The sequence below is a fragment of the Lytechinus variegatus genome, chromosome 3 (genome assembly GCF_018143015.1).
Source record: "Lytechinus variegatus isolate NC3 chromosome 3, Lvar_3.0, whole genome shotgun sequence".
NCBI classification, from domain to species: domain Eukaryota; kingdom Metazoa; phylum Echinodermata; class Echinoidea; order Temnopleuroida; family Toxopneustidae; genus Lytechinus; species Lytechinus variegatus.
The window spans coordinates 50,488,189-50,614,484 of NC_054742.1; the positions used below are offsets into that span (position 1 = coordinate 50,488,189).

The following is a 126,296-nucleotide window of genomic DNA, read 5'->3' on the forward strand; positions in this document are numbered from 1 at the left end:
TTGGAAATTCTGCCTATATCACAAAGATAGACTTGCTTAAAGGATATTGGCAAGTGCCACTGACTGACCGAGCCAAAGAGATATCAGCCTTTGTCACACCTGAAGGCTTGTTTCAATGCAAAGTCATGCCTTTTGGAATGAAAAATGCACCAGCAACCTTCCAAAGGTTGACAAATCAAGTGATTGCCGGACTTGACAATTGTGTCGTATACATTGACGACATCCTAGTATACAGTGATACTTGGAATGATCATCTGAATCATTTGCGAGCACTGTTTGACAGGCTGGACAAAGCCAATCTAGTAGTGAATCTGATGAAAAGTGAATTTGCCAAGGCAAAGGTCACATATCTTGGTCATGTGGTTGGTCAAGGGCAAGTGCTACCAAAAGAAGCTAAGATACAAGCTATCTTAGACTTCCCAGTTCCCACAACTAAGAAAGAATTGCTCAGATTCTTAGGTATGAGTGGCTTCTACAGGAAATTTGTTCCAAGTTTCAGTACTGTGGTTAGTCCTCTGACAAACCTGCTGAAGGCAAAAGTGAAGTATGTTTGGTCTGACGAATGTCAAAGATCATTTGAGAAATTAAAGGCCATTTTGGTGAATGAGCCTATTTTGGCAGCTCCAAACTTCACAAAGCCGTTCAAAGTAGCAATTGATGCATGTGATGTTGGAGTAGGAGCAGTATTGCTCCAAGAAGATGAAGAAGGCATCGAAAAACCAGTGTGCTACTTCTCTAAGAAACTCAATCGGTTTCAAAAGAAATACTCAACTATTGAAAAAGAGGCCCTGAGTCTCGTACTAGCCCTTCAGCAGTTTGAGGTGTATCTAACCAATGGAGAGATTACAGTCTATACAGACCACAATCCTCTTGTGTTTTTGGAGAAATTCAAAACAAAGAATCAAAGACTGTACAGATGGAGCCTAATGCTCCAACCATTCCCTTTGAAAATTGTACACATAAAGGGAAAGAATAATGTAATTGCTGATGCTCTATCAAGAGTATAAAAAGTGAAATTATTCATGATTTTGACCAAGTGTGTCATTTGAAGAAAACATCTTTGATGTTCATTTATTTTAACATGTTCGTTAAGTACTATATCTTTGTACACGATAACTGTAAATGATTTATCAAGATGACTTTGAACAGTTAAAAGAAAAAGTAATCATAAAGAAACCTTTACTACGGTAAAGCTTTCTTTTCCCCGGTGGGGGAGGTGTTACATATATGAATAATTGTAAAAGAATTTTAAAAGGCAATTACATTTATCTATTAGTTATTTCCCTTTAAGGATAGCCAAGAATTGTAAAGAACATTCCAGGATGTCTTTTTATTATGCAGGCCTTGCCTATTTAAAGGCCAGGGAGTTTTATTGTTGAATAAGGAAAAGCCAAACAATAGAATTGTATTGGTAGTGGAAATGAATAGGCTTAGGTATTTTGTTTACACTGTTGATTTCAATGAGGTCATTCAAGAGTGTTCTGGATTTTGACTGCTCCTGAAAGGAGAAAGTTCTTTTGGAAGACAATTCTAGAAGCTTGTAGATTAGTCGAAATTTGAGAATGATCTAGAACACTTGTAATTAGTATAAAAGCTGCAGATTTTTCAAGATGATCATCACATCATATTAGATCACATCATATTAGATCACACCATCACATCATATGAGAGCAGGAGATCACATCACATCATATGAGATCACTTTACCAGACCAGATCAGAGCAGTTTATGCATCAATGAACTGTTTGCAGTTATTTTGAGAAATTATCAGTTCTCATCGAGATCATCAACATCATCAACCTGTTCAATGAACACGCTTCAACCCATGGATTGCTGAAATTGACTGTTAATCATCATCAACATCGTCTTCACGGACATTTCAACTCGTTGCAGTGACTCTTATTATTCATCGGACTTCAACCTCAGTTTCATCATCGCCATCATTGTGAATTTCGCCAGTCAACTGGGATTTTTATCATTTGGATTATTACTTGGATATAGCATCATCACTTCGGGATTTTACATCGGACACTTCAAGAGATTTATGTAAGATCATTATTTGTTTTATTTATGTATAATTATTTCCTGTAATAAAAAAAAGAGGAAATTAAACACAAAGAAGAAATTAAACACTTGTTATTTGTTGCAGTATCGTAACAATAGGCATGTTTTTGCCCATATATGGCTTATAGTGAGAGCTCGCGCGCACACGTGCTGCAAAGTTTAACGGGTGTTAATTTCGTTATTAATGGTTGTGTTGCGTTAGGGCGTTACGCGCGGAAGCGCGCGCGCAAATTTTTGAAGTGCTTTAAATGACCTGAAACGTACCCAAAAATTTTTTTTAGGCGCGCGTCATGACCTTTACATGACCTTTGATGACATTGACAGTTGACCCTTAACATGAAGTTAATGTCATGTAAATATTGTTAATTTTTTATAATTGATAATGAAGATATGATCAAATGAAGAATTTTACAAAATGGCGCGTAAATGACGTCATCATTGACATGTGACCTTCAAAAGCTTAGTATGCCGTCTCTATGATAGATTCTATGTATGACGAAAAAATCAGCAAAATTGATTCAGCCAATTCCGAGAAAAATTGGCGACAAACATAGGTGCTAAGAATAAATAAATAATAAAGAAAGAAAATTCTGACGAAATCAATAGGTGATCTGTCATAGACAGACCACCTAATAAAAGAAAGATTTTTTTTCCCCGGGACTCACTTTTGGAATACATAGATTCTTTGTTACTAGTAATTCATACGGACCTCATAGACCCTGGAAGGGATGTTCCCGTTAACTCAGCCAGCATAACACTTCCAGGGGATGATCGTGATTCTCCAGTCCCAATCATAAGGTAATCATAATCCAACTCAAGATAAAACACCAAGAATTCAACAAGAACATCAAATCCTGAAGGAGCCGTAATATACCAATTATAGTACACGTCGTTTGGGTAATTCCTGGGGTAATTTGGAGACGCGATTATCTGCGGTTGCCCAACAGCGAGGGTCACATTTTCTGTAAAACGATTCAGAAAATAACAAATTGGTAAGACTCCATTTCCGATGAATAATTACTTAAAGGACAAGTCCACCCAACAAAAACTTGATTTGAATAAAAAGAGAAAAATTCAAAAAGCACAACACTGAAAATTTCATCAAAATCGGATGTAAAATAAGAAGGTTATGGCATTTTAAAGTTTCGCTTATTTTCAACTAAATAGTTATATGAACGAGCCAGTTACATCCAAATGAGAGAGTTGATGACATCACTCACTCACTATTTCTTTTGTATTTTATTTAATATATGAAATATGAAATATTTTCTCGTCATTGTCATGTAAAATAAAGTTTCAATCCTCCCTAAACACGTGGAATTCCATTATTTTAACATTTTGTGCTTCAGGCAAGGAGGTCCTAATTGTCAAATTCATAAAAATTGAAATATTGTATAATTCAAACAATAAAAAACAAAAGAAATAGTGAGTGAGTGACATCATCGACTCTCGTTTGGATTTAACTAACTCGTTCATATAACTATTTTGTTGAAAATAAGCGAAACTTTGAAATGTCATAACTTTCTTATTTTACATCTGATTTTGATGAAATTTTCAGCATTGTGCTTGTCTGATTTTTCCCTATTGATTCAAATCAACATTTTTTCTGAGGTGGATTTGACCTTTAATAGATCGTATGGCATATGCTTAGCCGTCAATTTTAAATATTTACATACGATGACCAATGGATTGAACCAAGGTTCAACTCAATGACAAAAAAGCAATAAATCACATACTTTGTATAAAGTAAACATTATGTTAAAGAGGAATCCAACATTGGACTTAAAATGTGTTGGAAATGAGAAAAAAAGTGAGAGGAATTGGAAAGCAATGAGAAAGTTATGGCTGTTTTAAAATTGAGATCCCTAAGACTGTAAATTTCAATTGGGGAAGTAAATTACGACAATGGACAAGGACAATCTTGTGATTTTTCTCTTTGTGCATATTCCCCTGGGCAGTATTGGAATTATAACCTAGGAAGCATAAAGTTTTATGTCCTCATGAAATAAAATTATAATTTGAAGAAAAAAAAATATATTTTTTTTTAGCCATCTTTTATATGAGAGTAAGTAGAATCGTAGTGCTGCCTTATACCACTATGACACCACAAATGCGGCCAATTTGAAGTCTCCGTGTATATTGTGATCACCGATTCTTACTTTTAAAAATTTATGACTTTCTTATTGTTTGCCCGATATTCAAACTTTCTAGTATCAACTTGACTGATTTTTCAGTCGGCAGAGCTTAAAATTGGGCTAATCTAAAATTTCAAAAAAAAGGTGATTGAGCTGAATCATCAGATTTCTGGATTACATAAACCCATGTTGTGCAGATAACTGTTTTATGAGGATAGGCGAAATTTTGAAATGGCATTAATTTCCGATTTCATATTCGATTCTGACAAAATTTTCAGCATTATGCTTTTTTCTCGCTCGTTTGAAAAAAAAGTTCAAATCGACTTTTTGCTGGAAATGATTCGAGATTTAAAGCGGCGTCAAAGGTCTTCATATATATATGTGTTTGTGGGGGGGGGGGGGTGATTCCATTCAAATGCGTGTACGTGCGTGGGTAGCTGAGTATGTAGGTATATTACGTATAAATGAACATGTAGGCATTTATGGGTTTGTGTGTGGCGACGTTTTGAGGAGTGTAGAACATGGTACACTGTTAGAAAATTTATCCTTAAAATAAAAGAAGTTCCTGCAGCAGAGTCTCGAGAACACCTGTAATCTTACCAGATTGCGTAATCTTACAGAAAATTGGTATTTGGTGTATGGAACCTTACAAATTTCCTTTAATAAAACACCCTTTTTCCTTTTTTTAAACAGAACTTTTCTGTTAAGTTGCAGAATAATTCCTGTTTATGAATTTACAGAACGATTCTGTTATTGCTTTATGCAAAATCATCTTTCTTTTTTCTGTAAAATCAGGGTTTTTTAACAGTGTATATGGGGCAAAATAATTGTCTTAAAAGAAGAAAATACTGTTTCTAATATGAAAACCATGAAGGTCTATGACAGATTATATATATAGAAAACAACCCATTTTATCGTTTTGCTCTGCTCTTTTCTTTGTTCGTCGTCGAACTCCAAGTCCCCCGTCAATACATCGCTTTAATTGTTGTGTATGTGTGTATAAATATAAGCATGATTATGCACCTATATGACTGGTTGTAGGGTTATACAAATAACGTTGTTATTTTTTTATAACAGAATACCAAATGACGCGAGGCACACACAAAAAAAATACTCTTCGAAATTGATTTCACCGTATTTTGATTATGATAATGATAATTGTAAACTAAGTTGATAGAAAGAATATCACTACATTTAAAAAAAAGTTCGAAGCCGGGGGGTTGGCGACTATGCCGAACAGCCCCCCCCCCCCCCCCCCACCTGTAAAGTCGGCGGGGGGGGGGGTGGACGCATCCCCATCTCTGGCTATCTGCGACCCCTGTGGATGGGCAATCAATGGCAAGATAATGTATCAAATTGTATCAAAAGGCAGGTTATTTGGAATTTCCTTCACAACTCTATTAACACATGGGGCAACCGATTTCCGAAGAAACCCCGTTAGGAAAAAGAGAAGATGGTTTGAATCACTTTTTATTACTACAGGTTTGAATGTATGACAAATATTCTGGAATAGCCCTTCTTGCACAATAAAGCCATGGAGTAGCACACATACGTACCTCCTTCGAAGGGCAGTCCATATGTAGTCCATATGTCCCAATATGGTGTACTTGCTGAAAAAGAAAATAATGTATTCAATATCAAAACTAACCCTGTGTAGCTGAAATTGTCTAAATACAATGTACCTAATTGAATTCAAGAAAAATAATGTTCACACTATCATTCCGCGACTGGATTTGATTTTGATTCATTTTAATTTATTCTCCAATCTATACTGTACAACGTAAACAATTATAACACTAGAATTTAATTCGTCATGCGGACGAATTAGGTGGTCTGTCTTTATTCTCGCCATCGTAATCACTATTACCATGTTCATGCAGATCAATATGATCTTCATGACGACGGAATATTCATTATGGATGGAATACTTGTGAAAGACGGGAGATGATAAAGCACTGTTGAAAGGGTCTCTTTCATGTATGACAATACATGTGATATGAAACGAAGTAATTATAATCTGTTTTATCTTGCGAAATTTTATATTTTATACCATTAAATTATCACGAAGGATCATGTACGAGGTGGTAAAAAGAAAAAAAATGAAAAAAAATCTTGTTTACCCCAGGACTCGAACCTGCGCCCCTGTGAAAGCGATTCAAATGCGTTATCCATTGAGCCACGATATTCCCCATAGAGAATACACGTAAGCAATTTTGAGAATTCCAATTTTGCAAGCGAAATACGAGCATGATCCCGGCATCTGATCAAAAATAAAGAACACATTTTAGAAAGCTTAGAATCTCGGCTACAACATACTAAAAGCCCAGGGAAAACTGACAAGAAACAATGGAGATATGGCTCACGAAATAGAGGAATGTCGAATCTAGTTTTGAGAAAAAGTCATGTACCATAGAGATTACACGCAAAACACATGTGATATGAAAAAAACAATTATAATCTGTTTTATCTTGCTAAATTTTAACTTTTATACCTTTTAAATATCATAAAGGATCATGTAAGAAGTGGCAAAAAGAAAAAAAACTGGAAAAAAAAATCATCTTGTTCACCCCAGGACTCGAACCCGCGCCCTTTAGAAAGCAGTCGAAGCCACGATATTCCCCATAGAGAATACACGTAAGCAATTTTGAGAATTACAAGTCCAATTTTGCAAGTGAAATACGGGCATGATCCCGGCATCTGATCAAAAAATGAAGGGCACATTTGCGAAAGCTTAGAATCTCAGCTACAACATACTAAAAGCCTAAAGAAAACTGACAAGAAAAAATGGAGATATGGCTCACGAAATAGAGGAATGTCGAATCTAGTTTTGAGAAAAAGTCATGTCCCATAGAGATTACACGCAAAATGAGGAAAAATGACATGCCTCTTTTCATCGCTGTTTTTTCGCAATGATGCGATTCTCAAAACGAAAATTCATGTTAACTGAGGAGAAAGAGTACATTCTAAACTACACCATATCGAAATCTGGGCGTAAACCGATCTATATTCGAGAAGTTACAACCAAATTTGCATAAATTTGATGACGTCATTTTTGAAAAAATGAAATTTTTAGTTTAGGCGCCATTTTGATGACGTCATGATCAAATTCAGGGACAATGGTGACATGAAATCAAATCTGCAACTTATACTCTATCGATATATGAAAAAAAAATTGGGGGTCAACGGACTATTTAAAGAGCTACAGTAAATTTTCAATAGGCATGTTTTTGCACATATATGGCCTATAGTGAGAGCTCGCGCGCACACGTGCTGCAAACTTCAACAGGTGTTTTTTTCGTCATTAATGGTCGGAGAAGGTTGATCAAGGTATCAAATTGTTCAGAATTTCATTATCAATGCAAAGATGTAAAAGAAAACGGTGTTTCTGCGTCGCGGTAAGGCGTTACGCGCGAGAGCGCGCGCGCAAAATTTTGAAATGCTTAAAATGACCTGAAACCTACTCTAATTTGGTCAAAAAGTGATTTTGAGCATTTTGAAATTTTGACGCGCGTGTCGTGACCTCCAGGTGACCTTTGATGACATGACCTAATGACCCTTGACCTTAAGTTGATGTGATGTTAATTTGATCGATTTTTGATAATTTATAATGGAGATATGATTGATAATGTGATTTTACAAAATGGCGCCTAGATGACGTCATCATGACCTGATGACCTTGAAAAGCTTATTCTGACGTGTCTATGACAGATCCTATAAATGACATAAAATTCAATCAAATTGATCAAGTCTATTTTGAGATAACTTGGCGACAAGAAAATCGTTAAAAATAAACTAGAATTTAATTCGTCATGCGGACGAATTAGGTGGTCTGTCTTTATTCTCGCCATCGTAATCACTATTACCATGTTCATGCAGATCAATATGATCTTCATGATGACGACGGAATATTCATTATGGATGGAATACTTGTGAAAGATGGGAGATAATAAACCACTGTTAAAAGGGTCTCTTTCATGTATGACAATACATGTGATATGAAACAAAGTAATTATCTGTTTTATCTTGCGAAATTTTAACTTTTATACCATTAAATTATCACGAAGGATCATGTACGAGGTGGTAAAAGAAAAAAGAAATGGAAAAAAATCTTGTTTACCCCAGGACTCGAACCTTCACCCCTGTGAAAGCAATTCAAATGCGTTATCCATTGAGCCACGATATTCCCCATAGAGAATACACGTAAGCAATTTTGAGAATTACAATTCCAATTTTGCAAGCGAAATACGGGCATGATCCCGGAATCTGATCAAAAAATGGTGGACACGTTTTCGAAAGCTTAGAATCTCGGCTACAACATACTAAAAGCTCAGGGAAAACTGACAAGAAACAATGGAGATATGGCTCACGAAATAGAGGAATGTCGAATCTAGTTTTGAGAAAAGGTCTTGTCCCATAGAGATTACACGCAAAATACATGTGATATGAAAAAAAGTAATTATAATCTGTTTTATCTTGCTAAATTTAAACTTTTATACCTTTAAATTATCATAAAGGATCATGTAAGAAGTGGCAAAAGAAAAAAAAAGTGAAAAAAAAATTCATCTTGTTCACCCCAGGACTCGAACCCGCACCCTTTAAGAAGCAGTCAAAGCCACGATATTCACCATAGAGAATACACGTAAGCAATTTTGAGAATTACAAGTCCAATTTTGCAAGTGAAATACGGGCATGATCTCGGCATCTGATCAAAAAATGAAGGGCACATTTGCGAAAGCTTAGAATCTCAGCTACAACATACTAAAAGCTTAAAGAAAACTGACAAGAAAAAATGGAGATATGGCTCACGAAATAGAGGAATGTCGAATCTAGTTTTGAGAAAAAGTCATGTCCCATAGAGATTACACGCAAAATGAGGAAAAATGACATGCCTCTTTTCATCGCTGTTTTTTCGCAATGATGCGATTCTCAAAACGAAAATTCATGTTAACTGAGGAGAAAGAGTACATTCTAAACTACACCATATCGAAATCTGGGCGTAAACCGATCTATATTCGAGAAGTTACAACCAAATTTGCATAAATTTGATGACGTCATTTTTGAAAAAATGAAATTTTTAGTTTAGGCGCCATTTTGATGACGTCATGATCAAATTCAGGGACAATGGTGACATGAAATCAAATCTGCAACTAATACTCTATCGATATATGAAAAAAAAATTGGGGGTCAACAGACTATTTAAAGAGCTACAGTAAATTTTCAATAGGCATGTTTTTGCACATATATGGCCTATAGTGAGAGCTCGCGCGCACACGGGCTGCAGACTTTAACGGGTGTTAATTTCGTCATTAATGGTCGTAGAGAGCTAAATTCGGTATCAAATTGCTCAGAATTATATTATCAATGCAATGATGTAAAAAAAAACGGTGTTTCTGAGTTTCGTTAAGGTGTAACGCGCGGAAACGCGCGCGCGTACGTGCGCGCGCGCAAATTTTTGAAATGCTTAAAATGACCTGAAACGTACTCTCGTTTGGTAAAAAAGTGATTTTGAGCATTTTGAAATTTTGACGAGCGCGTACGCGCGCGTCGTGACCTCCAGGTGACCTTTGATGACATTACCTAATGACCTTTGACCTGAAGTTGATGTGATGTTAATTTAATTGATTTTTGATAATTGATAATGGAGATATGATTGATAATGTGATTTTACAAAATGGCGCCTAGATGACGTCATCATGACCTGATGACCTTGAAAAGCTTCACTGCACGTGTCCATGACAGATCCCATAAATGACATGAAATTCAATGAAATTGATCAAGTCCATTTTGAGATAACTTGGCGACAAAAAAATCGTTAAAAATAAATAAAGTAATAAGAAATTGACGAAATTAAGAGGTGATCTGTCATAAATGACAGACCACCTAAAAAATCATCTTTTTCACCCCAGGACTCGAACCTGCGCCCCGAGAAAGCAAGTCAAATGCGTTATCCATTCAGCCACGATATTCCCCATAGAGAATACACGTAAGCAATTTTGAGAATTACAAGTCCAACTTTGCAAGTGAAAAACGGGCATGATCCCGGCATCTGATTAAAAAATGGAGGGCACATTCCCGAAAGCTTAGAATCTCAGCTACAACATACGAAAAGCTCAGGGAAAACTGACAAGAAAAAATGGAGATGTGGCTCAGGAGATAGAGGAATGTCTAATCTAGTTTTGGGAAAAAGCCATGTCCCATAGAGATTACACGCAAAATGAGGAAAAATGACATGCCTCTTTTCATCGCTGTTTTACGCAATGATGCCTTTCTCAAAACGAAAATTCATGTTAACTAAGGAGAAAGAGTACATTTTAAACTACAACATATCGAAATCTGGGAGAAAAACAATTAATTTGAGAAGTTACAACCAAATTTGCATAAATTTAATGACGTCATTTTTGAAAAAATGAATTTTTTTGTTTAGGCGCCATTTTGACGTCATGATCAAATTGAGGTACAATGGTGACATGAAATCAAATCTACAACTAATACTCTATCGATATATGAAAAAAAATTGGGGATCAACGGACTATTTAAAGAGGTACCGTGAATTTTCAATAGGCATGTTTTTGCCCATATATGGCCTATAGTGAGAGCTCGCGCGCACACGTGCTGCAAAGTTTAACGGGTGTTAATTTCATTATTAATGGTCATAGAGAGCTAAATTAGGTATCAAATTGCTTAGAATTATATTATCAATACAATTATGAAAAAAACGGTTTTTCTGCGTTGCATTAAGGAATTACGCGCGAAAACGCGCGCGCATACGTGTGCGAGCGCAAATTTTTGAAAAGCATTAAATGACCTGAAACGTTCCAAAAAATTTTTATAGGCCATTTGGACGATTTTTTTACCTTTGACGCGCGCGTGCGCGCGCGTCATGACCTTGAATTGACCTCTGATGACATTGACAGTTGACCCTTGACCTGGAGTTAATGTGATGTAAATATTGTTAATTTTTGATAAATGATAATGAAGATATGATCAAATTAAGAATTTTACAAAATGGCGCGTAGATGACGTCATCATTACCATATGACCTTGAAAAGATTCGTATGCCGTCCCTATGATAGACTCTATATATGATGAAAAAATGAGCAAATTTGATTCAGCCAATTCTGAGAAAAGTTGGCGACAAACATAGGTGCGAAAAATAAATAAATAAATAAATAATAAAGAAAATTCTGACGAAATTAAGAGGTGATCTGTCACAGACAGACCACCTAATAAAGAAAATTCTGACTAAATCAATAGGTGATCTGTCATAGACAGACCACCTAACTAGAATTTTAATTCGTCAGGAGGACGAATTAGGTGATCTATCTCTGATTTTCATGATCAAGAATACAATCACCATGTTTAGTTAGATCAATACGATGCTCATATTGAAAACTAAACTTTTATTACGAAATGAACATAAGAGGGAAATGAGAATATGTGAAATACATGTAGGTGTAGGTGATCCACATTGTACATGTTATAGGCCTATTGAAAACGATTTTAACCTACTTTATTGTGCGATATTTGAACTAATATACCTTGTAATGGTGATTAAGGAACATATTCCAAAAGTTGAAAAGAAAAAAAAGAAAAAAAAAATTATGTCCGCTTTTGGGTTCGAACCCTCGACCTTAAGGATGCAAGTCTGGTGCCTTACCAATTGAGCTGCACTCTATCCCATAGACTTTTTACACAAGTAAATTAAGAGGATCTCAAATCCAATTTTGCAAGTGAAATACGGGCATGATCCCGGCATCTGATCGGAAAACGAAGACCACAGTAGCGATATCTTACAATCTCAGCTACAACATACTTCAAGCTCAGAGAAAACCAACCAATAGAAATGGAGATATGGCTCGCGAAATAGAGGAATGTAAAATCCATTTTTTAGAAAAGTCAATTTCCCATAGAGATTGCACACAAAATGAGCGAAAATGACATGCCTCTATAACTTGCCATTTTTCAGGATGATCCATTCCTTTAAAAGTAAATAAACGCATCAAATTAGAAAGAGTATGTCCTCAGCTACAACATATTGAAAACTGAGCGAAAATTGACCAATATTTACAGAGTCAAAGTCAAATTTGCATAATTATAATGACGTCATAAGTAGCAAAATGGGAATTTTGAGTTCCGACGCCATTTTGATGACGTCATGATAAAATTTCGGGTCAAATGCGACATGAAATCACATCTCCCATCCATACTCTATTCGAATATAAAAAAGAAATGGGGGTCAACGGACTACTTTAAAAGCTATATTGTGTAGGCATGTTTTTGCACATATATTGTTTATGGTTAGTGCGCGCGCGCGCGCGTGCTGTAAACTTTGATGGAGGCTAATTCCTTTATTACTTGTCGTAGAAGGTTGATCAAGGTATCAAATTGTTCAGAATTATATTATAGGTGCATTGATATAAGAAAATGGCGATCCTATGTTTTATAGTGCCGTTACGCGCGAGGACGCGCGCGTAACTGTGCGCGCGCGCAAATTTTTGAAATGCTTAATATGACCTGATTCGTACTCTGTTTTAGTCAAAAAGTGATTTTGAGCATTTTAAAATTTTGACGCGCGCGTACGCGCACGTCGTGACCTTTACATGACCTTTGATGACATGGGCAATTGACCCTTGACCTGAAGTTAATGTGATGTAAATATTGTTAATTTTTGATAATTGATAATGAAGATATGATTGATAATGTGATTTTACAAAATGGCGTCTAGATGACGTCATGATGACCTTTTGACCTTGAACTTGCTTTATACACATCACATGATAGGTCCCCATATCTGATGATATTTTAAAGATAATTGATGATGTAGATTTGAAGATTTTGTGCTCACAAGAAGAGGTGGGAAAATGAAAATAAATAATAAATAAATAAAAAAGAAAATTCGTACGAAATTAATAGTTGTTCTGTCGATTGACAGATCACCTAATTAATGTAATGTCTTTATTTGGACTTCATTACATAAATCTATGAAGAGGATAATGCGAACTGCTTCTATCAACCCCTACCGTGCGTAGTGAAACGAATATCTCTTTCTCATAACTTATCAAATAGAATAGCTAGGTTTCGAATCGCATCAAATCAAATTTGGCTCAGCATACCAGAATCACGTTATGATAACTAATCCCATAACCTTCGGAAGAAATTTGTCTCATTGTGTCATTCATAATTATGATGTGCGTCTAACTTATTTACCTTCAGCTGCATAAACGAGACTCAGGCTGCGTTTATGCGACCTCAACCCAGAATCATGATTGGAATCACGATTTGAATCATGATTCAAAACAGCAACATGAATCACGATCCGACAGAATCAGCGTTTATACGACCATCTTTCTAACGCTGTTTCTCCCTGAATTCGGGCCGATCCAGTGCGCATCACAGTGCGCAGTTTGACCCAGGAAGTATAGGTCAACATTTTCGCGCGTGTTTCTAACTTCACGTCGGCTGCTAGATTTTTGCTGCCACCGGAGCTAACGCGCGATCGTTTGTGCAAGTGCAACTCGGCTTCCGAAAAATAAATCTTTTACTTCCAGAATTCCGTGTATTGTACCTCGTATTGTTTTTGTTTACTTGTATTCAATCTTGTCGGTTCATCAAAAATGGTGTTCGGTAGCCGTAGTACTGGGCACGAATTCTGTTAATTTTGTCTCGACAGGCGGTGCCACATCTCCGTTGAAATCCCCCCCTCGCAAGCGCCGCTGAAAGGGACTCGTAGATCGTCTTATATTTCTGTGAATCCCGGTAAGGGATGCTTGTGCTTCAGGCTGAGCCCAAAGCACAAGCAGATAGAGCCCTGAGTTCGTCGTCAGTCCAATTTGTGCCTTTGGAACTTGAAGACATGATTGATGAAAACAGTGAAATCAGGGTGACCAGACGTCCCGTATTTCCCGGGATTGTCCCGTATTTCAGAATATTGAACAAAATGTAGTTAATACATTTAAAAGTGACGAATTTTCATTAAATAACCAACAGCTGACGAAGCAGGGACAACAATTAAATCGATAACTGTAAACTTTTGCAAGTTCTGCAATGATTTCTTGCTAATACATTGCAAACGAACTGGCCTCCTGCCTGTGTGTGGCAGGCTACTAGCTAGGCATGGAGGATCGAAGCAAATTCTCAATGGTGCAAACACCTCACATGATAAACAGTTTTTCCACCAAAATAATCACAAAATCGGCGGGAAATTCTTATAATTATACTGTGGATTCTCAGTTTAATGATTTGGAGATGTAATCGGAGGAAAATGTTATTGACTTTTCATAGATCTAGTTGTTTCAGCTTTCGTTTTGAGTCTTGGTGTGCACGATGCCGCGATGTTTCATCTAATTTTTAAGTTTGACAATATGTTTCACTTTGAAATTTTATTCATTTCTAAAACATTTTATGTTTAAAATTTTAAAAATACATTTAAAAAAACACCAAATAAAGTTATGATTTTTATTAGATGATTGGATTTTTTGTTTACTTGAAGTTTGAACTTTTCCCTTTTCTTTATTTTATATATACCCTATCCTTTCTGCTTGCCCTTTTTTGTTCCATCTATCTTTATTTCCTATCTTTCTTTCCTCGACATTTTCTTTTCTCTCTCTCTCTCTCTCTGTTCATTTTTCTTTCTTTCCTTCTTTATCCAATATACTTTTTATTTCCTTCATTCTTTCTTTCCTTATAATTACCTTGGCTTCCTTCTCTCTTCGTCTCCTGTTTCTTTTCGTTCTTTCTCTCCTTCCATTATTTTCTATTTTTTCGTTCTCTTCCCCTTCATTCTTCCCTTCCATTCTTTATTCCTTTCTTCATTTTTCCCTTCTTATTCTTTTCCCTTATTTTTATTTTCTTTCTTTTGTTTCTTTCTTTCGAAGAATGAAGGAAATAAACATGTTTCCTTCATTCTTTCTTTCCTCCTTCTTTTTCTCACCTTTCCCCCTTTAATTGTCTCCTTTATTTTGCGAGACATTTATTAATCTTCCCTTCCTTCCTTTCTTTCTATATTCATTTCAAAGAATGACGGAAACCTTTTTTATCTCTTATTATTTCTTTCATCCTTTTATTCTAACTTTCTGTTATTTTTTCTGTTTTCCTTTATTTTCTTTCCTTCCCAATCATCTCTTTTCTTTCTCTCCTTCATTCTTTCGTTCACCTTCCCTTCTAATTCTTTATATTTTGTTCAAAAGTCTTATAATAATTATACTATGGATTCTCAGAAGCCCACACTTTGTGTGGGCTTCTTTGTTGATCTTCGTTTGTCAATTGTCCCGTATTTCATTTTGTGAAATCTGGTCACCCTGAGTGAAATATACAAATGACGCTACAGTACAACCCCGGGGTACAATACACAGAATGATAATTCCTAAATGCACATGACAATATTGGCATATACCGGTACTAGTACACTGGCAATACTGCTACACGAAAATTAACCTGCACGAAACACAGCGCGCGCCTTTGAGTCGAACCCGGAAGAAGCACGACACAATGACGTCATAGAATCATGATTCAAATCACGATATCGTTTATACGACCCTTTTCGTTCGTGATTCTACAGAAACGTCTTTCCAAACGCCCCTTTTTCCGTGTTTCATGTTTGTGATTTGAAAGACGTTTATTTCCACTTTCGACTAAACGCAATCGTGATTCTGCAGAATCGTGATTTGAATCATGATTCTAATCATGATTCTAGGGTAAAAAAGTGTCGAATAAACGCACCCTCAATCGAAGCTGAAATCCCGTTTCAGTGACAGATGAATCAGTAGTGAACAGCATCCAACTTTCGGAAGAGTTTAGCCTGAAAGAAAAAAATAAAAAGTTTCGGGGTTAAGAATATGACTTAGAATATTGTATTTGTATCAGTAGGCGTAGTAACATAATTGTGTCAATGTTACTTATACTATTTTTTTCTAGTAAATGTATGCTCTAATATTTTATAATAATAGTAATCGGAATCAAAATTGGAAGCAGGCTGAAATATGAGGTACGTAACATGCATGATAAAAAACCCGCTGTTATTTTTTTTCTGGATTGCTGTTTGAACTTAGCAGTTAGTTGTTTAACAGTTTTAAGACGGACAGTCATCCTGCCAGAATCGTCGAATCTTCTGACCTACTCTGCAACTCTACTCGGCAATTCAAGCCAGCGTTCTCTCATGAACTTGGGCCTCACTTCTTACCTCTCCAACTCAAGAAAGCCTTTCCCATCTCATCACCTATTCAAGCCTCTCATCTTTTCTGATTTACAGTCCTTTAAAGGACTACACAACACTGATTTCAGCAAAACAATATTCTACTTACCGACTTTCCAATTTCTCGCCTCTCCAGAATACTTTTACCTTTATTAATTTTTATTATTCATTTTGTATTGTAAACCAATTCCGCGATTGCCCATACCACCATGATTGCTTAAGATTTTAAGCAACCATGCTTAATTGATTGAATAACAATAAATTTTTGCTTTATAAGACTTTAAACACTCGTTTAAAGTGTTTACTAACAGTTCATATAATAAACGGCATTGTATACACATTTAAAATAAGACTTTTTACTGTGTGTGATAGCAAAAACAAGATTATCAGAATATGTCTCCTTCTTGCTTTACACCATAACAAAAATAAGTTGATAATTTGTATGCTCGATATATGAAATATGATTCGATATCACTCAATATGATTTAACATAACTTGTTCTCGAACCTAATATTTGTTTATGAATCAAAGTAATTGATTTGCCACTCTCGACAGAGGTGCTAAATGGGTACCCGGTAGGATGCGAAAGATATTGTATGTTTGATTTTGCCAGCGCCAATAATTATGTGGCTACGACGAATGCAAGGAATGCTCACCAGGGAGTGGAAATTGTGCACTTTTCGAGCTTGATTGAAATGAATCCAATTACCGGGGTAATAATATGCTGTAACGCGCTCATTTGGGCCATTCGGGGAAAAGCGCTTTATAAAAATTGGTTATTATTATTATTAATAAATCGATCCATTCACCCATTCATCAATTTTTTATTTACCTAATATATATTCTCACGAGCTGAATTTATTTGCCGAAAATGTTAACTTCCCCAAAACACCAGAAGTTTCAGTCTGTGTGTCCAAATAGATATGTGATAAATTCCCTTTCTAGCTTCGTTGTGATTGCAGATGAATAAAATCTAGGGCTAAAATTTTCGCCTGTTGCCATTACGAAATGCAGCTTATTAGGCGCAGTATACATCTCGCAAGAGATGCTCAAGGCGCTCAAGTGAAGGGGAAGCAAACAAAATAATAACAACTAGAATTTAATTCGTCATGCGGACGAATTAGGTGGTCTGTCATGATTTTTCATTCAGAGTCGGCTAATGTATAAAATGAATCACTTAGATATGATTGATAATCTTGATTCTAGACATCCTAAGAATAAATTTTGACCATTGCTCAATGTGATTATTAATGTGGTGATGACAATCGTCAGACATACATATTCACACAGATATATAGAAGATAGATCATGACTATATATATTGATGGATGACGCGATGGATGGATCAAGTGATGGATTGAGAGATAAATGATAGGTGGTTATATTAATAAAACATAGATAGACAGACATATAGATAGATTGATAGATAGAGACAGATAGATTGATATACTCAAATAGATATATATAATAGAAATAGACAGATAGATAGATAGACAGATAGCCAGACAGACCGACATACATATAGAAAGATAGACAGGCAGATAGATAGATGGATATATAGAAAGAAAGATAGATATACATATCTAAACAGATTGATATATTATATTAGACAGAGAGAGAGATAGATAGACAGATACATATGCAAAGTAGGTAGATAGACAGCTAGACATATATATGGATAGATAGAGTGAGAGAGAGAGACATATTGTTACGATATTGCAACAAATAACAAGTGTTTAATTTCCTCTTTGTGTTTAATTTCCTCTTTTTTATTACAGGAAATAATTATACATAAATAAAACAAATAATGATCTTACATAAATCTCTTGAAGTGTCCGATGTAAAATCCCGAAGTGATGATACTATATCCAAGTAATAATCCAAATGATAAAATCCCAGTTGGCTGGCGAAAATTCACAATGATGGCGATGATGAAACTGATGTTGAAGTCCGATGAATAATAAGAGTCACTGCAACGAGTTGAAATGTCCGTGAAGACGATGTTGATGATGATTAACAGTCAATTTCAGCAATCCATGGGTTGAAGCGTGTTCATTGAACAGGTTGATGATGTTGATGATCTCGATGAGAACTGATAATTTCTCTCTCAAAATAACTACAAACAGTTCATTGATGCATAAACTGCTCTGATCTGATCTGGTGAAGTGATCTCATATGATGTGATGTGATCTCCTGCTCTCATATGATGTGATGATCAAGCGATCTAATATGATGTGATGATCATCTTGAAAAATCTGCAGCTTTATACTAATTACAAGTGTTCTAGATCATTCTCAAATTTCGACTAATCTACAAGCTTCTAGAATTGTCTTCCAAAAGAACTTTCTCCTTTCAGGAGCAGTCAAAATCCAGAACACTCTTGAATGACCTCATTGAAACCAACAGTGTAAACAAAATACCTAAGCCTATTCATTTCCACTACCAATACAATTCTATTGTTTGGCTTTTCCTTATTCAACAATAAAACTCCTTGGCCTTTAAATAGGCAAGGCCTGCATAATAAAAAGACATCCAATTCTTGGCTATCCTTAAAGGGAAATAACTAATAGATAAATGTAATTGCTTTTAAAATTCTTTTACAATTATTCATATATATAACACCTCCCCCACCGGGAAAAAGAAAGCTTTACCGTAGTAAAGGTTTCTTTAAGATTAATTTTTTTCTTTTAACTGTTCAAAGTCATCTTGATAAATCATTTACATTTATCGTGTACAAAGATATAGTACTTAACGAACATGTTAAAATAAATGAACATCAAAGATGTTTTCTTCAAATGACACACTTGGTCAAAATCATGAATAATTTCACTTTTTATACTCTTGATAGAGCATCAGCAATTACATTATTCTTTCCCTTTAAGTGTACAATTTTCAAAGGGAATGGTTGGAGCATTAGGCTCCATCTATACAGTCTTTGATTCTTTGTTTTGAATTTCTCCAAAAACACAAGAGGATTGTGATCTGTATAGACTGTAATCTCTCCATTGGTTAGATACACCTCAAACTGCTGAAGGGCTAGTACGAGACTCAGGGCCTCTTTTTCAGTAGTTGAGTACTTCTTCTGAAATCTATTGAGTTTCTTAGAGAAGTAGCACACTGGTTTTTCGATGCCTTTTTCATCTTCTTGGAGCAATACTGCTCCTACTCCAACATCACATGCATCAATTGCTACTTTGAATGGCTTTGTGAAGTTTGGAGCTGCCAAAATAGGCTCATTCACCAAAATGGCCTTTAATTTCTCAAATGATCTTTGACATTCGTCAGACCAAACATACTTCACTTTTGCCTTCAGCAGGTTTGTCAGAGGACTAACCACTGTACTGAAATTTGGAACAAATTTCCTGTAGAAGCCACTCATACCTAAGAATCTGAGCAATTCTTTCTTAGTTGTGGGAATTGGGAAGTCTAAGATAGCTTGTATCTTGGCTTCTCTTGGTAGCACTTGCCCTTGACCAACCACATGACCAAGATATGTGACCTTTGCCTTGGCAAATTCACTTTTTATCAGATTCACTACTAGATTGGTTTTGTCCAGCCTGTCAAACAGTGCTCGCAAATGATTCAGATGATCATTCCAAGTATCACTGTATACTAGGATGTCGTCTATGTATACGACACAATTGTCAAGTCCGGCAATCACTTGATTTGTCAACCTTTGGAAGGTTGCTGGTGCATTTTTCATTCCAAAAGGCATGACTTTGCATTGAAATAAGCTTTCAGGTGTAACAAAGGCTGATATCTCTTTGGCTCGGTCAGTCAATGGCACTTGCCAATATCCTTTAAGCAAGTCTATCTTTGTGATATAGGCAGAATTTCCAACCCTATCAATACAATCTTCTAACCTAGGAATTGGATACGAGTCAGTCTTAGTTACTGCATTGACCTTTCGGTAATCAATGCAAAATCTCTGAGAGCCGTCTGGCTTTGGAACCATTACAATGGGAGAACTCCAACTACTCTGACTCGGTTCGATTATGTCATTATCTAACATGAACTGTATTTCCTTATTCACCATTTCCAACTTGCTTGTATTGAGCCTATAAGGATTCTGTTTGATAGGTCTGACATCACCTATGTCTACGTCATGTACAGTTAAAGGTGTACGACCTGGTTTGTCTTTACACACATTTTCATATTCTCTTAACAGGCCAGATAAATCATTTCTTTGATCTTCAGGCAGGTGTTTTAATGCCTCATCCATGTTTCCTAACATCTCTGAGTTAGATAACTTTACACCACATGGTTCGTTCTTAGATACATCTGTATAAGACAATTCATTATCTGTCTTTCCATAGCATTCTTCTTCATGAACATCTACATGTTTTTCTTCTTTGACCTGCGTTGTACCTATTGGCCCACTAGCCTCTCGCTCAAAGTATTCTTTCAACATGTTTACATGACAAACTCTTTGAGACTTTCTTCGATCAGGGGTACTGATCACATAGTTGACATTATTCAATTTCTTTTTGACTATGTAGGGACCACTAAACCTAGCTTTCAAGGGCTCACCTTGCAAAGGCAACAACACTAACACTTTGTCTCCAGGCTTGAAACTTCGCTCTTTTGCATTTTTGTCAGCTTGAGCTTTCATTTTTCCCTGCGACTCTTTCAAGTGTTCCTTAGCCACATCACAAGCTTTTGAGAGCCTTTCTCTAAACTTTGACACATAGTCTAGAAGGTTTACATCATCATCCTGAACCATAAACCTCTCTTTGATAAGCTTTAGAGGACCCCTAACCTCATGACCATAGACCAATTCAAATGGACTGAAACCCGTGGACTCATTCGGGGAATCCCTAGTTGCAAACAGTAGGAATGAGATCCCTTTATCCCAGTCATCGGGATAGTCTTCACAATAAGCCCTAATCATGGTCTTCAAAGTCTGATGATAGCGTTCTAACGCTCCTTGGGACTGTGGGTGATAAGCAGAGGACTTGATCTGCTTTATTCCCAACTCCTTCATAACTTGCTGAAATATTCCTGACATGAAATTTGACCCTTGATCAGATTGAATTTCCTTCGGCAGACCGTACCTAGTGAAAAACTGCACTAACGCCTGCACCACTGTCTTTGCCGTGATACTTCTCAAAGGTATCGCCTCTGGAAACCGTGTAGACAAGTCCATAATCGTCAGGAGAAATCTGTGACCCGACCTCGTTCTGGGTAAGGGTCCGACACAATCAACAAGAACCCTAGTAAAAGGTTCATCAAATGCAGGAATGGGTATCAATGGAGAAGGCTTGATAGAAGGCTGTGCCTTACCAATAATCTGACATGTGTGACATGTCTTACAGAAATGCACAACATCTTTGTGCATCTTAGGCCAATAGAAATGCCTCATAATTCTATCTTCTGTCTTCCGAATACCGACATGACCTGCCATAGGTAACTCATGAGCCATTTTCAGAATATCTGTGCGGTAACAAGGAGGAACTACTACCTGGTGAATTATACACCAATCTTCATCAGCTGGTCTCCGGGGAGGTCTCCATTTCCTCATCAAAATGTCATCTTTGACATAAAAGCACTCAGGAACCTTATCAGCCTCAGCCTCAGAACATGCTTTTTGTAACAAGCTTTTTAATTCTGGGTCTGCCTGTTGTGCCTGTACAAGGGAGGATTTACTAAACAAACTATCATTGTTAGCAACAGAATCCCCATTCAAATCCTTGAAAAAGGTTTCAGCTAACCAGACATCAGTACTCTCCTCTACATCAGCAGATTCCGCATCATCCTTTTCAGCTCTACGAGTCTGAGACCTAGTAACAACACAATCCGGGAAAATCCCTGGAAAATATTCCTGCAACAATTCAGTTTCAGCTACCTCAACGGGCTTTTCCGAAACCACTGGAGATGCAACAACTTTATCTCCAGCCAAGTCGTTACCTAACAAGAAATCAACACCCTTTCATGGGTAATTCTGGAACGACACCAACAGTCACAGGACCACTAACTAGGTCACACTTTAAGTCGACCTTATGCAAAGGAACCGACATGAAATTTGGGCCAATACCTTGAACTAAGACGTTGGCATTCTCTGAACTCTCCGGAGGAAGAGCCGAATCCCCTGGCACCATCAGGGACTGTGCAGCCCCTGTATCCCTAAGGATCACCACTGACCTACCAGCAGCACCAGTCGAACAAGGGGATACTTCACCATCATGCAAAAAACTTCTAAAAGTTTCATCAACCTGTTTAACTTTATCAGCAAATACCAGAGAAACACTCTCAACATCTTGATTGGGCTCTGATGGAACAAACTCCATCGAGGGAACACTTGTTTGCTTGACAAAACCCATGTCTTTCTTAGTTTTGGTTGGCATTCCAACCAATTTCCAACATGATTCTTTCAAATGTCCCGATTTATGACAATGAGTACAAATTTTGGAACTACGACTCTCAGACCTTTTGGTTGATTCTGTGCCCCCACTAGCCTGATTCTTGTTAGCGTCTTTGTCCTTGCTTGCATATTTTCCCTCACTAGGTTTATTGTGGGATTCAAATGACCCTTTACCTTTCTTTTTCCAATAATTCTTGAAAGGAGGCCTATCTCCACTACCTTTATGTGTGACCTCAAATTCATCAGCTACTATGGCTGCTTTACTGACTTCAGTAACTCTATGGTCATCTAAGTGAGATTTAATGCCAAAAGGAAGACTCTTTTTGAATTCTTCTAGGAGGACAACTTCCCTAAGGTGAACAAAATCTTTGTCAACTTTCAGTGATCTGTACCACTTATCGAACATCATTTCTTGTTCCTTAGCAAATTCAACATACGTCTGGCCTGTTTGTCTTTGCATGTTCCTAAATTTATGTCTGTACGCTTCTGGTACCAACTCATATGCATTGAGAAGTTTTTCTTTCACTGTAGCATAGTCACATGATTGCATTTCAGAGAGCGAAGAATAGACTTTTGCAGCCTTTCCAACAAAAACACTTTGAAGGAGAAGAGTCCAGTATTCCTCGGGCCAATTCAGTCTCTTGGCCACTTTTTCAAATGACACAAAATATGTATCAACTCCCTCTTCATCAAATTTTGGCACAAGGCGAATGTTTTTCGCCACATCAAAGCCTTGGGGAGATTTATCTTTAGCAGAGTTAGTATTTGCATGAGCTAACTCCATTTCTTTCAACTTTAACTGGTACTCCAATCTCATTCTCTCCTTTTCGATGTTTATTTTCTCCATTTCAAGGTTTTCTCTGATTCTTTCCTTTTCAATGTTTTCTTTCATTTTCATTTCCATTTCAAATTTTGCAAGTTGAATCTGAGCATCATCTGAAACAACAGAAGTTTCAGACTCCTCTGTAAGCTTCATGTGACTAGCTAACAAGTCAATTATCTCTGCCTTCTTTAAACCTGGGGCTAGAGATACACCCAAATGATCACAAACTGTTATCAAATCATCTTTCTTCAGTGACTTCAAATGATCATATGACAATTCTGTCATTGCAAGAAATTCTTCAACATCAAATGTAGCCATAGTGAATATACACAAATACAAGCAAGTAATAACACAGTACAGTATATTCTAGAACTTTCCCAAAATTTCCAAAATGTTTTCAATTCAAATTGGCTTTTGTTTCAAACTGACTTTCGTCTCAAATTGGCTTTCGTTTCAAATTGCCTTGGCTTGTACAAATTTGGTTTCCGTTTCCCGGACAAGCCCCCAAAATTATTTATTACGATACTGCAACAAATAACAAGTGTTTAATTTCCTCTTTTTTTATTACAGGAAATAATTATACATAAATAAAACAAATAATGATCTTACATAAATCTCTTGAAGTGTCCGATGTAAAATCCCGAAGTGATGATACTATATCCAAGTAATAATCCAAATGATAAAATCCCAGTTGACTGGCGAAAATTCACAATGATGGCGATGATGAAACTGATGTTGAAGTCCGATGAATAATAAGAGTCACTGCAACGAGTTGAAATGTCCGTGAAGACGATGTTGATGATGATTAACAGTCAATTTCAGCAATCCATGGGTTGAAGCGTGTTCATTGAACAGGTTGATGATGTTGATGATCTCGATGAGAACTGATAATTTCTCTCTCAAAATAACTACAAACAGTTCATTGATGCATAAACTGCTCTGATCTGATCTGGTGAAGTGATCTCATATGATGTGATGTGATCTCCTGCTCTCATATGATGTGATGATCAAGCGATCTAATATGATGTGATGATCATCTTGAAAAATCTGCAGCTTTATACTAATTACAAGTGTTCTAGATCATTCTCAAATTTCGACTAATCTACAAGCTTCTAGAATTGTCTTCCAAAAGAACTTTCTCCTTTCAGGAGCAGTCAAAATCCAGAACACTCCTGAATGACCTCATTGAAATCAACAGTGTAAACAAAATACCTAAGCCTATTCATTTCCACTACCAATACAATTCTATTGTTTGGCTTTTCCTTATTCAACAATAAAACTCCTTGGCCTTTAAATAGGCAAGGCCTGCATAATAAAAAGACATCCAATTCTTGGCTATCCTTAAAGGGAAATAACTAATAGATAAATGTAATTGCTTTTAAAATTCTTTTACAATTATTCATATATATAACAATATTCAAACATGTAGATATATATTTGACAGAGAGATAGACATATATGTCATGGAGGTAGATAGATAGACAGACAGATGGATGGATTGATAGATAGATAGAAATAAATATACATAGATTTATAACAGATAGCGGATGGACGGATATGATTAGATAGATATAATATGAAAAAAAGTGATTATAATCTGTTTTATTTTGCAATATTTTAGCTATTATTTATTAGAATTGTTATAATTGATCGTGCGCAAGATATTAAAAAAAATAATGTTCACCCGCGGACTCAAAACCCTGCCCGCATGATTGAATGAGATGCAAGTCTGACACCTAACCGATTGAGCTAGAATATTTCCCATAGACTTTACACGTAAGCAATTTTGAGAATTACAATTCCAATATTGCAAGTGAAAAACGGGCATGATCCCGGCATCTGATCAAAAAGTAGAGGGCACATTACCGAAAGCGCAGAATCTCAGCTATAACATATTAAAAGCTCAGGCAAAACTAACACGAAGAAATGGAGATATGGCTCACGAAATAGAGGAATGTCAAATCTAGTTTTGAGAAAAAGTCATGTCCCATAGAGATTACACGCAAAATACATGTGATATGAAAAAAGCAATTATAATCTGTTTTATCTTGCTAAATTTAAACTTTTATGCCTTTTTATTCGTCATAAAGGATCATGTAAAAGGTGGCAAAAAGAAAAAAAAATTGAAAAAAAAATAATCTTGTTCACCCCAGGACTCGAACCTCCGCCCTCGAGAAAGCAAGTCAAATGCGTTATCCATTGAGCTACGATATTCCCCATAGAGATTACACGTAAGCAATTTTGAGAATTACAAAACCAATTTTGCAAGTGAAAAACGGGCATGATCCCGGCATCTGATAAAAAAATGAAGGGCACATCACCGAAAGCTTAGAATCTCAGCTACAACATATTAAAAGCTCAAGGAAAACTGACACGAAACAATGGAGATATGGCTCACGAAATAGAGGAATGTCAAATCTAGTTTTGGGAAAAAGTCATGTCCCGTAGAGATTACACGCAAAATGAGGAAAAATGACATCCCTCTTTTCATCGCTATTTTACGGAATGATGCGTTACTCAAAACGAAAATTTATGTTGACTACGGAGAAAGAGTACATTCCAAACTACAACATATCGAAATCTGGGCGAAAAACGATCTATATTTGAGAAGTTACAACCAAATTTGCATAAATTTAATGACGTCATTTTTGAAAAAATGAAATTTTTTAGTTTAGGCGCCATTTTGATGGCGTCATGATCAAATTGAGGGACATTGGTGACATGAAATCAAATTTACAACTAATACCCTATCGACATATGAAAAAAAAAATTGGGGGTCAACGGACTATTTAAAGAGCTACAGTGAATTTTCAATAGGCATGTTTTTGCCCATATATGGCCTATAGTGAGAGCTCGCGCGCACACGTGCTGCAAAGTTTAACGGGTGTTAATTTCGTTATTAATGGTTGTAGAAGGTTGATCAAGGTATCAAATTGTTCAGAATTTTATTATCAATGCAATGATGTAAAAAAAACGGTGTTTCTGTGTTGCGTTAGGGCGTTACGCGCGGAAGCGCGCGCGCGCGCAAATTTTTGAAGTGCTTTAAATGACCTGAAACGTACCCAAAAATTTTTTTTAGGCCATTTGGAGAATTTTTTTTACTTTGACGCGCGCGTACGCGCGCGTCATGACCTTTACATGACCTTTGATGACATTGACAGTTGACCCTTAACATGAAGTTAATGTCATGTAAATATTGTTAATTTTTTATAATTGATAATGAAGATATGATCAAATGAAGAATTTTACAAAATGGCGCGTAAATGACGTCATCATTGACATGTGACCTTCAAAAGCTTAGTATGCCGTCTCTATGATAGATTCTATGTATGACGAAAAAATCAGCAAAATTGATTCAGCCAATTCCGAGAAAAATTGGCGACAAACATAGGTGCTAAGAATAAATAAATAATAAAGAAAGAAAATTCTGACGAAATCAATAGGTGATCTGTCATAGACAGACCACCTAATAAAAGAAAGATTTTTTTTCCCCCGGGACTCACTTTTGGAATACATAGATTCTTTGTTACTAGTAATTCATACGGACCTCATAGACCCTGGAAGGGATGTTCCCGTTAACTCAGCCAGCATAACACTTCCAGGGGATGATCGTGATTCTCCAGTCCCAATCATAAGGTAATCATAATCCAACTCAAGATAAAACACCAAGAATTCAACAAGAACATCATTTCCTGAAGGAGCCGTAATATACCAATTATAGTACACGTCGTTTGGGTAATTCCTGGGGTAATTTGGAGACGCGATTATCTGCGGTTGCCCAACAGCGAGGGTCACATTTTCTGTAAAACGATTCAGAAAATAACAAATTGGTAAGACTCCATTTCCGATGAATAATTACTTAAAGGACAAGTCCACCCAACAAAAACTTGATTTGAATAAAAAGAGAAAAATTCAAAAAGCACAACACTGAAAATTTCATCAAAATCGGATGTAAAATAAGAAGGTTATGGCATTTTAAAGTTTCGCTTATTTTCAACTAAATAGTTATATGAACGAGCCAGTTACATCCAAATGAGAGAGTTGATGACATCACTCACTCACTATTTCTTTTGTATTTTATTATATGAAATATGAAATATTTTCTCGTCATTGTCATGTAAAATAAAGTTTCAATCCTCCCTAAACACGTGGAATTCCATTATTTTAACATTTTGTGCTTCAGGCAAGGAGGTCCTAATTGTCAAATTCATAAAAATTGAAATATTGTATAATTCAAACAATAAAAAACAAAAGAAATAGTGAGTGAGTGACATCATCGACTCTCGTTTGGATTTAACTAACTCGTTCATATAACTATTTTGTTGAAAATAAGCGAAACTTTGAAATGTCATAACTTTCTTATTTTACATCTGATTTTGATGATATTTTCAGCATTGTGCTTGTCTGATTTTTCCCTATTGATTCAAATCAACATTTTTTCTGAGGTGGATTTGACCTTTAATAGATCGTATGGCATATGCTTAGCCGTCAATTTTAAATATTTACATACGATGACCAATGGATTGAACCAAGGTTCAACTCGATGACAAAAAAGCAATAAATCACATACTTTGTATACAGTAAACATTATGTTAAAGAGGAATCCAACATTGGACTTAAAATGTGTTGGAAATGAGAAAAAAAGTGAGAGGAATTGGAAAGCAATGAGAAAGTTATGGCTGTTTTAAAATTGAGATCCCTAAGACTGTAAATTTCAATTGGGGAAGTAAATTACGACAATGGACAAGGACAATCTTGTGATTTTTCTCTTAAAGTGCATATTCCCCTGGGCAGTATTGGAATTATAACCTAGGAAGCATAAAGTTTTATGTCCTCATGAAATAAAATTATAATTTGAAGAAAAAAAATATGTATTTTTTTTTAGCCATCTTTTATATGAGAGTAAGTAGAATCGTAGTGCTGCCTTATACCACTGTGACACCACAAATGCGGCCAATTTGAAGTCTCCGTGTATATTGTGATCACCGATTCTTACTTTTAAAAATTTATGACTTTCTTATTGTTTGCCCGATATTCAAACTTTCTAGTATCAACTTGACTGATTTTTCAGTCGGCAGAGCTTAAAATTGGGCTAATCTAAAATTTCAAAAAAAAGGTGATTGAGCTGAATCATCAGATTTCTGGATTACATAAAACCCATGTTGTGCAGATAACTGTTTTATGAGGATAGGCGAAATTTTGAAATGGCATTAATTTCCGATTTCATATTCGATTCTGACAAAATTTTCAGCATTATGCTTTTTTCTCGCTCGTTTGAAAAAAAAGTTCAAATCGACTTTTTGCTGGAAATGATTCGAGATTTAAAGCGGCGTCAAAGGTCTTCATATATATATGTGTTTGTGGGGGGGGGTGATTCCATTCAAATGCGTGTACGTGCGTGGGTAGCTGAGTATGTAGGTATATTACGTATAAATGAACATGTAGGCATTTATGGGTTTGTGTGTGGCGACGTTTTGAGGAGTGTAGAACATGGTACACTGTTAGAAAATTTATCCTTAAAATAAAAGAAGTTCCTGCAGCAGAGTCTCGAGAACACCTGTAATCTTACCAGATTGCGTAATCTTACAGAAAATTGGTATTTGGTGTATGGAACCTTACAAATTTCCTTTAATAAAACACCCTTTTTCCTTTTTTTAAACAGAACTTTTCTGTTAAGTTGCAGAATAATTCCTGTTTATGAATTTACAGAACGATTCTGTTATTGCTTTATGCAAAATCATCTTTCTTTTTTCTGTAAAATCAGGGTTTTTTAACAGTGTATATGGGGCAAAATAATTGTCTTAAAAGAAGAAAATACTGTTTCTAATATGAAAACCATGAAGGTCTATGACAGATTATATATATAGAAAACAACCCATTTTATCGTTTTGCTCTGCTCTTTTCTTTGTTCGTCGTCGAACTCCAAGTCCCCCGTCAATACATCGCTTTAATTGTTGTGTATGTGTGTATAAATATAAGCATGATTATGCACCTATATGACTGGTTGTAGGGTTATACAAATAACGTTGTTATTTTTTTATAACAGAATACCAAATGACGCGAGGCACACACAAAAAAAATACTCTTCGAAATTGATTTCACCGTATTTTGATTATGATAATGATAATTGTAAACTAAGTTGATAGAAAGAATATCACTACATTTAAAAAAAAGTTCGAAGCCGGGGGGTTGGCGACTATGCCGAACAGCCCCCCCCCCCCACCTGTAAAGTCGGCGGGGGGGTGGACGCATCCCCATCTCTGGCTATCTGCGACCCCTGTGGATGGGCAATCAATGGCAAGATAATGTATCAAATTGTATCAAATTGTATCAAGTAGTAGTCGTAGTATTAGTAGTAGTATTAGTAGTAGTAGTAGAAGTGATAGTAGTATAGTAGCAGTATAGTAGTAGTAGTAGTAGAAGTGATAGTAGTAATAGTCATGGAAGTGGTAGTAGTAGTAGTCGTAGTAGTAGTATACTACATCCATTATTTTATTATGAATGTTATATTTTATAACAATGATAATAATTAGCCATAATTTCATCATCATCATTGTTATCTTAATAACAATGGTTCATATTATGGAAGATGATAACAATCCACAGACTTTCACAATGTCCCAAATTGATACTAGAGGATCTTTGTCAGCAACAATATTATCGCAATACAAGATAATACATGGTCTAAGGCACCAGACTATGCATGGAAAGTCCGGGGTTCGATCCCGGCCCGCGGCACCTATGACCGTGAGCAAGGCATTTAATCAGCAATGCTCTTTTATCCTGCATTCAAATAAAATGAAAAATGCTATACGCATTCTTGGTATGTGCACCAACCCTTGTTTAAAAAATGATAAACTGCGTGTAAACTTACCGGTAATGATATCAGTTGCATCTGCATCTGTTGTTACTGAAATATAATTATAGGAGATTAATAGTTAATACTTGACATGCTTGATGAGATAATTCCTCTTGCAGCTCCAAAAAGCCACACTGGAATGAACTTTGCAATATGTCATGAAAGATTGGTGTCATAATGAAGATCTATATTTTTTCAATAAAAGGAGAGTGCGATGTGCAAGTAAAAACCTGGATACATATTAAAAGAAATAGAGATCCGGTTGAAGGCTGCAGGTTTCTAATAACGGGAATTGATTAAGCGCAGCCTCTTTAAATGCTGGTAGACCTATTTTGTATACAACTTCGCCAGGCAGATGGTTCCATATTCGGATTGTCCATGGGAAGGAGTATTTGTAGGAATCAATTTACGATTTTGGCACAGCAAATTTCAGCGTATGGTCCTTCCTTTTTTTTACCATAGTATATGAATCTATAGGTCATCGTGCTTTAAAAAAAAACAGTAATCCACAGTATATTCAGATTATTTGATGAAATACAAATACCTGTATATCGAGTCTGTTCTAATGTGCATAAATATATGCCTATCATGGTAGCTGTAAAATAGTCCACAATTCATTGATGTTTAGATCCAATAAGCTGAACTTAAAAGGTGAACTCATTGGAAGTGACACTTATTGAAAGAGACAATTAAAGGGACACTCATTTAAATATTATCATAAGAATGGGGGAAGTAATCTTAGAACGGCATATGAGCACTGGACAGACGAAAAGAGGATTACTTATTACGTTAACATGGGGCTTTTATCACAGTGCAAGATATTAAATTATCAAACAGAAAACGAATATCAATCTAAAGGAGCATATACCGTGACCATATATAAAATTAATCATTTTAAAGGATAAATTCATCAAGGTTGGAAGGGAGTGATCGTGTCTAAACACACGCCGTTAGAGAATAATTCCGTCGAAATGAGGACACGCTCGGCCTAGAGGACTTTTTATCTCAAATTAAACCCGACACTACATTATATAGACTCAATGAGATTCATTTATACAAAAAAAAAGAAGTAGTGAATAGGTAACAGAAATGAAACCTTTCAGCATTGACAAGGGTGATATTAGAAGGAATTTCAGTTATCATAAGTGAAAATTAATTGGCCTACTGATTAGACAGAAAACCGTAGGCCTCCTTTCAAAAAATCAAACAATTCACAAGTGATACACGTGTTATCATCTCACCGATATTTGATGTGGTTGCATCTTCAGTTGTTGTGCCGGCTGCCATTAAAAAGGGAAGGAAATAATTGTAGTTATTATGCAGCTGTTAAATAAAGAATGTATGGTCTATAATACGCACTTATGAATTCTCACGTTGACAGTCAATACTATTACTTTTTTAACCAGGATTTGATGACAATTCATCAAGAATCAACAGTTTTCAATCGAGATTACATAAGAAAAATACATATACATTTTTTGGCAATGTAATACAAATCTATACTCGTAGTGGTTACACCCGTAGTTGCATCCCTTGTCGTTAAGATAGTATAAAAATAAAATGTAGTTAAAGTAGGCCTACGAAAATATTATTTATGAACACACAAGACCCATCTCTCCCATAAAATATGAATTATATATATTGGGCTACGTTATAATAATTGTTGTTGATTCTTTGTAAAATGTAAAAAGTTTGATCGTTAATCGAAGAGTATACCATTCATTCATCAGATTTAAGCACCATCCCTCATACAGTCCCTCAGTCCATTTTAAGTTCTAAATTTTACTTTATTCCACACTTTATTTGTCACATCATTAAATTTAGTAATTCACAACAAGCTATGCCTCACTTTATGTCCTCCACTTTGCTTTGAAAGTAAAGCTTTATAGATAGCTCCTCTTTTATCGCCATTTATTGTAATTATTCAACTATTTCAGAATGGGTTGTATGCTTTGTATTATTTTGTTAGCTTTGTGGAAAATCAGTAAGATGAAATAGAAATTTAAATAGAACATCGGGATCCCGTCTTACAAAGAATTAATTTGCGAGTTATTGACATTCCATGCAGAGATTGTGGACCATATCTTAAAAACATCTAATAGGTACAGTATCGTTGTGTAAAAAAAAAATTACCGATGCTAGTCTGAGCCAGATCCGTCGTTGTATCCGTTGTAGCTGAAATTAAAGAATATAAAAAGATGGGAATGTTTAGTTGAGAAATATAAGTTCCCTCATATTTTGTAAAGATCGATATCTAAGTAACAATCAATTCTTCCATGCCAACCAAGGACCGCATAGGTCCATGGTTCTACATAGCAGAGGTGATAGTACCGCGCATTTACGATACAAAATACTGTACTGTTGTGAGAATAGAGCGCCACGCGCACTCGAATTTAGTTAGAAACCAATACGAGCAGTTCATAAAGTAACGCAGGTTTAACACTGGGTTTATGATATTCAAAATAAAAATCTTACCAGCCAATGTAGAAGCAGCCGTAGTGGTACTGGCGTCAGTCATCGTGACTTTAGGAAAAAGAAAGAGAAAATTACATTGGAATAATTAACAACATTGGGGTCAATGACCATCCACAAGTTACCCAAAATGGACCAATTTCTACATCAAGGAAACATTGTTATGTAATAGATTTGATTTCATTTTACCAATACTTGTCAGAGTCTCATATGTCATGTATGGAGTTATGTCTGTTGTGTCTGTAATCGCTTCATAGATAGAATAAGAGAAAAATTAAGGGTTTGTTTGAGTAATGGAATAAAATATAAAATTTAAACGAATTATCATAAGACATTTCCGTTAAATAACGATGGCGGATCAAGGGGGGGGTTAGGGATTTATCCCCCGCCCCCCCCCCTTTGTCTGCCAAGTAAAAAAAGGTACATTTTGATGCCAACCCCAAATTACTTTTTTTTTATACTGACCGTTTTGCTAGTCAAATTTCTTGTAACTGAAATGACCTTCATTTTGTAGTGCATTATGTCATTTTTTTAAAATCAATTAGAAAACAATGATCCCTTGAGTAAATTTGCGACAATGGGACTATAGAGATTCGATTTTTAAAAAAATCGCAGTAACCAAAAACAGCACCATGATTTAAATGGCCACTGTCTTCCAAATTTTTGACTGTTCATACTGACTCATGGGCGGAAATCCCAGGGGGGACGTGTCCCCTCTACTCAATAGAGTAGGGGGGCGCAATATCTAATGTCCCCACTACTATTTTCGGGTTTTTATGATGGTAAGAAATACATCACTCAAAATCGAATTTAAGGACGAGATGACCTTATTTTGGGGATAATCTTTTTTTTTTTGCTTGTCAAATTCATTTTCGTCGAAATGACCTCAAATTTGGGGTGGTAACCATTTTTTCAAATTTTCAAGCCCCTTGTTCCCCCCCTACCTTTTGGGAGAGATTTCCGCCCCTGTACTGACTCCTCAAGAATGAAATATATCTATTCATCTGAATTCACTTCCATTATGGTAGGGTAATATTCAATTTCTATCATCGGTTATCAATAAGTAACTTTGGTAATTATTCTTTATACCAATGATTTCCTAGGGCAAGAGCTGAAGAGGATATCCCCCAACAAAAATGCAGTGATATAAAGGGCTGTAAAGGTGAGACAGCAGTCCAAATGTCTAATATTGTAAAAAGTCACTCATTAGGTTTTTATCTAGTGAAAGATAAAAACTTTAGTTTAATCACCATCTGAAAAAAATACTGTTTCTATTTCGTTATTGATCCGTTCTATTTCTGTATATATGTATTATATTTAGATATAATTTTGTGTTCTTCATATTTGGTTATATTGGACCTTAATCAGTAGTTTTGCTAAATCCATTCTTAAGTAAGCACCTAACACATTTAAGATCTTACACTGTTTATCATTTGTTATTAATCCTGCCAGATGAAGGTTCTCTTCTACACACACTCCCATTCACACACACACACAGAGTTCCATACTGTACATAACCTCATATGCATATCCACACACATGGTGGAAATCGGGGACATGTATTTCAGAAAATTATTTCACTATATAACCGAGGACTTGTAGTAGTAGGAATCGTGAATTTTATTATACAACCTAAAATCTATAATCATTGTGAATCGAGGACATTTTAAATGTTTTCCTATAATGGAAGAGCGTGTAAGATGGGACCATTTGCATATTTTCCGCACACGAGGACGTCCGCGGTTTGCTGTGTGTCCCTTGTCCTAATATGGAATTTGTATGTGTGTCCTCCTTTCCACCTTGGGTACATGCACACACACACACACACACGTTCTACACTCACATCAACAGCAGACATACACGTTTTCATTTAATGTCAGTAATGGAACCCTTTTATCAAAGTCTAGCGATGAAAAGTTGTAATTATCTGTAACAATCATACACATTTGGGAGTGTTTTATGAATGAACAGATACTTTATCCGCTAGGTCTTGACGAACTGTGCTTCTCCGGCACTTATCATATCTGACTTGTCTTGTTAATTGCAAAAGAAAATGCTCCCCCACTCTTCTCATCGAATCAAAGCCAATGGTTATCTAATTTTGCATCTCGTCAGACAACAACGATGATGAAACATCTCTGAGTCTAAGAGGTGAGCTTTCGCTCATCTTTATTCTCTCATTTTGTATACATCCTGCTCTTTCACATTTTAGAGCCTCCCCCGCATAATCCAGACTGGCTCTCGGAAAGTTGGAACGAGAAAAGGGTACATTCATTCATGAATTACAATGAGGTTTATTTGATTTTAAAACACATTTTTGTTTCATTCTCTGTTAGTTATAGCTAACTCTCATTAGTATGCCATCCTGTTCAATATTATAGTGCAGTCTTTCTTTTGACTTAAATTTAATAATAATGAAACATATTTGAAGGAGGTTTTCCTTCCTCACTTTTCTTTTTGATAATTTCTTCCAATATGATGAGGCTTAGTAACAATCAATTTTAGCGCATGATTACACTGTAAAAAATGAAGTGCTAATTTAGCACATATATAGTGACTGCACTACACGTGCTGATTTTCTAGTTTAAATTTTTAGTGTATGACTTCTAAATTACAGGTCCATTATCCTGTTTAAAAAAGATGATAAATGACAGAAAGAAAAATATAAAATTATAATCAAAATTTCCAATCATGAATATTGTATTCAATCATTAGGTTTTTTTAACATCACATGCCCTACTCCCACTTATAAGAAAATAAATACAGAGTGAAAACAAGCAATGCATTAAGGCCTGTTTGCGAGATATCTCGACACAATTATATTAAACTGTTAATTCCCTGAGAACGAAGAGATCTCCGTTGATCCAACACAATATAAAAGAGAAACAACACAGTGTTGCTGCTCGTCGTTTGTTGCTAACACAGTTCGACTTTACACAGTAAGGATATTTTAGTCCTCTCTAGAAGCAGCTCAAGTAAAACGAAGTCTTGCTAATTGAAGATCGCTAGTAGAACCATCATCCATACATACAGGTTTATGTCTGTTGAATTAATTTTGACATAGATGGTAAAAATGTGGACGGTTTCATTGAATCAAAAATATGTGATGGATGCATAAACTAAAAGGAGAGCACACCAATGCAAAAATTTTGCAGTAATGGATTCGATTCACTTGGCAGCAAAGTTGTTTTTTTGTTCCCATGAAAAACAGATGAAAATCTACAGTTATTACCCACATTTCTGCAATAGTTTTGGAGAGGTCAACATCTTACTTAGATAATTGAATGATGGATGATACAAAAACATAGGCCTCTTTTAGACGATAACTACCTTGTTTGTAGGAGACAAACTTGTGGTTTGTGACAGTCAATTTCCAATCAGCTTTGGAAAACCTTGAGTGTATAGGCCTAACATAATGGCAGTGCCTTTGGCGAGGATCGCTCAGCAATCATGGTAATAGAAATGCTATATTATAGGCCTAATTATGTTGAAAGAGGAAAGGCAACATCGTCACCGGGCATCGTCGTGACGCGTCGTCTCATTCGACACATTGTGAGAGTGGTTTGTGAGTGGATTTAGCAATGGGTTTTAGTGACAGGCAACTTTCTTAGAGTGGGCTTAAAAGCGGTTTATTCTTTTAAGAAACTTTAAAGAACTCATCGGAATTCTGAATGTGAAATTCATACAAACACCAACGAAACGCTGGTCATTTTACATGTTCCACGGAATTCATATTATTGGGAAGTGCGGGCAGCTCAGTTTTTTTATGATACTTCTGAAAGAAAATTTCTTTGAGATAATAAAAGATAGTAAACCATTTTCATGATCTTGCTCTTACCAGCTGTTGTAGAAGCACCTGGGGACGACCCGTCTAATGTTACTGTAATGAATAAAAACAAATTGAAGAGCTGTAATGGAAACAAAGAAGTAACAACAATCCCATAATTACCATGTCCTGCTGTCATTAAAAAAACATTAGCAAAACAGGATTAAGTTATGTAACAATCTTACCTATACTAGTCTGTGTTTCAAATGTAGTTAACTCGGTTGTCGCTAAAACAAAACAAAGAAGATATTACATTAATAATAGAAGTATGAAAACTGTGAAGAATAGTTAAAGGATTACTATTGGCCTCTATTTGTTCAACATAAATTATACCAAACTCGAGGGGAATCCAATAAAAAACGTTGTTTTTTCCACAAATGAATGCAAACAAATACCTTTTTATGTAGTATTTTCATGTTCACAGTAACGTTGTATTTGGGCGGAAGTTTTTTTTTTCGAGAATAAAAATATATATATATTGATATCAAGATGAAATATTATGATCAGGATAATGCATGGGCCCAATTTTACTTACTGGCCGTGGTAGATACATCAGCAGTAACTATAAAAGAAAATTATGAATGTCATTTTGCGAACAATAATTAAGATAGTTAAGACAAATTCGCACACCACTTTTCCTATTTCCAACGTAAACATGATATATTATTGCCTTATTATCATAAAATTCGTTTTCACTTTTTCTATCAGTAGTCATTATCTGCATCCGTAGTTGTACAGGTTGTCGCTTAGAATATAAAAATGAAAGAAAAAGAAATGATATGAGAGTATTATACCGTAACGCAATTTGCATATCAAATATTGTCCTATAGATATGGAAAAATACAGATCTTCCCAAAATCAGAAATGTAATTGCAGTCCAGTTCGTTCGCTCCATTTTTAACTATGTTTACCAAAAAGCTATTGTTTCTCATTGTTAGACAGATTGTTTCAGGATAATAGACATAACGTATTACATTCACCCTTACCGGTCGTTGAAAAGATATCCGTGGTATCTGCAGTCACTACATATAATGAATAAAAATGTAAAAACAAAATACATAATTAAGAATAAAGAAATCAAAGAAGATGTCCAAATGCAACTAATTACTGGAAATCTGATTAAAAGAAAAACTCAGCTATTCATTTCACCATTCTCATTTCTTTTGTTTTGTAGTAATGTAACCAATAAAAACATTTATTGGGATAGGAATCTGGTTCGTCTTATACAATATTAATCGGAAATGTGTAGGATGTGTAAGTATACAGTGAAAAAAGGCAAATAAATATTTCGTAAATATCTACAACATATGCATTCTATGTGTATATATATACATTAATGAATAAAGGTTGTGATGCAAAATTAGATAGTATAAATCGATTGCAATCGTTTTCTGGACAGTCCGGTTAATATATTTTGAAAAATAAAAGAATTTTTGCCAAAATTTCCATGTTTTTAGGCAAAAATTTGCATGTGCATTGATATCTTTCTGTTTAGTCATTGATATCAACAATTAATGCAAAATATCAGCATTCTACACGAAAGAGGATACATTAACGAGAACATTGATATGCTTCATGAAAGTATTAATGTGTTAACTTGGTTAGATATAGGGAAAATACCTCCAAATGTATTCCCCGATATTGCGATAAAATGACACAAAAAAAGCAACCTCCGTCACTAGTCACACTAGGTGTGATTTGCACGTATAAATGCATGTTATGGGCGTCGCGATAGAAAAGTGTTTATTAGATATATGGGTATGAGGGCAAAAGGCGTTTTTTACATATTATGAAAGCAACTTTTATGTTAATGAAGCCCCTTGGAAAAGTTAGAGGAGGCATCGCTCTGCATGTCGCGAGCAATTACATTCGGGCACCTTAAAACATAGTCCCGCCAAAGCCTGTCGAAGGTACCCCCCTTATCCGAAGCTTGATTGTTAAAATATTATTATTATATGTAACTGATAGAATAAATGCTACTCTTTTGTCTCCAAGTGTATTAAGGCAATGAAATAGATTGATTTAAAGCAAAAACACCTTTTTGCAGTGGCGTAGCTACGGGGGGGGGGCTGGGGGGCACGTGCCCCCCCCCCCCCTGAGATTTGGTGTGCCCCCAGAAAAAAATTGGCAGAGCAAAAAAAAAAGAAGGGGGAGAGAAAGAAGAAAAGAATAAAGGAAAAGAAGAAGACAGAAGAAAAAAAAGAGGAGGAAGACAAGCGAATAAATTAATGTGAGGGGAAAACTTGCAAAAAAAAACTTTCATGTTACTCTATAAAATTTTTCCTTGCGCTTCGCGCCAGAATTGCCTGTTCAATGAGATTCATATCTTGCTCAATAGGCTGATATGGAGCAAGTTTTGACGTCAATATAAAAAACATATTTTAGCTCGGACATCGAGCTTTCATTATTTTTTTTCATTTACAAATTTAAGTGCTCTGTAAAATGTCCGTTTTATGGTCTACATATCAGCATTTTAGGCTCACTCTCCGTGGTCACATTGTTTGATTTGCCAAGTTAATATTGTCAACTTGTATTCCACAAACAAATGTATTCAGAATGCCCAGATCATAGGTCTAAATCTAAAACATGCGCAATAGCCTGCATGCATGTTTTTTTATTCAAAATTTACTTAAATTATCCAGTTTCACATCAGAATATCAATAATTGTCTGCTCACGCTTCACGATCGCATTATTAATGATACCCAATTAACTATATAACTTTTAGGTCTAAAATCTCAAATTTCTTCCTCTCGCGCTTCGCGATCGCATCAATTGTTTAGTTACATACCTATCCCATTTATTAATACAAAAAGTGCTTAGAATGACCATGTTTTAGGTCGGAATGTCAAAAATATTTGCTCGCCCTTCGCGCTCGCATTATTGAAATATATACCGTTTTCGTGGGTAACTGTAAGCTGTCCTTAACCCGGTCCCTTTTCGATAATGCTAGAACAGTTAATACAAATTTCTGCTCGTGCTTGGCGTTGGCAGTAACCATCTAGTTACATACGAATCTTGTTCAGGATCACACATAACATTGCCCAGAATATTAAATTTTCAGGACAAAATACATGAAAGTAAAAAAAATCGCTCGCGCTTCGTGCTTGCACTTTTTATAAGGCTTATGAGATTATTTCACGTTTATGTTTTTTTATAAGAATAAAATTAAGAAGTGACTGATCGGGGAAAATATAGGTAAAGATAATTTTGGGCCCCGTCCCCTTTTGGCGAAAGTCGGATCCGCCCTTGTGACATATACACACACACCGGAAAAATTGCCGGTGCCCCCCCCCCCTGAAAAAGCAAGGACCCCCCCAGGAAAAAAATCCTAGCTACGCCACTGCCTTTTTGCCTCAATGGGGGCTCCAAATTGACAGATTTTCCTATAAATTATTAAGATGCAAAATAGGGGTTGTGTGACTTCAGCCGCCCCCTGAGGGGGTAGGCTTTATTTTGCCAGCAATTCATTATATGAAACAGAAAAATACTACTCTTTTATCCAAGTGGTTTTCTATATAGGACAAACATCCTTTGTCTCAATGTTGGCTCCAAAGTCGCAGATTTTCTAATAAAAAGTTTGAATACACAAAATGTGTGGGCGATTTCAGGAGCCGCTGACGGGGGTATAGGCTTTGCTGTACCAGCACTTCTTTATATGTAACTGATAGATGAAAGGCAACTCTTTGGTCTCTATGTGCTTTTAAAACAATTAAAATGGATTGCTCTTTAGCAGAAACATCCTTCAGTGGGGGTTCCAAATTTGCAGATTTTTCCATAAATTTGCAAAATACGGAAAAGGGCGATGGTGTCTTCGGCAACCCACTGACGGGGTGGCTTTCATTTCCCAGCAATTCTTTATATGTAGCAGATAGAAGAAATTCTACTCTTTTGTCTCCAAGTAGTTTAAAACAACAAAAGTGGCTTCATTACATAGTAGAAACACTTTTTTCATCAATCTGTCTCCAAAATGACGAATTTTCCAAGAAATGGGAACAAAACGAAATAGGTGCTGGGTGACTTGGGGCAGCCCCCTGAGAGGGTAGGCTTTGCTATGGCTCATTTCTTTAAAATAATGTAGCTGATAGAGAAAACTTACTCTTCCGTCTCCAAGTGATTTCAAGAAAATAAAAGTTGTTTTTACCTAACCGAAGCATCATTTTGCCACACTGAGGGCAAAGGCAAGATATTTTAATAGTCAAGCTTCGGATAAGGGTGGGGGTACCTTCGACAGGCTCTTGCGGGACTATGTTTTAAGGTGCCCGAATGTAATTTCTTGCGACATGCAGAGCAATGCCTCAAGACCTCTAACTTTCCAAGAGGTTTCATTAACAAAAAAGTTGCTTTAACATGTAAAAAACGCCTTTCTGCCCTCATACCCATATATGTAATATACACTTTTCATTCACGACGCGCATAACATGCATTTATATGCGTGCTAGTCACACCAACATAGGCGAGGCAAGATCGATTGAGTCTATTGTACTCTTTTGGAGGGCATGCCAGCGAGCGCATCGTAGTCGGTATCACAAGTGTGACTAGTGGTGTCGTTTTATCGCAATATCGGGAATACATTTGGATGTACTTTACCTATATCTAAGCAAATTAAGACATTAACACTGTCATGAATCATATCAATGTTCTCGTTAATATATCCTCTTTCGTGCAGAAGGCTGATATTTTGCATTAATTGTTGATATCAATGAAAAAAAAGAAAGATAAATTATATCTATATTTTTATGTTAATAGATGCTCTGAGATCTTATCCTTGAAATGCCATTTAAAAAAATTGTTCATGCTTGAGCGAACAAGAGACGTTTTTGTCGGGGGTTCAAAAAGAGGCTTGCGCCAAGATAGCAGAAATTAGAAATTTGATTAGACTTTTGGCTAATCAGCAGACTTTCTCTTAATGTTTTCAATATCTTTGCCATACTTTTAGAATTATACTGTCAAATTTGATTTACAAAGTTATTTATTTACCTGCATTGTTTTGTTTTTCATTTAAACTTCTTTTACTTTTGAATTTTCCTTCATAAGTAAGAAAAGAAGACTTTTTGTCAACCCAAGCAAGAAGATTTGCATTATTAATTGGGAGAATTTGTAATCATTCAAATCCTTTTATTACTGGTATGTGAAACAAAATTATGTTATAGTACCCATAAAAGACATGAATCATATTTTCAAGGGGTTATTGAATCCTTCACCAAGTTTATATTTACGTGCTTGACAGGACAAACAGGAAAGGGTTCATGTCTTTCAATGGCAATGGTGTATTGAGTCAATTTTGAAGGATCAAGATATGGCAGATCGGGTAAAATGTATGAAAAAGTTGTGAAGCGAGCAATCAAAAGTTTCCACCTTTTTATTAAAATATCAAATTTTGTGATTTTGACATAATATTCAGTAAATGATATCGTATTTCAATTTCTATGTTTTCGTTATTTTCCTTTCCACTTTTTTTCCTTGGTCATTATTTTCTATTTCTTATTTTCATTATTATTGTTATTTCATTTATTTATTATCATTTTTTGGGGGGATCACCCCGAGCCCCGCCCATCTGTATGCCACTGTACAAAGGCACCATAACCTTTTTAGCACACAATGAAAGGAATTAAAAAAAAAAACACGCTCTCCAATATTTCGCTTTTAAAAATTGTTCTTGCCTAAAGAAGGAATATTCAAAGCTTAAAGAAAACATATAAAAAGGGAACAACAGATCTATTCAAGCAAATAAGAAGATTTGGAAATGAATTTTGACCGCATAATTCGAAAATTATGGCACAGATAATGAAAAGGTTAAAAGGAAGTCTGCTGATTAGCAAGAAGTTCGACTATCATGTTTATCATTTTATGCCATTTTGGCGCAAGTCTCTGTTTTAAGACAAAAACATTCCGTGTCCGCTCAAGCATGAACTAATCTATATTATGTTAACAACATTTGAAGGATTAGACTTCAGAGCACCTATTGACACCAAAATATAGAGATCATAATTTGAAACACAAATTTTATAAACTTTTCAAATCTGTCCCGTATTTTTTTTTTTTTGATACGCCACTTGCAAAAGAACTAGACAAAGCGCAACCCTCTCTGATGGGATAAACATAATTATTCGATGTTAACTCGTAATTATTTTCTCTGTTGAATCCTCAACCTTCTTATGGATACTTTCTAAAAGTGGATAAGATAATCGACCACTTTCTTAAGTTTAAGAATAGGAATACAAAAAATCAAAACTAAGAAAATACAATGATCTATTATTACCCTGTGCTGAAGTAGTCGTCTGTCTGCAACCCGATTGTCTCAAGAAGGTACCCGCTAATGTCCCGTAAGCTTTTTTGGTTATTGTATCATAACCATAAGTCGTGACGCTAAATGGGATGTCTGGATCATCATGGCTCACGGTATGAACACCTTCCGTTATTTTTTTTCCCCAAATTGTAGAAAGTGCGGTAGTGACACGAGATGCGGTCCACGAGTCCAATAAGACACCGTCTACTTGGATCCCACTCTCATGCATGGTGTCTACAGTGATGTCTATATAGTTCGAAGAGACGAAAGAACTCGCAACCGGGAAGGTAATCGATCCTACTGGGAACTGCTCTTTTGGTGAAATGATTGACATCGATGGGTCTCCTTGGTTGTCGCTTTTATAAGACCTCTGGTATTGAACAACAAGGACGGGCTCTGAAGTCTCAAATTCAAAAGCATCATGAGTGCCTGAGGTGAAGTCATAATATTCAAACGCATGAATAGTGGCGCTAACTGAATCCGATGTGATACGAGTGCCATCACGGGTTGCTATGATTCTAATATCAAGTCCGCTGTCCGGTCTCCCATGGTAAGCTGACACAGAAAAGGAACGTCCTAGGGTGTTGACAGGTGGCATTTGCTCAACCATATAGTCACAGGTCGTGACCTTAACCCCTACTTTAGCGCATGTCACACCTGAGATAACCGATACAGGTGCGGATGATACAACACGTGAGGCGCTCAAATCCAGAGGACTCTGGACCTGATAAGTCTGACCAGCATTGAGTATAAAGTTGAGATCTGCGGTCAAGCCTTTTGTTATTCTATCCTCTCTGATCAACTCTGGAAACTCCACGTTTACATTGGTAGCAGAGGCAACAGCGGTTACAGTGAATTCTGAAAAGTACTTAGGACGAGGAGTATAACTCGCTATGACATAGTCGTTGCCGAGGCTGTCCACGGGAAACGCAAGGAAGTTATCCACGCTACCACTCAAATAGCTATATCCAATTACCGAGATTTCACCATCCAGAGCCGAGATCTTTACAGAGCAGTCCTGCAGACCAGAACCGGTACATCGGGAGATCTCAGACAATGGTAGTGATAGAGTCGTATTGGAAGAAACTATACCTGTCAAGGTATCACCGGTGAACTCACTCACCTCCACATTGACATCATGTTGGGAGGAAGTCGAAATCCCGAGAGCATTTCTTTCTCTACTTTTGTCTTTGTTACTTGGAAAGGCGACTATAAAGCTTCTCCCGATGTTCGATTGAGAACAGTCAACTGTATAAAAGAATTTGAGAGAAATTGATTCCAATTTTGTCATTCTAATAGGTTTATTTTTAACACATCGGTATTCATAAGAAGTTTGGTTAAACTTTAACACGTTGAGACATTGGTAGTAACAATGTTTTATAAGATTTTCATGCATTTTGTGTATTGAGGACAAAAATAGCCATATAATACTCGAGGGCATGAAATTCCTTGCAGGATACCGAACCTTGGACTTCGGTATTGCGTGACCAATCTTGATCTCGAGACCGAATTAAGAACTAGTTGCTTCCGAACAGTGGCGTAGCTACGGGGGTCCTGGGGGGGCATGAGATTTGGTGTGCCCCCCAGGTGCCCCCCAGTAAAAATTGGCAGAGCAAAAAAAAAAAAGGAGAAAGAAGAAAAGAAAAAAAGGAAAAGAAGAAGAAAGACAGAAGAAAAAAAAGAAGAGGAAAATAAGAGGAGGAAGACGAGTGAATGAAATAATGAGATGGGAAGACTTGAAATTAAAAAATAAATCTTTCATGTTACTATATAAAAAAATGTCTTGCGCTTCGCGCCAGAATTGCCTGTTCGATGAGATTAATATCTTGCTAAATAGGCTGATATGGAGCAAGTTTTAAATTCAATATTTAAAACATATTTTAGCTCGAACATCGAACTTTCATTATTTTTTTTATTTACAGATTTAATTAATTAATTATATGTAAAATGTCCGTTTTAGGGTCTACATATCAGCATTTTAAGCTCACGCTGCGTGGTCACATTGTTTGATTTGCCAAGTTCATATTGTCTACGTGTATTCCATAGTGTTCCATTAAACAAAATAATGTATTCAGAATGCCCAGATTCTTGGTCTAAATCTGAAACATGCACGATAGCCTGCATGTTCTTTATTTAAAATGTACTTAAATTATCCAGTTTCACATCAGAATATCAATAATTGTCTGCTCACCTTTCACGATCGCATTATTAATAATACCCAATTGACTATATCTTATTTATAATTTACAAAATATGAACAGAGTGTCCTGCTTTTAGGTCTAAAATCTCAATTTTCTTTCGCACTTCGCGCTCGCATCAATTGTTTAGTTACATACCTATACCAAATATTAATACAAAAATTAGAATGACCAATTTTTAGGTCGGAATGTAAAAAAAAATTGCTCGCGCTTCGCACTTGCATTATTGAAATATATTGGCGTTCGCAGTAACCATCTTTTTCAGGATCACACATAACATTGCCCAGAAAATTAAATTTTCAGGAAAAAAATACATGAAAGGAAAACAAAAAATCGCTCGCGCTTCGCGCTTTTCATAAGGCTTATAAGATTATGTCATGTTTATGTTGTTTTATAAGAATAAAACTAAGTGACTGATCGGGGAAAATATAGGTGAAGATAATTTCGGGCCCCGTCCCCTTTTGGCGAAAGTCGGATCCGCCCTTGTGAAACATACACACACACCGGAAAATTGGCCGGTGCCCTCCCTGAAAAAGCAAGGACCCCAGTACCCCCCTGTTACACCCAAAAATGTAATAATCGCCCACAAATGTAATAACGCCCACAAATGTAATAACACTTTACCCACAAATGTAATAACGCCCACAAATGTAATAACACTTTACCCGCAAATGTAATAATGCACTTTTTGGCAAATCCGTTCTAAACTAAAATCCTATAGTAATGCGTTCGTATAGCACACAAGTGCAAAGTCTCTTTTCCTGACCCGGTTAATTAACAAATTATAATATAAGTCCAAAGTCTTTTCTCCAGACCCTGTTGTTTAAAAAATTATAATATAAAGCCAAAGTCTTTCTTCCAGACCCGGTTGTTTAAAAAATTAAAATATAAATCCAAAGTCTTTATTCCAGACCCGGTTGTTTGAAAAATAATAATTTGAGCCCAAAGTCTTTATTCCAGACCCGGTTGTTTAAAAAATGATAATATAAGTCCAAAGTCTTTTCTCCAGACCCGGTTGTTTCAAAAATTATAATATAAAGCCAAAGTCTTTATTCCAAACCCGGTTGTTTAAAAAAAGATAATAATGAGTCCAAAGTCTTTATTCCAGACCCGGTTGTTTAAAAAATGATAATATAAGTCCAAAGTCTTTATTCCAGACCAAGTTGTTTCAAAAATTATAATATAAATCCAAAGTCTTTATTCCAGACCCGATTGTTTAAAAAATTATGCCATAAATCCAAAGTCTTTATTCCAGACCGATTGTATATAAGTCCAAAGTCTTTTTTCCAGACCCGGTTGTTTCAAAAATTATAATATAAGTCCAAAGTCTTTATTCCAGACCCCGTTGTTTCAAAAATTATAATATAAATCCAAAGTCTTTATTCCAGACCCGATTGTTTAAAAAATTATGCCATAAGTCCAAAGTCTTTTTTCCAGACCCAGTTGTTTAAAAAATTATGCCATAAGTCCAAAGTCTTTTTTCCATACTCGGTTGTTTGAAAAATTATAATATAAATCCAAAGTCTTTTTTCCATACTCGGTTGTTTAAAAAATTATGCCATTAGTCCAAAGTCTTTTTTCCAGACCCGTTTGTTTAAAAAATTATAATTTAAATCCAAAGTCTTTTTTCCAGACCCAGTTGTTTGAAAAATTATAATATAAATACAAAGTCTTCATTCCAGACCGGTTGTTTGAAAAATAATAATTTGAGCCCAAAGTCTTTATTCCAGACCCGGTTGTTTAAAAAATGATAATATAAGTCCAAAGTCTTTTCTCCAGACCCGGTTGTTTCAAAAATTATAATATAAAGCCAAAGTCTTTATTCCAAACCCGGTTGTTTAAAAAAAGATAATAATGAGTCCAAAGTCTTTATTCCAGACCCGGTTGTTTAAAAAATGATAATATAAGTCCAAAGTCTTTATTCCAGACCAAGTTGTTTCAAAAATTATAATATAAATCCAAAGTCTTTATTCCAGACCCGATTGTTTAAAAAATTATGCCATAAATCCAAAGTCTTTATTCCAGACCGATTGTTTAAAAAATTATAATATAAGTCCAAAGTCTTTTTTCCAGACCCGGTTGTTTCAAAAATTGTAATATAAGTCCAAAGTCTTTATTCCAGACCCCGTTGTTTCAAAAATTATAATATAAATCCAAAGTCTTTATTCCAGACCCGATTGTTTAAAAAATTATGCCATAAGTCCAAAGTCTTTTTTCCAGACCCAGTTGTTTAAAAAATTATGCCATAAGTCCAAAGTCTTTTTTCCATACTCGGTTGTTTGAAAAATTATAATATAAATCCAAAGTCTTTTTTCCATACTCAGTTGTTTGAAAAATTATAATATAAATACAAAGTCTTCATTCCAGACCCAGTTGTTTTTCAAAATAATGATATAAATCCAAAGTATTTTTTCCATACTCGGTTGTTTAAAGAATTATGATATAATTCCAAAGTCTTTTTTTCCAGACCCGGTTATTTAAAAAATTATGATTTAAGTCTAAAACTAAGATACAATAATGATATTCCAGTGGAAAAAATGAGAATCGATCTTAGTCTTTTCTCAAGACGGTAATAGTAAATTGAGAATCAAGAAGAGTCTTTGCTCCAGACCCGGTAAGTAAAAGCTGAAACACCATAGTAATGCATTTATATAGCACAAAAATGCAAAATCTTTTTTTCCAGACCCGGTTAATTCAAATATTATAACATAAGTCCAAAGTCTTTATTCCAGACCCGGTTGTTTCAAAAATCATAATATAAATGCAAGGTCTTTTTTTCCAGACCCGGTTATTTCAAAATTATAACAATTATAAAAAAACAAAGACCCACGATCCTATTGCTAAATAACGTTGTTCTTGTTGTTAGCTTGGGTTTTGAGGCGTGGGTTATTCAGATATGAATGTCATTCAGATATGAAAATAAAGCGTAGTCTTTTTGTCAGAACTAGTTATAAAAATCATTAAAAACAATAAAAAATTAAAAACAACAATATCAACAAAACAACGACCCTGCAATCATTTAAAAAGAAATTCTTGTATATTCCTTCCTTTTTTATGAAAAAATACACAAATGACAGAACTTTTAATACATGAAATAAAAAACTGAGAAATAAGATATCAGTAAACAATAGGGGGATTACTTCCCGAAAACGATAAGGTTGTTGAGCAACGATCTATGAAATAGTATATAAAAGAAAAACATTCTATCAAGAGGGGATAACCATTCCATTCCATGTTTTTATTTGGCAATAAGTCATGATTGACTATTTTTGCCGCCAACTGTATGAGAAGTAGAATAACAATTTTAATTAGTGTCATTTTTATTACTTCTTTTTTATTATTATTTCTTATATATTCATTCCTTTTTATTCTATGAAAAAAAACCTTTAAATACATATAAAACAAAAAACTGAGGAATAAGATATCAGCACACAATATGGGGATTACTTCCAGAAAACGATAAGGTTGTTGATCGACGATCTATGAGATATTATATAAAAGAAAATGATTCTAACAAGAGGGGATAACGTTTTAACAAGTTCTTCCGTAGTTTAAATTTTCAGTGTACCAAGCACCATTTGTAATATCTTCAGCATTTTTCTTTATTAGTTACAATTCCAATAATCTCAGTGGCCTAAGATATATTTTCTGGGGTTGTATTGACCCGTAAAGTAAAGAGAGAGAGAGAGGGTGGATTTATGTGATCAAGAAGTTATAGGATAGGGAAAAAAATGATTTGAAATGACTGAAAGAGAGACAGGCAAAGAAAGGGGAGCCCCCTCCCACACCCGTACCAGAGTTACGGGGTTAGGCTGTCCCGTCGCTGGATTCAGGTCCATCAACATCTTGAGGTTTGATCTTTCCAGGGGACAAACGTCTTTTAATATGGTGTAGTCTTTGCTCTAGACCCAGTTATTTCAAAATAGGAAATTATTAGAAACGATAAAAACAGACAAACAATATTAACAAAGACGCCACAATATCATTAATGTAGAATAACGTTGTTGTTGTTGTTGTTGTTATTTTGGGTTTTTAAGGCGCGTACCATTCAGATCTGAACATTTACGCCTTTTATTAATTTGTCGTTTTTGTGGTATGCGTTATCACAGGGTTTTTTTTAGTTTGGGAGATGCTGGTGTCTAAGTTTTCAGATTAATCTTTTGCTTAATTTGTATTTTTAAGAGAACTGGGTGTGGGGTAAAGACAACTCTCTTAACCCAAGCATTTTAACTGGGTTTTAAAGATTGGTCTTAGCTTTTTTTTTTTCAATATTTGTTTATCTTATAAATAACTGGGTCTAGGCGAAGGTCTAATCATAATATCCATGTTATTCAACAGGAATAAGAATATGACAAAGTCTTATGTTTTTAAGAATGTTTAAATTAATTTCTAAATGACTGGGTCTGGAATAGAGACAACGCTCTAAACATGTGCTTTTCTACTTGGTCTTAATTTGGAAAATTGTTGGTTCTTAGATTCGTTGTTGGGGGTTGGGTTTTATTGGTTTTTTATTCTTGAAATAATTGTGTCTGGAGAAAAGTCTACAATCGATCTCTATGTTATTACACAGTAGTTAGATTATTGGGTATTCGTTTTAGAATATGGGTAAAAACTATTTTTTTTTTAATAATAACCAAGTCTGGAGAAAGGACGTTTGCTTTTTCCATGCATAATTACAATGTTTTGTAGGGGTCTTAGTATTATTATATAAAAAATCTGGGTGTGGGGCAAAGACATATTTTTTTACTGGGTGTAACTTTTGAAAATTGGTTTTAGATTTGATTTTCTTTTTTAATTCATTTTTTAGATAACCTGGTCCGGAGGAAAGAGAACGTTTTAAAACTCGTGTTATTCCAAAAGAATATGATAGGGTCTTATGCTAGAAGATTCTTTTTCGTAATTTTTGTAATGATTAGCTCTTTTTAAAAACAGGTTCTTAGCTTCAAGGATTGCTTGGTTTTAGATTTGGAGTTATTTCTATTTTTACTATTAGCGTTATTTTGAAAAAAACAAATGACTGGGTCTGGCTGAAAGTCTACGCTATATGTCCACGTTATCCAGCATCAATAAATATTATGGAGTTATATACAGTTTTCGTTGTTGTTGTTTTGTTATCTACAAATTTTGAATAACAGGGTTTGGAGAAAAGGCTAAGCTCGATTTTCTTTTTTTCCCACTGGAATATCATTATGGTATCTTAGTTCGGACTTATATTATAATTTTTGAAATAACCGGGTCTGGATAAAAGACTTTGGACTTATATTATAATTTTTGAAACTACCGGGTCTGGAAAAGAGACTTTGGACTTTTGTGCTATATGAAGGCATTACTAAAGGGTTTTAGTTTTTAGTTTTAAATAATTGGGTCTGGAGAAAAGACTATGCTTGATTCTCAATTTACTCGTGGCAAATATATTCACAATACATTCCGTATAATTCAAAACAACAACAAAGACATTGATTCCACCAGTTTTAATTAACTGGGTATTCTATTTTATTCTATTCTATTTCACTGGAACATCATTTTCGTATCTTAGTTTGGACTTATATCATAATATTTTAAATAACGGGGTCTGGAAAAAAGACTTTGGACTTATATTATAATTTTTGAAACAACCAGGTCTGGAATAAAGACTTTGTATTTATATTATAATTTTTTAAACAACCGGGTCTGGAAAAAAAAACGTTGGATTTATATTATCATTTTTGAAACAACCGGGTCTGGAAAAGAGACTTTGGACTTATATTATAATTTTTTAAACAACCGGGTCTGGAATAAAGACTTTGGGCTTATATTATTATTTTTGAAACAATCGGGTCTGGAATAAAGATTTTGGATTTATATTACAATTTTTGAAGCAACCGGGTCTGGAGAAAAGACTTTGGACTTATATTATAATTTTGAAACAACCGGGTCTGGAAAAAAGACTTTGGACTTATATTAATATTTTTTAAACAACCGGGTCTGTAATAAAGACTTTGGATTTATATTATAATTTTTGAAACAACCGGGTCTGGCGAAAGACTTTGGACTTATCATTTTTTAAACAACCAGGGGAGCGTTTCATCAATATTTTCATCTGACAAGTTTTCAGATCTGACATCTTTCTCTGATGTCGATTGGCTGAGAGGTACTGTTACTATGGTAACTGTCGGATAAAATGGGACTTGTCGGATAAAACGTCCGACAAGTCCTTTCATGAAACGCCTCCCGGGTCTTCAATAAAGACTTCGGGCTCATTATTTTTTCTAAACAACCGAGTCTGGAAAAAAGACTTTGGACTTATATTATTATTTTTGAAACAACCGGGTCTGGAATAAAGACTTTGGGCTCATACTATTATTTTTTAAACAACCTGGTCTGGAATAAAGACTTGGGATTTATATTATAATTTTTGAAACAACCGGGTTTGGAATAAAGACTTTGGACTTATATTATAATTTGTTAATTAACCGGGTCAGGAAAAGAGACTTTGCACTTTTGTGCTATATGAACGCATTACTATAGGATTTTAGTTTAGAACGGATTTGCCAAAAAGCCCTTCAAATTTATAACATATGTGGGTAAAGTCATTATTACATTTGTGGGCGATCAAAAATTATTACATTTGTGGGTAAAGTGCATTATTACATTTGTGGGTGAAATTATTACATTTGTGGGTAAAGTGTCATTACATTTGTGGGCGTTATTACATTTGTGGGTGCAACACCCCCCCCCCCCCCCCGGGGGAAAAGAATCCTAGATACGCCACTGCTTCCGAATTCTTTTTTGCTATTTTAAATCCAGTCTGATATTCTTGGTTTACAACTTCTATGCCGATTACCACTTTTAAAATCTTGGCAATCCCATTGCGTTTTATTGTACTTTATAGTCGAGACTGAAAGGAGAATAAAACCTTTGGAACAAGATAGCTTGTGTGAAAACAGAAATCAAAGAAACAGATTAACGAAATTTGAATCAGACAAATAATGAGAAAGTTATGAGCATTTGAATATTGCGATCACTAATGCTATAGAGAACCTCAAGTTGGCAATGCGACAAAGATGTGTGATGTCACTTGTGAATAACTCTCCCCATTACTTTAGTATATATTTCACTTAAATTGCCTCTTTTATTGCATCTATCAGTATCATGTGTTCTTTCTAAAGGGGTATGTGATACGGATTTTCAAGAATACATCATGGATAAAGAGTTTGTATCACCAAAATAAAAAGCAAAATGAGACATTTTGAGGGTATTTTATAGTCCATCAAAGGGAAAGTTGTTCACATGTGACATCACACATCCTTGTCGCATTGCTAATTGGAGGATCTCCATAGCATTAGTGATTGCAATATTCAAATGCGCATAACTTTCTCATTATTTGTCCAATATTTCTCAAATTTTCTTTGTTCTTATTCTTTGATCTTTATATTTTGACACAAGCTTACTTGTTCCAAAGGTTTCATTCCCCTTTAAAGCTAAGGTTTCGCGAACTGCCATGTTGACAATATATTATGTTCGTCATCTTTTTTGAAATACATTTAGTATCATAATATTAGATAAACCGTGGTTCACTCAAACTCTAAGCTTAAAATCTAGACACATAAGGATGCTTTGTGTTAAAATGTGTAAATGTTTTTATTTACTTATGCCGATTGGAAGTTCTAATTGGATCCAGTTTACACTAATGCATAATATCAAATGAAGTCAACTGGACTAAATAGGGAAAGTTGAATAAACTGACTCGAATTTAAGCCGGTTTACGTAATTTGTTTCAACTAGTAACATTTGAAACAAATTACTAGCTCGTTCCATCTGCCAAATAGGCTTTCGCTAGAACCAGAGGGCAACTGGTTTTAATTGATTATTGGCTTGATTTTGCTCCATAGTAACCGAGTTCGGTCCGGGATAAACCATATACTTAATAAGTATATATATATATATATATATATATATATATATATATATATATATATATATATATATATATATATATATATATATACTTTCACATCCGTTTCTATCGACCACGAAACGGTAGAAACGGATGTGAAAGTGTGCATATTTGGGGGGAGGATACAAATCAGCGGACGAGAGAAGAACCGCTGAACTACGAATAATTGTTAAATGTAGGAGCTTTGAGGGTGATGGTATGAACAGAGATCTGGGATTCCTAAGCGGATATTCATTATTTCGTTAGTTTCGTTAGTTCTGAAAAAATACTTTGACAAGCGCCACGATGTTTGGTATCGTATCACACAGGAATTTCTCTTATTGCTCAATAATACCTATTCGTACTTAATACTTTTCGGGAGAACCATTTTTCTCCTAACCAATTTGATCTTCGTTCTATCATCTCATCTCTTAAATTTCTTATTGTTACGTAACAAGAAATGTTATTGCGCAATATTTACTGTTACGTAACAATTAGATAATTACAAACAAGCGTTACTATGTATGTTTCTGTGAAGGGCGCGTATCCTCAACCAGTCATCATAACAACATCTGTCTGAGGATGCGCTCTCTGATTGATACCACACATTGTATATACTCCTGAAGAAGACGGAGGACCGTCGAAAATTCGAGTAAAGAATAAAAACTATATTGGCAATGAAAGCATTATCTTCAGCATATTTTGTTATATGTATATATATATATATATATATATATAGCTGCCGTGGTACTCTGACCTCTTGCGAATTTTCATTTAAATGTGCAAAGAAAATTACAAGAACAAAAACAATCAATTCGGTATTATTTCATTTATTTCAAAGTCACACGTCTAGGGCACGTATACTGATTTACATAATGGTGATCTTAAATAACTGAAATCCGAATGCTTCGTCTGTCCTCTTAACAGATTCAGAGTGTTTATAGGATTAGCACCGAGTTAGGAAATAAGAAATCAGTCCATATATAAGCTTTGGGAAAGCGATATAGTCTCCATGTGTAAACGACCAAACTGGACAAATCTCGACACCTTGGCTATTCAAAATGGCTGCGTCGTTGACGTGCCTCCTAATACCGATTTACATAACAGCTATTCCGTCTCAACACCCATACCGCGTTAAGGCCCCTCACACCTAACCGAACTGCCTGAAATATGCCTTGCGATGGCTGGCGAAAGGCATTTTTAAAATAATTTTCAATGGTAACTCATAGTAAATCATATTTACCCTTCGTGTTTTGAAAACAGCTGCGATTATTCAAATTCGCGCGGAAATTTTGAACATGTTTAAAATTTCCCGACGAATTGAAAAATCGTTGGTCATCTGTTTGAATTCGCATCACTTATTTTGCTGTGGTAATCGTCCGGGGTAATCGTTCGTGTGTTATTGTCGCGTATAGTCCCTCATCGCGCTTTTTTTTTTTTTTTTTTTAGTAATCTTTTATTCTCTTCTCTCATAAAACACAATTGAACATAGTAAAATATAACGTTCATTACAAAGTTTGATTTGAACTTACAAATATTATGGTTACATTTGACAATTCTTAACAAAAATGAATTTAAACAATGTCATAAATAAATTCTAAATCAATTCAATTTGTTGTAAGTGTCTGATGTACATTCTTTTCTCTTACATTTTTATATATACATAATACATATGTTAATTGAAGCGAAAAAAAGTACAGCCTAAAATCAAATTATTCACCATTTATCACAAAGAAAACTCTGTAAAGAAACCTGTAAGTTTATTAAAATATGGGATTTATGAGAGAAGAATTACTATTGATAATCTTCGGACCTTCCCGCACACTCACATCCCACCCCCATCACACTCAAACCGATTCACGCACAAACACCCCCTGCCCACACACCCTTACACACACACACACACCCGCACACATACCCTCACACACACATACCTCCACCAGATCAAATGCATTTCATCTGTCCGCATAAGTGTTAAGGCAGCTGTCATGAAAATAAGTGCATATCATGCATTAATTAAAAACAAAAACAAATGGATTCTGAGTGCCTCGTCATCGTGAAGTGTGAAAGTTGTCCCACTTCCTCAGGTGACCGGATAAGTTTCCACGTGCCTCTGCTATTCTTTTTTCCTCCTTTTCATTTTCCAATATCTTTTTCCTTATCTCTTGAGGGGTTGGGGGTCTTCTTTTAGCCTTACTATACTCAAAGATCATAAATTTGATTAGAAAGATAATATGATTTAGTAATTGTTCCTTCCCTATATCAAAAACCTTAACTCCAATATGAATATCCTTCCAATTAACATTTTCTATTTGACGTAATTTAAATAAACAACCACAGTCTTTCCATAAAGTTTTTATGTATTCGCAGGTGAAGAATATGTGCTCATATGTCTCTTCACATTTGCCACAGAACGAACATAGATTATGTGTTGATAATTTAAATCTAAACAAATATTTTTTAGTATATACAAGTTCATACAGCAATTTAAATTGAAACTCCCTTAACTTGCTATTTAAGGTAGCTACCCTAGGTCTTAAAAATATTGTATCAGTATCTTTTTCAGAAAAGTCATATATTCTTTCAATGTTTTTAACAGCGCATGACCTCTCAGATTTCATGTTTAACAAAGCTTCATAGATTTTCTTTGATGTAACATTAGCTATTGTGTTCACATTTCCATGAAACATAAATTCGAAATTTAAAGCTGTGTCCCTGCATGTGTCTGTTTTCTTCAAGAGACATTTCCACGTTGCTGGAATATTTTTATATACTGTGTGGAGATATTCTATCTCATCTTCTTTTAATCCCATCCTCTGGAAGGCTCTAGATGATTTAAAATTACCCCTGTCATCAACTAAATGATGTATTTTATAAATATTTCTAAGAAATAAACTTTCTTCAAATAGCATATTTCCGTCCAAACGTATAAATTTATTATTAAAGAATATCTCATTTCTTTTTGACGTTTCCTTTTTAAGCAATATTTCTTTCGTAGCACCCCATATTTCCAACAAACTTATGTAAAAGCTTGGTAGGGACAATCTGCGTTTCCATCCTATTTTCAAATCTCCGAGTATGAGTCTTTTTAACCACATAATCCTTTGTGCAAATACAAATAAGTTAAAGTCCATCATCGCGCTTTTGCCAAAGTGGACCGATATCGAACGATAAAAACATACAAGAACTTCCAATCTATTCCCTCGTCTTCGTTTCTAATCGCACGTCAGACGCCATATCAAACCATTGCTCACTGTTCGTTCGTCTTATTGGGCTATATCAACCCTTAGCTCGCCTTCGGCTGCAATTTACTCAAAGAGGTGAACAGAAAAATCAATATTCTTCGCATGTCATATTTACCATTCTTTGATAAAATTTGACTTATTGCATGATTTGGTGGAAATTGTATTTGAATTCGTTGAATTCGCGTGCATGTCGTGTATTTAATTCGTCCGCCTACATTCGGTCAGGTGTGATGCGGCTATTATGTCCAATCCGAAACCATAGCTGTGCTTGAATTATTCCCAGTCATGATATCTTAAACTTGATAAAAGCTCTACATATCTTTTCCCCCTCAAAACTTTTTTTTGCTAATGACTAGAATATTGTTTTATATTTGATCTTACCAGCCACTGTAGAGCTATCCAAGGTAGAGGTATCTGTAGTCACTTCAGAAGGCAACATGAGAAACAAAATAAAAAGTTAAACTATAATTAAGCACATCCGGCACGTGCCCCCCGCCCCTTGAGAGGCAAAATTCAAATTTGTAATGTCAAAATAGAAGTGTGCCCCCCCCCCTTGAAAGTGAAGACCCTTTTTTTTGCTTGCTTGTCAAATTTTTCCTCGAGAAAATGTGCCCCCCTTTCGAAAAATCCTGGATCCGCCCCTGATATATACATTTTCAACTAAGAGGGATGTCTTGTTTATTAGGCCTTTATTCTTGGCTTGGGTACCATTCAACTGAAGTTTTTAGCGCTGACAAGTTGTCGTTTTCCAACAGTTACAATAAAAATAGTCATACCTTCTGTGCTTTCAGCCAGCGAAACCAACGGACGTTGTCAGATTTTACACATGGTCAGCAGACAAAATAATGTTGATATTGAATAGAAATATTGGTATTTTACCGATTTCAACTAAAGACGCTGGCATTTTAAGAAAGTATCATCACTTTATTTCTAGTTGATTGTCATAGAGACGAAAGCTTTATTTACGTGACAATTGAAAACAGTATTCTTGATCTTACCAGCCATCGTAGACTCAGCCTTGGTAGATATATCAGTAATCGTAACTTTGATAAATGAAAACAGTCAAGATTACATTTTATTAAATGAAATTTCATGACAATTTATTTTATACACCTCGTCCACACTGAGTAAAATCTTAATAAGATTTGGTCGCACAACTTTTCTGAATTCACTATTTCAATTATTTTCATCACTCTCCAATTCAATACACTTATCTTGTAAGCACATGATTGGCATCTCAGTAAATTTGATGTCTCCAATTCATAATTTTTGATTTTCGAAATGTTGAATCGTGGTTGGTTACAAAGATAAAGTTCAATGGCTGTACCCTACTTTTCTTGTCAGACTGCTAATAAACTTCTCATTTTACCTTTGTATATTATTGATGAAGTATGTGTTTCGAGATTTCAGTCATATAATTGATAATGCAATATTCCATTTCGAATTAACATAAACTGCTAGAGGCATTTATGGGCGTAGGAAATTTTCCATCTTACCAATTTCCGTCTGAGTTGAATATGAACTTGTGTCGGATGTCGCTGGAATAGAATTTAGGAAATATTTTAGCGTTTTTATCAATACACACACTAAGAAATAAAGGTCAAAAATGAACCCCCGAAAGGTTGATGCAAAATCAGCACCCCATGGGTTAAAAAATTGAACCCCTGATTTGGGGTTCAAAAATTGAACCCTGCGGTTGAGGTTCATTTTTGCACCCTGCGGGTTCAAAACTGCACCCCTAAATTTTAAATTGAACCCCTAGGGATGCAGTTTACGACGATTTACGATTACGACCAACGATGTTAAATTCGGATATAAGAAAATACTTTTTAATGACTGGAGCAAGAGCGTATAAATTATGATTACAAAATGTAAGTTTCAGGTCACATGACCAAGGTCAAAGGTCATTTAGGGTAAAAAAAACTTGGATAATGTTGGGGGTATTTGTGGAATTGTCAGCATAACTAAAATTTTTATGGATCTAGTTCATGAAACTTGGACATAAGAGTATGCATGTATCACTGAATATCTTGTGTGTTTCAGGTCACGTGACCAAGATCAAAGGTCAATTAAGATATTCAGCGATACATGCATACTCTTATGTCCAAGTTTCATGAGCAAAGGAGAATTTAACTCAATATTTTGCCTTAACCCTTTCTATTCACCTAGCTGAGCTTTATATATTTCGTTTTCCGTCGTTCTTTAAAGCTGATTTTTAACTTACCAGTAGTGGTTGGAGCTGTATCTGTAGTTCCGTCAGTAGTCACTTGTTAAAAAATGAAAGAAATTGAACCGACCAAAGGAATCGAATTATTAATATTTTACAGATTCAACCAAAGACACTGGCATTAAAAAAAGTATCATCTTTTTTATTTCTATAGATGATTATAGAGACGAAAGCTTTATTTACGAGACAATAGAAAACATTCTTGATCTTACCAGCCATTGTAGAATCAGCCTTGGTAGATCCATCACTAATCGTCACTTTGAAAAATGAAAACAGTCAAGACGGCACTTTATTATAAAATTAAATTTCATGACAATTTATTTTATTACCCTGAAACAAACTGAGGAAAATCTTGATAAAATTTTGTCAAACAGCTTTTTTCAATTCACTGTTTCAATTTTTTCAATCTCTCTCCAATTCAATAACTTATCTTGTTAACATAAGATCGACATATCAGTAAATTACCATAAAATATCTCATGTCTCCAGTTTCATAATTGATCGATTTTTTAAAAATCGATTGCTGGTTTGGAAGATTGGGCATTGTGGCTACATAAATCAAGTTGGATCTTTTCTTCAATGGCCGCAAACTGACGTTCTTGTCAGACTGCCAATAAACTTTTCATTTTACCTATGTATATGAATTGATCTATTCTTTTGTTACTAATATATCTATGTATTTTACATGTTTAGAGATTTCCGATTGATAATGAATAGATATTATTGATTTACATGTATTTATGTTTTTAATGTCAGGACCATGATGTAAAACAGTTTTTAACTGATCTTGTCATCCTGTATAAATATATTTGAATAAATAAATAAATAAATAAATAACTTATATGCAATATTCTATTTCGAATTTAATAACATAAAACTGACTGAGACATTCTCAGCCATAGAAAATTGTTTGTCTTACCAATGTCCGTCTGAGTTAAATCTGACGTTGTATCGGATGTCACTGGAATACATGTTGGGTAAAATATATTAGCGCTTTATTAATGTAGAAAGAAGATGTATCATACGTAAAGTCTCTGACTGTTCAAACTCCGTAGAGGCCTTAAAAATTGAGATTCTAAAATTTTGAATAATCGTTAATCACTAAGTCATTTTGGCGTTACAACCAGTGGCATAACTACGGGGGGACGTCCCCCCCCCCCCAATCAGCTGGCAAAAAAAAACCCGGGGAAAAGGAGATAAAGGGGGAGAAAGGTAGAGAAACGAAGTGGGAGAAGAAGAACTTATTGTGTATTATATTACATTTCATATAAATTATAATATATATTTTGAATAACATCATGAAACATAATTAGCTTTATAGGGAGTATGCGTTCATTACTCCTGTTGCTCGCATTGTCTGTTTCATGAAATAAATAATCCTGTTCAAGAGGATTAAACGAAACTAAAACACCCCGTTTTCAGTCAATATACACCAAATATATATCCTTGCACTTCAGGTTTTAATTATTATATGTAGTGACATATGCTTCTTTTTCATGATTACTTTTGAAAAGTAATTAACCCCTTTTAAGGTCTGAATATAAAACATTTCCAGTCCGTGTTTACGTTTGCATTAGTGGGTTGGTGAAATATATCTGCTTTTCATTAATTGATAAAAGTAATAATAATAATGATAATAATGATAATAATATAGGTATATTTACCCAGGGAAGCCACTTCAGTTCTGAAAACTGTTCTCCCAGCGGACCCTATTATTATTATTACCCCGGGTTTAGCTGGGCTGCCTAGGCGCTCAAGCATTCAAGGAAATTCTTCCCACCGGGTACCCATTCACCTCACCTGGGTTGAATGCAGCACAATGTGGATAAATCTCTTGCTGAAGGTAATTACGCATAAATTCCTAAAAACAGTACTAAGATATTCCCTTTTCTGTTCTGAATATAGAAAATTCTCAGCTCACGCTTCGCGGTCGCATCATTTGGTTAGTGAAATACGTATGGTCTTAATGAATTACAACAAACAAGCCTTAGAATGTCCCTCTTCATGTCTGATTTTTTTTTAGCTCGCGCTTCGCTCGCAATATTTGATTAGTGAGATACGTATCATGTTCATGATTACAATGACTACAAAAATTGCTTCATCGGTTTAGGTGGAATTCTAAAAAAAATAAAATCAGTAAGCACTATGTTGAGATATGTATGGTCTTCATGAATTCCTTTATTAATAGTCCTTAAAATGTCCCTGGTTGGGGAAATACATACACAAATTTCTGCTCGCGCTTCGCGCTTACATTGTTTGTTCAGTGAGACAGGTATTTATCATGATTACAAAAATTTGATAATAATGTCCCTTTTTTAGCTCTGAATATCAAAAATTATCAGCTCGCGCTTCGCGCTATTTCATCAGTGATATACATATCCGTTAAATGACACAGTCCTTATAAGCATGATAAGTTCTCTATAAGGTCAGTATACCCAATAAATGACTCAAAATGTTTGTTCCCCCCCCCCCATGCCGTGACCCACGGTACGCCATTGGTTATAACACTCATTATTTGTTTCTTCAACTACGACCAACGTTAGTGAATCGGATATGACAAAATATATTTTGATGGCCGGAAGATTTTGAAGCAAGAGGGTATAAGTTATGATGACAAGATTGCTGAACATACCTATCGTTGAAGAGATATCCGTTGTAGATGCATCTGTAGTCACTATAATGAAGGAAAATCATTAAACAATTTTCACAATGGGGGAACAGATTCATAATAAAAATCATTAAAAAGAGTTGCGATTGACCCAATCAACCACAACCATGGAAATCCAGAAACATCAACATCTAAAATGCATGTTGGTTCAAAATATTTTATATAATATGCTGTATATAGTATATTCATACATTCATTGTTTTCTTGAAAATTTAGTGTACTTCTCTTTGTTTGCAAAGGACTTTGTGCAAATTTTCTGAACAAAGAATTATGATATTTATGGTTTTCCATACATTTTAGGTCGATTGGATCAATCGTAACTCTTTAAGTTACAGACAGGGCCCAGAACACAAACGGCGTCACTCTCACCCCAGCGGATCAAGAATAATCGAAACTGCGTTCATTCCAACCTCCGACGACCCCATTGATTGGTCATTAATTAAGTATTTCCACTTTTTTCAATTCGTCATTGTACCCCCCCCCCCTAAATGTGTTATCAGGGACACGTGACACCTTTCCTTCTAGATACGCCACTCTCAGAACATGATAATCAAATCACAACCCCCTCACGGGCATACATCATGTTTCAATTTATTGCTTACGATCTTCAAATTAACCTCTTATTAAACGGAACTATGAATAGGCTGGAACACTTCATGATTATGGTAACTTTCTCATAATTTGACAACAGTGATTACAAACCGCTTTATTTAGTTAAAGTTAAAGTCTGAGATTAAAGCGAGAAAATGATAAATGAAAGATAATGTTCTGTGCTTACCCTGCGATGAAGTAGTCGTTGCCTGCCTGCAGCGCGATGGCCTCAAGAAGGTACCTGCTGATGTCCCGTATCCCTCGTATTTATCATAACCGTATGTAACGACACTAAATGGTACGTCTGGATCAACATGACTCACGTTATGAGATATATTTCCCCCAAAATGTGAGATATATATACCCCAAAATGTATATTGGGAAGTGTTAGTAAGAGTCGCGGGTAATGAGTCTAACAAAACACCGTCGAACTGGATCCCACTCTTATCCATGGTTTCCACTGCTATCATGATAAAGTTCCAAGGGGCGAATAAGAGGGCGAAGGGGAAAGTGATCGATCCTACTGAGAACTGTTCCTTGGGAGAAATCACTGTCATTGATTGATCTCCAATGCTGTCAATTTCATGCCCCCTCTGGTACTGAACAACAAGAACAGGCTCTGAAGCCTCAATATCGATTGCCGTTTGCTGATTTCCATTCAGGTCAAGATACTCGAACGAATGAATAATGAAGCTACCTAAATCCGATGTGATACGCGTGTCATCACGAGTAGCTATGATTCTCACATCCAGTCCACTTTGTGGTCTTGCGTGATAAGTAGAAACAGAAAAGGAGCGTCCTAAAGTGTTTACTGGAGGCATCTGTTCAACAATATAGTCACAATACTTCGTTGCAACTGGCAATTCAGAGCAACTTGCTCCTGATGCTACGGCTACGGGTGTTGTTGACACCACTCGGGAAGCACTCAAATCCAGAGTACTCTGGACCTGATATGTCTGGCCAGCGTTGAGGTCAAATTCAAGATCAGGGGTCAGGCCATTACTCAATCGATGTTGTCTGATTACTTCAGGAAACTCGATCATAACAGTGGCAGCAGTATCAGCTGCAGTTACAGTGAACTCTGAATTAAAACCTCCTCTAGGGGTGTAGCTTGCTATGACGTATTCCTCGCCGAGACTGTCCACAGGGAATGCGAGGAAACTACCCGTAGACGTACCCACATCGCTATACGCAATCACCGAGATGTCACCATCTACTGCCAACACTCTTACTGAGCAATCCTGCCAACCAGATCCTGTGCATCGGGAATTCTCTGACAGACTGAATGTTAGACTGATTCCTTCTGTAACTACACCAGATAATGTATTACCGTCGGATTCAAGAACTTCGACAGTAACAGTTTGGTGGGAGGATGTCGAGATAACCAATGAATTGCTCTCTGAACCCAGCTCTAGGTTACTTGGAAAGGCAATTACAAAGCTACTTCCAGTGCTTGATTGTGAACAGTCAGCTGTACAAAGATTGAAAGAACGTGAAGCTGTCAATTACTAGCACAATACTGACTAGAAGAGGACATTATTTTGTGGTGTACAACATTATTAATAAGGAAATTACTCTCTTGACTATTGATATACTCAAGAAATTACCCTCTTGACGATATATTCCTATATAATTAATAATAAAGTATAATGCTGACTATCTATTTTGTTTTGAAGTATTCTTTTGAAGGGAGTGTGATTAGGTCCAACAGATAAACAATAATAAAATCGGATATTGAATTTAATTGACCTCTTATAAGATTTTTTTTATTGAAAGGTTTGCGCCAAAAAAAATAAAGCTTAACTTTACCTCATTCTTCGCTTTAAATACGTTTAAAGATGCCAATCTTTATGTAGTAGAACCACTGGCGGATCCACGAGGCCATAGCCGGTCCGTGTCCCCCCCCCCCTTGAGAGGCACAATTAAAATTTGTAATGTAAGAATGCCGTTAAAACAGAACTGTGCCCCTTCTTTCGAAAGTGAAGACTTTTTTTTTGCTTGTCTATTTTTTTTTCGTCGACGAAACTCGCTTAATTTTTGGTTGAAACCCTTTTTTTGGCTTGTCAATTTTTGTCGTGGACGAAATCCCCTTGATTTGGGTTGTCCAATTCTTCCTCGGGAAAATGTGTCCTCCCCCCCCTTTCGAAATATCCTGGATCCGCCCCTGAGTAGAACATTTTTCAGATATTGAGACTTTCACTGCATTCATGTGTTTTTGAAGTAAATTCATGCAAATCAAATTTGAATAGACACGAAAAAAAAATTAATTAAAATTTTAATTGGACTTGATAAAAGGAAGACGTCAAAACATAAACGCGTTGGATTCTTTGACAAATTTTCAATCATACAGCATTACCTTGATCAGTTGTTGATACCACCGTTATGGTGGTTGGCGCATTCGTTGTTGTGGCTTCGGTTGTTCCCATTGTTGTCGTTTGCTGAATAGTTGTCACACTATCTGTAGTAGATAGTGGTGCGGACGTAGGGAGACCAGTCGTCGGCTGAGTAGTTGTTACAGTATCTGTAGTCGTTTGTTGTGTAGTTGTCGGTATATCTGTCGTTGTTGGCAGAATAGTTGTTACAGTATCTGTAGTTGTTTGTTGGGGAGTTGTAGGTATATCTGTCGTTGGCAGAATAGTTGTTACAGTATCTGTAGTTGTTTGTTGGGTAGTTGTAGGTATATCTGTCGTTGTTGACTGCGTTGTTGTCACACTATCTGTAGTCGTTTGTTGTGAGGTGGTAGGCGTGAGCTGATCTGCAACAAGAACGTAAAAAGAATTTCATTAATATACAGGAAAATCTCCAAGCCACCTAAATTGAATTGCAAAATTTAATTATACATGGCATATTGGAATTGAGTTATCAGTTACATAATTCCGGTCCAAGCAATGTTTGTATTGGGAGAGGTGGCATCGTTTGAAACGAAAAAAAAAAATGTTGAAACTAGGAATATTTCAGAAATTCTTGAATAGAAAATCTTCTTTAAATACTTATACAGTGCGTATCAAAAAAAAGTTTACACTTTGAAAAAGCCCTGGGAATTAAAAATATACAACATGTGGATAATTTTTTCACATGTAATCTTGGGTTTGGGTCTCATCTATCCAATGAAAGTAAAAGTTTTGACAGAATAATACACTTGAGTGAGCACTGTCCATTTTTGTAAAGCTCGCAGAAATCTGTTTGCGCAGAAATGCTCGTTTTCAAGCTGTGTCGAGGACAAAGGGCGAAATCAAACTTACCCTGCAATACATTTCTCATATATTTCCCTTCCACTTTTAGGCAATTGTAATAAAACGGATACTTTCAAGCATTTTGTAACAATTTTGCCACAAATTGAAATTTTAACACTTAGTAAGCACAACCTTTACCCTTTGTGTGAAAGCTGGATCTAAGGACATAACTGGATCTGAACAAAATTTTATATCAGACATCTCCAGAATTTTTTCACTAAGTTTTTATCATTTGAAGTGGATTTACATTTCATTTTTCATTTATTACTCGTTTCTCCACACTTTTCACAAGCTTAAAAATGATAAACAAAACGAAAATCAAGCCAAAGCCATTTCATGTAAATCACAGCTCAGTGTAAAGCAAATATCGTCATGATGGCCTCGGTGTGTGGGGGAGTGGTTGGGGTGCAATGCACTCTTCGAAGTGTTTTTGGCAAGGAAACAAGTTTAAAAAGGGAAAAGATATCTTCAAGTCAATTTTACTAGCTAAATTATATGTGTTCTTCATGATTTAGGTCTACTTTTATTCGTATAACTATTTCAAAGTTCTGCGCAAATCATTTTTCACCAACTTTTCAAAAGTAAGTGGTGCTCACTCAAGCGGAAATATTTTTCGACAGTTACATCGTCATTTGCTTAAACGGACCTGTAACAATGTTAAAATGTGGAAAAATCTTCAGGATATTACAAATGTATAATTTTACAGGACTTTTTCTAAGTGTAAACTTTTTTTGATACGCATTGTATATCAAACGGAAACTTATGTACCTTATTAGACTATTATGTTAATATATAAATGTTGTATATTCTTTAAATGAAAAAATCGCATAATTCTCAAAGATATTGCTATCATTATAAATATCAATATGATCCCCAATTAATAATTTATTTCCCCTGAAATATGGGATACACTTTTTTACAGTTGAAATGTGATAAGGATAGGATATATCACCCTCCCTCAATATACCGTAAAGAGATTGTAGAAGATCATACTGCATGAGTAATTGTTATAGATAGTCTTGCAATGAGCAGACAACAGATCGAGGCAGAACATGGCGCTTTGTGGCAAAAATTGCAGTTGCAAGCGTGCTGGGTAAGCGATTGAAAAATTCATCTTTTTTTAAACAGAAAATCTTTTTTTGTGTGACAGATTTTTACATGATATTCAGAAAAACATGTCATGTCATCCCTTACTTGTTACCCTTTCCCTCTTTTCCCACCCCCTCCCTCCTGTGGAACTTTTGGTGGTATGTGCCCCAAACACATGGTTATACGCCGATGGTTACGGTTGAAATTTCAATTAAAGCTATCAAAATATGTTCAGTTGATTGATATAACATCTGTTTATAAATCCATACGCATAAGATTTTGTGAGAGACATCACAAGTATTTTAAGGTAAAATGAAAGCGAGTAGACGGAGGGATAACAATGGTTTTTAGGTACAAAACTTGCATACATGAGTCCACATGGCTTTTATTTAGCTCCATGTATCTATTTTCTTTTCTTTTTTTCCTAACGCGCTTTGAGACCTCTGTAATGTGTAATGCGCTATACAAAAACTGTTTTATATTATTATTATCTAAAGATATCAATTTCGAGCTAGGGATGTTTGTATACGCCACCCCTCCACGCCCCTATATCCCTGAAAGTGCGGGATATATCCCCATGCCCCGGAATTAACGTCAGTGGACTAAAATTCCAATTGATTTACATTTAAAACATTGTGATTGTCATTTATATATCACTATATTTGTTTTGGCTTGTGGTTATATTGATTGCAAAAACTATCAATCATAATAAGGGATATAATATTATGACTACCCCCCCCAGAAAAAAAAGGAGAAAGAAATACCCATATCATGCATAATGACACAGATCTATTTCAAGGCTTCCTAATGACTTGTATGGCAATTGTTTCATAAAGTAACAAAATGTTCATACAAAAAAAAATGTTTAAAAAATGAACTATATCTACACTGTGGATGTAACTCTTTTCTCCATTTATTGAGATAACCAACTTGGTTTAAAGAGAAAAAACTCTTTACCTGTACAAGAGCCCAAGGAGATGTCATCTAAAGCCATATCAGCGGTGTAACTGTTGATCTGTCCTTTGAAAAGGAAATACCCAGATGTGGAGGTGGAGATGAAATCCGTTACCCGTATCTCTCTTCCTATCCAAGCGTTTGTCTGAGGACCGCTCATCGACCACACCATGACGGCCTGGTCCGTGATCGTCCCTGATGTCGAAAAGTACAAGCTGAGTGTTCCAATATTCATCCCCCACATATGATAGAAGAACTTAAAGCATCGGTTGATTTCAGTGCTCTCAAGTTGGACACCAGGGGAGCATATGACAGCGTCATCATTCTGAAATCGCGGCCAGGATGACTCCGTATATATGTAGTAGCCAGCTGTATTATAAAACCAACAGGTAACACACGATTTAATTGTGTCCATAATCTCTGTGTTATCTGACACATACTAGCTTTTTTTTAAAGAATTAATACATTACGAGTCCATTACGAACAAATTTCGTATTATCATTAAACAATGTATATGATTTATTATCTTTTTATTAATAATATTATTATTATAAATATTAATATCCAAGCCCTTTAGAAGTGCATAGCGACATTATAATGTGCTAAAAAAATTATCATTATTATTATCATCATCATCATCTTTTGTAGTCACAAGGTTCTTCTCGTCCCCCTTTGTGTGCACATCTTTCTTTGTCCCCAAATATGCTACTGGGACTGAAAGCATTCATTTTTGCATGAATGAGTGGAAATAATCATTACTAAAAATTGGAGCTTATTTCGATAATTCCCACACATTTTTGTCCATATTTTCCATTCGAATGCCATTGGTATATAGCTATTGTCAAGAACTCTTTTATCTGTTTATTATACCTTTGAGTAATTGTGAAAATTGAAGATAAAACATTAACTTATACAAATCGCTGCTATATACTCTGTTTGTGAAATATTAAATCTGATCATTGAATTTTCAAATTTGTTTTAAATCTAAGGTCGAGTTCACCCAAGAGAAATGGTGACTTGGGTGAATAAAAAAAACAAGCCTAATGCTGAAAATTTGATCAAAATCGGATGTAAAATAAGAAAGTTATAGCATTTTAAAGTTTCGCTTAATTTTCACAAAACAGTTATATGCACAACTCAGTGGCATGCAAAAATGAGAGAGTCGATAAAGTCCATCACTCACTATTTATTTTGCTTTTTATTGTTTGATTTATATACGATATTTCAATTTTCACCAATTATTCTGACATCAAAGACCAACTAAACTTAATCATAAAATGTTATAACAATGGTAATGCCACAAGTTCAGGGAGGAATAAAACTTTGTTTCACAAATATTTCATATAATAGAATACAAAGAAATAGTGAGTGAGTGATGTTATCAGCCCCTTCATTTGCATACCGACCAGGATGTGCACATAACTCTTGAGTGCAATTAAGCGAAACTTAAAAATGTCATAACTTTCTTATTTTACATCTGATTTTGATGAATTTCCAGTGTTAAGCTTGTTGGATTTTTCTCTTTTTATTCAGATCAATCTTTTGTTGGGGTGGACTTGTCCTTTAAATAATTAACGTAAAACAGTTGTATTATATTAAGTATGAGTATTTTTTTAGTTATCGAATTCATATAGAATTTTTGAGTGCATATTTGTTAAAGAAGTGTAAATGTTGTGATCAGAATAAGTATAGTGATTAGCGGTTTACTTAATCAATTATGAATAAACACCCACCAATCGCTGCAGAATGTAAATCTTGCAATACTACACTCTCTTTATATACAAAACCTCTTGATATATGGTATTCATTTACGAATTTCTTTTTTAATACTACATATTCATAAATATTATTCATAGGCGGATCCAGGTTCCGGCGCTGCGGTGTTAGAAACACGAGGCGCTGATAGGCTTTCAAATGCGCCGCTGCTGAGAAAAGGAGGCGCCAATTGCGTTTGACTGGCGCAGGTTTGAGAATTGCGGCTGAGATGCAGGCAGCGCACTGAGATCTCCCCTAAGTGAGGCAGCGCCGATTTTTCTTGACTGGCGCCGTCTTAGAACCAGGTGGCGCTGATTATTCTTGACTGGCGCCGGTTAAGACTCCGGCAGTGCCGATTATTTTGAACCAACGAAGGTTTAGAACCAGAGAAAACAGCAAAGGGAATAGATTAGAAAGATTCGATTGTGCTATGCCGAAAGATAATAATAAAACAGCTTTTACTTTACTTTTTTCAAGCGGCGCGCCTTAGAAAAATTTGGGGGCGTGCATCCCCGCCCCCTCCCCGGATCCATCACTGTTAATTTGACATGTTTGTAACTTTAAGAAAATGTAGTATCTTTCTGGCACTTTATGCACATTATAAATTGTAGCAATCTATTTAACAGCATCTGAGTTGTGAGAATAAATATTTTAAAGGATAGTTCTGCTATCGGTCTTGATGTTGACTAACTTACCCGCACTTTTGTGCGTGTGGTCATTACTTGGCCCAGTGTTAAGAGTTGATGTGGGGCCGTTGTGTCGTGTCCAATCAAATACATCAGTAGTTAACTGCTGCCATCCACAGAAATCAGTGTCAAAATCACAGTTCAACGCAGCTACAAGAATCATAATCAAAACGATAAGTGAACTATATATCACTGCCATTGTTAAATCAGTCATTCATAAGCTTATATTTTTTCAAACTAAAATTCATTTATTAGCCTTTTATACTTCTCAAAATTGCTGCTGCCTCAATCAGTTACAGGTTATATTGTTTCATTTGAGTGTCGCATATGTCATTAATTAATTTATTTAGATATTCACGTTTTCTTTAAAAACAGGGTAGTCCCATTCAAGCCAAAAGGCCTGCTTTACGATGGCAGCGCCGTGAAGAACGTCTGAAAGTTATTTTTTCCAGATCAAGGATTATGTTCAGGAAAATGACACATAATAGGAAGGTAACAATTACGTTTTACCCAAAAAATGTAAGATTGGAGCAGTACATTCTTTCACAAAATAGATCGTATGCTTTTAGATATCCAGGAAAAATCTGAACAAAATTAATATGCTTTTTGTTCACATAATATGTTAAAATATCCTTTTACGTTTCTCTTTTATGAAATATTGTTGGATGGATGATGACTTTGCTCTTGAAATGTGCAAATACTTCCGATACGTTTATAAGCAAAATTTAGAAAGTAGGTAGAATCTTCACCATTATTTAAAGCAATTTTCGATTCATTCGGTTCATTTGGGTGAGAGGTCATCGGCTTTGTTGACTTGGGAGATGTAGATCTTAGTCTTTCTGTAGACGATCCTCGCGTAGAGTTCGGTGATGGATGGGCTATGGAGTGCACACATTCAAAGTTAAGAAATGAGATATAGTTATATATTGAATATCTTATTTCATGTCTTTTATCATCCAACGAATTGATTATTCCATTGATATCCAAGCTATGGGGTAGTTTGAACCCAGATCACTAAGGACACTGGTAATCCAGAGGTCCTGGGTTCGAATCACTCCCGGCTCCCAGTCCATTAATAACATAGAAGTTATTGCAATATCGCCCTATGAAAGGACTTATGATGAAATTCACATTTTAAGAAATGTGGATAAAAAAATTAAGTCTATTTTGAGAATAGTAACTAAATGTGTAGTATTCAAGACAATAATCAATATTTTCAATTTATTTAGAAGTAGGGCGATAATGTAACTAACAGTGGTTCACATGTTGATAAAAAAGGGTCCATTGTGATTGTAAAATACCTTGTAGCCAACCTCAATGTTTTTTTTTTATTACGAACGTAAGCAAAATTAATAAAGGCATTCCCGGGGCATTCTTGTATTCATTAACAATTTTCATCCAAGGAAGATGTAATACATCATATCTGGATTTGAATTAACGAGGCACTATGACTTCGCAAACAGTAATTAGGCTAGATACGCATCATCTAACCGAATCCCGACTGTGGGGTACATGTATCATTATATCAGGGAGTTTTTGCAACCACTGCACAGACGCTTCTTGGAACGTTAAGAATCTCTGACCCTTCATAACAAAGCAGCCTTTGTTGAAAATCGGAGTATTAAAACAGCAGTGTCGTCCAGGACTCTGGACAAACGACATAATTTGCAATTTGTTGTCAGCTCCGAATTTTAGGACGAAACTGCTGTCCTGGTTCACCAATTTTCGACAAAGACCTGTAAGCTGTTTCATTGTGATATGATTGGCATTTTCAATAGAGTTACTATGTTATAGAATCCGCCCCCGTTGCAATTGCGAAAACACACAACAATCAATTGGGAATTAATCATCAATCATTCTTGAATTCGGCAAAGGCCTTTATAAAAACTGTTACCAGAACACGGTCCCAAGGAGATGTCATCAATGGCCATATCGGAGGTATAGGTCAGAATCCGACCTTCGAAGATGAAATATCCAGCCTTCGATGTCGAGATAAAATCCGTGACCCTTATCTCCTTCTCGATCCAGCGATCCCCTTGCTCGCCACTCATCGACCACACCAAATCGCCCTTGTGCATGCTGGTCGCCGACTTGGAGAAGTACAAGTCGAGAGTTCCTACGTGGAGTCCGTACATGTGATAGGAGAACGCAAAACAGAGGTTCTTAGCCGTGCTGCTGTCAAGGTGGACGATGTCAGGTGATCGCATGATTGCGTAATCACCGGGTGATTGCGATGATGCCTCGGTGTACATATAGTGGCCCACTGTGAAACAACAAAAAGAACCCCGCTATAATTATTATCAAGTTCAAGTTTATCTAAACCAATCAAAACAAGATACATATTACACAGTTTAACAAAAAATGAGAATACATGATAGGTTTGGAACCCCATAGAAGCAGAGCTTGTGAGAGAGGAGCCCCTAGAACATTACAACAATAATGAGATGAAAAAATATATACAATAATAATCTAGAGAGTAAATAAGAAAAGTACATTCAAAAATCCACACACACACCTCAAACATACCCATATACACATATGGTTTGAAATATTTTGAGATATTTTTTCATCTTTCAATTAAATATTTTCGACATGAATTTTTAAAAATGGACAGTGTTGGACTGAATCTAAAGCTTTGTGGTAACTTATTCCACTCTTTGGTACAAACTATCATAAAAGAATTAATTAAAAGAGATTGCGGATAATTATGTTTGAATATAACCATCCCTGACCGTTTTGCATTAATTCTGCTTGACTGGCGATACAGGTATTTCTTTATAAGTTAAATAATATTTAGTTGCCTGAACACTTGTTTGCTTACTAAATCTGAACTTTTATTGTCTACTTTATAGTTAAGGTACATCATGATTCAGAAATATGTCTATATCATAATAATAACAGTACCAAAAGCTTATTTCGTCAGAAGTCTGTAAGCGCTCTACAGTAATGCAGCATACTTACCCTTTATAGCAGAGCAGCAGTTACGCGCTCATGCCTTCAAGAATAAATTCCTGCCATTTACCCATTCACCTCACCTGGGTTGAGTGCAGCACAATATGGACAGAATTTCTTGCCGAAAGAAAACACGCCATGGCTGGGATTCGAACCCACGTCCCTCTGAATGAAAGACGAGAGTCGTATAAGGTCGTAACCACTAGACAACGATGCCCCCAAACATGGTTCCCGTTTTCTATTTTTGCAGATTAATCGATAGGTCAAACGCTTTAATATACCTCCGTGTGGTAGCTGAATATTACATCGTTGAATGGTGTTAACAAAATCATAATGGCTTTCAGGTACAGCTAATTTATTCGTTATTAATCAAGTACTCCTATTTTCAATTCAATATGCAGCAGATGCTGCTTCCTGGATAATTTGATACAGGACTGACAACCCCCCCCCCCCCCTCTAGCAAACGTGACGAAAAAATCACTTGATATATTGACTTCTGTCTGGGATTGTAATTCGAAATGTACCAAAATTTACTGAAGTGCCCCCTGTTTGTAATTGGTATACATAGATTTTAAGTGGAGTTTGATAAGCAGTGAAATATACGCACTGTTTTGAGGATTTGATTTCTATCTTTGCAAATCAACGACCCTCGACTGTAGCGTATTTTGTTATACTCATGCATAATCGTCCCTTAAACCCCTTTTCCACTAGGGCCAGGACAGCGTCAGGACAAGGCGCGGAATGTAATAATTACAATCCGCGACCCTTCCGCAACCTGTCCGGACATTCCTAGGAGTGTCCGCACGCTGTCCTAAACCCTTCCTGGTGTTCGGGAAATCAAAATTTGTCCGCATCCAAATTTTGGTCGAGACCAAAATTTGGACGCGGATAATGAATTCCTGGCACCTTCGGGACCCTGTCCTGACGATGTCCTGATGATGTCCTGCCCTTCCTAAACCCTTCCGCGTCTTCCGGAAACCATCCGCAATCAGGTCAGCTTCAAGAAGGAAAGAAGAAGCCATGCGGATTTTATCAGGAACATGCGGATTGGAATAGGAAGGTAAGCGGACAGTTTCAGGAACGTGCGGACAGGAATAAGAAGGCAAGCGGACTGTTTCAGGAACGTTCGGACTGGAATAGGAAGGCAAGCGGAGTGATTCAGGAATGTGTGGATCCAATGCTAATATGTATGGAACGAGTACACAAGTAGCAAAAACCATTTGCAAAAGCACCAGATGGGGCAACGGGATAATACAAGACAAGAAAATTACAAAAAGTAAAGAAATACGGGGTCAAGGGGCCTAATTAGTATATACTAAACAAACCTGAGAACCTAGTATTTCAAGCAGTGTTTTAAACATAATTACGCGAGCGCAAAGCACGAGTTGATTTTTTTTTTTTGGGGGGGGGGTTACAGACTTGAAGAAGGAATATTTCAAGCATTTTCTACTGATCTGAAAAGTGGACTTTTAAAATATTTCTTGCAATAGTGAAACTGGCAATGATGTGAGCAGATTATTTTATTCTGTACTGAACATAAAAAGATGTTTCATGCAACGTTTGATTATGAACTAGATTATTTTAATGTACTCGACTGAAAAAAGGACCTTATAGGCAGCGCTTGACTTTACAAATAGGACAAATATCATAACAAAATTAATAATACAGGTGTAGATTCCAAACTGAAATTCAAGTGTATATTCCTATTACATTTTAAGCACTTTGTTCGATCATGAATGAGGTGTCATTAATAAGAAATAATAATAAATGGTAGCAAGTTTATAAATATCGCTTTTATCAGAACGGCTCAAAACGATTTACCCAGGATTCATTTCAATCCCGCATGAAAAGTGCACAATTTCCACACCCTGGGAAGCATTCCTTGCATTTATCCCGGTCTAAAAATTGCGCTGGCAAATTCAAGCATACAATAACTTTCGCTTCCAACCGGGTACCCATTTAGCACCTGGGTGGAGAGTGGCAAGGTATGCAATACGTCTTGCCAAAGGACGGTTTAGACCGCGGTGAGAATCGAACACACGACTCTCCGTTTACAAGGCGGGAGTCAGAACCACTACACCACGACTCTTTACAAAAAAATAGGCTTTCCTGAAAAAAAGTCGTGCACAGAGCATGTTTCTCATTAACATAAAATATGAGCGCGAAGCGCGAACTCACTTCTTTCAAACATCAAGGACGAAAAAGAAAAGACCTAAGTATTTTTCGTAAAAAATGAACAGCGTGCACAATCTTCTTATGATTAAACTATTGAAAGTATGAAGCGTGAAATGGACCATTATTTTCTACAAATTGAACTAGCTGAAACGCAGATATTCTCCCCGTCTGCAGGTCTGTCAATTTCTTCACTCTTCTTCCTTTTTCCCCCTCTTCTTTGGTTACTCCATTTTTCCTATTTTACGCAGTCAATAGGGCGTAGCGTTCGCATTCGGCCTCCTGGAATTGCCCATTTACATTTTCTTACTTAGTCTATTTCAATTGGTACAAGAGGAGGCAAAGGCGATTAGACACTGGATTCACATTTTCGTCTATAAATTAAAACTGATATTTCTAATCTTACACTTTCATAATCTCGACCAATTATTTTCTGTTCATTATCGCGATTTTTTCCTCGATTCTATTTCACCTTATTTCATTCATCTCCTTCGTTTATTCCTATTTCTTTTGTGCTGTTTGTATATCTATTTAAAACTGGGAGGGGTAAGCCAGCAGCAGGGAGAGGAGGGCCGCATCAGCACGGCACCCCCTTTTTCTTTTCCACCATATCATTTTTTTTAAGTTTCCCTTTCCATTTCACTTATTTTTCTTCTGTTTGTATTTTTTTAAAGGGGGAGCAAGACCACCTCACCCCTTGATCCGCATGTGCCTGTCGAATGCAATTTGCATCCTAACTTCCTGTTTTCTTCCTCTGTTGTAATATATGATTATGTATTAAATTGTAAAAAAATTATAAGAAAGTAATGTTATAAAGAGAGCCCCGACTTTGACATATGCAGTCTTTTTAAAGTTACCTTAGTTGAAAAAAAATCAAGATCCGAGATAATTTATTGTTATGTATAAAAATGCACAAAATCTGCTTTCAAAAAGTGAATACTACATTACACCGCTAACACACTTTCCTTTATCCTCCACATTTCAATCAAATAATGCGAGCGCGAAGCGCGAGCTGAACATTTTTTTACATTCCTACCTAAATACTGGGCATTCTAAGCACCTTTTAAAAGCATGAACAGGAAAGGAGTATGACTATACACTTGATGTGAGCGCGAAGCGCGAGCCGAAACGAAATTCGACATATCACGTTTTGTAAATCAGAAAAAGGATGGATAATTGGATAGATGGATAATTTTCCTACATTAATAATAATATTTGGTAATCTGATCTGAAATTGGCACAAGATTCGTATCTAAATAAACATGCGTGCGTGTGTTTAGATCCGGACCTAGAATCAGGAACTTCCAATTACATTCTTTATTATAATATCAATAATAAGAGCGCGATGATCGAGCTAAATATATTTGATTTTCAGATCTAAAAAAAAAAAAGAATTTAAGCGCAGTTACGAATTGGATATTGATCTCGCTTAATAAATGATGCGAGTGCGAAGCTCAAGTTTATATTTTTATCATTACATATATTTTGAGTAGCAACCGGGACATTTTAAGGTCATTTTTTGTCTTCAAATGACTATGATGACTATCTTCCTAAGCGAGATATGAAACTTGTCGATATTCCATTCTGAAAAAAAACGGACAATGATTATTAGGAAATCATGAAAATATTGTTACATGACTTATTAATCAAATGAGGGCTCGAAATTGATATTAAGGTCAGATAACTGGACATTTTGTAATCATGAATAGGATACATGGGTTGATATATTTTTAACAAAAATAATGCGAGCGCAAACTGTGAGCCGAAAATTTTAATAAACTGTCATAAAAGAGGAATTTAAAATAATTTGTTACAATTGATACAGGTATACATAACTCCCCAATCAAAATGCAAGCGAGCAGCTTTAGCTGATACTATTCACAATCAGACCATCCTAAAAAGGGATATTTAAAAAAAAAATATGGAATACACGAAGAGAATAGTTTTTTGACAAATCAAATAATGCTAGCGCGCAGCGCGAGCGGAAAATGTTCATATTTAGACCATAAAATATAGTCATCTTATAGAAAACTATAAAATCTATTTGTAAATCAAACAAATTGAAAACTTAATTTCCGAGAAATGTTTTGTATATTTACTTCAAAACTTGATCTTTTAAGCTCAATATAAGTCTATTGAGCAAGTTATACATCTCATAGATTAGGCAATGCGGGCACAAAGCGTGAGCGAAAATTTAACATAGTGACATGAAATCCCCCCCCCCCCATCTTATATAATTCACTCGTCTTTCTCCTCTTGTTTTTCCTCTTCGTTTTCTCTTCTCTTTTCCCTTCTGGTTCTTTTCCCTCTCTTTCCATTTTTTATTTTTTTTCTCGTTCCAAATATTGGGGAGGGGGGCATTTGATATCAAATGCCCCCCTCCAAAAAAGTGAGGGGACGCGTCGCCCCTGTCCCCCTGGGATGTCCACCAATGTATGCAATTTGATTTGAAATAAAAGAAAATCCTATATAGTCTTTGTAGTCGAAGAAAACCAAAATAACACCCCTAAATTCATAAAAAAAAATATATGGATGATAATTTTCATGGAGTATTCGCAAGTTGTCCGATTGTCCTAGTCCTTGAATTTACCACTCGTGACGTTGTCCTAAATGTCTCCGGTTCTTTCCTAAGGCGGTTTTCCACTAGGGCGCGGACAAGACCAGGAAGGGTTGCGGAAGCTACTTTTGTCATTTCGGCATGCTGTCCGCAACCAAATTCCGTAAAAGATTATGCAAATGATCTTGTCCTAGGACACAACCAGGACTGTCTGCGTATTGTCGTAGGTCACTCCTGGGACTGTCCTAGGACAAGATTATCTAAATAAATTTGTCGGCGTTCGGTGCGGACAGCATGCAGATCGTATAAGGACAGAACCGGAGACATTTAGGACAACGTCACGAGTGGTAAATTCAAGGACTAGGACAATCGGACAACTTGCGAATACTCCATGAAAATTATCATCCATATATTTTTTTTATGAATTTAGGGGTGTTATTTTGGTTTTCTTCGACTACAAAGACTATATAGGATTTTCTTTTATTTCAAATCAAATTGCATACATTGGTGGACATCCCAGGGGGACAGGGGCGACGCGTCCCCTCACTTTTTGGAAGGGGGATATCAAATGCCCCCTTCCCCAATAGTTGGAACGAGCAAAAAAGAAAAAAATTGAAAGAGAGGGAAAAGAACCAGAAGGGACAAGAGAAGAGTAAACGAAGAGGAAAAACAAGAGGAGAAAGACGAGTGAATTCTCTAAGATGGGGGGGGGGGGGGGATTTCATGTCACTATTTTAAATTTTTGCTCACGCTTTGTGCTCGCATTGCCTAATCTATGAGATGTATAACTTGCTCAATAGACTTATATTGAGCTTAAAAGATCAAGTTTTGAAGTAAATATACAAAACATTTATCGGAAATTAAGTATTCAAATTTGTTTGATTTACAAATAGATTTTATAGTTTTCTGTAAGACATGTAAGATGACTATATTTTATGGTCTAAATATGAACATTTTCCGCTCTCGCTGCGCGCTAGCATTATTTGATTTGTCAAATAACTATTCTCTTCGTGTATTCCATATTTTTTAAAACAATATCCCTTTTTAGGATGGTCTGATTGTGAATAGTATCAGCTAAAGCTGCTCGCTTGCATTTTATTGGGGGAGTTGTGTATACATGTATCAATTGTAACAAATTATTTTATATTCCTCTTTTATGACAGTTTATTAAAATTTTCGGCTCACAGTTTGCGCTCGCATTATTTTTGTTACAAAAATATATCAACCCATGTATCCTATTCATGATTACAAAATGTCCAGTTATCGGACCTTGATATCAATTTCGCACCCTCATTTGATTAACAAGTAATGTAACAATATTTTCATGATTTCCTAATAATCATTGTCCGTTTTTTTTCAGAATGGAATATCGACAAGTTTCATCTCTCGCTTAGGAAGATAGTCATCATAGTCAGTTGAAGACCAAAAATGTCCTTAAAATGTCCCGGTCACAACTCAAAATATATGTAATGATAAAAATATAAACTTGAGCTTCGCACTCGCATCATTTATTAAGCGAGATCAATATCCAATTCGTAACTGCGCTTAAATTCTTTTTTTTAGATCTGAAAATCAAATATCTTTAGCTCGCTCATCGCGCTCTTATTATTGATATTATAATAAAGAATGTAATTAGAATGTCCAGATTCTAGGTCTGGATCACACGCACGCATGTTTATTTAGATACGAATCTTGTGCAAGTTTCAGATCAGATTACCAAATATTATTATTCATGTAGGAATATTATCCATCTATCCAATTATCCATCCTTTTCCTGATTTACAAAACGCGATATGTCGAATTTCCTTTCGGCTCGCGCTTCGCGCTTGCATCAAGTGTATAGTCATACTCCTTTCCTGTTCATGCTTTTAAAAGGTGCTTAGAATGCCCAGTATTTAGGTAGGAATGTAAAAATGTTCAGATTATTTGATAGTTGAAATATGGAGGATAAAGGAAAGTGTGTTAGCGGTGTAATGTATAGTATTCACTTTTTGAAAGCAGATTTTGTGCATTTTTATACATAACAATAAATTATCTCGGATCTTGATTTTTTTTCAACTAAGGTAACTTTAAGAAGACTGCATATGTTCATAGCAAAGTCGGGGCTCTCTTTATAACATTACTTTCTTATAATTTTTCTACAAATTAATACATAATCATATATTACAACAGAGGAAAAAAACAGGAAGTTAGGATGCAAATTGCATTCGACAGGCACATGCAGATCAAGGGGTGAGGTGGTCTTGCTCCCCCTTTAAAAAATACAAACAGAAGAAAAATAAGTGAAATGGAAAGGGGAAACTTCAAAAAATGATATGGTGGAAAGGATAAAGGGGGTGCCGTGCTGATGCAGCCCTCTTCTCCCTGCTGCTGGCTTACCCCTCCCAGTATTAAAGAGATATACAAACAGCGCAAAAAGAAATAGGAATAAACGAAGGAGATGAATGAAATAAGGTGAAATAGAATCGAGGTAAAAAAATCGCGATAATGAACAGAAAATAATTGGCCGAGATTATGAAAGTGTAAGATTAGAAATATCAGTTTTAATTTTTAGACGAAAATGTGAATCCAGTGTCTAATCGCCTTTGTCTCCTCTTGTACCAATTGAAATAGACTAAGTAAGAAAATGTAAATGGGCTATTCCAGGAGGCCGAATGCGATCGCTACGCCCTATTGACTGCGTAAAAATAGGAAAAATGGAGTAACCAAAGAAGAGGGGAAAAAGGAAGAAGAGTGAAGAAATTGACAGACCTGCAGACGGGAGATATCTGCGTTTCAGCTAGTTCAATTTATAGAAAATAATGATCCATTTAACGCTTCATACTTTCAATAGTTTAATCATAAGAAGATTGTGCACGCTGTTCATTTTTTACGAAAAATACTTAGGTCTTTTCTTTTTCGTCCTTGATGTTTGAAAGAAGTAAGTTCGCGCTTCGCGCTCATATTTTATGTTTATGAGAAACCTGCTCTGTGCACGACTTTTTTTCAGGAAGGCCTATTTTTTGTAAAGAGTCGTGGTGTAGTGGTTCTGACACCCGCCTTGTATTAACGGAGAGTCGTGTGTTCGATTCTCACCGCGGTCTAAACCGTCCTTTGTCAAGACGTATTGCATACCTTGCCACTCTCCACCCAGGTGCTAAATGGGTACCCGTTTGGAAGCGAAAGTTATTGTATGTTAGAATTTGCCAGCGCAATTTTTAGACCGGGATAAATGCAAGGAATGCTTCCCAGGGTATGGAAATTGTGTACTTTTCATGCGGGATAGAAATGAATCCTGGGGTAAATCGTTTTGCCCCTGCTGTAAATCGTTTTGAGCCGTTCTGAGAAAATTATATTTTTTTATATTTTATAAATTTATTTTATATTTATAAACTTGCTACCATTTTTTATTATTTCTCATTAATGACACCTCATTCATGATCAAACAAAGTGCTTAAAATGTAATAGGAATATAAACTTGAATTTCAGTTTGGAATCTTTACTTGTATTATTAATTTTGTTATGATATTTATCCTATTTGTAAAGTCAAGCGCTGCCTATACGGTCCTTTTTTTCAGTCGAGTACATTAAAATAATCTAGTTCATAATCAAACGTTGCATGAAACATCTTTTTATGTTCAGTACAGAATAAAATAATCTGCTCGCATCTTTGCCAGTTTAATTATTGCAAGAAATATTTGAAAAGTCCACTTTTCAGATCAGTAGAAAATGCTTGAAATATTCCTTCTTCAAGTCTGTAACCCCCCCCCCCCAAAAAAAAAAATAAAATAAAATAAACTCGTGCTTTGCGCTCGCGTAATTATGTTTAAAACACTGCTTGAAATACTAGGTTCTCAGGTTTGTTTAGTATATACTAATTATGCCCCTTGACCCCGTATTTCTTTAATTTTTGTAATTTTCTTGTCTTGTATTATCCCGTTGCCCCATCTAGTGCTTTTGCAAATGGTTTTTTATACTTGTGTACTCGTTCCATACATTATTAGCATTGGATCCACACATTCCTGAATCACTCCGCTTGCCTTCCTATTCCAGTCCGAACGTTCCTGAAACAGTCCGCTTGCCTTCTTATTCCTGTCCGCACGTTCCTGAAACTGTCCGCTTGCCTTCTTATTCCAATCCGCATGTTCCTGATAAAATCCGCATGGCTTCTTCTTTCCTTCTTGAAGCTGACCTGATTGCGGATGGTTTCCGGAAGACGCGGAAGGGTTTAGGAAGGGCAGGACATCATCAAGACATCGTCAGGACAGGGTCCCGAAGGTGTCAGGAATTCAATATCCGCGTCCAAATTTTGGTCTCGACCAAAATTTGGATGCGGACAAATTTTGATTTCCCGAACACCAGGAAGGGTTTAGGACAACGTGCGGACACTCCTAGGAATGTCCGGACAGGTTGCGGAAGGGTCGCGGATTGTAATTATTACATTCCGCGCCTTGTCCTGACGCTGTCCTGGCCCTAGTGGAAAAGGGGTTTAAACTCAGAGCTGATGTTCAAATTTTTTTATCAGGTGTCATTGGTGCAAGCTATATATACCAACTAGACATCACTATACCTGTACAATGTATTTTGGTGTTTTTTAATCGTTTTTACAGATACAGTCAATTTGTCGAGTTTCGTTTTCTGGGTATGGAAAACCTGTTTCTGTTTTAAAGGCATCTGGAAGAAGTATTCAAGTTTAAAAAAATCAGTATATCCAGTGTTTATTTAGATACAAAATAAGGTCTGCCTGATAACCACCATGGATTTGTTAGCATCAATTTACAGATCACATTTAAACTACAACGGAGAGGTATGTAGCAGCGATTTTCCAGGAGAGCATTTCATCAACATTTGTGTCTGTCAAGTTATTAGATCTGACAACTTTCCTTGATTTTGATTGGCTGAGAAGTATTTTTACTATGGTAACTGTCGGACAAAACAGGACTTGTCGAATACAACGTCCGACAAGTTCTTTCATGAAACACTATCCAGAATGAATATTGAAAGTATGAACTATAATATTCACATGCCAATAACAGGTGTGAGGTTTATACATATACCTTGAACATAAGGTAGACATATGTCAGATCAAATAAGAAATAACAATGATTGGGCAACTAAATATGATGAAAATTCGAGGATTTAATTTCTACCATGTTTATGTAAACGTTTGAGCCAAACTATGTTATTCTATATTGATAATAATGATAAACTTTAATGCTAAAAGGATTCCACGTAATTACGTTTGAATACTACAGGCCCTATGCCCAAAGTGCTGTACATATTATTATTTCAGGTACTGTAATTAGTGTTTTTCCCAAAAAAATATATGAACCATAATGTATTTTCAGGATCATCTTCGTCACAAACCTATAGGAAAGATATATAGTTGGTCATATCAAATAAGAAATAGAAATAAGGGAAACTAAATGTGATGAAAATTCTAGTTTTTTTTCTGCCAGGTATATATAAACCTTTTACCCATTATGTTAATAATAAAATCGTTCTCTAGTGCCCATGACCGTTATATATCAAAAGAAGGCCATACTCTTGTACATTATAATCGGGTAGTGCCAAATGAGAACGATCAGAAGTTAAAACAATACCGTCCAAGCCCTCTGTTTCAATATTTTATTGTAATTCCCAATTATTAATTTATTTTTTAAATTTTATTGATTGAATTTTTTCATTTACATTTTATTTCTAAAACATTGTTTTTATCTATTTGTATTTATTCATTTAGTTAGTTTGGGCGAGGGGCAAGATCATTTGTAGTTATTCAATATATTCATAAGAGTGTTAATACCAGTTTAACAAATCCCTTCATTCGATGGGCCTGTAATACATGTGACATTCGATATCTCTGTCTGACTTACATGTAGTTCGTAGAGTATGGTCTACCTTGGGTCCTGTTTGTTGAGTGGATGTAGGGCCACTATTCCTGATCCAGTCAAACATATCATAGTCTGATGAGAGTTGCTCCCATCCACACTCGTCAATCTCAAAATCACAGTCCGTTGAAGCTAATCAAACATTCAAACAAAATGAAATAATCAGCGTCAGTTTATTTTCAAATGATGTAGGCTAATAACAATCGACTCAATTAATTCAACTATGTAAATGTATATCAAATTAGATTATTCATTCATCAAATATTTCTAAGTAGTTTATTCTCATCTCAATAATAATTCATTTGATTTAACATTAATTCATCCAGTTTGATACCGATTCCACTTCGATGTGAACGAATTCGAGCATGACTTTTGGTTTGAACACGTTTCAATCAAAATGCTCCAAAACAAGATGATTTCTAAGGGATAGCATCTCTTGCATTTGCAATTATAATAAGAATAATAATTATAACGTCATATTTTTACTCAGGGTAGCCACTTCATTTTTAAAACTGTTCTCCCTGCAGCGGCCCCTGCTTAACATGATAATGTTATCATCCAAATAGCTCATAGGCGCACCAGAAGCAAATGGGGGGGGTTCAGACACCCTGCATTGTAACAAAAAAATATTATCTAATATTATTCCTTACATGGAGGAAGTCACTTGCTTCGACTTTTCAAAGGAATAACAACTTCATATATATGATACATGTACCGGTAATTCTTTTTGTTCCGAAGAGAGGTACGTATTTTTGCAATGTGATTACAATATTCACAAAATGGAATTGTCATTCTATGACACATTGTCAAACTACACGGTATGTTGGAACTATTTGTCGGAAGAAACGTTTTGATAAATTGTCTTATAATATTGATTTAAATTTACTTTAATGTTGCGACTTACTTTGAAAGGGATAACTTATTGACGAAAACGTTGTTTCATTTTTTTTTTTACAATGCTGTTTACTATATTTATATATTCTTAAAGTTTAAACAACCTCTATTTCTTTAAGATTTTAAACTACTAAACAACTATACTGTACAGTTGATACAGTAAACAGTTTTGTATAAACAACAACAACACCAACCAAAATACGATTTAAACATTTTATTATCAAGCGTTTTCACTGTGTATTTGTAAATGTTATCAAATCAGTGTACTAATTTTACATTTTAGTATTTGCATCGCATTGAGGGAAGATGCAATAGTATTCTCGCTTCAAACTAGTAGATTTTGCAGAAATTATCAGGTTGCTTTATGTAGGCCTAGATGATTTCCTTGGACATATTTAGCAGAGACGAAGAATTCGATGATTTCGCTTTCCCCGCTGGACAAATAAAAAAGTTGATATTATGACCATTTTATAGTATGTACCCCCCCCCCCCCTTTTTTTTTTTAAGAAAAATAAAATTTTGACGAGAGAGCCCATGTTTATTTTCTGTATTGGCCCGATAAGATTTTTAGTGGGAAATTGTATTTCATTTTCTTCCAGTGTGATATTTAATGTACACCTATTATGGCCAATTATCCTGAAAGACCATATGGAAGAAAAATATATCTTTCATTATGGTAAAAATGACATGCCTGAAAAATATAAAGGAGAACTTAAGAGCGCATGATAAAAAAAATCAAACAAACGCTTAAAAAATTTCATTAAAATTGGATGCAAAATAAAAAAGTTATGGCATTTTGAAGTTTCGTTTAGTTTTCTTTTATGCACAACTCAGTGACATGCAAATGAGTCAGTCGATGATGTCCATCACTCACTATTTGTTTTGTTTTTTATTGTTTGAATTATACAACGTTTCATTTTTTACATATTTGACAATGAGGACCACCTTGACTGAACCATGTAGTATTAGACAATGCTAATTCCACATAATAGGGATTAAGCGTTGTTTCCCTTGACAATGAAGAGAAAATTAGAATATTTCATGTAATGAAATACAAAAGAAATAGTGAGTGGATGACGTCATCAGTCTCCATACCGACCAGGATGTGCATATAACTGTTTTGTGAAAATAAGCGAAATTTTAAAATGTTATGAATTTCTTATTTTATATACATCCGATTTTGATGAAATTTTCAGTAATATGCTTGTTGAATTTTTCTTTTTATTCAAATAAACTTTTTGTTGGGGTGGACTTGTCATTTGTCAAAAATGTAGAGACAATTAGGAGAATTGAAGGAGAACTTATCAAAGTGGCTAAGGAACCCGAAGACAAGGGTCAATAATTGGATTGCAAGATACCATTATCGCTCGTAAGAAGAGGTCATTTTTGGTGCACGAAAAGGGCATTTACCTTAATTGAACGTGTAAAATAGTTCAATGGTAATGAAAAATGAACATTTTTTTCAAGGAATAGAAATTTATCTTTGAGAAGTAAATGCTACGCGCCTATCTTTTCGTAAAACTTGTTACAATAACAGTTAAAAGCTACTGAAATCCTTTAATCTGACTGGCTGATTGTAATTTTGTTATAAAGATTGTGTATTTGTCATTATAAGAAGTCTTTATATGGAATAGGACCCATGAGAGTGTGTGATATCAATGTGAGATCGGAAACGTTTTTATTTATTTGGATTATCATTGTACATAATTTTGGTTCTTTGAATTGTTTATTATTAGATTAAATATATAAAAAGGGAACAAGTGCATAGTTAACAGATTTATTTCACTCTAAAAAGCAAGAGCTTCGTCCATTTTTAAGAAAAGAAAATTAGTAATTATATTATAAAATGATTAGCTTTTCGAAAATATCGATTTTTGTTTCATCAGAACATCAATATTTTGGTGTCAAATTCATTTCAAGTAATGTTACATCTGAACATCTATAGCAGGCCACCTCGAGAGAGAAAGCGAAAAAAGGCTACTTACCTCCATTTTGTACTGCATATAAAAGTAGCACCACTAATAATGGTATCTGATGTTTCAAGCGTAAATCCATTATCCGTGGTCATCAGCTGTCTTTTCAGAAATGTTACTCGACAGAATGAAAACTAATCAATATCTCTTTATAAACTCTTGCCTAGTTTTTGAATTGTCATTCAACTGATATTCTTATCGACATTCCTAGAGATATATATCAATATTGCATTGTATTTGAAGGGTTTATGCAAATAGTTTAGACTGTTGTTATGCCAGCTGGGGGGGGGGTCCGGCAAGCATATAGTGCTCAAGTCTCCAAAACTGTGTATCGTGAGAGCTTTTCTGTTGACAAAGGTACACATTTTCAGATTTTGTTTTTAGATAGTCATGTTTAGAGAAACAAAAATAGAATGAGGCGAAATCGGAAAAGAAGTTCATAGTGAACAACCCATTGCCCATTTTGCAAGATTTATTTTACTTACTGATTGATTGATCTATTTTGTTTATTTATTAATTGGTTTTGTTTATTTGCTTGCTTGTTTGTTTGATTGCTTTGCTTATCAAAATAATATTATTTCATTTTTTATTGTTTCTTTCTACTTTTAAATTCATATTTTTACTCCATTATTCATCATCATTTTAGGGAATAGGATGGGGATGAACATGCTATAGATCCAAAATACAACTGCATGGTCAGAATAAATCATTCCGCCAATGAGATACCACGAAATCTGTGAATACAACCCATATTACCGTAGAGGGCAACCTGTATGTCATGATTTCTCTCATATTTTTATGTTTGCTATACCGAGGTTTTTACCTGACTGATAAGAAAGCACGAATGCCTGTGAGCAAGCATCCAGGGGACCACATAAGAGCATTCACTTTCCAATACCACTCCCTTTTCCTTCAATTCTGTCGTCTGCTAAAGGCTACCCCCCCCCCCCCACTTCACTTTTTAACTGGAAGTAAAAAAAAATCATCCAGACCGCACGCTCCCGATTACTATCTGTCATTCGTTAGCTGGTATTAGACAGCTACCAGAACGCCAAATAACACGAAAGAGCCACCTTCCAATCACAAGCACACTGATTAGGGTTCATTATCAAAACACGTCCTCGATCTTTGATTTGTTAGAAAACAAAGCCAACACGAATTGAACTTCGATAAGTGTTTTACAATCTTCTTAACAAAGATATTTCAATGTGTTTTGTTAAATAATCAAAAAGTGAGAAGGTTAAGGATACATTGCACAATAGTCGTTATCAATTTTGTGTGCGTGCAATTTGGACTTATCTTTCCAGAGAATTAATAATTAATAGTCCCCAATTAGGAATTAATTTCAATGATGTTTGATTGTTTTGACGTGCTATATTAGTTCTTGTTATAAGCATTTCGTTACATTTAATATTAACATTATTTCTATAATTATCATTGTCATGATAATTATTATTATCATTATTTATATCGTTATTATCATAATCACCATCATTATTGTTATCATCAATCATCTATCATAATAATTATTACAATGATTATCATCACCATTATCGTCGTTGTCGTTTACATCTTTATCGTCATAATCCTCTAAATTATTCATCGTTCCTGGATCTTTGTTTAATTTTCTTTGATATCTTTCAGCCTTTTTACAGTCATCATCTCCTGAAAAAAAAAGAACTAATCTTACCAACTCGTATACTAACTTTGTCGCACAAAATATAACTGACTTTTGAAAAGGACGCTTTCACAGAATGACTAATATTTAAAACTCTTTATTGTTTTAAAGACAATATATTTGAATAATGAACATCACAAACGTATGAGAAAGTAATTGTATCACATTTTATCTCGTATGAAAGTATAAACATTGAATTTCTAGATTTTAAATGAATCCAAACTACCATGATAAGAGACTAAACCAAATAAGATTCAGCAATATTATTCAACAAAATTTATCTTTTAATATACGTAATTCCAAATGTTAAACATATTTTGGTTCAGTTCAAAATTATAATCCAAAGAATTTCGGAAACTCGATTTCATCAGAATACATAAGATGAAAATTTAGATGAAAATGAATAAAATCAATATAAAACTTGGCAAGCTTTGACGTTATTTTAATGAAAGGCACATTACTGGTGAATTGGTCCAATATGAGAAAATGTGCGCAAGCATGCATCTTTGCCCAACATTCATAGACATGTTTTTTTAAGACTACAACATTTTAAATATGGATTGATAAAACCCAACGTGTTTTAGAATTCCTGTTAAAAGTTCGACCAATAATAGTGATACATATTGATTATGGCACAAATTTGCTCAGAAAGAACCAGAGTTTGGGGGTTTGAGTAACATTTTTGGGCCAGACACAATATTCACCAATATCATAAACTTACTGTTGACCAATAATATAATGAGTATACTTTCGTGCATACTTTTGAATGTAATGTGTACGTAAAAAAATCCTCCAGACTTCTACACTGAATCATGAAAAAGCTCTTAAAACTTTTGTCAAAATAATGTCCGTAGTGAGAGGCTCCGAAATTACATGATATTTGCATCTAAAGCAATGGAGGTGCTACGGGGTCAACAGGGGATATGATCTCCTATGATTTTTGTTTTAAGTGATGGGAAAAGGAAAAGGGGAGAAATACGAATGAAAAAAAGAGAGGCCTGGGTTTGCAATCTTTATCGTCTTTAAGAAGTCCCCCCCCCTCCTTTTAGGCCCTGATGTGCATAACAGAACGATGTTTAGTCATTTCGAAAATGATTTTATTTTCAAATCATGAAATAGAGAACATTTCAAGAAGTGACCGAGACAATAAAATTAATCAATCCAAGAAATCTTCCAAGCCTTGGCATGCATCAAGAAATATAACGGAAGCAGTAACAAACTGAATGAAACTAGAATTGGTGCCAAGGTTGCCACAAAAACATTAATCACAAGCGCATTGAGGTAGTATTTTTGTAGGCGTGGCAAGGGGGGTGGGGGCAAGCCCCCTCCCTTAGCGCCGCATCTGTATTGGCCTTTCTAAGGCGGTGCTTTATAAAGCTGTAGGTTAGGTTGAGAAAAGGGCGTTTTCACACCGCGAAGTAAAACAAATCCTAGAACACAGCAAATATATTGAAAATACAAGTCAATAATGGAAAGCTGGAACGTCTTTGTCGAAAATTGGTGAATCGAAACAGAAGTTTCGTCCAACGTTTCGCAGCTAACGAAAAATTGGAAGTATGTCGTTTGTCCAGAATTCATGACGAATCTGCTGTTTCGATTCACCAACCCTTGACAAAGACTGCATTATCATGAAAGGCATTTGACAATACATTATCTATGTCTCCGAAGGCGCTCTGCGTCACGGTTTCGAGAGCTCAATGGGAATATGAACATGTCGGGTGCTAAATCAGATAGTCAGTATCTTTTTATTCGCATCAGCTTAAGTTAAAATCCAATCTTTGTAGAATACAAATGTTATTGCCTTAAAATGTGCATAGTTTAAGAGAAACTCATTACGGTTTAAGAGTAGTTGGTTAAAAGACAAGGGATCTCTTATTGCGTGAAGTCTGCGTGGTTACTTACAAACAGCAAACTGAAAGTGTCAGGATCACGCAAAACATTGAGTTAAGGTCTTTGCCTTGATAGGGAATTTGTAGTCCAATTATTCTTGAATTACCCCAGCCCTCATTATAAGCACACTGATTGCTTTGGGGACATCACTGAATAAAACGCATAGTAATATACCCTTTGTTTCTCATTAAAGATCATACAATCTGGACATTATCATCATGACTATTGTAACTGAACTAGAAAGACGTATTTCATGTCTGGTCACCTTGACATTCTGGAACCTATCAGCTAATCACAGAGATTCTATAGGTTAGAATTGTACTTTGGTCACGTTTACCTGGATTGATCCTAACTGTCAACATCTCTACAACAATCTATGGTCATGATTACGAAGCTTGAATATTAATCTGAATTTTAATAGTAAAAATGTTACTAGTACTTAAAATCGAGTGAAGAAAAGAGTTCCATTTCAAAGAAACTCGACTCATTTTAATAATAGTAATGATAATAATAATGCTAAACTAAACTTTTGATAGCAGACGAGCAGAACATAATAGGTATTCTGGAAGATGTCCATGAAGTAAAAACTCTGTCGGCGATCGATGAGCTTGAAGTGGTTGAGATGCACCATTTTTAGTACACTGGAAGAAACCATTCCCCTCTTGCTCAATATAGTATTGATATATAGTCCCAAAACATTTTTGCCAGACTCTCTTTTTTTTCAACCTGATTTTTGTCTAAGCAAATGTTGTGGCTGTTAAAATAACGTAACTCAATTGTAGTTAATAACAAAATATAGAAAGAAACTTTGGGTAAACACACCCAGATAGGAATTAAGCTCCATAAAAGAAAAAAAAACTTCAGCAAGGAGAAGAAAGTCTTATACATTTACGCAACCGTGACAAAGTACGGGAGGGACGTTTGTCAACCGAGTTTCAGATCTTTTGAATGCTGGTTCAGTGATGATAAGTGATGAACGTTTCATAATTCAAACGCCTTCTTCTTTGTCTGCTATATCAGCCATTGCAACTGCCGTTGATCCCTCGGAGACTTCTTCGGAAGCCTCGCAATTAACGCGGACATCCGCAACCGCGTCGTTGCATTCAGCGCGCAGCGGTTGTTGCTCCCACTGCGCATCTGTCCGCGTCTCTACGCCGTCTGACAACACGATGACGTTCCCCGCCGTTCGTCCACCGTCGAGGCCCCTTGCAATCTCCTCTTCTGTTCGTTTGGTCTTAAATGGGCCTTGTGGACCACGAATAAGAGCAATGGCGACCAAGGTAACCATGAATGTAATGAAGACAGCTACAGTTATATACATTCCAACGTAATTGAAGTCATCGTCTTTTGTCCCTGGTGCGGTCATATTTTGACGGATTCCTATGTCATTAGAAGGTAAATATACGAAAAAAAAAGTTAATTAGATTTGGTCAGCTGTGTACATCAAATAAAGTATTCAACAATAGACGATTTCCCTTTGATTTTAATCATGAAATAATGCTACTTACCCTTACATAAGAAAACATGATTGCTATCACCAGAGCAATGGCATCATGGTCATGAATGAAAGGGACTTAAAACCGCGAACCTTGACTGAAATGCAAAATCAGAATCACTATAAAAAAAAACAGTTCCACGTGGCACCCTTTATACATGTTATAGCTCAAGTCCACCCCAGAAAAATATCGATTTGAGTCAATATATAAATATCAAACAAGCATAATGCTGAAAATGACATTGAAATTCGAAATGAAATAAGAAAGTTATGATTTTAAACTTCCGCTTATTTTTTTACTAAATAGTTATATGCACAACTCAGACATGTCAGTGATATGCAAATGAGAGCCAGTGATGTCCCTCACTCACTGTTTCTTTTTTTTTATTGTTTGAATATATAATACTTCAATTTTTACAGATTTGACAATAACGACTAGCTCGAATGAAGGAAAACATGTTAAAACAATGGTAGTTCTACATGTTCAGGGAGGAATAAAATATGTTTCACACAATGAGGATAAAATTCAAATATAATTTTGCTCTTCGGCGGCGGTACGGCGAGTCGAACACAACCTTTCAACCTTTTTTTTGTATCATAGTACATAGGTGGTTTGAATAAAAATGAATAAAACGGCTGTTTTCCACTTACGGCCGCCGTAGATCAAATGTCACCGAAGTATCAATGAGAACATACAGGTGTTTTCACAATAGCGACTTTCAAGGCGTATCTGATTTTTTTTCTTTTTTTTATAAAGAGACAGCTTTCCTGGTTTTTGGTTTTGTTGGCTGGTACCATGTGTTAGAAAATGTTTTTCAATGAACATGCTTTAGATTTGAAGCAGCAAAATTAAGAAACAGACGATCTTATGCCTAAAATATGTTATTATTTTGATCCGCACACTTCCGCACGCACAATAATGACCTCAACAACATTAAGAGATAAACGCTCTGTACACGGTTTGAGCCATCATATATCTCTGGAATATTAGGAGGAAAATTTGAAAAATTGGATTATAAATAATCGACGATCAAACACAATATTGCCTCTGTCTTAAAATATGCATACATTTTCCCAAATAAAACACATGGAACTAAGATTATCAAAGGTAAACCAGAACTGCACATTGATTTTCCAGGATTTATCATCTTCTGTGCATACAGTTTGTGCAACGAACTGCAACTCATGGCCTTATCGACGGCAGAACAAGGTAGGATGAAAGTAGAAAAAATATGAAGAAAATGTTATTCAGAGCACAATGACGGACACATGTCAGTGAATTCATTAACAATGTGATGCTTGTCCATTCTCATTCCAAATCTTATTTTGATGTGTATATATGTTTTCTTTACTTATGTTTTCTTTATGTTATGAATTATATGTTTTTTGGTATTTATGCAGAGCCCTGTGGAAGACCAGCGATTTTTAATGAATATTTTAATTGTATATATTGTGTAATTTTACATATTTGTTTTTATAAAGCTGAACAGGCTACTCTGGATAAAGATGTGAAATAAATAAATAAATAAAATAAATAAAAATAAAATAATATTATAGGTCCATGGTTGAAAGAACGTATGTTACAATTAGTGGTAGGTTACCCCATAATTTGGCTAGATTGGCTAGATGAACATGTAAACAAAACGACAAATAGTCCCTGATATCGTTAGCATCATTATCACCCTTTTCCATTTTTTTTATTGTAAATTTCATTCAGTTTAATCAATGTTGAGTAATAAATTTTTCTACATAACTATTGTATGATTTTGTGAATTTATATTGGTTATAAGTGGTTAATTTTTGTTACTGAATTTATCCATTGTATATGATTATGTTAATACCATGAGTATTTGTACGATGATTTGTATTGAACTGAATGATTAAAAAATGCTATTACAAAACAAAAATTATGTTACATTAATAAATTAACTTCGTGGTAAAAACTCGGACCAAAGTGTTGAAGGGCATACACTGACTGTAAGTAAGAAAAGGGGTGCTTTATACGAGCGAATAATTTATTGAAATAAGATTTAGATGGGAGGCGGGAGACAACTTACCAAGACTTTTGACGGATTCTTGCTCTCCAGGCTTTAATCCTGTAAACAAGTGAAAAAGATAGCTTTTAGATGATTGACGTTTTATTTTCCCTTAACTCCGTTTACTTTTAACACCTTAAAGCCGTTGAAAGGCAACATGCTTCGTTCTCTCAAGGGGAATATTATTTTCATAATAATACAAAATATACTCATGGACCCTAGGGTCCATGATATACTCGGTAATGTCGAGTTGGAACATTATACCATGTAGGGTCCATGATTATACACATGCAATATGTGGGCGCGTGTGCACGTATGTATACGTATAGAAACAGTAATGTTTTTCTTTTACTGAATTTATTTCATTATTCAATACATGATGATTATGCCGATTATAATAAATGATAATGATGATTATGATAATTCCGATGATTTAATGATAACTTATGTTTATAATCATAAAGTACCATTTCATTTTTTTTAAAATGAAGCTCTACCTGGGCAGGGGCATTTGTACACAGCATCCCCACTATTTTGAAAGTTATTATAGAGATGTATAGGCCTATCCCCCGGTTTTCTACGCCCCTAACTATGAACACATATCTCTTCTATGTGACCTAGCTCTGATCACATCTGTTTTTCATTGTAGAATACAATGTGGCGTACCGGCAATCCACCAATTTTCAGGGCTTTAAAACTCTTGAAAATATTATTCTCAACATGCAAGAAATACAATGTGATGTTTTAAAATGATAAGTTTGCAAACAGATCTTTCCGGAGATCTTTTCTTGTCGTCAGATACAATTCGCCAATCTCTTGTTACTCTTCGTTATTTCTCTTTAAAGTTGGGGGTACATTTTGCCTTGTGCGTCCAGCTGGCGGTCGCATGCAGTCACACCAAGAGAACCGACTGTAGACCGATTAAAACTACTACATTATTCCCATTGGATCGTTTGGAGTTGGTTTCGTTGGTGTGGCGGGGGTATTATCGTAGTGGAAATGGTAGTTTCCGTCCTCAAGGTCGTTCAAAGATAATCGTGATGAGAATCTAGTTTTGTTGTAATCTTACCGGAGTTTGTGCCTCTGTTCGAGCCATTGTCGTCAGTTCCTGCAGCATCGTCGCTGTGTATGTGATCTATTATAATTTAAACGAACAAAAAAAAAGAAAAACACGTGAGAATTACAACAAAAGCAATAAATGAAAAAAAACGTCGTCAGTTGAATGAGATCCAGATTCGCCATGTATTTGTGAAAATATTGTGCGCTAAAATAAGTACCTTGCAGGGGGTTCCAATAAAGATTGCATATACGCTAATAGTTTCTTTCACGTCTTAAGATATTTTAAGAGCAGTGCATCCCTTCGTGATGGGATTTAAAAGTCGATGGTCAAAATTTTCTCAAGAGTTCTTTTTAGTCAGTATTAGTTACAATGATTACACTGAAGTACAATTTAAGCACTTCTAAGCCCAGAAAATAATTATACTTATAATTATAATTATCAAAAGAGTTGCGTTTAAACGCAAGTCAAAATATCAAGCACAAGTCCCGAATACGGGTGCTTCATTGGCTGAAAATATAGTTTCGCAAGATTTTATTAGTTGCGTTTGATTGCAACTCTTTCTGCAACGGGCCCCTGGTGCCCATATCATTCAATATGATTGGCTGATACTAAATATTTAATAATTAATCGTACTTTTTCTTTTACAAGTCTTTCCGAGACATATAACGGGAAGATCACTATACACAAATAAAAATGTTCGCGCTTCGCGCTGGCATTACTTGATCAAAGAGAAACGCATCATACGAGTCTCTGCAAACAGCCTTTAAAAAGTCCCCCTTTCAGATCTGTTTATCAAAAATATTCAACTTGCATCAATTGTTACAGAGAGGGACTTTCTTATTCAGTGGTAAATGTTTAGCTATGTGAATGATTTTTTTATTTATATGCATGTATTTTGTGCTCATTAATTGTCATTTTTTTTAAAGAATTATCATAAATTATTTTATCAGCCTCAATCCTCAGCCTCAAATCTCAAAGTAATCTCTGTTCCATTCTTAATGGACTTCATATCTCAAAGGTTGTGTTTTTTTTAATTAAATGTTCTATAACTATGATTAATTATGTTGCAATAACTTGATTCTAAATCTTTATTTCATAACTTCATAATAGAAATCAAATCTGAATTATATTTCTGACCTTTTGTTGTATGATTTTAAGTTTAAAACAGTTTTTCCCCCAATACACAATTATCTGAATCCCATGCTAGTACTATTATCTACTGAAATCTCACTTATGCATGACTCAATCAACCAACTGTTTCTAATTTATATGTGAATATTTTTTTAAGTGTATAAACAATCTTCAAATGTAAATAATATTCAATGTAAACTTTGCACAATTAGTCTTCGGACTACAGCATTGTATTCTGTTTTATATCTAATAAACCGAATTGTATTATTATTCTCGCACACAGTCCTAGTGCATTAGCAAGTCATTACGTCAAAAATATCGGCACGCGCTTCGCGCTCGAATTTATTGTTTTGGTAAGAAACGCACCTTGTTCATGATTTTAAAAAGCGCTTAAAATTGTTGAATTTTCAGGTAGAAAATAAATACATTACTGTGTCCAAAAATTTCAGCTCGCATTATTCGTTTACATTAAGACTCATGAGACCGCTTCCTTGTTTGTAAGAATAAACCTATTATGTACTTACACTTCAGTATATAATAAGGTCTACCTCTAACCCACTCCCCCACCCAGTCCGTTGCTCTTTGATCATCCAATCAGGGTAAATGAGAATCAAAATACCCCCCCCCCCCCGTTGATATTGGCTAGGCTATATAGATCCACCCCGAGATTTCGAGAAAATGGCTGTTACACGCATATGAGCACATATGAGCCAATGACTTTTCAAGTTGAACTCAGGCGAGGTAAAAAACGTGAGACATGTCGGAGGTTTTTCTCTGTGACCTTTGGGGTCAAACTTTGAGGGAGGAGAATGGCTCAGATAATACAGTACGTAAACGTATATATACTGAAAAGGCATTATAAAGTTGATTTCTGGAAAGAGGATGATAATAACGTATTTGCAAATAGTGGATGGGCGTTTCTGTGGGCAGTGGAGACGTGCCTCTATGTTTTTGCAAGAACCAAATAAAGAGAAGAACAAAAGAAAAAAAAAGAAAGAACAAAGAACAATATCGAGAGGGATGTGGGTCGAGTAAAAAAAAATCTGTATTTATTACCCCTGTGTACAGTATCCAAGTATAGCTACCATACAGTCAACTATTGATTGATTAATTCACTAAATGTGCAACTATTATACTTGTAAATCAAATCAAAATGGAATGTAATAATTTTACTGGAATATAGGCCTACATTTGGTAATGACTGATATATGATTAGACATCAACATTACCATGCAGATTAGGCCCGATAGTTTTCATTATACTTTTCCATGTTTAGACTTCTTGCCAAACACTTTATAATTACATATAATATAACGAAAAGAGCAAATATTATTATAGATCAGTTGCCCTATCTAAGTTTTTTTAGTACAATGGAAAATAACAGGAAAATAATAGAAATACAAAGGAAAATAACATGAAATAAATACCAAAAGGATGACAAAGCAAAAACGCTTAAAGCGATGTTAACAGAATATTTCACACAAAAATCATTTAAGCGTGAAGGGAGAGAAATATAGTTTGAAAGTCATATTCAATTCGTTTGTCCTTTCGTTTTTAAATACTTTACTCTTATAGTTTTAGACAACGACGGGATACAGGAAACTGGATTTTAGATTGATTTGGCTGGGTCTGTGACCTTAATCTCCGAACGAAAAGAAAAAGCTTTCACTGGGAACTGCAGAGGTTACAGACAAATGTTCATGTTCACACCATACTGGAGACAGTCATATTACTACTGTTATTTCATCCACTGTCGTTTCATAAAATAAAACTTGCTCGTCTGCTGAATCATTTGCATGTAAAAAAAAATATTGATTATAATAATGCTTTGAATCTAATGAAGCTATTGATGGGATAGAAAAAAAATAACCCAAAGTAATATTTATAAATCCCGGCGGTTAAACGTAAACTTTATGTCTTTACAATTTGGAAATACAAGTTGTTTTCTTTCATTGAGCATGACCAAAATCTTTGGAGTCTCTGATAAGGGTTCCTTCTTTATCAAAATGTAAACAGCTTTTAGATTTGTTTTTAATCTACATATTAATTAAACTACAACACACGTATTCAATGGGACGAATACACAGTTAAGTTTCTTATTGATTTAAAATGGGTTTGGAGTAAAACTTAAATAAGGTGTAGGTCCAAATCATTTGAATTAACTTGATCAATATACAGATCTGCTTTTTTTTATTGTCAATTAATTGGATTGAAAGTTTAGATACTTGGATTAACTTTAGATGGTCTTTAAGGTCGAGTGCACATGTAAACTTTGAATCATCAGATGTTTACAAAAAACCGTAAATTCAGTTAACTTTGCAAATTTATTTACAATTGAGCCACAGAACACCTACCTCCAGTCGAGTCATGGTGAAATCCATCGTTGATACTTGCTCCTCGTCCGTCTCCACTGTCGTATAGCGGACTTGATGAGTATGGCCCAATGGCTGGATCCACCCCATGACTACTTCCAGCCAAATCGGGGTCTCCCATTTCGAGACCTGGATCGAAGTCAGAGGGTAGAGCTCCCCATCCTTCTCCTTCCTGAAAACTTGGCTGGGGACCTGGATCTCCATCACTGGTTCCTAATTCACTGCCAATTGGTGGAAATACCGGTCCTGATGCGACAGCTCCTGTATGGAGGCCAGGTGCAGGTGGGGGCATTCCCCTCCCTCCAATGGCTCCTGGTCTCCCTGGGTAGTTACCTCTAGCTCCCGGTGATCCTGGTCCTACTGGACCTGCTGGAAAACCTCCTCCACGACCTCCTGGCAATGGACCTGGCAAGCCTCCCCCAGGTGCTCCCGGTCCTCCTGGACGTGGATACCAAGTTCCTCCTGCATCTCCTGGGTACCTTGGAAATTGTGACCCTTCGTCCTCCTGCTGGCTTGAGAAGATCTGACATGTCGTTCTTTCAAGTGCAGTTATAACAAATACAAAGGGGAGCAGTTTGTTGGGCAACATCGTCATATTTTCGAAACAAATCAAAATCCGAATGGAACCGGGAATACTACTCTGACTTTCGACCCGCACAGTGAGAATAATTTTTCGTGAGTATCCGTAGATGGAACTGTAGCTGTACTGGAAGGTGCAGATACACACACACACACCCGCCGCGCGTGAAGCGGGGTGAAGAGATTAGAATGGGAGTTCAAGAATAAAACAGCTGCACTATTCGTAGTTTTAACTGATAGCTTACAGATGGGGTGGTTGGGGGCCATGGACACACAAAAAATCACGACCGAGGAAAAGAGGAGAAAAGGAACGAAAATGGGTGAATAAGATAATTTTTCTGAGTATTACAAAATCAGATTGTTAAATTTGCATTAAACATGATAAGGTTTCGCATTTTGCTCCGCTCGCTTCGCTCATTATCAGTCCGTTATGAAATTTTACCCCATACGCCATGTCTGACCCCCTGTTTGGGGGGGGGGGGGGGCTCCTACTGGTCTGGAATATATTTTTATATGGTTTTTTATAAACTGAAATCAGGGAGTGGCCGTCATAAGTCAATTGCTTTCTGATATTAGCTCACATTCACTTTATGCTTTGTATTGTCATATTTACATATGTATAAAAAAATTGATTTGAATTTGATTAGAAGACTATGCAAGCAAGGCGATTTTCAATAGACGGGAGCAACAGATTACATTGTATTATAAATATTGATCATTGTTATTGAATCATGCCCGTGTTTTTAAGATGTGGTTTCAAGGAGGAAAACCCAGAAAACCTCAAGTTATTACCATTTTCATACAGTATGATCGACGAATTACTTGGGTTTTTATTATTATTATTTGCTGAATCCAACAGGTATATATTTGTCTGTATGATTGTGAAGTGCCTGCACAAAGTAAAATTATATTGAAGTGAATTAATTTTTGCCAGATCGGTATAACATATTACAATCTTTGGAACTTCGTAGGAAATAAAGAACAATAATTGTAGAAAAAAATGAAAAAGGAGAAATTGAGACGGGTGAATTAACGAAGGCAAATGTTTGGATAGAGGAAAACAGTTGTGAAAAATTATATAGTTCCGGTTTCTATACCCAATATTTGGTAAATTTGTACTCAATCCCTTTTAGAGTGTAAAATCTTGATCTTTAGATGAAGTAAAAACCAGTGTAAGAAACCCACGTATTCATTGAATAAGTGGGTTTCTTATACTGGGTTGTACTTCATCTAAAGATCAAGATTTTACACTCTGAGTAAAAAAATTACCAAATATTGGGTAGAAACCGGAACAAGCACGTTATTTACCACCATATTGGGCAAAATGCAAAAGAAAAAATTCAACGCAAAATTGCGTAAACTTCACGAAATATTTGGTTCCATTTTACCCAGCAAGCATACATTTTCCCATTTTACCCAATATTGGGTTTTCATGTTTAAAACCAAAAACTGTATAAAAATTGCTTTTAGAGTGTGTAGAACAAAATTATATTACAAATTGTTTCGCTTGATATCACAACACTTGATAGCATTTCAGCCCCCCCCCCCCTATTATATATATGAAGAGATGGATGCTTAATTCAATGGGCCATCACATGCACTTCCACCTTTCTCAAAACTTTAAAAACGTACTTGTTCTCATGTTAGATTATTTGGTTTCGGATAGGTATGTTGCAATGTTTTGTTAATCTTTCATTTAGTATTTATGTATTTTATTCTAAGTATACCTGTATTAGACTTAATTACCTCCTTTGTAAAGCGCATAGAGATTCTGTAGAATATTATGCGCTATATAAGCATCTACTATTATTATTATTATTAATTTCATTGTAGGCCTATATATACTATTGCAATTTTTAGTGAATCAGGACATTTACCGGTGCTGATCGATAGATTAAAAGAATGACACAAAGGAGAGGCAATATAATGTTTCAGAAGGAAAGTACTATGCCTTGGTGATTTCAATTATCTCCTGAACATATATGGGTTTGAAGAATAAGGAAGAATTAACAGAGGCGTCGATCCTGGGGGGGGCGATCGCCCCACCAATGAAAATATTGGGGTCAAACATATCGTTTTGCCCCCCCCCCCAATAATTCCGCTGATGTGTAAAAATAAAATAAGATTGTAATGTTACACAGAAATCAGCAAGCGAGATTGAGATACCAACTCGTTCTTTATTTAAGATTGTGCTCAAAATGTCCGCTTTTTAGATTGCAATATAAAAACTTTCAGCTCGCGCTTCGCGCTCGCATCATTTATGTAGCAAAAAACCCATACTTTTCATGATGAAATAGGTGAATAGAATGTCCCGTTATCAGTTCTAAACCTCAACAGAACTCCAGCTTCGACTTGCAATAATCTTTTGTTGGATATGTATCTTGTTTTTTATCAAAACTTCCATTAAACTCTTTTTTTCAGATCGAAATATCAAAATTTTCAGCTCGCGCTTCGCGCTCGCATCTACTGTTCTCTTAGATACCCATCTTAATCATTGGTACCAAAAATGCGTAGAATATCAAACTTTCAGGTCAGAATATAAAGAAATTTCAGCTCGCTCTCGGCACTCGCATTATCTGTGTAGTGAGATACATGTATCTATCCTCCTCATGAGTTACTACAAACAGTCCTAAACAGAGACCTTTTTCCTGTTTTCATGTCAGGATACTAAAAAAAATTCAGCTCGCGCTTCGCGCTCGCATTAAATTTGCTCGTGAGATATGTGTCTCCTTCTCATGAATAATATATATATATATTGTGTGTGTGTGGGTGAGTTTGTTCCTTTTGTGTGATCGAGCGGCTTTGGAACTTTGATTCATGATTTTGCCCCCCCCCCATCTGAAAAATGGATCAACGCCCCTGAGAATTAATTGGTGTGGGATCTGACAACTTTGTCCTACAAACATGTTCATAAAATTATCTCCGTTGTCCTCTCGACTCCCGACCCTTTCTCCCCAGCCCCCCCCCCCCCTCTCTCTCTCTCTCTCTCTCTTTATACCACTCCCCTTCGTCCATCTCCCCTCTATCAATTTCTTTGCGCCCATCTTTCAAATCTATTCACAACTCAGTCTAACTCTCACAAATAACATTTTACTTTTATATTTTTTTTCTTTTGAGAATACTTTAGTTCTTTATATATTCATGTCCTTCTGTTTTTAATTTGTTATTGTCCAATACGTGTCTGTTGGGGACATTACGCGTGGTAGGTCGATGGTATTTACTGTATCACTCTTTCGTAGTACAAAAAAAAAACAAATATTTTTCATAAAAGTGCAAAAATAAAATGATTGATTTAAATGAATGAAATCATCATTATGCCGGGTAAAAATGGCAGAGGTAAAAATGACAAAGTTAATAATGGCAAAGGTAAAAATGGCAGAGGTAAAATTGCAAGGGTAAAATGGCAGAGGTAAAAATTGCAGAGGTAAAAATGGCAGAGGTAATAATGGCAGAGGTAAAAGTGGCAGAGGCAAAAATGACAGAGGTAAAGATCATGACAAGCTAGATCAGCAAGGAAAAGATAAGGCCTTTCCAGTTAATATCAGTCGTAATTATTGACCTTGAATGGACTCCTATCGCCAAAATTAGTATTATGAACTAATGAGATATTATTTGGATTTTTTTTTCATTTTAGGTCTATACTTTATCGTTGATATGATCAGACTCAAACATTTTCATGCCAAAATGATTTCAATTAGTGAGTGATGAAAGGATTTATCTTGGCGAAGTTCGCATAGAAGAAAAGCACTTCATCATATACATACCAAACGAATTGTAATGTAAACACCAATGTGCGCTACCATTAACACACTAAAATAGACGAGTTCGGGATTTCTTTGAACCACTTGCATAACAACAAAACGTTCTGTAATAAAAAAAAAAGTAATTTTTCATATTTCAACATCATAATGGATCTAAATAGATATTGATATGATACGTATATAGCTAAATGTAAATGATATAATAATAGCAACCAGTGTTCAGAGTAATACCTCATTGCAGCTAGTCCAAGTGGATATCAGTAACTAGTTTCTATGGTAAAGGTTACCGCATGAATTTTGAAATGTGTAGCAAATCAGGGATTTAAATTCATACGTGTTTCTTAGGTACCATTCTATCAACCTGTTTTGAAGGGGAAATTCACCAGGACAAATGGTTTACTGTGCAAATAGCAGAAAAAAATTATTGGTGAAGGTTTGCGGAAAACCCATCAGAGATTAAGAAAGTTATTAGAAGTTTGAAATGTTTGAGTTTTTGATCTGTGACGTCATATACTAGTAACTACCCTGTATTTTATCTACCGAAATGTCTAATTTTCATTTTTTTTAATCTGTGGTTCATGACTTCTAATAAAAAAATCTTTTAGGAGCGGAAGTGAAATTATGTGTATGTTAATATACTTAAGGTACAATTAAAACTATTTTCACTTTTTTTTTAGAAAATGAAATTTCATTTTAATTACACCATATATGAGGAAAACTGCTCGCAAATGACGTCCCCTTTAGCGTTAGATTTTAGTAGCTTTTTAGATCTTTGATGGATTCCCTAAAACCCTCACCAATATCATTTTAATAGATTTTTCTTCAATGTGAATTTCCCCTTTAATTAATTAAGTACAATATTTGGGATTCAAAGTGTTCTTCAAATTTGAATATTAGAAGAGCGATTTGACATGAGAAGGTCGTGCATATAAGTCCAGGAGAGAAAAAATGCCAACTCAAGTGTTATCATTTTTACCTCAGCTATTATTACCTCTGCCAGTATTACCGCTGCAATTTATTCCTCTGCCATTTTTACACCGAGCCTTATTATCATATTCAACAAAATGAATAGCATAATATTAACACAAGACAAGATATTTGACTATAACAATAAAGAATCCAGTGTTGCAAACTGATTCAGTATATATTAAAAATGACAATAGATTATATCAATGGCAATATATGAAGGAACCCGAATAAAAACAAAATAGAGCTTGTAAGTTCACAGGTTCCCACGAAAGAAGGGATTTTGATTTACATTTACACGTATTTAAGGATGAACAGCTAATTATTTCGTTTGGAAGGTAATTCCAAAACTTTGGTCCTTTAGATACAATTGTTCTTTGACCAATCCGAGTACGTGTAAGGTGGAATGAGTCCCTTTGGCGGGTAGAATAAGAATGGATGAGGTTGTTTCTTGGAAATGATGAAAAAAAAATCTGATAGAATGTCTTGAGAGTTAAAGCATAACTATTCTTAAATTTTCAGGATTTTATATATTTTATTTATGTATTCATTTTTTCTAATAATGGACTTGTGTGTGAATAAAAGTCAAATTGGTTAACTTATTGCCCCAAGCCAAGAATCACAATTTAATCGTGAAAATGAGAGTCATATGTAAGTGTAATATAAGATATCATAATCTGGAAAAAAAGTTTATATTACCGATATTTCTAGAAATCAATAATAGTTTCATAAGACAATATTGATGTGAAACTGCCAAGACAAATCATAGGGGGCGGGGCCCAAAATTATCTTCACCTCTATTTTCCCCGATCAGTCACTTGTTAGTTTTATTCTTATAAAACAACATAAACATGAAATAATCTCATAAGCCTTATAAAAAGTGCGAGCGCGAAGCGCGAGCGATTTTTTTTATACTTTCATGTATTTTGTCCTGAAAATTTAATTCTGGGCAATGGTATGTGTGATCCTGAACAAGATTCGTATGGAACTAGATGGTTACTGCGAACGCCAAGCGCGACCAGAATTTTTTATTAACTGTTCTAGCATTATCAAAAAGAGACCTGTTAAGGACTGCTTACAGTTACCCACGAAGACGGTATATATTTCAATAATGCGAGCGCGAAGCGCGAGCAATTTTTTTTGACATTCCGACCTAAAAAATTGTCATTCTAAGCACTTTTTGTATTAATAAATGGGATGGGTATGTAACTAAACAATCGATGCGAGCGCGAAGCGCGAGAGGAAGAAAATTGAGATTTTAGACCTAAAAGCAGGACACTCTATTCATAGTTTGTAAATCATAAATAGGAGAAAGTTAATTGTGTATCTTTAATAATGCGATCGTGAAGCGTGAGCAGACAATTATTCTGATGTGAAACTGGATCATTTCAGTACATTCTAAATAAAGAACATGCAGGCTATCGCGCATGTTTTTAGATTTAGACCTGGAATCTGGGCATTCTGAATACATTTGTTCAATGGAACATTATGGAATACACGTAGAAAATAGGAACTTGGCAAATCAAACAATGTGACCACGCAGCGTGAGCTTAAAAAACTTATATGTTGACCATAAAATGGACATTTTACAGAGCACTTAAATTTGTAAATGAATAAAAAGAAAATAATGAAAGCTCGATGTCCGAGCTAAAATATGTTTTGTATATTGACTTCAAAACTTGCTCCATAATCAGCCTATTGAGCAAGATATGAATCTCTTCGAACAGGCATTTCTGGCCCGAAGCGCAAGCAAAAATTGTATATAGAAACATGATAGATTTTTTTGCATGTCTTCCCCTCACATTATTTCATTCACTCTTCTTCCTCCTCTTATTTTCCTTTTTTTTCTTGTCTTTCTTCTTCTTTTCTTATTTTTCCATTTTTTATTTGTTAAAATTTTTTTGCTCTGCCAAGGGGAGCACCGGGGGAGGGGGCACGTGCCCCCACCCCCCCGTAGCTACGCCACTGGACGATAGTAACTGCAATTATCTCGTTTATCATTTTTTTTATAAATGGCTATAACATTTACTACTTTAATATTGCAAAAAACAACCATATATATCAATTTTACTTCTTCGGAAGAAATATTATTGATAGTCGAGAATTTGGAAGATGGAGAGTAGGTCCTAGAGTAATATATGACGACCTCGAGATGTTATGGTTTCTGGGCTTGACAGCTATGACCAGCAAGGGCGCCGGAAGCGGGGGGGCAGGGGGGCACTTGCCCCCCGAAAGAAAATTTTTGGGGGCAAAACGAGATTTTGCCCCCCCCCCCCCCCCCCAATGTGCCCCCCTAAAAGTAGAAAAATTATATTATTTAAGGACAAAAGTAAACGATGACGGCACTTTTCTGCCTAAGAATTGTCATTTCTTTTGTCAAAAATGAAAAAATTTCGCCCCTGACGGGGCAATTACACATCAAAGTAAGCCTTGCGTCTTTTGACGAACATGTCCCTCTGTGAAACATACCTTTGATAAGCCCCTTTTCCATCTTATTACAGTGTGATAACGTTAATGAATACATTTCAGACTAAAACCGAATGGCAAATTGAAAGTGGTTCACCAATGCATGCTGGCTGTGCATGTCGGCTAACAAACGCGCGGTCGCCCAGAAACGCTCAGACCGGGGTGGTGTTTCATCAATATTTTCGTCCGAAAGATCTGACAACTTTCCTGTATTCTGATTGGTTGAGAAGCATTGTTACCATAGTAACTGTTGGATAAAACAGGACTCGTCGGATAAAACGTCCTACAAGTCCTTTCATGAAACGCTCCCCGGACCCGATATCACCAACGCGCGTGAATGCTAGTTACTCGAGCAACATATGGAATCTGAAAATAGCTGTAAAACCGAAAAGTTTAAAGAGTTATAAAGGATTGAGTAGTTGCTTATTGGATAAATGAGAAGATGCTCGCTTGAGTCGGCGAATGAAGTGCAGAGCAGGCTAGGATCGAGTACTCATTTATCAACTAATCAAGCCTCTTCAAGTCTTCAACCTTTTGGTTTACTGTCTTTATCAGGACTACGCTCATTTGAACAAAAAATTACTCGACTATCAACTGTCCACTCCCCTATCAATTTCACTTCTTCCTCTATCCACTTTTTCGAAAACTCCACATGGTGTACCGTCAACCACATCCGCTGTTGGAATGTAATTGTTTTCTTCTAAATAATGTTACATAATGTACATTATGAACTGCCGTAGTTTGTTAATTCATGATTATTTACAAATGAATATTTCCTGGAATTTGATATTCATTATTTCCTAGTTATGGTCACAATTTCCCCAGAAAATATGTAAAGAAAAAAGAAGATTTTGAAGGGGTCATCCAAAAGTGCTTCCCAGCCATACAAAACATGCCAAAGGAAACGCATGAAACGAGTAATGTTTTAAACTTTCAGAAAAGTTTTCAATTGTTAGACAATAATTTAGCAGGTCATATTTCTTTTTCCTCCAGTTACAAAATATGAAACGTTTTGCCTATGCATGGATAATCAGGGACTCTCGATCTCCAATGCTGAGGTCAGAAATGATTTAAATAGAATGGGGATTTATTAAAAGCGCTTATCGTCGTCTGCCACGTCAGAACAGTATGACATTTTGAATTTAAAAAGACATTCATTAGAATGTATTTTGTTTCTGTTGTTACGCTTCTTCTGCTTAATACACTCCTTGAAACTTATGATAACTGTGCTCTCTCGCGTCGTCTGTGTATGTAAATGTACATAAATAAATATTTCTGAAAGGATATTGCATGAAAAATGTAATTGCTAGTATTTTGAGTCAATATAAGCGTATTAGGTAATTTAATTGATCAGACACGAAAACCACATTTCGAATTAAGCGATCGTTTTGCGCGTAGATTTCATAGGTTCTCATAAACTCTGAGTATAGTCTTTCGTAGTGAATTCTATGTTTAATTCTCAAGAAATTTATTTTTGAATTCTCTTAGAAACGTAACTTTTAAACTACATTTTTACACAAAGTCCTTACCGTGGGGGGGGGGTTCCCACGCCCTCTCCCGCTCGATCGCTTCGGTATCTCATGCTGTCAAAAATATTGTTCCCCCTTCGGGATTTTGCCCCCCCAAAACTGAAAGTGTTCCGGCGCGCCTGATGACCAGCTTTATCCAACTCTATGGCTATGACATAGATTCCATAATATGTTGCTCGAGTAACTAGCGTTCACGCGCGTTAGTGATATCGGGTCCGGTCTGAGCGTTTCTGGGCGACCGCGCGTTTGTTAGCCGACACAGCCAGCATGCATTGGTGAACCACTTTCAATTTGCCATTCGGTTTTAGTCTGAAATGTATTCATTAAAAGCTTAAACGTTATCACACTGTAATAAGATGGAAAAGGGGCTTATCAAAGGTATGTTTCAAAGATATGTTTCTTTAAAAGACACGAGGCTTACTATGATATGTAATTGCCCCGTCAGGGGCGAATTTTTTTTCATTTTTGACAATCGAATTGACAATTTTTAGGTAGAAAAGTGCTTTCATCGTTTACTTTTGTCCTTAATTGATTTATCACTTTTCTACTGGGGGGGGGGGGGCAAAATCTTGTTTTGCCCCCCAAATTTTTATTAAGGGGGGCAAGTACCCCCCCCCCCCCCCCCCCGCTTCCGGCGCCCTTGTCTAGCCGAACAGCCACCCCTAGTCTGCTGTGCAAACCCTTCACTCGAGTTAAGGTCTAAATGTGTAGCCTATGTGCTAATTCTTGCGTGGAGACCCACTTTTTGATCAAAGTTGTAATCGGGGTCTGTGCCTGCAGACTTCCAACTCTGGGGAGCGTTTCATGAAAGGACTTGTCGGATCCGACGAGTCTTAAAGGGGAATCCAACCCAAATAAAAACTTGTTTTTATAAGGAAAAGAAAAATCAGACAAGTTGAAAGCTGAAAGTTTGAAAAATGAATATTGGACAAACAACAAGAAAGTTAAGAATTTTTAAAAGTTGTAAATATTGGTAATCATGCACTATACCCATGGAGACTTCAAATTGGCCACATATGGAATGTCATAGTGATGATAAGGCAAGGACTACTCTTCCATGTACTCCAATGCATATTATGGCTAAATTATCATTTTTCCCAAAAGTTTTATTTCAAATTATATTTTTCTTTTATGAGGACATAAAACAATATACTACCTGGGTTATATTTAGATTACTGCCCCAGGGGAAGGGGTAGTTAGGAGAAAACCACAAATCCCTGATAATAAAGTACATGGCCTATGGGAAAGTTGTCCTTGCCCCTTGTCATAATTTACTTACCTAGTTGCCAATTTGAAATCTACATAGCATTAGTGATCTCAATTTTAAAACAGCAATAACTTTTTTGTTGCTTGTCTGATTTCTTTCAAACTTTCACCATTCTGTTTAATTTCTTTTTCTCCTTCCCAACACACCATTTTATGGCCAAGGCTGGATTCCCCTTTAAGCCAATCAGAATCAATGAAAGTTGTCAGATTCGACAACTTGTCGGAGAAAAATGTTGATAAAACTCTCCCCTGCCCTCTTCGCAAACCAATCTTGTATTCATGCTAAGTGCCTAATTTCAAGTCAATGAACATAATCAGATGGCGCCATGCGATATTTCGTTTAATGGCCATTGTATCATGATAGCGTTCCTAAAATGTGCTTGTTTTAAAATTTTATTTATTACTTTTTTATATTTTTATTTTTGCTTCATGCCTTGAGCTGAGGGTATTCACAAACCGCAAACTAGCTCGATGTATAGCGCCAGCTATATTTTCGCAAATGCCAATTAAATTCGGCAATTTGCTTTTTTTCGGTATTTGTTGTCCGTGTGTGAGAATAAACCTGTGACTGTATTGATCATTTGACGAAACAAGAGATCTCGTCTCCGTAAAATTCTGCGTGTTCCTGATTCCTCACACAAACTATCTGCAGCTATCATTCCTTTTCCTTGATTTTCATGAGATGTAAAAGTAAGTACCGGTGTATCATATATTAAGATTTAACTTTTAAGGGGGCCTTCTCGTTGTTTGTGCTGCAGCGACAGCTGTGCTACCTACGGTACCGTACCGGTACGTTACGGAGACCTAACCGCACAGTCGCCAGACCGCTCCCGTGCGTGTGTAAGGAGTACGGTACGTCGTCTACAGTAACTACAACTAGGCCTAGGTAGTATGATGGGGTGTCCAAACTTCGCGCACTTTTCAAAAATATTCATCAGGCTTAATTTTGTCCACAAATTATTCATAATTTATACAAAACCAATTCAAGAAATAGTTACCACATTGACGGCAAGATCGTAAACTATAAAATCATGGACGAAAATGTAAAGTAGGTCACGGGGTTTCGCCGGTATCGCGATCTCAAAATTCTATTCCGATCGGCAAATTGCGGGCTGTGCTGGAAAACCGTTCAGAAAAAGTGTGACCTAACTTTGCGCACCAAAGCTTTTGTGGAGATTTAAACAAAGACTCAAGCTCAAAAAGTGAAATATTTATATCAGATTGATGGCAAAATGCTATGGAATCGGTTAGTACCACATTTAACTCACATTTTTTATGATTTCTGCTTGTAAAATGGTGATATCGTGATGCTTGTTGCTTTCTTCAAAACAGGCGCTAACGATGACAAATTTGCCGATCTTTTGCCAATATTTTCATGAATACTGGACTAATCCTAAAGAAACTTTCAGCGAAGGGTAATTTTAGGTCGCTTTTCACATTGATGATGTCAGATTTTAAGGATATTGGCTAGTTTTGGAGATAATGACCGTCCGCAAAGTTTGGACACGCGCGAAGTTTGGACTCACGGCCATAGTATGATGGTGGGCCCCAAGTCTGCGCACCTAACAATTTGAGTTCAGATTTAACATGATTTTTTTTCTTATTACACAAAATCTTTGAGTTGATAATGTTCCTTATATTATTAAGAGTAAGTGTACCAAATTTCTCATTAAAAAATAAAAGAAAATATAGGATTTTCTTGAAAAAACTGCGGGCAGTCATTTTCAGATTGAAAAAAACAATGGTACCCCATGTCTGCGCACTCATTCACTTTGCACACGTTTCAGGGATTTTGATGACAAAGGCTGCATTTATGAGGCTGTCACATGAAATGCCCTGAATTCATTATTTTTCCACCATTTTGAGTCGGATTTTTTAATGAATACCTGCCTATGTATTGCATTTGTAAAGTTCGTGCTCGTTGCGTATCTTCTTTAATTAGAATCGCGCAGATACGCGGGTGCGCAGACTTGGGGGAACTGACCATACTATAGACAGCTGGCAGCCGTCTGTTTCGAGGAGTTTTTTAACATTTTTTAATTTTTAAATTTCTCCTCGTCGACAGACGGCTCGCTAGCGTGTCCCCGCCATTAGGGGAGGTACAACGCAAAATCCCCCTGGGCCCTGGCGGGGCTCTTCGAATTTTTTCTTAGGCCTAAGTTAAATACATTACTATATATAAAAAGAAGCTTACCTCTAGGCTTTGATTGGCATTTAAGTGGTGAAAATTCAATTGAAAAGGAACAAAAACAGTGACTTTCCTCGGCTGTCGTGTAGCTCCCAATTCACTTGTTCCTCTGAAGTCGATAATGTCATGAATGTACACAAACATATGAGGTGGGATGAACTTCCGGGTCAACTGCTTATCGAAACCATTGGCCAATCAGATCATCTCTTTTACGTCAGGCTTATGAATATTAATTTTATTTTCTTTTTCAATGTTTGCTCGCCCGGGCACTGTATATGTGTGACGTAAAGGTCATGGGGCGGAGTCTAAATTTCGCCGGCCACTTTTCATGAATAATTCATTACCAAGATGGCTGCCCACTCTCCGAGTCGCAAGTGTCAACTTTTAGAGACAATCCTCTGGGGCCCGTTTCTCAACACCGTCATAAGTCTAACTTCTTGACTAAATCGGAGATAGTGAGCTACTTGTCCGCTAACCGTTTCACGAAGCCCTCTTTACCAAGATCGGGTACAACAACCTCACTAAATATTTATGACACCTCCGAACCTGTCACAACTTCTTTCTTAATGACGTAGTGGCATCACGTGGGTAGACTATGACATGCAAAAGTGCCTAGAAATGTGAAAATTATTATCTTACGTAATCAATCAAAAAACAAGTTGGATAATGCATTCTATGATCATGGTAATACAAAGAATCTACAAAAACTGTTGGTAATACTCCACAAAACCATTCATTTTGAAATAGTAAAATAATTTATTTGATAAAGATTCTACCACGTCAGGCCATCCATAAATGGACTCGTATTTGTCGTTTTCAGACCCCTATTAACATTTTGATAAATTCTATCTCTAATTTATGCATAGAATTTGTCAAAAAGTAAGTTTCAGTATCTAAGATTTAAAAGAAAATTGTTAAACTATATTTTGATGATGTTTGGAATCGTAAAATACCGTATAATTATCATCATTTTACAACGAAAACCGTTATGGTTTTACTTTCGTAAACTATTAAAATTGGATATCCCAGGGGTACCCATCTCAACGTCCACATGTGATTTTTTAGTCACGAGATCAATTATTCATAATTCCATTTTCTCAGCAATTGATTGCTCAAGTCTTCATGGTCTAAGTATGTATGGTGCATAATATACCTGTGCTATTATTCTTAAAAGATGAAATTCCCAATTCATCACAATATTTGCAATTTTGTTATAATTTTTCTTTTTGAAAATTATGCTATTTTGTGACTAAGGCTACGTCTCGTCTGCTCTTTTTACCAATAATATCGATATCAATGTATTTTAGTTAGGAAGCCTTTCGAGAAACGGGTTTAGTAAGATTGGAACTAACTCCGTGGTTGGTGGATAAAGATATGACTAACTTGTCCAGGTGTTGAGAAACGGGCCCCTGAATGCCAGTTTCAAAGCGGGAATTTAGGGTAAGAAACTGTCGTTACTTAAACATTATCACCTAAAGGTGCATATGAATGCACTGATTGTGTAAAATATCACGGTATTGAGGAGAAAAACAAGAAATTAGCCGTGGCCATTGAGCCCCCGTACAGACGACGGTTTAACTTCGGTCTATGTATTTGGTGAGTGAAGCCAACGAAGTTCAGCTGAACAACCAACATAACAGAGACCGAAGCTTTTGGTCTATAGTAGTACAAGCAGCCCAGCGCAATTAAAGCCAGGCAGTGAGGGGGGGTAGACCCTCTGATGCATCGTTGGATTTCAAAAGTTGTTGTTGTTGTTTGTTGAAAATTAATGGCGACCAGTCATATTTGAAATAGGGTGTCTGGACGATCAAACGATAGCCTCAGCGATAGCTGCGGGAGCTCTTTGCCCATACCTAATACATGCGCGTCGCGTACTGAAGCGAAAATGGCACACACTTTTTTAATACAAGGTCCCCTTTGAAAGCTCAGAAAATTGTGATCTGATCATTTTTTTTTAAAAAAATTGACTGCAAGTCAATAAAATAGGTTTGGTCTCAAATTTTGTATAGATTAAGTTTAATCTTGCAAAAAAAAAATTGACTTGCCAATATACTCCAAGTTATATAATCCATCATACCATGTCGGATTCACGTTCATTCGCAACTTCCTGTTACAACAACAGGCCCCATAAAAGATGATCTCTGTCTCCGCTATCGAGATATCAAGCATTTTTTTTATTATGATGATGCCGATCAGCAAAGACCTCGCGATGAGTCACGGCAGCAAGTGTGTTGAAAGTGTGGGAAGCAGTCAGACTGCAGGTCCCCAAAAAGTGGCTTCTTTCATCCAAGTGATATTCATGACTTGAGATGTTTTGCATATTTAATGAGCTTGATGCGGACCAAAACACCTCTTTTCATTCGGTCATTGCTGCTCTCATTGTGCATCGAATTTCATGAATTTGGTATCATTGTAAAGACAAAGAATCATTCTTTCATGTCATGTGTTTGGATTTATTCAAAGATTTTATAATATAGGTTAAAAGTTTGATCTAAAATATGCTAAAAAATAAATATTTTCACCTGACAAAAGCTGCTATTTTCACACTTTATTTCTGTTTGAGCCCAAATGATTTTTATATCATGATAAAGCTGAATATATATGCTTTGAAATGATATAGGTTTCAAAATAAGAATTGGTTTAATCGGGTCAAGATCACACTTTTCATTTGCCAAGTACATAAAGCAGTTTGAAAGCAAGAATACTGCACTCTGATTGGTCAAAGAGACCACACAATGGCAAATTCCAACGGTCCCAGTGCCTGGGTTCGTGGGAAGGTCACACTTCCCATGTGGTAATCTCCTCAAATACCCCGCGCCTGTTTTTCTGTGAACCTTTTCCAGCCAATCAGAACTCTGGATTTCATGCAAGTACAAAATTTCAGAAATCTCGTCTTGTACCTTGGTGGGAAAAGTGTGATCTTGACCCGATTAAAAGGTGCCGCATATCAAGAGTGGCATTGTGAGAAAGTACAGAAGTTCAGCTTTATGGTGATATAGATATCATTGAGGCTCAAAATAAAAAGTTTTGCACAATTTGCAAAAGAAAACAGAGGAAGAAAATTCAGGTTTGAGGCACATTTTCAGGCCAGATATTTACTTATTTAACAAAATATTGTATACAAAATAAATGACCAATATGAAAGAGTAACTTTTACTCTATCTGATGGTGCAATAATATTTCATTTAACTTGAGGTTAAAACAGGTAAATTCTTAGTGAAAGAAAATCTCACGAATCACGAGATTTTGCAAGGAGGAGGATTCAGCCACGAGATGATTTGGATGAATCTGGCCTTTTTGCTCATTAGCATAGGGACCTGCGGTCTGACTGGAAGATATGATATTTAATGGGGAACAGGTAGGGGCACAGAAGGTTGGAGTGGCGCCAAAAGGTGGAGAAGGTGGTGTAGTTCGGTTAGTAAGAACGGTGTGTAAATCGATTCAAGACATAGGATGTGAAAAATCAGGGAAGCCCATACATTTCCGAGCATTTCTGAAGGAAAGGGGCAAAACGTTAATTCCGTTAGCTCCCTTTAACGGTAATAGATTTAACATTTTATTTCATAATGGAGGAGGTGTTTATTATTTAAGACATTGCTAGACTAGGGGGTTGAAATCTAAGCAGACGACGCAGCATAATGTAGCTTAAGCATAGAATGATGATGGGTTCAGCGAAGAGCCCAGAGAAAATAAGGTGGCTATATTCAATCCCGAAATGCTTTGCGAGTGGTCACAAAATCGTGTCGGCGCAAATCACCTAATACAGCCGTCTGGTGAAATCGCTGATAACAACAATCACCGATTTGGTAATGATTTTAGTTTCTTTTGCATTTGTTAAGTTTTAAATATCAAAATATATTTTCATATTTATGTATATCCCTCAACATATTTTTTAATGTTATCTTTGATATTGTTGTAGTCATATTCTTTCATATTCGTTTCTTGATCACTACTAATTTGTTGTATTTGATCGGCATTTGATTTTGTTGTCATGAATAATAAAATATGCGCGCAACTCAGTTGCATGTGCGTATCGAGTTGACCTTCCTTAGAGCAACACGCTTGCGTGTTACTGCCCTCTACGTTCGTTGGTTCCAACTAACTAATTAATCACATAGTCTGCTCCTGAAATAACAAATCAAAACGTAATCTTAATCTTTGATGGATACTTTCACCAGTATTCTTTATTATTTTTTCTGACAATTTTACAACAAAATTTTCTTAAGGGTAAACTTGCCCTTTAATCGCAAAACATGAAAATCACAGGGACAGTGCATCTGGATCGAGTTTGGGTAAATATTGAGGAAAAAAATTATTATTTTATTTATTATCATACTTGCCAAATACATGAAGACCTACATTTTTATTGGAAAGTGAGTATGTAGGCCTACATGTACCAGTCATTTTTGTCTCACCTGCATAGCAGAGTGAGACCATAGAGCTATTACAGAGAAGGAGAACCATCTTCCAGTTCCTCTGTTAATCCTTTGTTATCGCTTCATTCGGGCGAAGGAACGATACCTAACATCAATCGGCGAGCCGCCAGGCGAAAGTTAGAGTCGGCTTACGTAACGCGATAAGCCCCCTCGTAAAATCTGAGGTCAGAGATTTTTTGAAGGACCCTGCGAGGCACCGCCGTAAACAACGTTCTCCCACATAACTTCCCCTGAGCTCAGTTTTTTTTTTCAAAATTGAAACACGACTTGCTGTTCTTCTAACATCCATATCTCTTCGTACGGATTCCTGATGTACGTCTTTTATGTATGGTTGAACTTCTGAGATGATCCCCTTTGCATACATACCAAATACGTCACAATCTGATTTGACTCAACAAAATTACAAATGGAGGAACTTGGAGATTGGTCATTTTGAAGCATGTCTGTCTTTCTTCCGTAGTTAAATCTTTCCCTGCACGTACATGTTTTAGAAATTATAATACGGAGAAAAAGCATACTTTGAGCTTAATTTTGATGCAAAGATCATTAGCGAGGTTACAATGGTTTTGATAATATAACGACGAATCTGCGGGGCATTTCTCTGGCGATTGTCGCATCGTGGAGTACCCTCCGGTGCCCCACGCACTCCTATATGTGTAAGTTGAAAGTGAGTGTAATGAATGACGGGAGCTCCGTGCTCGCTCAGCTCTTGTCTCTGGATCGTTTTTGGAAAATAGCAGGGGCCACGGAGCAAGCCTTGAAATAAGCGGGCGCTGAGCGCAAATTCGCACTCATATCGCCATCAATTGCGCCCATGAAGCCCCAAAATCATCAAAATTTTGACAACCGGGCGCAAATATTTTCCAGGTAATTGCGCCCGCCGTGAGTGAGCAGTGAAGCCATATCACACATGTAATTTAAATATCTGTAAAGCCAAAATCAAATAACTTTCAATTTACGATAAACACAGTTTAAAATTGCCAAGTGCGTCTTTTTTTCTGTACCATAAAAAGTGAGCTACGTCCGTCTTTTTTTTTCCTTTAATACATGTGCGCGCGTTCTTCCGGTAGCAGTTTTTCCATACTTCACCATGTGCAATTTCTAATGCACACATTTCCAGTTGGGATATCACAATTCTGTGATATAGTAATTCGAATTGCACAGGAGATAAATCCCTGTTCACAGCACATATGATGTGTAAGTCTTTTATCCTCACAGTCGCCGACCTTGCTTGTCAAAACGGAGCCTTAATAATCCAAAATAACTTAGCTTATAGTTGTGAATTGTAGCTTTTAATTTCTTTCCTGGAGAGGGGTAAATATCAGACAATGAATAATCAAACAAGGCTCCATCTAAAAAAAAAAATAGGAGGACGCCGCGTGCACTTGAGTGTGGTGTTAGCAAGCCAGTTTTGAGCTCATGTTGTCTGCCAGAGCTCTGGGTGAGAATTCTATCAGTAATGGCCTAAGTGATGGTGATTTTCCGTTTGAGATAGAGTTTAGATTTCATGTTAATTTTTGAAAACTGTCAAAAACTTTATGATTTCTTCATTGTGATGAATATTTAAGTTATTAATGAATACATTTTCACCGAATTCAGACTCTCCCAGAATGAAAGGCATTTTTTGTGGAGATCTGCATTTTCAAATTACCGGTACTTATGAAAAACTTAAGGTACGTGAACCTACAATACATACATAGCCTGTGGCTATGTGCTGGAATTTGAATAGACTGAGTTATTTATTGATTTCGTTTCTTAATTTCTTTAACATAATTTATATGCAATCCAAGTGCACCTCACAGCCACAATCACACACAAACACTCACCCTCTCCCGTGATTCAAACGATATAAAAAAAACCTTAAAAATTATTTTTTTTTTCTAAATTTATTATTTGATCTGAATTCTATCTTTCTCCATCTCTCTCTCTCTCTCTCTCTTTACATTTTTATTTTATTCATTTATTTAGATTTTTTTTTGGGGGGGAGGTTCATTGATCATGGTTCATTAAAGACAAAAAATAAATAAGCCCATGTGTGTGTGGTTGTAAAGGGGATGTGGAGTAGAGGTGTCAAAACACTTAACATTTAAATCTGATTTCTTAAATGTTTTCATAAGCCTTATACTTAGCATATGCTATTCATGTACTAATTAAAAAATTGCGGGAGCCGCGCTTACTATAAACAAATTTGTGGTGTGGTTCATCGTTATATATATATTTTTTAAAATTGCCCCTGGTTCCAGGAAATTGCCCCCGGTTCCTGTAAAAAGCCCGTGAGCCGGGGGCAATTAAAAAAAAAATTGCCCCCGGCTCACAGGTGCTTATTTCAAGGCTTGCCACGGAGCGAATAAATTTAATTTACAAACCAGTAAAAAGGAGAACAAAGTACAAAAATTGTTTTTCTACATATAATAAAGAACTTAAAAACAACATGTTTGGGACCACAAAGAAGTATACCCAGTTCTATGTTAAGACGATTCATTTTAAGTTACAAAGTCATTTGGAAAAATTTACAAGCGAAGTTTTACAATTTTTAGTACAAAAAATAATCATGATTTAAAAAATATTATAGAGAACAAAATAAAAGATGATTACAACCATTGAATTCATATTTTTAAAGAGAAATACCAGTAGTTGCAGTAAACACTGATTTCATGAGAAAGTCTGTAAAACCGGGCTTAATTGTCAGCATATCGTCAAGGATCTAGATCTGGTACAGTTACATAAACTGAACTTTGTGAAATCTTGAAATCTACGCTGAAAAAATTTTCACACCGAAGATCACCAACACAGATAGGCACACGTGGGACAGTGTATTATTATTGCTGGAATAAAGACCCGACGGAAGTGACCGAATCCGCGCTTATTTTGCTGATTTCTCAGCAATTACACAAATTCTTCCAGAATCCTTTGGCACATATTTTGAATACAAACAGACACTTGGGTGGTCATTATATTAGATTCTGTAAAAAATCATTTTGAGATCGTTACCAAAACCGGAATTTATCTTTAATCTAAAAAAAAAAAAGAAGGCTTCCAAAATATAAAGTTTCCAGACACCTGACCCCCCCCCCTCATTTCTAAAACATTCTATTTCTGTTCTAAATATATTTAGAAACACCGAATATCAATATGATTTTTGTTAATTATGGGATTTTTTGTTTGTTTTAAGATTGTACTTTTTTTCTTTCTTTCTTTCATATCCTTTTTTCTTCATCATACTATCCTTCCTCTTTGCCCCCTTTTTTTATTCCATCCTATCTTTTTTTTCCTGATCTCTCTCTATTCATTTTTCTTTCTTTCCTTCTTTGTCTTACTCTCCGTCCTATTTTAAATTTCCTTTTTTCCCTTCATTTTTTCTGTCCTTTTTTTCTTTCCACTTTTCTTTGCTTCCTTCTCCCTTTTCTTTTCATTCTTTCTCTCCTTCCATTATTTTCTTTTTTTTTAATTCTTTCCTCCCTTTATTTTTTCCTCCTTCTCTTTCATCCTTTCATTCATTCTTTATTATATTTTTTCCTTCTACTTTGTGTCCTTTTTTCTTCATTTCCCTCCCTCCCTTCCTGTTTTTCTTCTGTTTTTTCTTTCTTTCTTTCTATCTATCTATCTATCTATCTTTCTTTCTTTCTTTCAAAGAATAAAGGAAACATTTTTCTGTTATTCGTTCTTTCTTTCCTCCTTTTTTTTCTCCCTCATGTTTTCTTTCACACATCTTCCCTTCCTACTTTTCTTTTTCTTTCCTTAATTCATTTCAAAGAATGACGGAAACGTTTTTTATTCTTTTATTCTATTTTTCATCATTTTATGCTTACATTCCTTTTTTTCTTTATTTTTTCATTCATTTTCCCCTTCATTTTTTCTTTCTTTCCGTTCTCAATTCAACTCTTTTCTTTCGCCTTTTCATTCCCTCCTTCATTCTTTCGTTCACCCCCCCCCCCTTCCAATTCTGTACATTTTTTCCCCAAGTCGAACACTGTGTAGCCTCCTTTGTTGATCTTTTTTTTAAAGACCTGGCTCGGTCGATCCGCTCATGCAGCGTACTTTGTCGATTGTCCCGTATTTCTTTTTGTGATATCTGGTCACCCTGCATTCAGCTGGTTCCAAAACCAGATTTTCGTCTTCGAAATCATGAGCCGACATGTTTGCATAAAATTCGTGAAGCCGATGTGAAATGCATTATGGGTGAAAACGCTACTGCGCAAGCGCAAACCCGAGCTGTCAATCGCGTCGATCAACTTTCCTTATCTGATTTACGAGCGGCCTGTGTAATGCGCCGTGAGGGACCCTGCTGAGAGGGGATTAGTGGTGCCGCGCATGGGGCAAAGCATTTGAGAGAGTCAGATCTCCTTCTGTTAATAGCTCTATGGTGAGACTATCGGCGCCGCTTTTCCGACGGCGGCGGCGTCAACACCAAATCTTACCCGAAGGTTAAGTTTTTTAAATGACAGCATAACTTAGAAAGTATGTGGACCTAGTTCATGAAACTTGGCCATAAGGTTAATCAAGTATTACTGAACATCCTATTAGAGTTTCATGTCACATGACCTAGGTAAAAGGTCATTTACATGTAGGGTCAATGAACTTAGACCATGTTGGGGGAATCAACATCAAAATCTTAACCTAAGGTTAAGTTTTTGAAATGTCATCATAACTTAGAAAATGTATGGACCTAGTTCATGAAACTTGGACATAAGTTTAATCAAGTATCACTGAACATCCTGCATGAATTTCATGTCACATGACTAAGGTCATTTAGGGTCAATGACCTTTGGCCGAATTGGGGGTATCTGTTGAATTACCATCATAACTTTGAAAGTTTATGGATCTGATTCATGAAAATTGGATATGATAGTAATCAAGTACCACTGAACATCTTGTGCAAGTTTCAGGTTACTTGATCAAGGTCAAAGGTCATTTAGGGTCAACAAACTTTCCCCAAATTGGGGGTATCTGTTGAATTACCATCATAACTTTGAAAGTATGTTGGTCTAGTTCATAAAACTTGGACATAAGAGTAATCAGGTATCACTGAACATCCTGTGCGCATTTTGGGTCACATGACTATGGTCAAAGGTCAATGAACTTTGGCCGTATCGATGATATCTGTTGAATTACCATCATAACTTTGAAAGTTTATGGTTTTGATTCATCAAACTTGGACATAATACAGGGCTCGACACTAGCGGCGGTCCGACGGTCCCAGACCGGTAAAAATCGCTGTTGGGCCAGTAGATTTTCAGAAATAGGAAGATTTACTGGTCCGACATGACCAGTAAAAAATATCACTGTCGGGCCAGTAATTTTTCCAAAAATAGCAAGATTTAAGGGTCCGACATGACCAGTAATAAAAACCATTGTTGGGCCAATAACTTTTCCAGAAATGGTCAAATTCACAGCAAACCATTTCCCCCCGTTAAATTCTGCCATTCACACACAGAATACACACAGAATGAATCGCACGTGTTACTAGAGTACCATACAGCATGCTTACAGTGTACATGTAGTCAGCCATACAACCCACATGGTAAATTCTCTACTGGCCGCACGAATGAAGCCTGGCTAAACTCTGGTAGAAATCTCTCACAGAACTGTCAAAATTCACGGGTCATACTCATGAAAGGCTCTTATAATGTCCATATTTCCTAAAAATTGGAGTAACTCTGTCATTTGTAAGCAGTAAAAGGAGAAATTTTCACTTCTGTTTTGGTTCAAACAGATCGGGTTTCGGGTGATATCGTCTGAATACATAATAGCCCCACATATGCATTTATGTGTGTGTTGATACACCTGGTATCTGACTTTCTTTCGTAGTTATTTTAATTGAGCCAAAAAGAAACTGATAAATTATTTATGATGATAGTCTTCCTCTGTTTTCTTCCTATCTTTCTTTCTTAATCTTTGTTTCTTCCCTCAATTTATTTTGTTACTGTTTTTCGTTTTTAATTTCCTTTTTTTTTCTTTAATTCGTTCTTTCTTCCTATCCTTTTATAAAATATTTTCTCTATTTCTTTTCTCTTTCTTTCTTTAGTTCTTGAGTCCATCCATCCTACATTCATCTCTTCTCTTCTTCCTTTCTTTCCTTCCTTCTTTTAACCCCTTTCTTCCCTTCATTCTTTGTTACTTTCTTTGTTTCTTTCTTCCATCCATCATTTATTTTATTTACCCTTTTTTGTTTCTTTTTTTTTCTCAGCCCTTTCTCTCTTTCTTACATTCATTCCTTCCTTTCTTCTGTCTTTCTTTTTTTCTTCCTTTCATCTATTCTTTTACCTTTTCTTTTTTTATATATAATTGCTTGCTTCTTTCCTTCCCTTCCTTCCTTTATTCTATCTATCATTTTACCTTTCCTTTATTTCTTCCTTAATTCCTTTCTTCCTTTTTTCAATCCTTCCTTCTTTCAATCCTTCCTTCCTCTCTTTCTTTTGTCCGTCTTTCCATCTCCTTTTACCCTTTCTTTTTTATTGCTTCTTCTTTCTTTCCTTTACTACTTTCTGGATTTGTTCTTTCTTTCTGTATTGCTTGCTTCATTTCTTTCCTTCATTTCTTTTTTTCTTTTCTTTCTTTCTTATATTTGTTCCTTCTTTATTCCTTCCTTCCTTTCCTTCTTTAGTTCTTTCTTTTTTTTCTTCCTTCACATCTATCCTTTCTTTACCTTTTTTTTCCTTCCTTTCTTTTATTCTTTCTTACTTCCTTCCTTCCTTTCTGTCTTGCTTTTTTTGTCCTTCATTTCCTTCATTTTTTTGTGGGGGGGGGGGGGTAACGAAAGGCTAGAAAAATAAACTTGCGCCTTTTTTTAATGTTTTCTTTATTTTTGGGGACCAGTAGATTTTAGGTTCGGACCAGTAAAAATTTGAAAAACTGGGTATCTACTGGTCCGACATGAATAGGTTGGACCAGTAGAAAAAATGGGTTAGTGTGGAGCCCTGCATAATAGTAATCAAGTATCACTGAACATCCTGTGCGAGTTTCCGGCTCACATGATCAAGGTCAAAGGTCATGTGAGATCAATGAACTTTGACCACGTTGGGGTATTTGTTGAATTAAATACCATCATATCTCTGTAAGTGTATCAGTCTAGTTCATAAGACGTGGAGAGTAACCAAGTATCACTGAACATCTTTTGCGAGTTATAGTCGTTTTCAAAGTCAGCACTGCTGCTATATTGAATCGCGTGATGCAGGTGAGACTGCCAGAGGCATTCCATTTTTTTTTCTTCTGTTGTGAAAGTGAGCTTTAGAAATATCGAGACAGACATTTTTGTAAAAAGGAGGGTCCTCGGAACGGGCTTCGGAACTACAAATGTTTGTGAAAACTTAGAATGGGTCACCTGCATGTGCATCAGGTCGGACATCGCTCTGCTTCTGCTTTTCACCAAAATCGCAGCTCATTGTGGCGGATTAATGTGGCCAGAATGGCGTAACAGAAAATATTTGAAGCTTTGGAGAGGATTTCTTTCTTCTTCGAAGCTTCGAAGCTGCTTTCTTAGTTCTTTTTCTCAATATGGGCAAGGAAAATACATGTAGGAGGGGGCAAAATTTTTTGCTGACCCATATCAATCTACTAAACCCACTTAATTCCTATCTCACCCCTTATTCTCCGGATTTCCATTAACACACTGCTGAGATCAATATGATAATGTTAAAATGCTGAACGAAGATTGCGATTCATGTTCACTCTTGCATTAAATTTCAATTTATGAAATTTGCTGAAACAACCAAAATTGATCACGATTGATCATCATCAGCATAACACCCTGAACTTTGGAAGTTCCAAAGGACTCCCCTCTCAAAAACTGAAAAAAAGTGAAAGGCTAATTCCTGCCCAGCCTAATTTTCATATCCTTTGTTTATGTGGGTACTGCTCACTCAAGCATGAATTATTTTTCAATTTTTTGGTGTCATTTGCAAGTTGACTTTATTGGCTTTCCATGTATATAAGTCTTTTCCCCCACAGTGACATATTTATATTTGGCAGCCATTTTAAAAGTGTGTATTTTATTTTGAGACGCGCTGTAGACGAAAAGCAAATAGACTGCTACCCATCTTTGCAAAACACACTGCCTACAGGTTCATGTCTCGCAAGACACAAAAAAATGATTTGTATAAAATGAATGTACATGTAGATGGGACAAGTTCTCTTTTACATTACTGTGAGCAAACAATAATTGTCATTCGTTTACATTCTTCACTTCCCCCACCTCATTGTGCAATGTGTGAGGTGTTCTGTGACATCATTTATCAATATTTAAATTACTCATGTGTGTCAATCTTTGCCAAACTCTGGTGCCATTAGATTTTAAATTCATTTGTTTCTCATGCGAGAGATTGATTAGTCTGTACATAAGTGTGAAGAAATGACAAAGACATTGGATTGAGGGTGGTTGGTGTGGAATCAGTGGTCTGAAACATGGTTGCAGAATCTGTGCATTAACCATGCTTTATTTCAGTGCATGCTTGTGAAGGGATAAAGAGTCCATGAATGAATGACTGCTTATATTTTGTCCGACGGGTTTGCTTTGTTTTTATCTGTAAAGGGGTCTCCATTTATGTCAAATCAAGAAATAATATAGTACATGTATCCATCTGGTCTTAGATACAAATAATGTAGTGTAGTGTAGTGTACAAATAAACTGCTAGAACTTCTGCAGTACTGTGCGTTATGGTAACATAAAATGTTACAGTAAAATGAAGGGCTCTGTATGATAGTGAGTGTATACATTGTAGTTCTGTTTGCAAAACTTGCAATACATGTACATACTGTAAAAGGAAATTCAACAATATGGTAATGAGTTTTCTCCTTCATGTGTGTACTAGGAAAGCTTATTGATAGCTGCAATTCTCAGTAAAATCTAAAAAATAACAAATCAACTATCAATGGTGCTATAAGAAAAAAATCAAAGGAACAGTCAAAAGAACAATAGGCATGATAATCCCTTCAGAAAATTCAGTTTCATAGACCACCCCATCAACCCCATTAATATGTATAATTTGCCTACATAGATTATCACAACAATGTGTAATACAATTCAGCCACATTTTGATTGATGGGTACTATATTCACCAAAGAGAATGATTATCAGCAGATAATGCTGTCTCCGTGTGGTAGCTATCACTGTTATTATAGCATCAAAAGGAAGTGAATAGACTGGTCTTTTCTTTGGTGAAATAACCCCTGAATGATCTGAATCACTCTTTCCAGTGCAATGAACGAATTCATTGTTAAGTAGAAATGCTCATTTGTAAAGTTTAATGATATCTCTAATAGCAAGTCGAATGGAGCCTCCTTTTTTCAGAACATACTGTAGGACATGATTAAATGTCAGACTGCTTTCCATGTGGACGTGTCCCTGTGGTTTTTGTATGTGTACACATGTTAGCGCAGCGTTGGGGTTTTGAATTCAGACATTCAAAGTTAACATGTGTTCACCACATGTGGAATTCTGATGTGATACAATCGTATTGAATCTGGGATTACCTGTTTCAACTGTAGCTACATGTATGTAAAATAATTAACATACATGTACTAGGCTATTTCTCAATTTAATATCAGAATATTGAATATACAGTGTAGGATATTAAATGTGCATTTTCAATCTGTACCCTGGTAGCAATTGAATGGCAAAGAGGGTATTCGTCCCTGACCTCATGCACATTGTACATTGATAGTTGATTCAGTAAAACTTGATCAACAAGTACATGTACAAGGTTCCTCAAAGAAATAAATAACTAAAAAAAAATTCTTGAAAGAATTGTGACTAATACAGGTGTACATCTATAATAGCAAACATTTATTTCACACAAGGCAAAAATGAAAGTACACTGTACATGTAATAAAAATAAGCATAATATAAATACACTATCACATCGAAAGCTTTTTCCATACAGTGTCTTTCTTCCATAATCCTTATGACTAATAATGCTCTCAAGTGAACTTTCACTTTCAGGAATAAAAGTTCAACCAATTTTAAAAGCATTTTTAAACTTTGGGTTATTCATTATCATACATGTAACTACATTTTCTTGTCACTATCAACAAACAAGTTAATATTGATGCAAGAAAACACAGCTGAGATACGTGCACATGTATCCGATGTGCATGCAGTTGAGTGATGTGCGTAAATTGTACAGTGTAAGAACTGTAATCAATATAATCCTGGATAAGAAAGTTATACCGTACATTGTACCTGAGATTGTCACTATTAAGCCCTACTGGGTATTTTCCCCCAAAATAATTGGTACCAGTACATGTATTGTAGTTTCTGACATGTCTGTTTTCTGATGCCTTTGACTGTTCAACAAGAAATGCGTTGTACATGTACATGTACATGTAGTATTAACAATAGGCCACTGTTCCTATGTTATTCTCAAGTTAAAGTGATTGGTTAACATTGGTTTGACTTTTAAAAAATCTGAGCTAGAAGGTCAAACTTGTCACCTGTGTCTGTGATATGTTACAAGAATGAAGCCCAGAAAAAATTGCGTTCGAAAATAATTATTTAGTGCTTCAAAAATTGAAGTATAAAGTGACCGGAAACACCTTCTTAATTTCATCCCATACACTTATGTGTACTATTTAGGCATCTATAAGACACCTATTCACAAAATTGGGGTTTGCCTTGTAGTTTTGGCTTTTCATTCTCAATAATGGTTGTTTTCAGGGTTTATTAGTTATACATGCACTTGAACATATCATGTTTCATCTTGGTTTGAGAATTTTTTAAATCTGCTGCTCACAAAGTTAAACAATACCTTTAATATAGTTCACTTCTTTTACTTCTGAAATATTTGAATGTAGTGACAGTGACAGTAGTAGGAGGAGGAGTAGCAGTAGTAGCAGCAGTAGTCTTTGCAGCATCAGCAGCAAAAGCAGCAGTACATGTACATGATTGGTCTACAGTGTCGTTTGAGCTAGTAGTAATTGTAATCATGGTCATTACGTTGCTAGATCACAGACCATTTGTGAAGCTAATTTGACTCTTTTTTTTAGATATATGTACATGTACTGTACAGTTAAGGCATACATGTAGGCCTACATCAAGTATAGTGAGACTACCACCTCTTTTGAAACTAACCACCTTACGCGCATTAAGATTATTACCATGGAACTATAATTACAAACGTTACACACGGGAGGGTAGTCGCAGTGTGTGTAGGAACAATAAGACTTGATTTTACGAGAGAAAAGGAGATAAAAAGGATAAGAATTTCGTAGAAATTATCAAAATTGTATTGACCAGAACTGAACCCTGCGGCAAAACATAAACAGTAGTTCATACCAAGTAATCTGATAGCAAACGCTTAGAACAAATATCTGTCGTCATTCGTCGAATCGTGAGCTGGAGTTCACAGTGGAAATAGTGAGACATTCATTTAGCATGGTGACATCATGAAACTGATTTGGAAGAGTCAAAATATTTCGCTACGGCGATAAAAATCGGCCGTAAACTCAGCAAATCGT

The 126,296-nt window shown here is 35.7% G+C and overlaps 4 protein-coding genes and 2 long non-coding RNA genes across 7 annotated transcripts; all 6 read right to left on the reverse strand.

Annotated features, from left to right (window-relative positions):
• Nucleotides 1-30,442: 30,442 nt before the first annotated feature.
• Nucleotides 30,443-32,608, reverse strand: LOC121412297. The gene is made up of 3 exons (XR_005969594.1): nucleotides 32,566-32,608; nucleotides 31,674-31,712; nucleotides 30,443-30,483 (listed from the first exon to the last, which is right to left on the reverse strand). It is a non-coding gene; the product is annotated as an uncharacterized LOC121412297 (long non-coding RNA).
• Nucleotides 32,609-35,693: 3,085 nt separating this feature from the next.
• On the reverse strand, nucleotides 35,694-57,380 carry LOC121412060. Its single transcript, XM_041604971.1, has 7 exons — nucleotides 57,374-57,380; nucleotides 56,757-56,798; nucleotides 42,991-44,265; nucleotides 37,717-37,752; nucleotides 36,916-36,957; nucleotides 36,743-36,784; nucleotides 35,694-35,945 (listed from the first exon to the last, which is right to left on the reverse strand). Exons 1-7 carry the CDS (start codon nucleotides 57,378-57,380, stop codon nucleotides 35,896-35,898), a joined length of 1,494 nt encoding a protein of 497 aa, XP_041460905.1. The 3' UTR covers nucleotides 35,694-35,895.
• Nucleotides 57,381-58,599: 1,219 nt separating this feature from the next.
• On the reverse strand, nucleotides 58,600-62,222 carry LOC121412222. 2 transcript variants are annotated; one of them, XR_005969576.1, is made up of 3 exons: nucleotides 62,048-62,222; nucleotides 59,521-59,562; nucleotides 58,600-58,641 (listed from the first exon to the last, which is right to left on the reverse strand). It is a non-coding gene; the product is annotated as an uncharacterized LOC121412222 (long non-coding RNA). The 2 variants fall into 2 exon arrangements; XR_005969575.1 differs by lacking the exon at nucleotides 58,600-58,641 and adding an exon at nucleotides 61,234-61,275 and having other exon boundaries at nucleotides 59,532-59,562.
• Nucleotides 62,223-62,272: 50 nt separating this feature from the next.
• On the reverse strand, nucleotides 62,273-67,371 carry LOC121412061 (cell wall protein DAN4-like). The gene is made up of 4 exons (XM_041604972.1): nucleotides 67,140-67,371; nucleotides 64,217-64,615; nucleotides 62,385-63,331; nucleotides 62,273-62,323 (listed from the first exon to the last, which is right to left on the reverse strand). Exons 1-4 carry the CDS (start codon nucleotides 67,369-67,371, stop codon nucleotides 62,273-62,275), a joined length of 1,629 nt encoding a protein of 542 aa, XP_041460906.1.
• A 4,046-nt stretch (nucleotides 67,372-71,417) lies between these two features.
• On the reverse strand, nucleotides 71,418-83,172 carry LOC121412223 (MAM domain-containing glycosylphosphatidylinositol anchor protein 2-like). The gene is made up of 2 exons (XM_041605129.1): nucleotides 83,111-83,172; nucleotides 71,418-71,840 (listed from the first exon to the last, which is right to left on the reverse strand). The coding sequence occupies exon 2, from the start codon at nucleotides 71,827-71,829 to the stop codon at nucleotides 71,431-71,433; it is 399 nt and encodes a 132-aa protein (XP_041461063.1). The 5' UTR covers nucleotides 71,830-71,840; nucleotides 83,111-83,172; the 3' UTR covers nucleotides 71,418-71,430.
• Nucleotides 83,173-88,751: 5,579 nt separating this feature from the next.
• On the reverse strand, nucleotides 88,752-98,484 carry LOC121411277 (collagen alpha-1(VII) chain-like). Its single transcript, XM_041603904.1, has 4 exons — nucleotides 97,637-98,484; nucleotides 94,161-94,226; nucleotides 93,113-93,151; nucleotides 88,752-90,940 (listed from the first exon to the last, which is right to left on the reverse strand). The coding sequence occupies exons 1-4, from the start codon at nucleotides 98,247-98,249 to the stop codon at nucleotides 90,549-90,551; spliced, it is 1,110 nt and encodes a 369-aa protein (XP_041459838.1). The 5' UTR covers nucleotides 98,250-98,484; the 3' UTR covers nucleotides 88,752-90,548.
• Nucleotides 98,485-126,296: the final 27,812 nt, after the last annotated feature.

Excerpts from the sequence above, each read along its gene's own strand:
- LOC121412060 (XM_041604971.1), bottom strand. Across the intron at positions 44,266-56,756 it reads GGATAGCTCTACAGTGGCTG|TTGACTGTTCTCAATCGAAC; the intron begins GTAAGATCAAAT and ends TCTTTTATACAG. Across the intron at positions 36,785-36,915 it reads TGAAACACAGACTAGTATAG|TAACATTAGACGGGTCGTCC; the intron begins GTAAGATTGTTA and ends TATTCATTACAG.
- LOC121412061 (XM_041604972.1), bottom strand. The coding sequence starts at position 67,371 with ATGAATATTGGAACACTCAGCTTGTACTTTTCGACATCAGGGACGATC. Across the intron at positions 63,332-64,216 it reads GGTATCAACAACTGATCAAG|CTGACTGTTCACAATCAAGC; the intron begins GTAATGCTGTAT and ends ATCTTTGTACAG. Across the intron at positions 62,324-62,384 it reads CTCCCAAGGAACAGTTCTCA|CAGTGGAAACCATGGATAAG; the intron begins GTAGGATCGATC and ends TTATCATGATAG.
- LOC121412223 (XM_041605129.1), bottom strand. The coding sequence starts at position 71,829 with ATGTACACCGAGGCATCATCGCAATCACCCGGTGATTACGCAATCATG.
- LOC121411277 (XM_041603904.1), bottom strand. The coding sequence starts at position 98,249 with ATGACGATGTTGCCCAACAAACTGCTCCCCTTTGTATTTGTTATAACT. Across the intron at positions 93,152-94,160 it reads GAACAGAGGCACAAACTCCG|GATTAAAGCCTGGAGAGCAA; the intron begins GTAAGATTACAA and ends ACTTGTTTACAG. Across the intron at positions 90,941-93,112 it reads AGAATCCGTCAAAAGTCTTG|GAATCCGTCAAAATATGACC; the intron begins GTAAGTTGTCTC and ends CTAATGACATAG.